We start from the raw sequence: 127839 nt of genomic DNA on the forward strand, positions 1-127839 counted from the left end.
AAGTCTACATAGGAATGTAGATATATTACTTCCCATGTCTGCAGACAGTATGTCATGAAAAGGACAGGAAGCAGATAAGTCTTTGTAGCTAAAGAATATACACATTTCAGTGTCAACAGCATTTTAAATTATGTACAGTAATAAAACAGATTTTTGCAACTGTTTTGCACTGAATTATTTTAAAATAATTAAGAAACAGAAACAACATTGAGAAGCAATTTTCACCTTTAAAATTTATTACAGAAGCTATACATATAAAATAAAGTCCTAGTTACAAAAAATGCATCTAGAATAAGTTACAATAAACCACTAAAAATGAGTATGTGTGTGTGTATGCAAATTCAGGAATATACAGGTACTTAAACGTTTTCAGTGACTCGCACTGCATCACATATTACATAAGATAGTATCTACTAATTAAGGTATCTGAGTTGAGTTTTAGAAGGCTTTAAATACAATATCCAGATAAAATGACAACAAAAGGCAGTTTAACTCAGAAACTGTATTAGAATCCAGAATCTCTCATATGAGATCATTATCCACTATTCCCCTCAAAAGAAGTTTCCAACAGAAGCTATTTCACAAACTAATAGTAGAATGTCTCCTAAAAAGAAAAAACATGGTGGGGGCAGGGAAGGGAGTGAATATGCATGGCAGTGAATGTTTTTATTGCTTTAAGAAAGAAATGTATTTTTGGTATCATTAATACAAAATTTATAATATTTACATAATTGTATATAAAAGGTATCTATAGAATACAACCTAAACACATTTAGAAGGATATAAATAGTTTTCAAATATAAAAATTTCGTGCTATTAAAAAGATGTTTAACAAAGTAGTCATTAATACATTTGTTGTATATATAATCATAAAAGTAAACCAAAAAATATTTAAAATTTTTATTAATCCAAATGAGAATTATAAAAAATGTTTATCTAAAAAGCATTAATTTTGACCTTCAAGTACAGAATTGTGGTGCAGCTAGAAGTTGTTCAAGGGCCCTCCTGCAAATCACTACTCGAACACTAGCTTTTAGGTGAACAGGTGGGGATGCTAAAGGCAGATGGGAGATAGGCATTGAAGAAAGCAAAGATGACAAAGGATGGCAAAGAGGCCGATGGTTAAGTAAGTTTCTAGTCTGACACAATAAACTATTTTTAGGAAGGATAAAATTAAAAGTGCTTAAAACAAAAGAATGTCAATGTCACTAATTACTCTTAAGTGCCATAAACATTAGTTATCAAAATAACTTTATTAAGAGTTGGCCACACTCTAACTACTGATAACCACAGGAATACTATACTACAGTGACTCAATGAAAATTCCAATATTTATCAGTTATCTCTGTAATTTATCTTACACATGTATATAAATATCGGAAAAGTTTAAATATTTTTATTTACTACTTTAATCTTTTCCTTAAAGATGCAGGATTTCATCTTGCATCAGTTATGTCAACATGACAAAGGTGAATTAAATAGGAACGTAATATAAAGAATATTTGGTACCATGACATCATGATCTGGAACAACTGAAGTTTTCTATCTCTTGCTCCATTTTCTAGATAAAGGATAGGAAGGAAAAATAGTAAGTTTCAATATGGAAAAAAATCAAAGAAACATGACTCCATTGCTGGGGGTTTTTTTTGCAGTAAACAACCTTAAGGATATTATTATCCATGTATATATCTGATAGTGAAACAGAAACTTTGTTCAGTGTTTATGACTATCACATAGACTGGTATCACTGATGGGACTTCATTATTTAAACTTCTTTGAAGTAAGTCTGAGATGCTTTCATCTTACATTAAATTCATACAGTTATTAATCAAGGCACTGATGTACATATAGATATTAATACTTCATATTTTGTAGGTACTACTGTTACATATGTATTATTCTGTGTAGGTACCATAGTATACTTTATTAGATATACTAAATACTATATATATTACATGCTAATAGGTATATAGTAGATAGCAGTTATATATATATATATATATATATATATATATATATATATATATAATACTATATAGGTATCAGCCAAACTCTATTTTTAAACATTAGTACTTGAATGCCCACTATAAAGCAAAGTTAAGTAAAGACAAATAGGTCTATGTTAAGTCTGTCTTAAAAAGGAACTATATATCTTCATCAATATACACACAAAATAGAATTTTCATAGTTTACAGATACTACAGTGTTCCACTGCTTATTAAAGAAACACAAACTAACTTAAGTGCTAGATTTAAAAAAGCACAGAACACAGTTATACCTAGAAATAATCCATAATCCACACATTAAAAAATTGTATTAAACAATTTTTATAATGTGTTAGCTTCTCATATATATTAGTTTACCTGAATAAGTGTTGTTTTGTCATAATCCCTGCGATGCTGATAAATACACTGGCTGATTACAGCATACAAATTTTCCAAGTGAAAAATATTGTATTCTTGACTTTTTCTAACAACAGTCTTCAAAAGATTCTAAAAGAAAATGTAAGTGTTACATATGTGAGAGAAGTTCCCTGAGATATTTTCATTTTGAAGATTTGGGGGCATTTTTAGCATATAAGCCAGAGAGAAGGCAGACCAAGTCATCTGATGAGACATTGCAGCTCTGATAGTGACGCCGACGTTCAGCTGTAAGTTAATGTTATCAACATTCTATGACTCCGGCCTCTCATCCTAAAAACTACAGCTGAGGAGGTTGCCAATCTCAATTCTAGCCATATATCACTAGAGACAAATTAAAAAATAATCTCAAATTAGACTAACAGGAAAAAAGGCAACATTTTTGCAGAATATTTTATGGCACTATGAGTACATTATAATCAATTCTGTTATGTGAAATAAAAAGAGACAGCATACAAATGATGAACTACCTCACCACATCAGGGTTCTTTTCTTACAAAAAGGAATTTCCATCCACTCGGTGTTTTTTTGGTCATGACTGAAATGGACTTACTATTGATAAGTTTCTGTGATTCTTCAAGTCTGGTCTTAATATTCCATTACCTCATAGTTAACCACGGTTGCATGTTTTTGTTAAGTAAAAACCAACTAAAATGGTCATATGTAATGGTCATAAAAACAATGTATGGGATCAGTGACATAGACAAGTATGTTAAAAACAATAATATCAACATACTAGCCATCTCCAACCACTGCCTTTATGAAAGTTATTCTATACCAAGTTTATCCTTTCATAAAAGATCATTATTTATTACATGCCAAATTTACACAATGTACTATTACAATCCCTCTTTTGGTGGGTTATGCTTCTAATCTGCACAATGAAAACATTATGATTTCAATTTACATACTTTTAATCGCTCATGGTCCACAACAAGTGAGGGTGTAGGCTGAGAAAGAATTGCCAAAGCCTTTTCAACACTGATGAGCTGCTGTTGCTCTACTTGGGAACGTCTAGCTCGAGTCATTCGCAGAACACACATTTCTAGAATGAAAAAATAAATAACTATTATTTGTTTCATAGACATTTTATAATACCTCAAATAAATATTAGGCAGACTAAATAGTAGGACATATTTACTTAGACACAAACCCCTGTTCTGGTTTATTGACTCTGCTGTAAGATTAAGATGTTGCCATTTACACACTCAAAAATTAAGGACAGGGAGTTTCCTGGGGGTCCAAGTGGTTAGGAGTCTGAGCTTCCACTGCAGCGGGCACAGGTTCAATCCCTGGTCGGGGAACTAAGAACCTGCATGCCGCACGGCACGGCCAAAAAAAAAAAAAAAAATTAAGGACATTTCAGAAATATTTTCTCAAATAGAGTATTTCAAGGGATCCTCAACAGATTGGACTGTCTCCTATTTAGGCGTAAAACTCAGAATTTAAGAGCTGGAAGGGGCTTCAGTAATCTCGAATAGGAGTTGCAAACTACTATGCATAGGCTAAATCTGGATTTAATTAATCCATAATTAAAGTTTTCTTAGAACACAACCATGCCCGTTTTACATATGTGTGTCAATGTGGCTTTTCCAGCAGGGTTGAATAGCTGTGACTATCTGGTCCTTTACAGATAAAGTTTGCCTATCCCTGATCTAGAACAATCTATTCACTGAGAGATGAGAAAAATGAGGCCAAAGAAAGGTGAAGACATTTCTATGGTCAACATACCTAACTGTTCTAAGAGCCAGGACAAGAACCCAAATCTCCTGACATGTAAACAGGTACCTGTCTCACTAAATAGTGTCCTTTTAAAAAAGATAATGATAAAAGAAAAAATAAACTTTGAACCTAAACAAAACATACTGAATTATACAGCCAGAGGATTAACATTTAAAATATCCACATCGCAAAGGCTATATCCTAGACCATTCTAAGATTACTCAAACACACGAGAACTCATTTTAAGGAAGTTCTTGGAAAAGATTTATCTACAGCATATAAGCCACTGAAGAAAACCAGTCTCATTCACTTAGTCAATACTTGTTTTTGACCAAAATAAATTTTTGACCCTGTTACCTTTTTTTTGCTTTGTAAGACTAAATAACGTTTGGCTTTTCCAAAAACAAATCTAATGCCAAAGGTCCAAAAAGGTGCAGACAGGAAACAATTCTGCATGAAAGACTTTGGGAGCAGGATCATTAGAATAAATATAAATAAACTTGGGCTAAACCTACAGTAGGGATAGAGGAATGATGGGGGTGAGTAACAGTTGTTCTACATCACTCAGCAAGAAATCACAAGATAAGAAACTGCTTATCTTGCTTAAAAATGAGAGGGTATCCTGCCAGCTTTTAAAAATTGTATAGCCAAGCACTTTGCTAAATGCTTTAGATGAATTACTTTATTCAATCCTCAGAATATCTTATTTCCCAGCAACTATCTACCCCAATTTTGCAAATGAGAAAACTGAGGCTGATGCGTCAAGAATCTCGACCGAGGTCACAAGCTACTAAGCAGTAAACTAGAGGCTCAAATCCAGGTCTGTATGATGCTATAGTGTGCTTTTAACAACAGTGATTTACCAGCTCAACAGTTATTAAAGATAATGCTATTCTCCCTAATTAACTCCTGTACTCTGAAAGACAAGGAAAAAGGAGTAAACTGAGATGGTAATTAACTATTTAAGAACTCTGAATGAAACATTGTTTAAAATTAGTAAGTTGCTTGACTGAGACTTACCTTTTGCTTCATTTTCATCAGAAATATCTGTTATCTGAGAGCCAGAAGCATCTCCATTGCAAATGATTTTATCTTTCCTCAATTCTGTACATGCTATAGTCTTTCCAGATTCTTCAAGTTGATTTTCAAAACAAGTACTTGAATTATTATTTCCCAATTCTATTTTGCTTTCAGAGGCATTTTGCTGCTTTTCATTTTCCTCCATTGAAGACTCCCCTGTGTTTCCAGCCTCATTGTGGTCTACACTTGTGTCTTGATTTTCCTCTGTATCACTCTCAATTTTGTCATCTACGACATTTTGGCCATCATCTTTTGCCTGTGAAATCCTCCTTCGTTTTGTTATGGTGCCTAAGTACCACTTCGACTTTTTGCGGATTTTTCTCTTCAACTGAGCTTCAAATAATTTAAAGAAAAATGATAAGAGAACATTCAACACTTTTTTAAAGTCTAAGTGAGTGGGAAAAAATACCTCCTGCGATATTAAGAGGACAATCTGAGATATCACCATAGTATTGTATGGTTGGAATATACAAACAAAAGTAGAGAATTCTGTGAGAAGGTAGAAAGTGGTCAATGACCTGTCATTCTAAGGAATTTGGATTTTATCTTGAATAATTTTTTTAAAAATCGAATAATTTTAAGGAGGGCAATGACATGAATTGTCTGATGCATATACTACAAAGGTCACTTTGGCAGTAGTATAAGGAATGAACTGAAGTAAGGGCAAGACTAAAAATAGCTTACACTTACTGAGTGCTTAGCGTATAGTAGGAACTCTTCTAAGGCCTTTATATGTACTAACTCACTGAAATTCCACTTTAACCTGATCAGGTTTGCTACCATTATCGACATCATTTTACAGATGAAGAAACTACAGTATACAGAGATTCAACATTCTGCCTAGACTAGACGCAGTATAACCACACTGCAACCTTATGTTTGGGAGACTCATCCATACTGTTGTATGTACTTGAAGTTTAATAATTTTCACTTTTGTATAATAATCCGTATTTTTCCATTCTAATAATCCGTATTTTTCCATTCCTGTTCCTCTAAAGAGGAACAGGAAACAGACTAGGATTCATAGGAAATAAAAGTCAGTTTCAAATCAAGTCACACCACAATTAGATTGTGAACTGAGAGGTGAAAAGTAAACTGGGATTGCAAGTGGTACTGTATTGCAAGCCTGGATTTATTTCAAGAATGCAAAGTTGCCTTACTGTTAATGAAATCAACATAATTCGCTGCATCAATATAGACAAAGGAAACTGATGGAAAAAGTAAACTGCATTAGAGGAGAATAAAGGCTATAGTTTCATAAGTAAAAATTACGCAAGTGCACTTACCAGGAGTGCTGCAAGCCATAGGAGTACTGGGGGTCTTCAGCTTTTCATTTTTCTCTGGATCTGGTCTTCTATCACCAGCAGGAGTGGAATTTTGCTTTGGCATTACATGGTAGTAAGATGGGGCATATTTGGAAGAGCTACAACCTTATAAACAGACATGTGGAATATCAAATCAAATTTCCAGATTTGCAAATTACATGAACAATTAATTAAAAGGACTCAATACATCTAAAGCATCTTTTTCTGATATCAAATCATTTTCCTACCTCTCTTCTTCCTAGATTCCTGAATTTCTTCACAAAGCTGCTCAAAGTCTTCATCAAGTTCTTCTTTAATTATTGCATAGGCAGTATCTCTTAAAGCACAGGCTCTATGTCTAATAAGACGATCTATGGAATGAATAAAGAATTTTAAGATGTTTTCCTTTTGCTAATGTAACAAAAATTAACACCATATGTTGGGCTAAGATTATAGCCGTTACAATTCCTTTTTTACTTCCACCATGAATAGTAAAAGTTACTGGAATTGTGTTATTTCTGTTTTTGATGTTAATCTAATGTTCTGGACATCTGATTCAACACAGCAGACTAAACCTAATTTCATTGCCCTGTCCTATCCAGATTCCTTTGAAATACCAGAGAAAATATAAGAATCAATCAGTAGCAAAACTAAACAACATAATGACACAAAAACAGCAAGGAAGGCTATCAGTGTCATGAGTGAACCAGGGATGTAAAACAATTTTGGAAGAGATATAGAGGATGTTATTACATTGACAGAGAAACTAAACAAAGACAATGAAACAGCAACCCTACATAGGAAACACTAGAAAAAAATCCAAAACTGAGCCTAAGCACTGTAAACCGGGAAATGCCTTGAGGCAACAGGCAGATAATAAGTGAATGTAAATTTGCCTGAACAGCTGGATCAGTCCCCCTCACAGGGCAGTAGGCTGCAAACTTCACACAATATTCAGTTTACAGTTGACAGGAACAGCTATAATAACAGAAGGGATGTTGCTGGGGGCTTCTAACATGGTCTGAAGAAAGGCCGGGCAAAGTTCATTGGTTCCTGGAGTGTGGCAGCAACGGCAAAACCTTGGAATGTGTCAGAATGCACATCATTCTCAGGCCCTGCATCTACAGAATCAGAAATTGTGGAGGTGAGGCCCAGCAAGCTGCATCTTAACGTGTCCTGTAGGAGATGCTGATGGTAGCTAAAGAGTGAACACCACTGCTCTAAAGTAATTTTAGACTGTCACAGTGGACGAAAAGGGAAGCAGTGGCAGTAGGACTGCAATGAAACAGAAAAAGCCCTCTTTCTCCAGGATAAATGCTTCCTTCTTTCTACAGTTAAGGGGTATTCCCAACTTGGTAGCCTGTTTCCCACTGCTTACCTCCAGAACTCTGAACTACAGGATAAAGTCTAGGGAAGGCGTGGGCAGAAGACTGGCAAGGGAAGAACAGTGAGTTTTTAATTGTTGAGGAAACTCTTAGTGGTGGAAATCAATCTAATTTATAAGCGCTACAAATTTAAAAACAGAATGCCAATGTACTGGAGGAGAGAGCCAACGCAGGAAATAGAACTATTAAAAAAAATTATCCACTAAGACAGTTAAGGACACAGCATCCATAAAGCAAGAATAGGAAGCTAGGAAAAAGCACCTGAGAGAATATTTTTTGGAAATGAACAAGTTTATAACAAACATATAGATATTTGAATATATCATTATAAATATGAACAAATATATAACTTAAAAATCCCTTACTTCATACATTTTATTTAACAGACTGGGTATGTGAGGTAGAACGTGAATGCATTCTACGCATAGAAAAGGTCTGGAAAGATATACCCAAACTCAACAGTGTCTACCCTCAGAGAAAGGAAATGGGTGACTTAGTTTTTTAAGTATTACTGTTAGCAAGTTTTATGCTATATTACGTGCGTAATAAAATTTATAATGGTCTTAACTAAGAAAATCCTTTCAAACTTATTTTATTACAGAGAGCTTTAATTTTTCTACTTTGAGAAAGAACATTGATAAACAAAGGAAACAAGCTAAGTTGTTATGCAATTTTGTGTTTCATTAGAGGCTATATCATGTAACTGTTTTGGAGTGAAAGAAACCTGCATTTGAATTCTGCCTCTGCCACTTCCTGATAGTATGACCTTGAGTAAGTTTTTTAACCTCTCTAAACTTCCATTTTTCTCAACTGTAAAATAAGGATATCGTTGTTGAGGACTGAATGGCACTGTGAATATAAAATGTTTATAATATAGCACCTAGTATGAAATCACCCACCACTAAGCGTTAGCAGCCCCCATTCCACCCTCTGAGGAAGAAAAACAAAACCAGTAACGCTCACCTCCAGGATCTCTATCTGGATTGTATTCTAAAGCATTACTACAGATTAGATCGATATCACTCAAATAGTCTTTCACAGTCAGATACTTGTGGAGATCAATTTTACTGATTACAGATGAAAGGTCCATTGGTTGCTTTATTACAGTGACATAATCAGGAACCTAAAATTCAAGCAAATGACCAAATCACTAAATTTACTCTGAACAGTAAAAAATTTGAGTCAAGTTTTTCTACCAGGCAAAATAAAGGAGAGAGAATAAATACATAAGATATAATGAAAATATATTAATACAAAACTGTGACTCTATTTAAGGCGAGTTTTGTTTTGTAATCATTCTTATTCTTGGGCACCTATATCTCCAGTAGCATCCTAAACCTCTTTCCTCATCCAAATGCCACCCACCCTTCAATGTCAACTTAGGACCTCATTCTTAACTGTGTAGGTCATAGTAATATCATGTAGCATTAAGACATTCTCAAATTACTTCCACAACATTTGAGTTGGGCAAAGTTAATTGTCTGTCTATGTTCTGCAGGAAAGGAAAATGCTTTACATAGCTCTTGAACCCTCTATGTGCTTAGGACACTACTTGGTCTGTTTCCAAATACAGAAAACAAGATCACAGTACACAGAGGGAACCACATAAACTAGTCAAATAGTCTCTAATTCTGAAGCATTTTGATCCAAAGATTAAATTAATACCTCATCAGGGTCAACAGGTTTAGTAAATATTCTGAATCGCTTGTCAATAGCAAGCCTATGTGTAACATTTCTTAAAAAAATCCTTAGTTCTCTAAATGTATCTTCTTCTTGTTCTTCTAGTCGTTTCACTTCTTCTGCTGTCAATGGTCTTGGTTCAGGTGGTGGTGCTACAGGGAGTACCTCCAAGGCCTGCAAAACTTTACATGAATGGAAGATTTTAGTTACCACTCTCCCACTGTATCAAGGGTGACAAATGATTCAGTACACAAAGTAGATAAGCTCTCAGGGATTATCCTCCTTTTTTTTTTTTTTTTCCGGTATACGGGCCTCTCACTGTTGTGGCCTCTGGACGTGCAGGCTCAGTGGCCATGGCTCACGGGCCCAGCCGCTCCGCGGCATGTGGGATCTTCCCGAACCGGGGCATGAACCCGTGTCCCCTGCATCGGCAGGCGGATTCTCAACCACTGCGCCACCAGGGAAGCCCAGGGATTATCCTCCTTGTATTTGCCAGGAATCAGAGGATTTGGAATACTAAACAGCTACCATAATCTCGACCTCTACACCCGCCCCCAGCAATAATCACTAACTTGTAATTTGGAGTGCTAATTCCTAAATCATTACCATTTTAAGATCATTTAAGAGACGATTAAAATTTTGAAAATGCATATTTCCAAGACAAGAATATTCTAATTTTTAAAAAAGTCATTTTTACTAGTTAATTTTTAAACTAACGAAAAATTGTGGTATGTTTCAAATATAACAAAAATTTAATTTTGTTTAAACAGATATGCACTAATAAGTAATAAGGATAAAAAAGGGAATATGAGAGTGCTACCCCAATAAGGTGGCAATCAATTAAGGGAGTAAGAGACATAATTATAACATCACTGTAATATCATATTAGTAGTATGAAAAAAGTACAGTGCATCATAAAGGTAATAAATTAATTTTGTCTAGATGTTAGGGAAGAAAGAATAAGTTATACTAGAAGGAAGCATGATTATGAAAAGACACAATATGCTGTGTATGGTTTAAAGATAGCGTGCTTTTGAAGGAAAAAAGTGGGGGAGAGAAAAGTGCCAAACGTACTCTTGGAAAGACAGATTGGGGCTATGCTATGAATTCTAGCCCTAATTCCACATAGATTAGGGCTATACTATGAAAGGCCTTGTATGCTTTAAGAACTTTAGTGTAGGGACTTCCCTGGTGGTCCAGTGGGTAAGACTCTGAGCTCCCAATGCAGGGGACCGGGGTTCAATCTCTGGGAACTAGATTCCGCATGCATATGGCAACTAAGAGTCTGCATGCTGCAACTAAGACCCGACGTAGCCTAAATAAACAAATAAATAAATAAGAACTTTAGTCTATTTTAATGGGAAACATAGGGGTTTTAAGAGGTAAGAGGTATCAACCTCAACTGAGGTTTTGAGCTTCTGATATTAGAAGATGGCAATGCCATTAACTGGTATTTTATTTCCACTTTCTCAAAATTATTATATATTAACTTTGATACAGGAACTAACCTGCTTTCTTTTTTGATATAGGAGGCTTAGCAGCTTGCTTTAGAATTAAATCTTCAAAAAATTGTGTCCGTTCTTCTTTACTGGGCAACTGGACATTAAAAATTTCTCCATAATCATGGATAAATAATTCTTGCACCTTAAAAAAGAAAACAGATGCATTTTATATACATATGTATGTATACACACACATTACTATATATCAATCATTCAATGCCACAGTAGGTTACTGTACACATTTTTAATGACAATCTAAATTGTGTAATAAAGAAATAATTTCTTAAATCTTTTACTTATATTGAATTTATGTATTATATAAACCATGTATGCAATAGATAAGGAACTAAAAATAAAAACATGGGATCTTCTTTAGAACTCAAGGCTCCAAACTATAATTCATACAATAACTGATATGGTGATATTTTAAAGGGTTTTGTTGAGATCAAGTAATTCACCTTCACAGCCCAAAGTGAGATATGAGAATGAGTGGTTCTTCAGTAAGAATAAAGGCTGGAAAATAGTAAGTATTGGTAAGGATGTGGAGAAGTTAGACCCCTTGTGCTGGTAGGAATGTAAAAGGGTGCAGCCACTGTAGAAAACAGTATGATGGTTCCTTAAAAAGTTAAACACAAATTATCATGTAACCCAGTATATTCAAAAAAGCTTCAAGAAAAAAAATAAAAGACTCAACAGATACTTGTATACCAATAATCATAGCAGAATTATTTACAGTAGGCAGGAGGTAGAGACAATCCAAATGTTCATCACCAGATGAAGAGATAAACAAAATGTGGTATGTACCTACAATGGAATATTATTCAGCCTAAAAAGGAATGAAATTCGAACACATGCTACAACATGGATGAACAATGAAAACATTATGCTAAGTGAAATAAGCCAGTCACAAAAGGACAGATACTTTATGTTCCACTTATATGGGGATACCTAGAATAGGTAAATTCAAAGAGACAGAAAGTTACTAGAGGTGTCCAAGGGCTGGGAGAGGAAGGAATGGGGAATAATTGTTTAATGGATACAGAGTTTCTGTTTGAGATGATGAAAAAGTTCTGGAAATGGATAGTGGTGATGGCTGCACAATATCATGAAAGAACTTAAAGCAATGTACTTGATGTCACTGAACTGTACATTTAAAAATGGTTAAAATGGTAAATTTTGTATATTTTACTACCAAAAAAAGAATAAAGGCTAAACAGGTCTCAAAAGGATGTTTCTAAACAAACCTCTAGATCTTTCCAAGAATTATTAGAGGATAATAATGTTTATTCCTTGTATGTTTGTGTACTTTGTTCAGCCTACCTCTGACACAGAGAAATTTACATTCACAGCTTTTGCATTTTCTGCTTTGTAGGTTCTTCCCTGCTCCAAACTTATGAAAACTACATACACAACATCATTTATGAAATAAGTCTCTCCTTTTGCTAATCCATTTACTAAACTACTATGTATACAAGAGTCTACTAATGAACTGTATTACATTAATTTGTCATTTCTGGCCCAAGTTCAGTTTTAATCACTAATGTTGTGGCATGCTTTACTATATTTGGTGGGCTTTTTAAAAATTTTCTTGGAAATTCGAGAACTTTTTTTTAGCCATGCCACGTGGCATGCAGGATCTTAGTTCTCCAACCAAGGATTGAACCTGTGCCCTCTGCAGCAGAAGCATGGAGTCTTAACCATTGGACCAGCAGGGAAGTCTCTCAAGTAGTTTTTTCTTCTACATTAAATTTTAGAATCTATTTTGTTGATATTTCTATTGCAATTTGTACCTTTTCCCCCTTTCTGGTGGCCTGGAAGTTGTATGCTGTATTTCTATTCTTTTATTGTTACAAGTTTTAACAGACATATCTCTAAGCTTCTTTTTTTTCATTCCTTTATTTGAGTATAACTGTTTTACAATAGTGTGTTAGTTTCTCCTTTACAACAAAGTGAATCAGTTATACATATACATATGCTTCCATATCTCTTCCCTCTTGCATCTCCCTCCCTCCCACCCTCCTTATCCCACCCCTCTAGGTGGTCACAAAGCACAGAGGTGATCTCCCTGTGCTATGCGGCAGCTTCCCACTAGCTATCTAATTTACATTTGGTAGTGTGTATATGTCCATGACACTCTCTCACTTTGTCACAGTTTACCCTTCCCCCTCCCCATATCCTCAAGTCCATGCTCTAGTAGGTCTGTGTTTTATTCCCATCCTACCACTAATCTCTTCATGACATTTTTTTTCTTAGATTCCATATATATGTGTTAGCATACGGTATTTGTTTTTCTCCTTCTGACTTACTTCACTCTGTATGACAGACTCCCACTACTGGGCATGTACCCTGAGAAAACCATAATTCAAAAAGAGTCATGTACCAAAATGTTTATTGCAGCTCTATTTACGATAGCCAGGACATGGAAGCAACCTAAGTGTCCATCAACAGATGAATGGATAAAGAAGATGTGGCACATATATACAATGGAATATTACTCAGCCATAAAAAGAAATGAAACTGAGTTTTTTGTAATGAGGTGGATAGACCTGGAGTCTGTCATCTAAGCTTCTTTTCCTAACAAACTGTGAAGTTAACCAATATCTACATAACAGATACAAATCTAAATGTGCTTTTACTTCCTCATTCTCCTTCACTATGTCCTTCCTGCTGTTTTGAGTTCAGAAGATCAACTAAGATCTAAGATCTAAGTTCAACTTAGATTGAATCTAAGATTAACTTAGATTTACAGTCCTTAAAAAAATGTTACTAGCACAGTTTTGTGACGAGTTTTACTGTTTTCTTTGCTCACTGCTTCTTATATGCAACTTCTGCAAAATAAAAAAAATCCAAGAGGAGAAATAATCCCTTAATAATTATTTCAGTCAGGGGTTTATGGGTAGTAGTTTCTTAGGCACTGAATGTTCAAAAATATCTTTATTTTGCTCTTTCACTCAAATGCTAACTTTGCTGGGAAGAAAATTACAGGTTCAAAATTATTTTCCTTCTAACTTTGAAAATATTGCTCAGTTGCCTCTTTAGTAGCTGGTATTATACCAGTGAGAATGTAGAAGCAATTTGATTTTCAGTCCTTTCTAGTAATGTTTTATTCTCTTGGAAGATTTTTAGATTTTTCTCTATACTTTTGGTGTTCTGAAATTTTATCTAGATGTGGGCCTTTTTATACCCATCAGTTAGAACAGGGGACCTTCTAAATCTGAAGATTATGGTATTCTTTAATTCTATGAAATGTTCTATTATGTGACTATTTTTCTCTTGTACATTTTTCTCCTCCCATAAATCCCATTAAACAGACGTTAGACCTGAATCTATGTCCTCTGTTTCCTTTAACTTCTTCCTCACTTTTCAAATCTTTGTCTTGTTTTTATTATTTACTATAAGAATTTCTGATTTCATGATCTTCCATCTTGCTAATTCACTCTTATCTGTGTCTGCTTCTTTTTAGCCCTGTGGGGTTTTTTATTTGGGGAGAGTTTTTTCATTTATAATGTCTTTAGTTGGTTCTTTTCCACAACAATCTGTTGCTGATGCATGGATATGATTTTCCATGGAGCTGTCCTTCCTCAAAAGCTTACTTATAAATTTATCTTCGCCTTTGAAATCTTCAATTGTCCACAGATGCCTTTTCTGTTTATTCTAGCTTCTACTTCCAGTGACTATGAAAGAAGCTTGCCTATATTAGACACAGAATGTGCCTGTAATTTGCCTTCTGGGCACAGGGTCTCCCTACTACTCCCATTCAGTACCTACACAGAAGTCACTGCTCTGCCACACTAGTCCTTGGGCCCACCTTCACTGCTCTAGCTGAGGACAAACAACTCAGCTGACTGCTGTCTGGCATGGCCAGAAGTGAAGAAAGCCAAAAAATCCAAAGTTGTCCAAAGACTCTTTCAATTCCCTCCTACCACTGAAACAGAGCTAGAAACCACTCCCATCTTTCAAAGCAGTCCGTTTATGCACATGCTTTAAAATGCGGTTACCTGTATCAATCTAATCCCCACTGCTTGTCTTTCATGATTCATCAAAGTTTCTAATCCACTGATGACTTTCTTTCTCATTTTTCCATACTGCTGTGTTGTTAGGGTCCACTAGTACTCATGCATATTCTGACTCCAGTTTTGAGATGGACAAACTTCAATGTAGCTAATAATGGTATACACAGTACTTCTCACATATTATAGTCCAATGCTATATAGACAATATCACTGGATCACTAAGGACTACATAGACTATATAAGGCTCAAAGTGGACTTGCTTATTTGTATCCACATAGACTACTCATTTTATAAAATGAGCAATTTCTGGTCCACTGCCCATTCCACCCTACAGTACAGTGTGATACTGGGATACTTTACTCAGTTTACAGTGATATGCTTAGGAAATATTACCATAAGAAAACAAAGAAGCTATCTTTAAAAACATTTTTTTTTTGAGTACAAAATTCCCACACTCTTGATGAAGTTATCCAAGATTAAACTGATGACAGCTTTTCAACCTCCCTACGACTTTATAAAGTTCAGCTAGTTTGCCTTACTTATTACCAAGAGTATAAACTTATCTTTGTTAAACTTTGAAATAATTAACAAAGTTTTAATTGGCAGTGAGTACAATAAATCAATGGTTAATGTGGCTACTAAATAGCAATTCTTCTTTACTCTGTTATCAGAACATTGCTAGAGTACTTAATTCATTCTGAGTACAGCCTTTCAAAAGGAATATAAAGAGAAAGACATTTAAGAGAGTAACTAGAATTTTGAAGAAACTAAAGATATGTGTGATGTGTAGCAGAGCTTGCTATTATCACACTCCATGTTCTCTTCCTTTTGGGCACTCTGCCATATCATATTTCCTAGTCTCCCTTGCAGTCAGGTACGGCTATGTGAGTTTTAGCCAATGGAATGTGAAAGGAAATGATATGTATCCCTTTCAGACCAGGCACAAGAAGGCCAATCCGTTCAGCCGGGTGGAATGAAAGTAACCTGGAAAGCCACATGATGAAAATGAGAGGGCTTCCCTGGTGGCGCAGTGGTTGAGAGTCCGCCTGCCGATGCAGGGGACACGGGTTCGTGCCCCGGTCCGGGAGGATCCCACGTGCCGCGGAGCGGCTGGGCCCGTGAGCCATGGCCGCTGAGCCTGCGCGTCCGGAGCCTGTGCTCCGCAGCGGGAGAGGCCACAGAGGTGAGAAGCCCGCGTACCGCAAAAAAAAAAAAAAAAAAAAGAGAGAAAGCTCTCTCAGCCTGAGTGTCTGGTATGACTACGTGGTGGAGGGTGGACCTGCCGATCTAGTCATCTGCCTGGTATTGTTAAGTGAGCAAGAAATAAACTTTTATTGTATTTAATAATCCTAGGGAATATACCTTGCCATAGAAGAAGAAATTTTTAGTGTGAAGAAGCCTGGGTCAGAGTGAGGAGATAGAAATGAACACAAAACCATATTCAAACATACAAAGAGCTTGTCATGATGAAGACAGAATAGATGGGCTCTCTATTTTATGTGGGAAACAAATGGAGATTAAGAAATGGAAGCCTCTCAAAATAAGTTGATTTTTCTTAGGAGTCAGAACTAACAAAATGAATTGTGAAGGTGTTCTACACAAAAGAAAGACTTAGAGTCCAGAAATAGATGACTAAAGTAGAAAACTTTAAGGACTCTTCCCACCCTAAGAATCTGTAATTAATATATACTTAATGTTCATTTCCCAGTTTATTTAATTTTTAGTTGAAGAATTCACAACTACAAAACTGCCATCAGGGACACAATCTGGTCCTTTGATAACTCTCTGACATCATTTCCTTCTACTTGTCCTTTACTCACGCTGTTCTAGCCACTCTAGACTTTCTGCGATTTTTCCAACACACCACACTTTTCCTTCAGGGCTTTTGCACTTGCTTTTCCTCTGCCAGGAACCTCTGTCCCTCAGATACTCAAATGGGTCACTACCTTACCTTTTCCAGGTATTTGCTCAAATGTCATCTTCTTGGTGAGGCTAACCTAGTGGATTTAACACTGTGACCCTACCACACTCTTTTGGCATTGCTTAGCTAAGTTTTTCTCCATACTGGTAGGTTGGTATTATATTCTATTTTGGTTTGTCTCTCCCTCAACTAAAATGTAAGCCTAGGAGGATACAGATTTTTGTCTATATTGTTCAATGCTATATTCCCAATGCCCATAACCAAGTCTATCACAGAATAAGTGCTCAGTAAATATATTTAAAATAAAATATTTGAATTATCTTCCTACTAATGTTCTAAAAACACACACACAAGACTACAACATGCTTATTATGTACTCTGGGGACAGAGAGGTGGAAAAATGTCCCTGATTTCACGTATTTTACATTCTGCTAGTAGAGATAGAGTCAAACAAATTAATATTTAATGTCAAGTAGTGATAAAAACAAAGCAGAGTAAGGGAGAAGAGAATGATAGGCAGAGGTGTTACTGCTGTAATTGAGAAACTGATCAGGAAGACCTCTGAGGTGATATCCAGGCAGAAATCTGAGAAAAATAAAGGATCACGCCTTTATTTTCTATGTATGTAGGAGAAGAATATTACAGGCAGAAGCAGAATGAACTTTGTCACTGGTAGTTGTCTACATTGGCACAATTTTTTTTTTTGTGGTACGTGGGCCTCTCACTGTTGTGGCCTCTCCTGTTGCAGAGCACAGGCTCCGGATGTGCAGGCTCAGAGGCCATGGCTCACGGGCCCAGCTGCTCCGCTGCATGTGGGATCTTCCCAGACCGGGGCACGAACCCGTGTCCCCTGCATCGGCAGGCGGATTCTCAAACACTGTGCCACCAGGGAAGCCCGTGGCACAAATCTGAAGGACAGTAATTTGGTACTATCAAAAATGTCAAATGTGCATACTCTTTGGTGGCTAAGCTATAGTTACTCCACTTTTAGGGATGCATGTTAAAAAATCCACATAGTAATGCTCATATAATTTAAAAGCCAAGAATGCTCACTGTAGCAGTTTAACAGGAAAAAAACTGGAAAATAACTAAAATCGTATTAATAAGGATTTGGATAAATAAATTATGGTATATCAAGAAAACAGAAAAGGCTATGCTGCTCTTAAAAGAAATAAGACTTATGTATTAAAAAATACATAAGATATATAAAGTAAGTTACAGAATAGTATGCATCATATTCCATTTAGAGAAAAAAAATTTACAATATGGTCTTACTATATACATACACATATACATATACCATCCTGCCCAACAAGCACATGTATCAAATAGCTAACAATGGTATCTTTAATAGGAAAACTTTTCCTTATAATTTTATTCACCTCTGTAGCACTTGGAATTTTTTCCATAAATTTTTATTACTTAAGTATATCTCTTTTTAAAATATAATGATTTCTCCCAAATTACCTCTTCTGGTAGAGTAGAATGGGGTTTGTCAGAAGTTGCAAGTAGTAAAACTGGAGCAAAAGAAGGAATATTCTGTAATAATGTGGTAAATGTGGCTTTAAGTGTTGGTCCAACTATTTCCCACCACAAGTGAATATGAGGAACATACACTATACTTGGTGCTGTTTTCTTAGCTTCACGAATCATCTAGTAGAGAGAGAAAAAAATTACATTCAATTAGAGAGTCAGCACATTAGTTATATGCTTTATTAATCTGGAACAATGTTCAACTTCCCAGAATTGTCATATAAAACCCTCAAGTTTTAAAAATGCTTCCTAAATCCCACAATCTTGTTTTTAAATGTTTTATAAAAGTCTCATTTTTAGAAAAACATAATTGCTTCAGGCAATTAGAAAACAGCTCAAGAAATCTAGAAGACTTTTCTGTTATGGCAACCAAGGTTAAATATAAAAATACAAATATAAAACACTTTTACTTTAAAAAAAATTTAATATAGCAAAAACAGAAGCAGCAAGGTTCATTTAGTTTTTGGAAACAATCAACCCCTACAGATTTTTAGGAATACTTTATACAGTGTAGTTTCTACCATCATGACAACAGTAACAACAAAACATTTTCTAATATTTTAACTTTAAAAAAAAAATCAATTAGCTGACATCTTTTATCTTTTCAAACATCATTTCATTTAGTTTTAGGGAATTTACACACAAAATATATATATATACTAATTTTCAAGGGAAATGTACCTATTCAAATGAAGAAAATTAAAATTTTATTTTGCATAGCCGTCACTGTTTTAAGTATTTTACTCATTTCTCACAACAGCCATATAAGGTAAGGACTATTATTATGTCCATTTTGCAAATGGGGAAAATGGGGCAGAGAGGTCCAATAACTTTCCTAAGTCACATAGCAAGTAAGTGGTGGGAAAGGGATTTAAACTCATATTCTTCAATAACTAAGCACTTATGCATAGTTCTATTTTGAAAACCTGAAGTTAGAAATCAGAAAGACAAAAGACCCAGTACAAAAAAGAACGAGGCAATTCTAGATTTTGTCTTTGGAAGACTACTTTGACTTACACCTCACTTGTCTGGGCAACAGTGAATTACCTGGGCACATGTTTCTTCAGGAGATGTAGCACTGACTCCAAAAAGAACGGGAATGTCTAATGTGTATACTGTAAATTTTTCCAAAGCATGGATGACAGCTGGTGCTAAATGAGAACCTTGCCCAAATCCTGGTTCTCCTACTATCAATATTCTTGGTCGAAAAGACATAGGTTGATAACAAGCGTTTCTGAAAGAAATGAGTAATAACCTATGATTTAGGAAAAAAAGTTTAATTTCCCTCCCAATTACCAACGATGAACTTTAGAAGTCAAAAGTTTTAACAGGGCTTCCCTGGTGGCACACTGGTTGAGGCTGCATCATTGTGCCCCGGTCCGGGAGGATCCCACATGCCACGGAGCGGATAAGCCCGTGAGCCATGGCCTCTGGGCCTGTGCGTCCGGAGCCTGTGCCCCGCAACGGGAGAGGCCACAATGGTGAGAGGCCCACGTATCACACACACACACACAAAAAAAAACAAACCAGTTTTAACAATATGGCTAATCATAACATCATGGTTCATATGGTTTTTGGAAACAATCAACCTCTACAGATTTTTAGGAAAACTTCATAAAGTATAGTTTCTACTATCATGACAACTGTAACAACAAAAAATTTTCTAATATTTTAACTTTAAAAAAATCAATTAGCTGGCATCTTTTATCTTTTCAAACATCATTCCATTTAGGGAATGGAATTTTAGGGAATTTACACAAGAAAAAAAAATATTAGTTTTCAAGGGAAGTGTACCTATTCAAATGAAGAAAATTAAAATTTTCTTTTGCCTTATTAAAGGATTTTTGAGAAAGTCCATTTTCATATACTGATGGAACATCATCATCACTGTATGCCAAGTCACTTTCTAAAAGAGGACAAGAAATATCTGTAAAGTAAACAAAAAAAGTGTGCATTAGTAACTTTTCTGAATTACAAAGCAAATCTTCATGTAATGCCTTAGTTAGCAAACCAAGGAACTTCAATGACATTTTTTTAAGAATCAAAAATGTTTGTGTAGATATAAATAACAAGTAAATTTAAAAAATGCATTCCAAACTTAGACTAAGTCTAGGGCAATCTGTGAAGTAAATTTCTTTCAAATACCTAGGCAAAGCATGACCAAATTCCTTTCAAGAGGCTCTTTTATAAAGAAACATTACTGTACAGGGATGTACAAACATTTACTTTTACTAATTATGAAAACTAAATGGTCAATCAAGTTTCATACCTGAGTCTAATGCCTTTTTAGTTCTGATTTCTGCATGTGGAAAGACTCTCTGCAGAGCTTCTAAGATCTTGTGAACAGTGTTTTGCAGGAGTGGTTTCACAATGGTGGACAGTGCCTGCCCAGGTGATGTCACAGCTCTTTGGGAGGCTGGTATCATCTTTTGCATAGCTACCTCAAAGTCCTTAGCTGAGATATTAATTGAAGAGAGATCCAACTGTAGTTTCTCACTGGTGGTATAGATCTGTGGGTAGCGTCGACGCAGAGCACACAAAGCAGCCTCAGAACATATTGACTTAATATCTGCACCACAGTATCCTATCCAAGGCAACCAAAAAAATTTTAAGTAAACTACCACCCTATTAGCTTGACCATGGTTAAAAGAAAATTAAAAATCAGCCTAGCAATATAGTAGCAAAATACTTAAGAGTAATAAGGCTAAAATGTCTCTCATTTCTCCAGTGAACTTACATGGTTGACAATAACCCTTAACAAATCAATCAACTTTTGAGAGTGAAATATGCAGGCATGAAGTAAGCACAGGGGTCAAGAGCACGACTTTTGAAATCAATCAGGTTCAAATTCCAGTTTGTCATTTACTAGATGTGTGATCTTTAGAGATTTATGCTCTCTTTATTCATTTATGCTCTCTCAGCCATTTCTACATCTCTAAAATGGGGATAAAGCTACCTACTTTGCAGGACTGATGTAAGAATTACCTGAAATAATACATGTAGAATGCTTACTAGGATAATTAGAAAAATGTGAACAGTTAGTAAAAGATCTAACTTCATTCTGAAATTCCCTGACAGCCAAAATATCAATTGCCTCTATATAATATCTAGGACTTTATACGAAGAAAACAGGACTTACCTGGTGGCGCAGTGGTTAAGAATACGCCTGCCAATGCAGGGGACACGGGTTCGAGCCCCAGTCCAGGAAGATCCCACATGCCACGGAGCAACTACGCCTGTGCATCACAACTACTGAGCCTGCGCTCTAGAGCCTGTGAGCCACAACTACTGAGCCCGCGCACCACAACTACTGAAAACCTGCGCACTCGCATGCTGTAACTATTGAGCCCGCACGTCTACAGCCCATGCTCCACAACAAGAGAAGCCACTGCAATGAGAAGTCCGTGCACCGCAACAAAGAGTAGCCCCAGCTCACTGCAACTAGAGAAAGCTCGTGCACAGCAACGAAGACCCAATGTAGCCCCCCACCAAAAAAAGAAAAAGAAAACATGCCAGAAACTATAAATAAGAAACAAATATAATTTGCATTTCTTTAAACATAACCTTGGCAAAACTACAACTTATTCCATCTTTGAAATGCATGTAATATTTCTTTTAATGCTTAAAGCAATGTTTACCAACACAGTTTTCCGCTAGTTCTTCTAGAAATATGTCCAGTGGTTTAGGATTCCAATCCCTCGTGTGAATCTTTAGAATTTCTTTTCGAGCCTACAAATAAATACAGTTAAATTTTTCTATAATAATAAAGTGCTATTCAGATTAATTTCAATTTAAAATAATTTACCTAAAATTTTAAAGATTTTAATACCTAATATAAACAGAAATATGAAACAGTAAAAATGAAAAAAAAGATGTATTTGTAAGAGCTTGAGGATTTTATGTTAAACAGATATACATTTATAGCTCAAGTTCTAGTCATCATAAATGTGAATGAGAGAAATTAAGTAAATACTGGACTATTGTTTATTCTGGTACATATTAAGAACTGTTTTTAAGAGTACTGACAGCTCTACCCATATTTTCTTACTTGGTTCTCAAAATATTAGGCAGCTTTAAAATAACTGCATAGGATTATATGGTTGTATGCGTGAAAAAAGCCAAGGCTAATGAATTGGCTAAGGATTGACTGTTAGGACACGTGTTCTGAATCAAAATAAAGCTGTATAATTAACATGCAAATGTTGTGCTCAAATTGAAAGAACTTTAAGAGTATTTCTAGGGAGGTACTATTTTATTAAAAAAAAAAAGAGGAGGGTAGGGTGGGGAGTTCCCTAGTGGTCCAGTGGTTAGGACTCGGCACTCTTACTGCTGTGGCCTGGGTTCACCCCTGGTCGGGGAGCTAGGATCCCACAAGCCGCGGGAAACAAACAAACAAAAAAAGAATAAAAAATTATCCAAGTTTCTCTCCCGTTGCGGAGCACAGGCTCCGGACGCGCAGGCTCAGTGACCATGGCTAACGGGCCCAGCCGCTCCGCGGCATGTGGAATCTTCCCGGACTGGGACACAAACTCGTATCCCCTGCATCGGCAGGTAGATTCTCAACCACTGCGCCACCAGGGAAGCCCCCAAGTTATTTTCTTTAAATAAAATAATGCCTCCCTAAAAATACATACATACATATTTGAATGTTAATCATACAACTTTGCTTCAGAACATACAAAACTCAATCTTCAATTTTTCGCTATACCAAGACTTGTTCATGATAAAGGCAATCAATTTTGTCAAAATTTGAGTGATGTTAAATTCTTACATCTTTATCAGGTAGGCTAAAAAGGAATTCTCTGTCAAAACGACCAGGCCTTCGTAAAGCAGGATCAATAGAATCCAGTCTGTTGGTAGCGCCAATGATGACAATTTCTCCTCTGCTGTCCAATCCATCCATAAGAGCTAGCAGGGTGGAAACAATTGAACTAAATGTAAAAATAAGAGAGAAGAGATTAATTGTATGGAAGCTGAACACATCATTTCTTTTTTTTGCTGAGATTTAATACATTAAATGTGACTGAATTTTCTCAGAGCATTCCACTGCTTTCAATAAGCTTTTTAAAAAGAAAATCTGGGGCTTCCCTGGTGGCGCAGTGGTTGAGAGTCCGCCTGCTGATGCAGGGGACATGGGTTTGTGCCCCAGTCCAGGAAGATCCCACATGCCGCGGAGCAGCTGGGCCCGTGAGCCATGGCCACTGAGCCTGCGCGTCTGGAGCCTGTGCTCTGCAGCGGGAGAGGCCACAACAGTGAGAGGCCCGCATACCGCAAAAAACAAACAAACAAACAAACAAAAAAAGAAAATCTGTAAAATAACATACTACATGGCACAAAGACATTTAAAATCAATGGAAAACACAGTTTTTAGAATGCTACAAATGGATCCTGGAAGCCATTTCATAAAGCATAGTTTCACAAAGGAACTTTAGAGTTCTCAAACAGGGATACAACATCAAAAAAATACAAGTACTAGGCAGACAAACAGAAAGTAAAAATCATAAAATGGTTCATTGTGTACACATTATCAAAGGACCCCAAAATAAAACAGAATATACATAAAGCATAAAAACATAGGATTTGGACTTCCCTGCTGGTACAGTGGTTAAGAACTACCCCCCCCCCCGCCGCCAATGCAGGGGACACAGGTTCAGTCCCTGGTCCGGGAAGATCCCACATGTGGAGCAACTAAGCTTGTGCGCCACAGCTACTGAGCCTGTGCTCTAGAGCCCGTGAGCCACAACTACTGAGCCCATGTGCCACAACTACTGAAGCCTGCGTGCCTAGAGCCCATGCTCCACAAAAGAAGCCACTGCAATGAGAAGTCCATACACCGCAACAAAGAGTAGTCCCTGCTCGCTGCAACTAGAGAAAGGCCGTGCGCAGCAATGAAGACCCAAAACAGCCAAAAATAAATAAATAAATTTATTTTTTTTAAAAAAGGGTTTTAATTACATTTTAAACTTTTCATTATGGAGAGAGAATAGTAAAACAGTCTCCACATCTTTATCACTCAGTTTCAACAATTATCAGTATTCCTTTTTTGTCTTCACCCAATAGCTTTTAAAAAAACCAACCAAACAAAAAACTCTCAGATCATTTAACCCATAAATATTTCATGTTAAGTACTTCACATATGTATTTCTGAGGATAAGGACTTTTAAAAACTCCTACAATACTATGACACCAACGTAAACGACACTAATTCCAATTTCCCCGATCGTCTCAAAATATCAAAATTTGATTTGTTCAAGCCAAGATCTACACACATTGCACTTGGTCAAACATCCCTCGAATCCATAACAGTTCCCCATCACCCTTCCCTCACTATTTTTTTCTTCCTCCATGCCATTTATTTTTTGAAGAAACCGGTTCATTTGTTTTGTAGAATTTCCTTCCCACATCTGGATTGAGCTGAGTGCTTCCTGATAGGCTCATTTAACTTGTCCTCTGGCTTTCATATTTCCTGTAAACTGGTAGTTACATCTACAAGCTTAATAAATATAGATTAAACTATTTGGGATAGCATATTTCACAGGAAGATACCATGTATTTCCTACTGTATACCTCAGGAGGCAAGTGATACCATATTTTCATTTTTAAGATCAGTAGGTTGGGTTTAGTTGAGGTGTTATCAGCTTACTCCACTGATCATAAACTTTACTATTAACCTTTTCACCTTATCTGCTTTCATAGCAGCCACTGATAATTATTGCTTAGATCAAGGTTTCTCAATCTTGGCACCATTGACATTTGGGGCCAGATAATTCTTTGTCGTGGAGACCTGTCCTGTCCACTGTAGGATATTTAACAGCATCCATGGTCTTCACCCACTTGAAGCCAGTAGAGCACACCCCCTCCCAGTTGTGACAATCAAAAATATATCCAGACGTGTCCCCTGGGGGGCAAAATCACTCCCAGTTGAAAACCATAGGTCTTGATCCACTACTTCATAAGGGGTTGAAAAATGGTTATTTTTCTAATTCAATGATTTCCTTTGTGTTTATTAACTGTGATTTTTCTATAGAGAACAAAGTTCTCTTTATCATTTTTATTAAGTTACTCTGAATCATGGTTATAGGACAGGAAAAATAAATGCTTGATTCATTCTCTTCATCAATTTTCAGAGTAATGAGTCACTGTCTTAGCAACCTTTGGAGTGACCAGTTAAGTTCTTCTTTTAAAGAGATCTTTAAAAACTGATGATTTCTATGTACTTGATACACTTCAATATATTGAGTCTCTTAAATATGTGTATACATATTTAAGAGACTCAGTATACTGAGTCTCGAATCGTCCCGTCTTTGGCCAATGGAAACCCCTTCAAACTGGCTATGTCATTCTGATATGACCCCAGTAGTCTTTGATTGCTTCTTCACTTCCAGGAATTACAATATGTTCCAGGCTTGTCTTGCTATTTCCCATCTCAGTTCTGCCTAACACCTCCTCTCCTAAAGAATCCTAGTATTTAGAGATCACACTCTGAGTGCTAGGGGTATGAATTGCCACTGCATTGTGATTGTTTCTAGGCCTTTTTAGTGCCCAGAGATAGGAATCATTTTTTTCTTTAAAAATAAAATTCATCATAAGTTCATACTGGTATTTCTAATTCAAGTAAAGATTTGAGGGTTTTAATTTAACTTACTTTATATTTGTATCCTCTTTTCTTAGGCTAAAAATCTTATTTTCTGATGCATTCACATAAATACTTATTTGCATTATCCTACAATTATTACCAATAAGATAAAGAGTATAGTTTAATCATGTTCAATGTGCTAACTTCTAAAAAAGCTGAACTTGGACTTCCCTGGTGGCGCAGCGGTCCACCTGCCAGTGCAGGGGACATAGGTTCGAGCCCTGGTCCAGGAAGATCCCACATGCCACGGAGCAACTAAGCCTGTGAGCCACAACTACTGAAGCCCGCGCACCTAGACCCCGTGCTCCTCAACAAGAGAAGCCACCGCAATGAGAAGCCCATGCACCACAATGAAGAGCAGCCCCTGCTCGCCGCAACTAGAGGAAGCCCGTGTGCAGCAACGAATACCCAATGCAGCCAAAAATTAAAAATATAAATAAATAAGTTTAAAAAAAGATTTACTCTCTTAAAATAAATAAGCTTAATTTAACTAAATGTTTTTCTCTCAGATTTTTTAAGTATTTGGAAAAAGCAAAAAACTCAATTTCTCTTAAACATATATATTTGAAATGATAAGTGCTTGCTAAAATTATTCTATATTTCTTGTTAAAATTTCTCCAATCCCTTTTAGAACTGTTCCAAAATACAGTAAGTACTCAATAACTTGATTGTAAAGTGATGGTCGTATTGTTAAATATATTTTTCCCTATCAACACAATGAATACAGTATGGCTGATAATGAAATGTGTCATATATAAAAAGTGTGTATGATTATTGGTAGGGTATGTGCACACACAACTATTTTTACCATATAGGAGTAAACATTTTAATTTACTCAGAGCAACAAATAAAATTTTATAGTCTCAAGTCAAAGAAGGGGACCAGAATATAGTAAATGTTGTTAGGTGTTAGAAAGCCAAAACCTACCTATCACTCATAATTTTATGTCTCATTTCTCTTTTATATTATGTACAATAAAAAACAATATTGGCATAATGAAAGCATGCAAACATTTGCTTTTGGGGATCCCAAATTAATTAAATAATTACATTTAAAAAGAAGCTGTGAAAAACTGAAGATGCACTAGTACTAAAATGAATTTAGATTCAAGTTGAGTCAGTGGTACTAGTGAAAACTGCTCCCTTGGGTAAGCAATTATCACAGGGGAGATGCAACTTTCCCATTCTGAAAATCAGGAAGTTGGGCTAGTACTAGGGGGAAAAAAAAAAAGCATCTGAATTAGTTGGCAACATCTAAAAGATATTTAACACAAAAATTTGAATATAAAATTTAAGAAAGAAAATTTATTTTTCAAGTCTGAGTCAGCTTTTGCACTTCAGTAATAGGCTGGAGCTAAAAACAATTGGCTATGCTCTTCATGATTGGACACTCAGCCACATTTCCCAGACCCACCCTTATCACTGGCCTGCCTCACTCATTTTATTTGCCTTACCTCACTGGCCAATGGGCATTTAAGTCTGTATCACAAGTTAAGTCTATAACCAATACTGTGCTTGAGTACACCCTATCCTTTAGAACAGGTTCACTTTTTCTTTTTCTTCTGTACTATACATTGGTTTCTACTACCAAACAACACTGGTTTATAAACTTTCTTTCACCATCTAACATTCTATCCCTCATGCAACATCAATACTGCTCAGGATATAGGAAGAAAGGCAGAAGTACCATCAAGCAAGTTTTACCTGTGAATTTGATCTTGCCTGCTTGATCGAACTGGAGCCAGACCATCGATTTCATCAAAGAAAATAATTGATGGGCGCATCTGATAGGCCTAGGAAGCAAGTCCAGTGATTGCATGTTATCATGAAAAACTTCAAATACATAGACTTAATATAAACCATTTTAATCCATTTTCATTCCTACTTGCTTATAAGAAGTTTTTAAAAATATAAACTCAAAAACTATGTTTTAAGGATTCAGACATAATAAATTATAACAGCATACAATTTAAATTTATTTGCATTTTCAGCTGGAAACATTCAATATACTCCACTGGTTATATCCCTCAGATTTCATATAGCTACAATTATTGGGACACAAAAAATATCTACTGAAGACCAACTGTCAAAACAAGACAAAGAATAGAAGACAGTGACATAGCTTTCCTCCATGTCAGGATGAAAAAAACATTTAATAAGATGCCATAGTTTAAAATCTATTTCAGTAAAGTTAAAATAAAAAAACCTCAGTGAATTCTACAGAGATATAAAAGCATTTGCAACAATATGCCTCAGTAGCTAAGAATGTTATTATCTCACAACTTACTGTCAATACAATTGGGATATGAAACTGAAAGTCACTCTAGGGCAGAGCTAATCTTCAGCTGGTATACTGAAACATAACTCACTACTGTCGTCTCTTTTAAGTGTGAGACTATCACTCTGTCTCTAGTCTTCAGATATGAGACCTAAGACTCCAAAGAACTTAGACCCAATTATTCCTTCCCCTTTTTACTATAAAACTGTTCATCATACGTCGGTGTAATCATGACATGACAGAGGAAAATAATCTAGGAAGAGTATATATTTGGTATAATTATTATGAGTTTATTTCTATGAAAAGTGATTAAATGCAAGGTTTATCCAATCCTTATACTTAATCTACGCTGATTACAGATCTATACAGGTAAATTTTAACATCATACCTGATCAAATAGCAATCGCAGCTGTCTTTCAGATTCTCCTACCCACTTGCTCAGACAATCAGCACCTTTCCTCATGAAAAATGCTACTCTTTTATCCCCTTGACTGCATTCATTGGCAAGTGCTCTAGCAACCAAAGTTTTTCCAGTTCCAGGTGGACCATAAAACAAACAACCTCTGTAAAAGAATAAGTATTATTTTAGTACTATACTGAAAAATAGACCAAACAAAAAATTAGAAACCAATTTCATGAATACATTTAATGACTAAGAATGTAATTAAGACAAGTGAAATATCATTTCAATCCACAAAGCACAACTTAAAACCTAGGAATTAATATTCATACTATAAAATTAATATTGAAACTAAATAAAACGCTTTATGTGAAACATATTTTCTTTCATTCATTCATCATGCTCAGCATATTATCTTATCTTGCATAAAAGTTATGATTGAAAAGACCTGACTGTTTAATTTTATAACATATCAGGGGAAAGAATAGCAGATTTCATGTATAATCTTTGGTCTGAGCACCAGTAACATAACAGCAAAAGTTGTGCAAGAAAACAGTTGGAATGAACATGAGAGAAAATAAGATAAAAGAAGAGAGAACTTGAAGTAGTGGCTGGGTGACAGGGACTAGGACAACACAAAAAATTCAAGATAATTTTTGGTGACATCACTGCACTGTCATAGGGTAATGCACAGCTTTTTCACATATTTCCAAAGTTATTCATTGTTCTCAGGACAGAATTCTGAGAAAATGGGTTATATTCATAATCTTAGTAGAAATGATCATCAAATAACTGCTCTTGAAAAGAAGAGTTAAGGAAGATCCCAGAAAAACAGAAATGACAAAATAAGAATGGCAAAAAAAAGAAAAAATCACAAGTGATGGATAAAATCTATTCAAAGTCAAGAAAAAAATGAAAGAAAAATAAGGGAATTCCCTGGCAGTCCAGTGGTTAGGACTTGGTGCTTGCACTGCCAGGGTGCGGGTTCAATCCCTGGTTGGGGAACTAGTATCCTGCAAGCTGTGCATCACAGCCAAAAGAAAAAGAAAAATAATAAGAAATGAACATAATCAAATGCAGATGGTAAAAAAACAAAGCAATTATTAAGAAAACAATCAGACAAGTAAGTGAAATAAACCAGTGATTTCAATGTACAAAAGTCAAGACAGAAACAGATTTTTAAAAATATATCTATTTTTAAAAATATGTCACAGTAATCTTGTTTGCGAGATGGTATCTTAAAGAAAAAACTTAATAATTCCCATAAAGAGGAGGCAATGAGATGTTTATGATATTGACATCTGTGATAACGAAAACAGTAGAAAACAAAATAGCCAGAAATAGCAGAATCAATTAAATAAAATGTGATACAGGCACAAAATGGAATATTATTCAGCCATTAAAATAGAAAGAGAACATACCATATGAAAATAGTTTAACATAGTCATATATTGATTTTTTATGAGCAGAAATGTAAGAAAGGGGAAATGTAAGGAAGGGGAAATGAAGAGAAAAAATTGAAGGAATCTGTTGTTTAATTTTTTACTTTAATTTTAAAAATTCAAGTATAGTAGATATAAAATATTAACTAAGTTACGGGCATACAATATAGTAATTCACAATTTTTAAAGGTTATATTCCATTTATAGTAATTATAAAATATGTGCTCTATTCCCTATGTTGTACAATATATCCTTGTAGCTTATTTTATACCTAATAGTTTGTACCTCTTAATCCCCTACCCTATATTGCCTCTCCCCAGTTCCCTCTCCCCACTGGTAAGCATTAGTTTGTCCTCCATATCTGTGAGTCTGCTTCTTTTTTCTTATATTCACTAGTTTATTGTATTTTTGTATTCCACATATAAGTGATATGATACAGTATCTGCCTTCCTCTGTCTGACTTATTTCACTCAGCATAATGCCCTCCAAGTCCATCAGTGTTGCTGCAAATGGCAAAATTTCATTCTTTCTCTATGGCTGAGTAGTATTCCATTGCGTATATACATACCACATTTTCTTTATCCATTCAGCTGCTGATGGACACTTCCGTTGCTTCCATAACTTGGCAACTGTAAATAATCCTGCTATGAACATTGGATTGCATGTGTCTTTTTGAGTTAGTGTTTTTGTTTTTTTTCAGATATATACCCAGGAGTGGAATTACGGGGGCATATGGTGGTAGTTCTATCTTTAGTTTTTTGAGAAACCTCCATACTGTTTTCCACAGTAGTGCACCAATTTACACTCCCACCAACAATGCATGAGGGTTCCCTTTTTTACACATTTTCCGCACATTTGTTATTTGTGTTCTTCTTTTTTAAATAAATTTATTTATTTATTTTTGGCTGTGTTGGGTCTTTGTTGCTGCGTGCAGGCTTTCTCTAGTTGCGGTGAGCAGGGGCTACTCTTTGTTGCGCTGTGTGGGCTTCTCACTACGGTGGCTTCTCTTGTTGCGGAGTACAGGCTCTAGGTGCATGGGCTTCAGTAGTTGTGGCTTGTGGGCTCTATAGCGCAGGGTCAGTAGTTGTGGTGCACGGGCTTAGTTGCTCCATGGCACGTGGAATCTTCCGGAACCAGGGCTCGAACCCATGTCCCCTGCATTGGCAGGTGGATTATTAACCACTGTGCCACCAGGGGAGCCGTATTTGTGTTCTTTTTGATAACAGCCATTCTGACAGGTGTGAGGTGATCTCTCATTGTGGTTTTGATTTGCATTTCCCTGATGATTAATGATGCTGAGCATCTTTTCAACTGCCTGTTGACCAACTGCATGTCCCCTTTGGAAAAACATCTATTCAGTTCTTTTGCCCATTTTTTAATCAGGTTGTTTGTTTTTTAATGTTGAGCTGTATGAGCTGTTTATATAAGTTGGACATTTACCCCTTATCAGTCAGTCATATCATTTGCAAATATTTTCACCCATATGTTGTCTTTTTGTTTTGTCAATGGTTTCCTTTGCTGTGCAAAAGCTTTTAATATAACTAGGTCCCATTTGTTTATTTTGCTTTTGTTTCCTTTGTTTTAGGAAACAGATCCAAAAAAAATATTGCTATGATTTATGTTAAAGAGTGTTCTGCCTATGTTTTCCTCTAGGAGTTTTATGGCTTTTGGTCTCACATTTAGGTTTTTAGTCTATTTTGAGTTTATTTTTGTATATGATTTTAGAGAATGCTCTAATTTGTTGTTTCTTTTAAAATTCACTAAATCAGTTTTTTTTTTGGCCACAACCACAGCTTGTGGGATCTTAGCTCTCTGACCAAGGATTAAACCCGGGCCCCCAGCAGTGAGAGCTCAGACTGCCAGGGAATTCTCTAAAATTCACTAAATCACTTTAACTAGGTACTTTCAACATTTCCTGTAAGCAGTAGATTCTATCATTTAATCTTCGTATCTTTTAGATTTAAAAAATTTTTTTGGAATTCACTCAATGTTTAACTGTAATTGATTTATGGTACATAACTTTTACAATGGAAAAGGGGAAAAGCCTACTAATTTAAAAAGTTTACTTAGGGACTTCCTTGGTGGTGCAGTGGTGAAGAATCCGCCTGCCAATGCAGGGGACACGGGTTCGAACCCTGGTCTGTGAAGATCCCACATGCCATGGAGCAACTAAGCCCAGGCACCACAACTACTGACCCTGCGCTCTAGAGCCCCCATGCCTAGAGCCCGTGCTCCTTCACAAGAGAAGCCACCACAGTGAGAAGACCACGCACTGCAACGAAGAGTAGCCCCTGGTTGCTGCAACTAGAGAAAGCCCACGCACAGCGCGTAGCAATGAAGACCCAATGCAGCCAAAAATAAATAAATTAATTAAAGATAAAAGTTTACTTAAATCAGTGTTTCCATAGAGGCTGATTCAGGGAGAAAAATTGTATAAGGAAAAGGAAATCAGGGACATCCCTGGTGGCACAGTGGTCAAGAATCCACCTGCCAATGCTGGGGACACGGGTTCGAGCCCTGGTCTGGGAAGATCCTACATGCCACAGAGCAACTAAGCCCATGTGCCACAACTAAAAAAAAAAAAATTCCACACACAAGAAAAGAAAAGGAAACCAGGAGCTAGGATTTAAAAACTGGCTGATTAGTAAGGTATAAAAACTAAAAGAAAAAGGAAGGGGATAAAAAAGTATGGTGATATAAAAAGTTCACGAGTGGACTTCCAGTTAAACATGACAGACTGACTACATGGTTTTATCTGTGCTCTCTCCATTAATTCTGCTAAAGCACATAAAACAAACTGAACAACAAAAAGAGATGATAGTACTTGAGACACCCCAACAAAATTTTGCAAGTTAGAATGCAGATGACATTAGAGACCTGATAAAGCTAAAAATCTGAAGAAGCACCGAAAAAGAAAGCTAATTTGCAAAACCCCTTTCACAATTTAGAGGCAGTCTATCTCAAGGTAGGAGTGAAGGGTGGGGGTGAAAACAGGATGAAATAAAACATTATTAAAGAACAGTGAGACCACCCTGATCTCCCTTTCCCTACCCTGTGCAGGCAACTTGCTTGGATGGTTTACTTTCTAGTAGAGGACAAGATGAGCTGCTGCAGGAATTGAGTGTAAAACGTCATACTTAATGGTGGAGACTCCTAACCTGTGCTCAGGTCTACTGCTAAAATAGTGGCAGCCAGGCGTCAGACAGAAAGCTGGAAGATTCATCTCTTGGTGGGCGGATGGAGGGAACCCTCCTAGATATAGACTTTGAGAACTTCTGGTAGAAGAAACATCCCCACCAGTCACCCTAAGGAGAGGTCTACAAGTTAAGCCCAACTGGGAAGCTTTTAAAAATATGCTTCCCTCTTAAACATCAACAGAGAGCTAAGGGTTACTAGAGATTTAAGGAGAGCCCCTAACGTCAAGACAAACCAAAATCAGAGAAAAAGGGTAAGAAAAGCAGATTAATCTAGAAGGTCTAACGCTAAACTGATATGAAAGGGAAGAGGAAAAACTGGAGTGAAAAAATTACAAAAGAAGTAAAAAAAAAAAAAAAATTTCCCAGAAATCAAAGCCATGTTTTCAGGTCACAAAGGTACAGCACAACAAAGGGGTGTGTGGGGGGGAGGAACATCAACAGAGTGTTGGTTACATGACCATTCTCAAAAATAAAATAAATAAAAATAATCTCCCATGCACTCTTTTCCTCAGGCTATTCCTAGAATGTGCTCTACCAAAACACAGCTATAAACCAAGAAGGTCTTAGTTGAATCCAGGAAGCTAGGAAGCTAGGAACCCAGCACTGCGAGAAACACAAAGGAAATCCCATGAAGATGGTAATGGGAAATCCCAAGACTTAGTTGTGCTACAAGACTAACAGCAACCAGTCCAGACGGAAGCAGAAGAACAAAGGCTCCAGGAAGATGTTTCTAGAAAAGTAAGGAGGAGCCGATAATTACCTGATATCTTTAACTATACTGAGAAGAGCTTTACAGCTCTAGCAATAACTCTGTGGATGAAAGGATAAGTATATACAAAACTAAGTACCAAGCCCCTACCTCCCCCACCGGCAAAACAGCAAATATTAAAGTTGGTGGGGAGAGGAGAGATATAAAAGAGGAAACGCAGTTATATAATACATGGCTCAACTGCAAGAAATATTTACATAGTCATAAAGCAAACAGTGAAAATCAAGTTTATCTATATATAAATAAACTACTGGAAATATTGAAGGGGGAAAAATGTGTATGTGTGGAGGGTGGGGAAAGTAAGAGTCAAATAGTCATTGTTCACAGAAGTCTATATATTATGTCTAAAATAGAAAAAACAGAGAAGGGACTACTACCATTTTTTCTTTGTAAAACTTATAGTACTATTTAACTTTTAAAATTACATACATATAATCAACTATACTTCATTATAAAATAAAATCAGTAATATATTAAAAATTATATACATCTATTACTTTGACATAAATTTAAAACTAAATTACAAAACTGAAAGAAAAAAAGTAAAGAGTATGTATGAGAGGAATTCTACTAAACGTATGAAAAGCCATGGAAAATGATTTTTTTTAAATGGAGAATCAATTTTGAAACCATTTTTCATGTTAAACATTAAGAAAGTAAAAATATTCGAAACACCCAGGATGTTGCAGGGCAAGTATATAACAAATTACTGTAGACCTGAAAATTTTCAACAGAGAAGCATTATCTTTCTGGACATAGCATAGCTCAGATTTTGGCTAAAATAAAATGTATAATTAAATTACCTTGGAGGTTGAATTTTGAATTTTTCAAAGACTTCTGGATAAAGTAATGGAAACACCACCATCTCTTTTAGAGCTGCAATATGATTAGACAAGCCACCAACACTATCAAATCGCACCTGGTAATGTAAGGGAAACATTGACGTTCTTAAATTTGGAATCAAAATTAAAATCTTATTCCATTCCCAAACTACCCAAGCCACACACAGTCAACTAACAGTATCTTAGTTGTGGCCTAAAGATAAAAAAAAGAAAGAAAAGAATCTATAAAGATTAAAATTTCTGATAAAACAATTGATTTCTTTTTTATTAAACTGAAACAAAAAATAATACATTTCAGACTGTACTCACAGAAGAATCTAGTTGCATTGGATCAACATCAGCAAGGCTTCCTCCAATTTTCATTCGATCTTTATAAATTCCTTTTAATTCATCTTTCCGAAAATTTAGTGGGAGGCACCTATTTTAAAAAGATTTTTTAAAAAACCCATTCATCAACCTACTTTCCTTCCCCAAATTCCATGTTAGAATATAGACATTTAATTATATAGACATTAAATTCTTAAGAATTTAAAAAATTTCAAATGGGGAAATCATGAGATTATGTGTTTCAAGCTCCTCATTTTCTTTAGAGGTTGAGAACTTAAGTGTTAGAAATATTTATATCTGAACCTTTATTATTAAAGATATACAATCAAATGAAAATACCAGTTTTCAAGATACCACAGCAACATAAAGTAATTCATGGTTGAGAATTCAGAAAGTATCAATATACATTATAATAATCTTGTCTGACCTACAGAGAGTTTACCATTTGCCAAACACTGTTTTAGTTTAGGTGCTTTACATGTATAAATTCATTAAATCCTCACAATATTCTTATGAAGTAGGTTTGTTTTTTTTTTGTGGTACGTGGGCCTCTCACTGTTGTGGCCTCTCCCGTTGCGGAGCACAGGATTCGGACGCGCAGGCTCAGCAGCCATGGCTTATGAGCCTAGCTGTTCCGCAGCATGTGGGATCCTCCCGGACCCGGGCACGAACCTGTGTCCCCTGCATTGGCAGGCGGACTCTCAAACACTGCGCCACCAGGGAAGCCCAGAAGTAGGTATCATCATTTCGCCAATTTTAAAAGAAAACCGAGGCACAGAAAGGTTAACTGTAATGCCCAAGATCATGCAACTAGTAAGTGGCAAATCTAGGAATCACATACAAGCAGCACGTCTCCAGATCTGCAACAACTGTTACTGTACCTCTCAGCAAAATACTCATAGTCCACTAGCACCTGGATCCATATCAATCCTTTCAAGAAAGAATGAATCACTACTTTCCTAATTACTTTCAAAAACAGTTATGGTAGGTTACAAAAAATATACCTAGAAAAACCTGCTTGTTTTATAGCTGGAAGAATGAAAACACTTATGTTAAAAGTTAAGATACTTGTAGCAGAATGCCTAAGCAAAAAAATGCCTGCTGCAACTGAGCACAAGTAAAAGCACAACATGCTCACCCCAAGTGACAATTCTTGCTAGTCTCAAACTCCACGAGGAATTTATACTGCAAAGTCTAAGACAGAAAAGTTTTCAGCTGTGGCTTTTAAAAAGATATTTCTTAAACAATTCTTAATAGAACTGCATAATAATAAAAACCATTGGAATGGGACTTCCCTGGTGGCACAGTGGATGGGACTCTGTGCTCCCAATGCAGGGGGCCTGGGTTCGATCCCTGGTCAGGGAACTAGATCCCACATGCATGCCTCAACTAAGAGTTCGCATGTCACAACTAAAGAGCCCTGGAGCCACAACTAAGGAGCCCTGGAGCCACAACTGTGGAGCCAACGTACTGCAACTAAGGAGCCGGTGAGAGCCACAACTAAGGAGCCCGCCTGCCACAGCTAAGACCCAGGGCAACCAAATAAGTAAATTAATTTTTTTAAAAAGCCATAAGGTTAGATGCACATTTTTATGAAATGAAGGCAAAGTACATAGCTTTTGAATGATCTTATTGCTGTCCAATAGATATGAAATGCAAGCCAAAAATGTTATTTAAAACTTTCTATTAACCACACTAAACAGAGTAAAATTAATTTTAATAATGTATTTTATATATCCCAATATATCCAAAATATTATCATTTCATCATGCAAAATCAATATTTAAAAAATTAAGGTATTGGACTTTCCTGGTGGTGCAGTGGTTAACAATCCGCCTGCCAATGCAGAGGACATGGGTTCGAGCCCTGGTCTGGGAAGATGCCACATGCCGCAGAGCAACTAAGCCTGTGCGCCACAACTACTGAGCCTGCGAGCCACAACTACTGAGCCCGTGTGCCACAACTACTGAAGCCCACGGGCCTAGAGCCCATGCTCCACAACGAGAAGTCACCGCAATGAGAAGCTCACGGACCACAACAAAGAGTAGCCCCCACTCACCGCAACTAGAGAAAGCCCACGCGCAGCAACGAAGATCCAAGGCAGCCAAAAATAAAAAAAAATTTTTAAAAAAGTTATTTTACATTCTTTTTTTTGTACTCTTTGAAATCCAAGAGTGCATTTTTTACAAAAACTGATAGTATATGTCAATTCAGATGAGCTACATTTGAAGTGCTCAATAGCCACATGTGGCTAGCAGCCACCATATTGAATGGGGCAGAGCTAACATGATAAAAAAAAAAAAACATAGGGCTTCCCTGGTGGCGCAGTGGTTGGGAGTCCGCCTGCAGATGCAGGAGACGCGGGTTCGTGCCCTGGTCCGGGAGGATCCCACGTGCCGTGGAGCGGCTGGGCCCGTGAGCCGTGGCCGCTGGGCCTGTGCGTCCGGAGCCTGTGCTCCGCAATGGGAGAGGCCACAACAGTGAGAGGCCCGCATACCGCAAAAAAAAAAAAAAAAAAAACCATAGAACTTAGGATACAAAGAATGACTGGTTTGCATGCCCCTTCAATTATTGTCTCAATTGCTTTAACAAGCATTGTCTTCTACCCTAAGAATATTATATTAGCATCCAGGCACTGCATTTTTCATTTACCCACCCATGTTCATAAAATGGGAAAAATCCTTGCCGTTTCTATCATTGTGAAAATCAAATCAGTTGATTTATTACATGTGAACTTACACTACGAGGAGTTGTGAAATGAGTTAACCTTTCAATTTTCCTTAAGAGTTCTACAATAAGAATTTATTATCATTATACATGGAAAAAATATATTTTCTTTTTCTTTTTCGGTACGCGGGCCTCTCACTGTTATGGCGTCTCTCGTTGCGCAGCACAGGCTCCGGACGCGCAGGCTTAGCGGCCATGGCTCACGGGCCCAGCCGCTTCATGGGATCTTCCCGGACTGGGGCAAAAACCCGTGTCCCCTGCATCGGCAGGTGGACTGCCACCAGGGAAGCCCGAAAAAAATATATTTTCAATGGAAAACAAATAGTTATTTCCTCAAGTCAGTGCTTACCAAGCACCATTTTGGTTTTACAAGAAAACATATGTTCTAACCTGTTACTAGTTTCAACGGCAGACATTTTAAACAAGATGGCATTCTGGTTTATATTTTAACCTGGCATATAATTTTTTTTGGCGGTACGCGGGCCTCTCACTGTTCTGGCTTCTCCCGTTGCGCAGCACAGGCTCCGGACGCACAGGCTCAGCGGCCATGGCTCACGGGCCCAGCCGCTCCGCAGCATGTGGGATCTTCCCGGACCGGGGCACGAACCTGTGTCCCCTGCAATGGCAGGCGGACTCTCAACCACAGCGCCACCAGGGAAGCCTTTTTTTTTAAAAAAAAAAATGAGTAGTGTTTTAGAAATGCCTTTTATTTATTTATGGCTGTTGTGTTGGGTCTTCATTTCTGTGCGAGGGCTTTCTTTAGTTGTGGCGAGCGGGGGCCACTCTTCATCGCGGTGCGTGGGCCTCTCACTATCGCGGCCTCTCTTGTTGCGAAGCACAGGCTCCCGACACACAGGCTCAGTAGTTGTGGCTCACGGGCCCAGTTGCTCTGCGGCATGTGTGATCTTCCCAGGCCAGGGCTCAAACCCGTGTCCCCTACATTGGCAAGCACATTCTCAACCACTGCGCCACCAGGGAAGCCCATAGTTTTTTAATTCAGCCAAGCTGCACCTATCCTCAAATTATTCATCTTTCTTTCCACTTAAAAAAAAGCTGGTAGCTTTAAAGGAATCAACATGCACTAACCTGTTGATAGCTCTATTGCGGCTCCTTTTTCTTCGTCTCTCAAATTGTTGTTCATCTTCAGAAGAGGAAGATGAAGTAGAGTCACTACTGTGGATTGCATGCCTTCGCCTAAAGTAAAGAGGAAAACTGAAATCATGATGAAGGCAGGAGAAAACGGGCATCTTACGGGATGCAAACATTAGAAATACCTAATAATACAAAAATGTTTATCATAAAATTAATCCATTTGCTGAATCAATGAAGTAAGCTTTGTTGGTTGAATCTTTTGAAGGGAATAAAAGACTTAGACAACTGAAGAGGGAAAAAAAGATAGGAGGCTGTGGTACAGATGACAATCAAATGTTCATTAAGACGAAACATGGTCCAGGCAGGGTGACTTCTTATTCTTAGTCTTAATATAAATCAGTTACCCTCAAAGAGAAAGGCGGGATAAAGAGGGTTTTAGAATCTTTGTGACTGTAATTTTAGAAAGTATTTTCAACATTATATTACATATAATTTACACTTGGAAGGGAATCACCTATTTTGAAATGTCAAACAACCTTAAAAGGAGAACAAGAGAATTTTTATGTAAACCAAAGGGGATCAAGAAGGGTTAAAAAATGCTAAGAAACTGTGAGAAATGAGATGGGTCTTTTATCTATAGTATATCCTCAACTCTAAATTCACAACTGCCATTTAACTGTTGTGTAAATGTGGATGAGTTAACTCAACCCATATAAGCCTCAATTTTCTCACGTAAACAAAAAAAGACTTCCCTGGTGGCGCAGTGGTTGAGAATCTGCCTGCTAATGCAGGGGACACGGGTTCGAGCCCTGGTCTTGGAAGATCCCACATGCCGCAGAGCAACTGGGCCTGTGAGCCACAACTACTGAGCCTGCGCATCTGGAGCCTGTGCTCTGCAACGAGAGGCCGCGATAGTGAGAGGCCCCCGCTTGCCACAACTAGAGAAAGCCCTTGCACAGAAACGAAGATCCAACACAGCCAAAAATGGAAGGAAGGGAGGGAGGGAGGGAGGAAGGAAGGAAGGAAGGAAGGGAGGGAGAAAGAATCCACCTGCCAATGCAGGGGACACGGGTTCGAGCCCTGGTCTGGGAAGATCCCACAGGACGCGGAGCAACTAAGCCCGTGCGCCACAACTACTGAGCCTGTGCTCTAGAGGCCACGAGCCACGACCACTGAAGCCCACGTGCCTAGAGCCTCTGATCCGCAACAAGAGAAGCCACCGCAATGAGAAGCCTGCACACCGCAACGAAGAGTAGCCCCCACTCGCCACAACTAGAGAAAGACCGTGCGCAGCAACGAAGACCCACACAGACAAAAATAAATAACTTATTTTTTTAAAAAGATAAAAATAATCAAAATCTTAGGCTGGGTGGTAGTATTGAATACGATGCTGATATATGTGGAATCTAGAAAAATGGTACAGATGAACCTATTTGCAAGTCAGAAATAGAGACACAGGTGTAGAGAACAAACTTATGGACACCAAGGGGGGAAAATGGCGGGTGGGGTGGTGGTGGTGGGATGAATTGGGAGTTTGGGATTGCCATGTATACACTAATATGTATAAAATAGAAACTAATAAGAACCTGATGTATAAAAAATAAAATTCAAAAATTCAAAAAAAAATACAATGCTGAGTGCTGCAAATACTCAAAAAGTTTTAAAATCACTTCTGCCTTTGGACAGTTGCAAAGACCCACAGAATAAAAACAGAATCTGGCTGGGAAAACCTTTAATCATTCTATTGGCTCAGGGTCTAGAGCATTTCCTGAGGCAGAGTACAATCATGGTTAAGTAGGTATGTCCAAAAATATAAAAGGATCACAATCTATTATCTGCAAAATTGAGCTCCAGAATCTTATACCTAAAAAAAAAAACCTCTGAAAACTTTTTCCATTATTCACTTAGCAGCAAAACATGACCTGAAATGTCATAAAAGCAATTCAAAATCTCTATTTGTCCTGCTTACTGTGATTATTCATATATTTTGCTATAAAATTAATATATGTGACTATACAGTGCTGGCCCAGACACACCTACAAATGTTAATATTGCACATTATATATGTTGTATGTTTTCCTTGTAAATCCCCCCCATATCTGAATTCTGAAATATAAAGCAGCCCCAGGATTTTGATAAGGGGTTGGGGAAACAGATATAAGTGAGAAAATAATCCTTCACCATCTACCCACTCAAACACATCCAAAGACCATATTTGTGATCTGCCTGTAAAACCACCGAGTACAAGTCTGCAGTTTTATATGAAAGACTAACTTATTTCATACTACCATTAATATTATAAATAGAATCTTACTTATAATTATGTAATATACATAATTGTGTGTGAATTCAGTAGGTATTCACATAATTAAGACTAACAATTAATAAAAAGGACTAATTTACTAAGTGTTTCTTGTACCAGGCGGTTGACATATTATCAAACTTAATTAAAACTGGACAAGTACATATTAGTAGGCTCATTATACAGTCGGGGCCAACGTGGCTCATAGTTTAAAGAACTTGCTTAAAATATCAGAATTAGTCAATGATGGTATAATTCAAAATCTTTGCCTATTTAAAAAAAATCCACATTCTGTACACTACCACACTGATGATCTCCAGTTTATTTCATAAACCAATAAAGTTATAAGCAAACAAAACCTTGTGGACTGACAAAGTTTCCAACATCTGATGTGCAAAGTAGGGATTATTTTTGAACATTATACTTACAAATGCATATAGAACTTAACATGTGCCAGATACTATTTTAAACATTTTATAGGTATTAACTCACCTAATTTGCACAATACTATGAGATAGGTGCTACTGTCTCCATTCTACAGATCAAAAAACTAAAGCATGGAGAGGTTAAATAACTGGAAAAGGTCACTAATAAGTAAGTGGTAGAGCTGAACTCACAACCTAGGCAGTCCTAGTTCTTCAAAAATTACACTACACTGTAGAAAGGCCATTATTTCAGTTAAAAAAAACTCTAAATACATATACCCACATTCATTTTCTTTTTTCCATTTTACTAATAACTTTTGAAAAATTTGGCACAGACAGCACTGGACCAGCACTTTGAACCTAACTGGAGTGTCTAGAGTTGCCAGTTATAGTTCCTTGACAACCAGTAACATGTACTTTGTAATACCAGTGAAGCAATTGTGCTATTTATGTTACCTTCTTGTTTAAAGGGGCTAGGCTTGTTCCAGAAACTCCAAACTGAAGCTAAAGAGTAAACCTTGGATGACTAGAGGTTAGCAATCACAAGGAAGAAAGAAAATTCTACTTAAAGGCAGCATTTCTGAAGTTCTGCTATGTAAGTATGCCAAAGACCCTTCAAAAATCCTACATTGTGGCTGCAAGTTTCATTAAGAGCAATGTTCAAACAACTCTTTGGATGTGTGCTTTGTTTCCCTGCCTAAGTAGGATATAAATGATAAACAGAAGCTGGTCTCTTCAAGAAAAAGTAAAAAGACTAATAAGCCAAATGACTACCATTAAAGTTGTTAGAAGGAATGAGATGTTAACTCCACCATGGTGAAGAAATTGAAAAAAAAAGGGTTTAAAGGGCTACATTCGAAAGATCAGGTAATAACAAGTGTTAGTAAAGGTGTAGAGAAATTGGAACTCTAGTACATTGCTTGTGGAAATGTAAAGGGCAGCAGCCATTTTGGAAAAACAATCTGGCAATTCCTCAAAACATTAAATATAGTTAGCATTTGATCTAGCAATTCCACTTTTAGGTATATACCCAAGAGAAATGAAAACATTTGTTCACACAAAAAGTTGTACATGAATGTTCATAATAGCATTACTCATAATAGCCAAAAAGTAGAATCAACCCAAATGTCCATCAAATTAATAAAGGGATAAACAAAGTATAGTATATTTATACAATGGAATCTTATTTGGCAATAAAAAGGAATGAAGTACTAATACATCCTACAATGAGGATGAACCTTGAAAATATTATACCAAGCAAAAGAAGCCAGTCACAAAGAATTCCACTTATATGAAATACCCAGAATCTATACAAACAGAAAGTAGAACAGTGGTAGGTTAGGGCTGAAAGGATTGGCGAGTGATAACTAGAGTACAGGGTTACATTTTTTTTTTTTTTTTTTTTGGTCATGCCATGCACGTACGGGATCTCAGTTCCCTGGTCAGGGATGGAACCTGTGCCCCCTACATTGGGAGAGCAGAGTCTTAACCACTGGACCACCAGGGAAGTCCCCAGGGTTACTCTTTGAGGCAAGAAAAATGTTCTAAAATTGTGGTGGTTGGGATTTCCCTGGTGGTCCAGTGGGTAAGATTCCACTCTCCCAATGCAAGGGGCCCGGGTTTGATCCCTGGTAGGGGAACTAGATCCCGCATGCATGCCGCAGCTAAGAGTTCGCATGCCACAACTAAGAAGTCCACATGCTGCAACTAAAAGATTCCACATGCTGCAACAGAGATCCCATGTGCCACAACTAAGACCTGGTGCAGCCAAAATAAATAAATAAATAAAATAAATATTAAAAAAATAAAACAAAATTGTGGTGATAGTTGCACAACTCAGTGAATAAAAAACATTGAATTGTATACTTTAAATGGGCGAACTATATGGTATGTGAATTATATCACAATAAAGTTGTTATCAAAAAGTTTAAAGGGAGTTATCAAAACCAACACCAAGGTAATTAAGTCAAATAATGTGACTCAGGGTACAGATTAAATCTCTTGGTTCATAGTTTAAATGAGTCAGAATCCTCCACTAGTCCGAGATCCAAGGTCAGGAATTCTGACTTAAGTCATTTTTATATCCATAGTGCTTAGCACATAGTAGTACTCAAACATTTGTTAAATAATAGGAGGGGGAAAAAAATCCCGTATCCAAGGAGCTATGCAATAACATGAGACACTCTCCATAGAGAAAGAGTATACCCTGTGAACCAAATATGGGAACTCAAGCACCAAAGTGGCAAAAAAAATTCCTACCTACTGCAAGATATATCACAGGTGGTGATTACAGAGGTAAGTCAATCAACAAGCATGTTAATTCCAAAATATAAACCCATTAAATATGGGAAAAGAAATTAAACTTCAAAGTAACTGCCAGCCTCTCACTTCTGTGGGATCAAACATAGCCTGTTTTGTGAGTCAGTCAACCAAGACAGCTGCCCTAGGCCCTGTGCTTGATGGGGACTCCAGGGAGCACTACACCTTACTCTCCTTTTCTGAGGATCATTAAATTACACTATCAAAATATTGGTCTTTAACAATATCCTATGGGGCCTATAAAAAGTACCGACAGCGTGGCCTCCTTTTTTTTTTTATCTATATTTATTTATTTGGGCTGCACCGGGTCTTAGTTGTGGCACGCAGGATCTTTGTTGTGGCATGTGGACTTCTTAGTTGCAGCATGCAGACTCTTAGTTGCGGCATGCATGTGGGATCTAGTTCCCTGACCGGCTATCGAACCCAGGCCCCCGGAACTGGGAGCGCTGAGTCTTACCCACTGGACCATCACAAAAGTCCCTGGCCTCTTTTCTTTTTTGTGTGTGTGTGTTTAACTTTTTTTTTTATTGAAGTATAGTTGATTTACAATGTTGTGTTAGTTTCAGGTGTACAGCACAGTGATTCAGTTATACATACATATATATTTAAGAATATGTATATATTTTTTCAGATTCTTTTCCCTTATAGGTTATTACAAGATATTGAGTATATAGTTCCCTGTGCTATACAGGTCCTTGTTGGTTACCTATTTTATTTTATTTATTTATTTATTTTTAAAAATTTTATTTATTTATTATTTTTGGCTGCGTTGGGTCTTCGTTGCTGTGCGCAGGCTTTCTCTAGTTGCAGCGAGCGGGGGCTACTCTTCATTGCAGTGCGCAGGCTTCTCACTGAGGTGGCTTCTCCTGTTGTGGAGCACGGGCTCTAGGCACATGGGCTTCAGTAGTTTTGACTGGCCTCTTTTCAAGTGCAGTTTATCTTGGGCAGCCCTGACAGGTTGTCTTTCTGATTCTCTATGCTTCTGGGCTCTGGTTGTGTGAAAAGGGATGATGAAACAAGAAATCTAGACTGTACACTTGTGATTTTGAGACTCTGAACATCAAATTAAAAGACCCCGGGACGCAAGCAGTAGTTCATATTTTTCCTAGAAGAGAGAAATTTGTCAGTACCTATAGAGGTGTTGCCTTCCATGGCCAAAACATGATCAGATATAGTCTGCTTCTATGAGGAGGCTTCTAAAAACTGTTCGAATAGTTGAAGTCTCACAAGACTTCAGTCTTACTTCTGAGCACATTAATAATATTAGGAAAAAAGCACCATTCCCCACATGAGTGTTATTTTTTTCTGCCTCTTTAGGCTTCACCCTATAAGCTTTCTCATTCATGAACTACTATAATGCTACTATTACCCAGAAAATTCTAATGCATCAGAAAATCTTTTATTACTCAGGAGAATGAAGAAATAACAAGAATTACCTCTTTAGACTTAAGTATGACAGACAGGCAACAAGTCTCAGGATGTAGAGGAAAAGAAATCCACAAATAATTTGAATAGTCATAGAAAATTAATGTTTCCCAGTATGTAAGAAGAGCAAATTTGAAAAATATATCCAAAAGTGGATGGTTACAGTTGTAAGTCTAGAAGCTATGTAACTTAGAATTTGTCATGGTAAGAAAATATATCTAGGACAGTATGTGAAGATAAGACTAAACCTATACTCTAACTAAATGTGAAAATTAAATGAAACAATCTATGTAAAATGCTTAACACCAAGCCAGGAATACAGTAAACACTGAAGCAAAGGTAGCTCTCTATTATTAGTGTGGAACAATGGAATAAACTACCTTACCATAGTAGTTGTTAACAATTCCTATCGGTGGAAGCAAAACCAAAAACTAGTCAGTGGTAGGGGGGATTAGAACACTAAAGACATAGAGCTAACTCTCCCAAATATACAATTCTAGAATTCTATCCTGATAGCCTAATACTAAGACTCTAGAATCCTACCTTAACATAGAGACAATTATGTTGCCATAAGTCAGTCACTATTTCAGAACCAAACCTGTTCATTCGTTTACAATAAGGACTTCTTGGTCCCGCAGAAGATAATCGATATCTTGGTCTTGTGGGAGAAGCTGGGCCACTATAAAATATGTTGGGCTTTCTCTGATGACGAGGTTCTAAGAAAAAAAATTATATGTATGTGACATATAAATACGTTTAAAGACAATTTTGCTCTTCACCTAAATACTTACAATGATGCTACCTTCCATGAAAATACTAGTACATATCTACTGTAGAATATTTTACTGTTCATGTTTTAAATCGTTTACGCCTGCAACGTTGCTGTTTAATATATATGTGTAGCACAGACAACAACCAACCAAAACACACACTGGCCATAAACAACCATTATGATTATACTTGATGCATAATAGCTGATTATCAGCTTTGCATATATACACTCAAGAAGTATTGAGGTACAACTTAAACATAAATCAAAAGCGGTCCTATTTATACTAATTTATAAAATAAAGCACAAAGCTGTGAAAACTAAAATAATTAAAGACAGACATGAAATTTCAAAATAACCCAATTATTTACTTTTATCAAGGCTAACATTTAACTTTCTCTAGAAGAAATAACTTCTTGCACATCTTGGGTAAGTTATGAAAGACAACAGCCATGAGTATTCTGCAAAATGAAAACATGAAAAATAAGAATAACAGAAGAAAGGCAGTGAAGATAAAGGAAACCTGATTATATCTTCTCCTGGAAAAAAAAAAAAAAAGATAGCACTTACTTTCCAGTGGAGCCTGATAGTAAACGGTAGCTTTTCTCTGTCTAAGATAATATCGTTTCTGATTGTCTTCTTCTCCATCCTCTTCATCTTCATCATCATCATCTTCATCATCGTCATCTTCATCATCAACATCTTCTTCATCATCATCTTCTTCATCATCATCTTCTTCATCATCATCTTCTACAACATCGTCTTCTTCATCATCATCTTCATCTTCACCATCATCTTCATCTTCTTGGTCTTCACCCTCTTCAGATGACTCTACAATTAAGAATCATTTACTTTCAGGCTTCTCACCCAAATGCTAACAATTTTTAAAATAGGGGAATAGAAAAAGACTTTCCTTTTAAAATTTATTTACTTCTAGATTGTTCATAGAAAGAATCTGTAATTCTGCAACATCAAATGAAGATTTTTAAAAAACGAAGTAAAAAACTATAGAATTAAAAACAACTAGGGGAAGGAAAAAAGTAGTTTAAAGGCTACTATCAGTACATGCCAAACTAAAGTTTATAGCGTTACTGCTAATTTCATTGATATAGTGGACTTCTGGCTGCCACTGAGTGACATGCAGTGTAACTCAAATAATCTGCTTAAGATAATGTAAAACACCCTCACCAAACATTTAAAACGCATTTCGGAAAACTGATTTTCATTCAATAAAAGTTCTAAGAAATTGCAGCGATAAGTCCTAAACAGAACAGTAAAACTCAACTTTAATTCACTTTTAACTCAAACAGGTAGAGAGATATGTTGTCTGTAGATGTATTATACAAACAAACCAGTTTCATTTGTTTTAGCATGTTTAAGTACTTTCCTAACATAACATATTACCCTTTTATCTCCCCTGCCTTCACTTTTTTCTTTGAAACCATGACAACCCTCTTAATTTATCATAAACTACCATAAATGTCACAGCTTCTGAATAAAAAGGCTATATTCTGCTAAATAAAACCCAGAAGATAGAACAAGAGAAAAGACTAACCCACACTGCCTTCTTGATTGTCAGTTGTTTCTTCATCAGTTCTTTGAATACGTTTTCGTTTTCCTCTTGTGTACATATTAAGATTCCCCTACAAATGTTTAAATGAAATCCATTAATATTTAGTACGTTTATTTAAAAAAATCCAGTAGGGCCTTCCAATCCTACTGAAAATGAAGATATTTCCAGCTATAAACTCTTAAAACTCCAGCAATAACTAGTGACTGATCAAACAAATGCTGAACAAAATGATGAATAATTTAACCAAAAAATGGATAGGTTCTAGAGAAAAAAGGTTAAACTGGAGATTATTAAATCATCCCCTTAATGGAAGAATATATTTACTTCTTCTGTTTCATTAAACGCTCTCAAGTCTTCAAGTTCTCTCATTCGCTGTCTACGCATCTTCTTCATATCATCCATTTTTTGAAGTACAGCTTCAGCAGTGCTTTAAAATAAATGATATAAAAATAAGCTAAAACTGTAAAAGAGTAGTATATTTTAGGACTTCCCTGGTGGCGCAGTGGTTAAGAATCCGCCTGCCAATGCAGGGGACACGGGTTCGAGCGCTGGTCCCGGAAGATCCCACATGCCGCGGAGCAACTAAGCCCGTGCGCCACAGCTACTGAGCCTACACTCTATAGAGCCCGCGCTCCGCAACAAGAGAAGCCACCACAATGAGAAGCCTGTGCACCGCAATGAAGAGTAGTCCCCGCTCACCACAACTAGAGAAAGCTCGCATGCAGCAACGAAGACCCAACACAGCCAGAAATAAAGAAATTTATTTAAAAAATAAAAGAGTAGTATATTTTTTAAAACTTAATTTTTCTTCCATTGTATTCTGAGTGCTGGGATTTTAAATACCCTTATAAGAAGCACTGATTTACTAATGTAAAAATATTTCATATTCTTTGTAAGAATTTAAATACACATACAGAATTATTACAAAGTCCTCTAATAATCACTCTCCTTTATACTTTACATAAACTGAATGCATTAAGTACTCCTGCTAGTCAAAACTTAGTCCCCAACAAAAAGTTTTTGCCAGCTAAATAATCTTGATCTAAATTATTACTTACTTTGTTATAAGTTTGTCAAATAGTACAGACTGGTTCATGCTACCATAACGACTTCTAATCCTGCAACTTCGGCGAACTTCAACATCACCATTCTCTTCATGCAAGCATTCTGTCTTTTGAACTATGTTTCTAGTCCTCAATGACCGAGTAACTGTAATTACTTTGTCTTCATAGATGTGTACATAAAAGCAAACAGAAAGATTTGAAATAACAGCATTTAGAAAACAATTCTAAAATGAACAACTGAATAGCTACACTTTCATATAATGAAATTTTAGTTTCTTGAACTTACCCTTCTCAAAAATACTAGAAAACAAAAATAAAGTTACAACATACACCTACCATAGGTCCAGCCACACTACTCTCAAGAGAAAATGAAAGTTATATATATAATACAAAGACTTGTACACAATGTTCAAAGCAGTTTTGTGACAGTCCCCAAATGGAAACAACCCAAATGTCCATCAAAAGATGAAATTGTGGGAAACAACCTAAGTGTCCATCAACAGGTGAATGGATAAAGAAGATGTGGAATATACACACAATAGAATATTATTCAGCCATGAGAAAGGATATCCTGCTATTTGCAGTAATATGGATGGACCTTGAGGGCATTATACTAAGTGAAATAAGTCAGAGAAAGACAAATACTGAATGGTATCACTTACATGTTCAATCTAGAAAAACCAAACTCATAGAAACAGAGACTAGAATGATGGTTACAAAGGACTGGGAAGTGAGAGAAAAAGGGGAGATTGTTAATCAAAGAGTACAAATTTTCAGCCATAAAATGAGTGAGTTCTGGGGCTCTAATGTACAGCAGAGTGGCTATAGTTAGTAATACTGTATTGCAGGGGTCCCCAACCCACGAGCCTGTTAGGAACCATGCCGCACAGCAGGAGGTGAGCAGCAGGTGATCAAGCGAAGCTTCAACTGTATTTACAGTCGCTCCCCATCACTCGCATTACCGCCTGAGCTCTGCCTCCTGTCAGATCAGTGGCAGCATTAGATTCTCATAGGAGCTCAAACCCTACTGTGAACTGCACATGCAAAGGATCTAGGTTGCACACTCCTTATGAGAACCTAATGCCCGATGATCTGAGGTGGAGCTGAGGCAGTAATGCTAGCGCTGGAGAGCAGCTGCAAATACAGATTATCATTAGCAGAGAGATTTGACTGCACAGAGACCATAATAAATCAATTGCTTGCAGATTCATACCAAAACCCTATCAGTGAGTGGCAAGTGAAAACAAGCTCAGGGCTCCCACTGATTCTGCCTTATGGTGAGTTGTATAATTATTTCATTACATATTACAATGTAATAATAACAGAAATAAGGTGCACAATAAATGTAATGCTCTTGAATCATCCCCAAACCATCCCCCCAACACCTCCGCCCCCCAGTCCGTGGAAAAATTGTCTTCAATGAAATTGGTCCCTGGTGCCAAACAGGATGGAGACTGCTACCATATTGTATACTTGAAAGTTGCTGGGAGAGTGGATCTTGAATGTTCTCAGCACAAAAAAGAAATGGTAATTATGTGACATGATGCACGTGTTACATAAAGCCATGGTAATAATCATTTTGCAATATGTAAGTATCAAATCAACAATGCAATGTACTCCTTAAGTTAAGGCAATGTTAAATGCTAATTATATTAAAATAAAGCTAAGGAAAAAAAATTGTGGTATATCCACATAATGGAATACTACTCAGCAATAAAAAGCAACAATATGGATGATACTCAAAGTAATTATGCTGAGTCAAAGAAGCCAAAGAAGAATGCATGCCGTGTAATTCCATTAATGTAAAACTCTAGACAATACACACTCACCATACTCTACAGGACTCTGTTGAGTGCTGTCACACTCTACAGTGACAGCAAGCAGACTGGTGGCTGCTCAGGAATCTTGGGTCATGGAGAGGAGCTAGAGGAGCCAGGAGCAATTACAAAGGGGCCTGAGGAAATCCTGGAGGGTGATGGTTATCTTTACTACCTTATCGTGGTGATGGTTTGACGGCATGCACTTGTATCAAAACCAAACAAACTGTACACTTCAAATATGGACAGTGTATTGCATGTACCACAATACGCCTGTAAACAAAATACTAAATACTTGCTTTAAAAAATTTAAATGCCTTTAACTTCACTTACCTTCTTTGCACTCTTCTTTTTTTTTATCAGCCTGCTGTCTGGCCAACTGCCTATATGAAAAAAATATAGCAAATAATTCAAAATAATTGACATAATTTTCAATCCTATATTTTATACTACAAACTAGGACCAAAAATTAAATCAGCTTGGAGGGTAAATACTTATAGCTACCTAAAAACCAGTGAAAAAATAGCACGAGGATACCTATGCTTGTATATTGCTATGGCTAAACAAAGGCTGAGAACCCTGTTGTGAAATTCAATGATACACAGCTGTGTCTCAGTAACAGCAGGGGATTGGTTCCAGGACCCCACATGGATACCAAAATCCGAGGATGCTCAAGTCTCCTATATAAAATGGCATAGTATTTGCATATAACCTCTGCCCATCCTTTTGTATACTTTATTTTTAAAATAAATTTATTTATTTATTTTTGGCTGCACTGGGTCTTCGTTGCTGTGTGCGGGCTTTCTCTAGTTGCCGCAAGTGGGGGCTACTCTTCATTGAGGTGCACAGGCTTCTTTTGTTGTGGAACAAGGCTCTAGGCACGCGGGCTTCACTGGTTGTGGCACGTGGGCTCTAGAGCGCAGGCTCAGTAGTTATGGCACATGGGCTTAGGTGTTCCACCGCATGTGGGACCTTCCTGGACCAGGGCTCAAACCCGTGTCACCTGCGTTGGCAGGCAGATTCTTAACCACTGTGCCACCAGGGAAGCCTGTCCTCTTGTATACTTTATTTTTTATTTTTTTTCAAGTACTAACCAGGCCCGACCCTGCTTAGCTTCCGAGATCAGATGAGATCGGGCGCGTTCAGGGTGGTATGGCCGTAGACCTCTTGTATACTTTAAATCACCTCTAGTTTACTTATAATACCTAATACAATGTAAATGCTACGTAAACAGTTGTTGGTGAGTGGTAAATTCAAGTTTTGCTTTTCGGAGCTTTCTGGAATTTGGGGGGAGGGGATATTTTCAATCCACTGTTGGTTGAATCTGCACATGTATAACCAGTGGATACAGAGGGCCAACTGTACGCATTTAACTCTTAGCTAAACAGAATTAATCAGAACAAAGTATCTTACTTAAAACAAGAAATGAAATCCTTAGCCTAAGTATTTAGGTATAACTGAACTAATAAGCACTGAGTAAAAACAAGACAACATGTTTTACACCACAGGGATATAGTGGTCCCACATCCTTGAGGACCTATAAACATGTTACAGAACTTAGTGACATGTTCATTTCCTTCTAAGAACATTTGCTGGCTACAATCTTTACATGACATGCATTATCATTCACATGTAGAAAGAGTCACATTTGTGAATCAGATATCCCACCTACAAACTGGTATACAGAATCTGTTGAATTGCAAAGAACACCTTCCAAAGCTTAAAGAAAGTATCCTTCTCTCTTTCCCCAAATCCACTGAGCAACGAAGCAGTATGTCTCATTAACCTATTTTTAGGGACTCAATTTTCCATACTTGGATAGGCTATATCTATTAATCAACCTATGAATCAAGCAATATTTGCAAGTGTGCTGGTTATACCCATGGAGTTTCAAATGGGACACTTTAAAATAAAACAAACCCATCTTATCCAGAAGAGCTAACTCATGTGTCCTCCTAACAATGTAAGTCATCATTAATTCCTTATCTCTTTTGGAACACAGGTAAGAACCAAGAACAAAATAAAAAACCTTACAGCAATCCATCTACAGATCAAGGTCTAGTTTGTTCACAGACTTTTCTCATAGAGGAGATCCTCCCTCCATACCATGTAGGTCTACACTTTTATAAACCAGACCCTGTATTAGATGCTAGGGATACAAAGACTAAAGCAGTGGGTTTTTTGGGGTTTTTTTTTTTTTGCCTGTAGGGGAAGGGAAGCATTTTTTACCCTTGCAGGGGTTGCTATACTTGTTCTTAAACAGCTAGATAATAAATATTTTTGGCTTGTCAGTTTCTGTCATAACTACTCGTACAACTCTAACAGTGAAGCAGGAATGCAGTCATAAACAGAAGTAATGGGCATGGCTGTGTTCCAATGAAACTATTTACCAAAACAGGTGTTTGGACTCTGTGAATCTGATGAAAGCTATGGATCTTTTCTCCCTAGAAAACTGCATATACACCTACAAGTTTAAACATTACTTCAGAGGTTTCATATGCCCCCTGAAACCATGATTACTGGACCTAGTTAAGAACTCCAGGACCAGACAAATATATATCCTGCTCTCAAGGCACAGTTATTCAAATCTTTATTATTCTAACAGTCTTGGTCCCCTGGTCTTTGAGCCCCAAACAGATTGAAAATAAAGGGTTGAGGGGTAAAAAAACACAGAAAGAAAGTAAGTAAAGAGATTACTATAGTCAAACTGGCAACAGCAAAAAGGGTCACCATGATAGGAAATAAGAAAACTACATAAGGCAGAATTCAAAAATACTATAGACCACTTTATATGTCTTAAACAAACAGATCCTGGTGTTACCACTACATAAAATTATAGTCTTTGTAACAATGATGTGAATACAGGGAGTTTTTTTAAAGATAGGAATTCTTCTTTTAAAGATTGGAAGAAATATAAATGGCCAGCCAATAAGCACATGAAAAATATTCAACATCATTAACCACCAAGGAAATGCAAATGAGAACCACAATGAGATACTTCATACTCACATGTCCAAAACCAGAAAGACAGACTATGGCAAGTGTTAGTGAGGATGCAGACAAATTGGAATCCTCATGCATTGCTGGTGGGAATGTAAAATGGTACGGCTGCTTTGGACAATGTTAAAACAGAGTTACCATTTAGCCCAGCAATTCACTCCTAGGTATATACCCAAAAGAACCAAAACCCTATGTTCACACAAAAATTTGTACACTAATGTTCAACTACTAATGAGTGGATAAACAAAATGTAACATATTCATATAATGGAATCTTACTTGGCAATAAAAATAATGAAGTGATGATAGATACTACGATATAGATGAACCTTCAAAACATACCAAGTAAAAGAAGTCTAACACGAAAGAATATATGTCGTATGATTCCACTTGTATAAAATATTCAGAATAGGCAAATCCACAGAGATAGAAAGTAGATTTGTGGTTCCCAAGGGGCTGGGGATGGAGGGATAATGGGTATGGTGTTTCTTTTTGGGGTGATGAAAATATACTGAAATTAGATAGCAGCAGTACTTGTATAATACTGCAAATATTCTAAAACCACTGAATTATACACTTTAAAATCATGAATATTAATGGTACATGAATTATATTTCAATAAGTTATTTTAAAATAATTAATAAAGATAGGAATTCAATAAATTTTAGAAGCAACCTCATTTAAAAACACCAAGTCACTCATTTCTTAAAATAATATTATCTTTTAAAAAATATTTATTTATTTATATTTTTGGCTGCGTTGGTCTTAGTTGCAGCATGCAGGACCTTCATTGCGGCATGCAGGATCTTTGTCGCAGCACGCGGGCTTCTCTCTAGCTGTGGCATGCAGGTTTTCTCTCTCTCTAGTTGTGGCGCATGGGCTCCAGAACACGTGGGCTTTGTAGTTTGCAGCAAGCGGGCTCTAGTTGCGGTGTGCAGGCTCAGTAGTTGCGGCGTGCGGGCTTAGCTGCCCCACGCCATGTGGGATCTTAGTTCCCCGACCAGGGATTGAACCCAAGTCCCCTGCATTGGAAGGCTGATTCTTTACCACTGGGCCACCAGGGAAGTCCTACCAAGTCACTCATCTTTAAATCAGGATTAAAAAAACCACTTATTTTAATACATTCCTTTAATACCTAGCACAATGTTTCACAGACCTGAGTACCATACAGAGCCTTTCAAAGATAAAGACTTTTGAGGATTTCCAATATTATGTTTTTTATGATTATGTACAAGCCAAACTAGATATAAATAAATTCATTTAGGTTTTATACAAATGAAACTACAAAAACTACCAACAAAAATATTAACGGAATACATTGGAGGTTTTGCTGAAACAAATTAGCCATTTGCTGTGTGAATGTGGTTCAGACTGCTATGGGTTTCTCTTGAGTTTGGAATGTTATGTATCATGTTTATTGTATAACATGATGACTCAATTCATCCATTTCTCTTTAACTGAACTGCTCCAAATCTTCATTTGAACAGCATGTCATTACATCACGTGGCTTTCTCTTGGAAGCAGGTGCATCCTTTATGTATTAAGGTCGGACTCAGTTCTTTTTTTAAATATTTATTTATTCATTTTGGTTGTGCCGGGTCTTAGTTGTGGCACGTGGGACCTTCGCTGTGGCATGTGGACTTCTTGGTTGCAGCATGAGAACTTCTTGGTTGCGGTATGCGGTCTTCTTAGTTGTGGCATGCATGCAGGATCTCGTTCCCTGACCAGGGATCGAACCTGGGCCCCCTGCATTGGGAGTGCAGAGTCTTACCCACTGGACCACCACGGAAGTCCCCAGACTCAGTTCTTATCTCTGAACCCGAGATGACTAAAGCAGTAGTATTTGGTGCCAAATATAAACATAAACGCAGGGCCTGAAATTTTATGGCTATTCTCTGTAAGGTAGCAATTTAGATGATTCAGAATATTTTTTCTTCAGATCATGAAATAATCTTTAAATTCTCATAGAGAATTCACGGAACCCACCAACTCAACCCCACCCCCAAAAGACTTCAAGTTTCAGAAATACTGGGGTAGCTTAAATTGTATTTCATTGTACTAAAAATTGTACATTTCCCCCCCATTTTAACATCTCTGAAATTGGGATATATCTTATTACTGATGGTATGTCATAGTTTAACTTTCAGTGCTTCTTTCTTACTTACTGTCTCATAAAATAATGCTGTGTGTTTTAATTGTTGCTAACTTGGATTCCATGAAATACAGTAGGTATTCCACGAATAGTGGATGAAACAAGACGCAGATTTAAATATATACAATAAAAGACCAAGTAAATAACTGAAAAAAATAACAGTACCAAAAAGAAACTTAAAAGGGCACAGCCTCACTTATCTGGAAAATCTGCTACACAAAATAAGAATCAAGCCAAAGCAATCTTGTGGGGGGAAAAAAAACGGAGCTGGAGGAATCAGGCTCCCTAGAGCCCGCATTCCGCAACAAGAGAAGCCACCACAATGAGAAGCCTGCACACCGCAACGAAGAGTAGTGTCCACTCGCTGCAACTAGAGAAAGCCCCTGTGCAGCAACGAAGATCCAACGCAGCCAAAAATAAATATTTAAAAAAAAATTCTATTTGAGAGTAAGATGGTTCTAGTTTTCTATGTCATTATGAGTAAATTCTTTGTGAGAAGAATTAATGTAAAAACAATTATTTCATCAAACAAATTTTATTATAATTGGCACCTCTCTCCCAATTCCTGTTAAGCCCACCAAAATGGGGACAAAAGTGAAGGTTTTGAGCTAATTAAAGTTAGATTTAAATTTGCCCTGGACCAAATAAACCCAAATTCCATGAAGTACATACTTCCTAATTCACTGAAATTAATTCTTTGAGTATTAAAATGTAATTCATGCCATCTACCTCAGGGTTCTTGAGAAACAAAATTTAAATATGTATAAAGCATCTAGTCAAAAAACCACTGAACAAGTCAAAAAACAATCAAAGCCATGTTCTGCCTCCTATGTGAAGAAAGCCTTAGAAGCATACCAACAGAGATATTCATAAATGACTTAGAATTGATGAAAAACTTGATAGTAGGCAATCAGAAATATAACTATTTTGAATAAAGGCTTTTTACAGACTATGAAGCAGAACCACATATCATAAGCAAGTTATAGTCATAAAGTCTCTTTAGATTACTCAAGTACCCAGAACTGACCCTGTATCAACCAACCTCGTCAGTTGCACTCACACATATCACAGATACCATCTTTGAACAAGAAAATAAAAACAAACCTGACCTGAGTACATATTAAATTTTTAATTCAATAACATTCATTTAGTGCAATTTCATCTCAAATAAATTACATTTTACAATCTGGACTCTTGATGACCAGTCAAGAACACACTTAATAATTAAATGCAAATCCTAAATTATTACTTTAAAACTATTTTGAATTAGCATTTAAGCATCTTGTATTACCTTGTAAAATGCCTGCCATTAGGATGTTCCTCCGTTATTTCCACATTCTTATCAAAACTAGAATCTGAAGAATTCTGTGCATTTTTTCTCAAGGACCTTAAAGCATGTGTCTGGTGGTAGGTTTCAACTTCCTTAACTGAAGACCGATCCTTTAAAAAAAAAATTAAGAAAGCCATCTAAGTTTTTCTTCAGTCAAATACCCAAGTTAAACTCCTAAGATTTGTCTCTGATTAAAAGTTTTAACAACTGCTTTTGGTGTACAGTATCATTTTTGCATCTCCCCGAGAAACTAAAATAGTTAATATCTAGAATAATCATTTTACAATAAACAAATATGAGCAATGTCTATGAGGTGCATAGTATAAGATTCATTAATGTTTTATGGTTCTATTTCATAACAAGTAGTCTCGAGTGAAATTTTCTACCACTGATAAAAAGTTGTAATAGTTCATAATGGTAAGTACTCCTTTATTTTAAGGCTATGGAAATTAAAAAGATACACATACACCATGAAACCACTGGAAACAATCTTAAAATAACTGGACTATCAGAAGTGTAATTTTGGCTTGGATGACAAAAAGGAGTTATTACCATCTCACACAATTTCACCCACATAATGTAAAAAATGAATTTAGAGGCTGTTTAGGTATGCTAATTTCTTATAAAAACCATAGAGCTCTATTTGACTTTATTTTTGCTCAACAGACTACAGGCTCTCTAAGTTAGTGGGTTGCTTTATGAGCTACAGAGGTTCTGTCATAAAGTATTCAAAATTTCATACATGCCTCTCTTAGAAATCATACAGAGGATACTTTTACGTTAGAAGAGAAGGCAAATGTACCTAACAACTCTATAATCCTATGTCTTACTACTCCAAAAATTTATAATTTTAGAAAAACAGGCAGTGTTTTTTTAAAAAACAATAAAACATCAGTGCCCCCCAACCCTATGTGCCTCAGGCTGGCTTTACCTGGTCATTTCCTTATGTTTTATTAGGATATTTTGTCATTTAATTTTGTTTCAGGAAGAATATTTGATTGGTTCAAAGGTAGAGTAAGGATATTTACACCACAAGGATCTGTAGAAGAATTAGGTTCTTAAAGGCATGAGAGGACAATTTTAAAAATTAGACAGGTTCTTCATAAGGTATTAAGTGATACATATGATTTGTTACTTTTATCAGTGTTCCTATATTTCAGGATGTTTCAAAAAAGAATACCTATACATTTAGGTAGGTGTATTATTTTTTAAATGAATACCTACATCCTAGATGGGTGTAGTGTAACATAAGACTTTCCAAGGAAAACTGTAAGGGTAACTATTTCCACTCTCTCAACTTCCATGTGTACTTTCTCTTAAAACGGATCTAAGAAGGCATCTTAACACAAGGCATCCTCTTTCATTTAACTTTCTCCCATTTTACAAAAGAAAGTCATAACTCTCACTCATTCTGAATCTTACTATTATGGGCTGCTTCAAGGCATTAAAAACCTTCCTAAAGCCAAAGAAAAACACTAATGTAGGTGTTAAGAGAATGAATGGTTAAGAGAATAAATGACTAAGCTAGGCAACAAATCCTTTCGTTAGGTGGTTTCCAATTCTTCCGCTTTTAACAAAATTGAAAGGAGACCTAATCAAGCTAAGAGACCATTACAAATGTTCGGCAAGTGATTTTCTGCTTATAAGCCAGAAAAACTGAGTGGCACTGCAAATAAAATTCCCTTCATTACTATCTACTTATTTATATGAACAATGTTTCTCAGTGCTTACTTTTATAAAAACAATGAAACTGATGACAAAACACTCTTCAGCAATAAATAAGATTCATCCACAGATACTTAAACTAACTGGGTGGGTAGGGAGACTTAAACCACATGAAATCCTAATAAAATATTACTTCCTATGTTTAATCATTTTTAATCAAAATAGATAGTTTTTTGTTGTTCTGATCAATTGAATGTTAATAATGATAATTCAATACACAAAATTTTTATTTCTTGGAGCTCTATCATCCCGGAAAAGTGGAAAAAATCCAACTTTTGTTTTATAAGTATGAAAGGATAATTAATAACCGACTTTCAAGCATGAAAATATATCAAGATAAAATGCTGTGGGTTAAGTGGATTGGAAATACAAATTAAAAGAGGAATAAAAAAGAAGGTAAAATTTCTGACTACTGAAAGAACTTGCTCATGTATTAATTTTTAATGTTTCAAGACAGGTATCAAATAACTATAATTTTTACATTCCAGTGGATACTTATAAAAATGTGATGTAATAGTTTTATTTTTTAATGTCAACCTTAAAAAATGAAAGAAATGATCCCTTTGTAACTACTTAAACCTATGCGGGGGGCGGGGGAGACCTTACAACTAAGGTCAGCTTAAAAATGTAAAAGCAGGGACTTCCCTGGCGGTCCAGTGGTTAAGATTTCACCTTCCAATACAGGGGGTGTGGGTTTGATTCCTGGTCAGGGAGCTAAGATCCTACATGCCTCAAGTCCAAAAACCAAAACATAAAACAAGCAATATTGTAGCAAATTCAATAAAGACTTAAAAAACTGTGAAAGAGCTAAAAAAATTTAGAAACGCAGGGGAAAACTTTCATAACATTGGATTTGGCAATGATTTCTTAGGACACCAAAAGCACAGATAACAAAAGAAAAAACAGATAAGTTGAACTTCATCAAAATTAAAGAACTTTTGTACAAAGGACATTATCAGTAGAGTGAAATGGAAACTCATGGAACAGAACATATTTGCAAATCATGTATCTGACAATGACAAAGGACTGATATCCACAATATATAAAGAACTCCTATACTTTTAACACCACCAACAAAAAAAGTTAAAAATGGGCAAAGTATTTAAATAGACATTCCTCTGAAGAATATACACAAATGGTCAATACACATGAAAAGATGCTCAACATAACTAGTCATAAGGAAATGCAAATCAAACCCAATGAGATACCACTTCACACTCATTAGGATGGCTATTATCAAAAACAAAAAAAGAAAAAAGAGAATAAGTATTGGCAAGGATGTGAAGAAACTGGAACCCTTGTGTACACTGTGGAAAATGATATGGCAATTCCTCAAAAAATTCAACATAGAATTACCATATGATTCAGCAATGCTGCTTCTGGGTATATACTCAAAAGAAGTGAAAGCAGGGACCTGAAGAGAGATCTGAACACTCATGTTCATAGCAGCATATTCACGATAGCCAAAAGGTAGAAGCAATCCCAGTGTTCATCAACAAATGAACGGATTAAAAAATATATATATATATAGTACAAACAATGGAATATTATTTAGTCTTAAAAATAAAGGAAATTTTAAACACACTGAAATAACATGAATGAACCTTGAATATATTATGCTAAGTGAAATAAGTCAGTCACAAAAGAAGTAGGTTTCCTTTTATGAGGCTCCTTGCCAGGGGCTAGGAAGAAGGAAAATGGGGGAGTGTGGTGTGGGGGAGTGTGGTGTGTGTGTGTGTGTGTGTGTGTGTGTGTGTTGCGGTTTTTTTGCAGGATTTCTGTTCCTCGACTAGGGATTGAACCTGGGCCACGGCAGTGAAAAGGCTGAGTCGTAACCACTGGACTGCCAGGGAATTCCCAGGGGAGTTAGTGTTTGACTAGGTACAGAGCTTCAGTTTTGCAAGATGAAAAATTCTGCACAGAGGGTGGTGACGGTTGCAGAACAATGAATGTACTTAATATTACAAAACTATACACTTAAAAATGGTTAAAATGACAATTTTATGTTATCTATATGTTATTACAATAAAAAAAGTAAATGTCACTATATTCCTGGGGATTAAAAAAAAAAAAGGTTTGCTTCCATAGGAAAAAAGAAAGAAGGGAGTTGCTAAATACTGGGGAAAAGATTCCCTGAGAAACTTAGAAGATTTAATCTTATAAGTGAATCTTTGATTTGCATAGTGAGTGGCTTAGTTCATCGTCCCTAAATAAGCACTAAGCATCAAGAAAGGCTCTCCTTAACAGCATGGAGAAAAAAACAAAATAGGTTTCTTGGGAGTCACCTATATAAAGGCGCATACTGAGGAATTTAAAAATATAACTTTCAAAAGTGGTTTTTATAAAAGCAACACGTGCCCATTATAATCAGAAAAACAAAGAAATGTACAAAGATGAAACTGTCACCCTTAATTCCAAGCTACCCACAGATAACCACAGTTAACCTTTTGGTGCATAAACCATTCTTTTCCTTTGCTAACACATTCACACAGTTTTAAAATTGCGATAATATTATTTATTCTTTGTTACTCTTTTCTAGTAATACAAGCATTTTCCCATGTCAAAATCTATTCTAAAAATCTTTTTACATGAATGAATAGTATTTCAGCCATTACATGAATTTAACAAGCTGCTTAATGTATCACGTATAGGTAATCTGCAATTTTTTTGTTATAAATACCTCTAGATGAATTATCTTTTGAGCATCTGATTTCCTAAGGAAACTAGCACAGTTGTTAAATCAAAGTAACATTTTAATACAGCTAATCAAAATAATTCTCAAGAGGTAAGTTAAACACCAACTAGTAGCAGTAATTAACACTGGATGATAGAAATGGGGACTTTCACTATCTATTTTTCACATTTTTGCAACATGTAGTACCAGAAAAAATTTTCCTAAGAAGTGAAAAACAAAGAAAACATACTTAGTCTGAAAACTAAACCTAGGGATGTAGTGTCCTCATTTATTCTTTCGCTAAAATCTACTTTAATATTGAGAGCACTGATAGTTCTTAAAAGTGAAGTTTAAAAGGAGAAAAAATATAGTTCATTAGATTTTAAGTCTGTTATAATCTTGCAGAATCAGTAAGTTAGAACAGGGAGCGTGCAACAATAAGAAAAGTTTTTCCCTAAAGTGGACACAATTGAGAAACAGAAATATTCTGATGTTATTTTTCCAAAAAAGATCAAGCTTAGTAAAGCTTTAAATTAATAAAAAATATGTATGGGAGTCATATTTGTTGAGTTAATTCAAGTTATCAATTCAACAAATGAAATTTAAACAGGATTTTTAAGATCACAGTTATATTACTGACATGAAACATATTCATCCAGACTTGGGGCTTCCTGAAAGCCTAAAAAGCAGTGTATTCTAATGTACAATGGTATACACATTATACCCACATTACATAGTTGTGACAGCCCTCCTTAGCTTCATCTTTAAACACGAGTGTGGTCAATTACTCATCATGGATCTATTCCACAAGTTCCAGCAATTTGCTTTCTAACCATACAGCTCTTCCAGTAGATCTAAAACTATCTCCAAATAGCTAAATCCAACTGCCTTCTCTACCTCATTCACTTCTATGATCACTCTGTTGTTTGCTTTGATCCTTTGTTTACATGATATTTTTTTAAAAACCTAATTCATCCTCTTCCCACCTTTAAAATAAAGCCATTGCTCCAGATCTTAAATATTCTTGTGTTTTGCTAGGCACCTTCAAGGATTCAACTCTCAACTCTACATAGGTGACTCACAAAGAATAGTCCTTACCTCTAACCGAACTCTGGCGTCGTATTCCCAAAGATGTACAGATTACCTCTTCAGCTGGAAACAACACTGTCTTTCCTCCCTCTATCTGAACAACTCTCAGACCCCTTGCAGTACTTTTGGACTTTTTCTCTCTGTGCCTCCTAATACTACCTTAATTTAGGCTCTGGTTTTCTCTCCTTTGCTCTGTTGTGATAATAATGTACTAAGTAAGAGCCCAACCTTTTAAAGATAGACTGCCTATGATTGATTCTCCGCACGTCACTTAGAACTGTATAATCTTCTCCAAGTTACATAGAGACCTTAGTTTCCCTACCTGTAATGAGGATAATAATACTTTATTTGTATACTTTTAAATTACTATACTTCAATTTTTTTTTTTTTTTTGCAGTACGCGGGCCTCTCAGTGTTGTGGCCTCTCCCGTTGCGGAGCACAGGCTCCGGAAGCTCAGGTTCAGCGACCATGGCTCACGGGCCCAGCCACTCCGCGGCACGTGGCATCTTCCCGGACCGGGGCAAAAACCCATGTCCCCTGCATCGGCAGGATTCTCAACCACTGCGCCACCAGGGAAGCCCTATACTTCAATTTAAAAATAGGGACTTTCCTGGTGGCGCAGTGGTTAAGAATCTGCCTGCCGATGCAGGGGACACGGATTCGAGCCCTGGTCCAGGAAGATCCCACATGCCACGGAGCAACTAAGCCCGTGCGCCACAACTACTGAAGCCCGCGCGCCTACAGCCCGTGCTCTGTAACAAGAGAAGCCACCGTAATGAGAAGCCCGTGCACAGCAATGAAGACCCAATGCAGCCAAAATTAAAAATATAAATAAATGAATTTATAAAAAATTAAAAATAATTTCGGGCAAACAAACAAAATAATAGTTACTTTACAGGGGAAATATGTGTGTGCATATTAGGTAACTTGCCTGGAACACAGCAAGTGCTATGTAAATGGTAGCTATCAGTATTATAATCTTTTAACTGGTCATCCAAACTCCATACTTGCTGACTATAATCCATCCTAAACACTATCTCATCAGATCTGTTCTAAAAGTTGCAACTTCTAAGCCTAAAATCAAGAGCCAGCCCAACACAAACTAACAAAAATGGACAATAATGGACTATTATTATTGTCACAAAACAAGTACACTCTCTCAAATGCAGAGCAGCCAACTCCAGGGAGCAACATTCATTGCCACTTGTCAAAATCTCCCTATCCATGCTTTGAGATACTTCACTGAGCTGTACACTTTTCATTTTTGTGTTGTGATATGCTTCAAGTTTTAAAATATCTCCCATAGGCTGTACATATCAGTGTCGAGTTTGGGATATTTTTCCAGGCTAAATAAACACACGATTTAGAAAAAAACCAACCGAAAACAGTACCTTCTACATACTGCAGTGTTTTATTTTACCTAAAAACATACCGAAGAATAAAAATGTACATAAACACAACCCCAAAGTAACGTACAATCATCACCAAGAAAACCCCTACTACCCATCCTTAAGTGTCTCTTCAGCATGAGAAACAACCCTAAATTTAATGAATCAAAGAGCCTCAGACCTGTGAAAACACAGAAATAGGCAATGGCTAGCCTGACTCTGGAGGAAAGGGGCATCCAAACTTATAAATAGGAAGAAAATAAAAGCTTAAAAACCAAAGAAACAGATTTAAAACAACAATAAAATATTTTCAGGGAACCCATACAAGTCAGGGGAAAAAAAAACCCTAACGCGCAGTTGAGTGAGATCATATGCAAAATGTAAAAGGAAAATGTGGTTGAGATTTCCCCAGCTGTCCAGCAGTTAAGACTCTGCACTTCCACTGCAGGGGGCGAGGGTTCGATTCCTGGTCAGGGAACTAAGATCCCACATGCCATGCAGTGCATCCAAAAAATTTAAAAAAAAAAAAGTAAAATGTGAAAATGTGGTTAATAAATAGGTAACTGTAGGTATCTTCAGAACTTGAAGGTCAGCCTCCAAGATTAGACGAAGAAAAATGCAAGTTAATGAATTAATATGAATAAATCCAACCATCTTTAAAAGGAGCCTACCCTAAGAAATGCTGTTAATAAACGTGTGAATGAGACAAGGAAATACCCAAATACAAGGAGGGTGGATCAAGGAGTTAAGTTTCTGAAATGCATGATTGATGTTCAAAAAGCAAGCTATAATCAAATCAAATGTATTGAATGTAAAGAACCCTAATTAGAAAATATTCCAATCACAAAGGTATGTTTCATTTTTGGTACTGGTGGACTTTGTCAGCATGAATACATTACCCCTGAAGACCCAATCCCATGCTCACTAAATAACACTCTGATTACAATTTGTTCTACGGAGGATTTGAGAGGGGAGTACTTTGTCTCAAAAAGATATAATCCCTACTGGAAATCCTAGTCTGGAAAAGAATCTTTTCTACCCTACAACAACCAGGTGAGTGCTAATTGCTCAACTACCACATACCACTGATATAGCAAGACAATCAACAACAAAATATTTATTATGCAACTACTATGCTCTAGGTGCTAGGAATACACAGCTGAACAAAAGGTTAAAATCCAAACCCCTATGGAGTTCCAATTCTGATTTGGGGAGAGATAAAAATATTTTAGAAGTAGGAAATTATAGAATATTTAGAAGGTGGTAAGTGTTGGGGACCATAAAACAGAGCAAAGGGGCCTGTCAATTAGTGGTTTGCAATGTTAAATAGGGTGGTTAGGATAAGCATCATTGAAAAGGTGAAATTTTAGCAAACACTTGAAAGAGACTGTTTCATAGGTTCTCCTAGGTAGGACTCACAGCTCTATTGCTTACTATAATGGTGAATTGAGCAACTTATTTAAGTCTCTGTGCCTCAGTCCTCTTACCTGCACAACAAAGATAATCGCACCTACCTTATAAGGTTATGAGTATCAAGTTAATGTTTGTAAAATTCCTGGAACACATTAAGCACTATGAGTTCCGAGTTTTTGTTTTTTATTTTTTAATTTAAAAAATGTAAAAGGTAAAGGAATAGCTCATGCAGATATCCAGGGAAAAGGTATTCCCAACAGAAAGGAGAGCAACTGCAAAGGCCCTGGGATTCAAGGAGCAGCTAGGTCAGAGAGGCTAGAACAGACTGGGTTTTGCAAAAGGGAGAATGGAAGAGGATGTCATCATAAAGGGAAGGGAGCAAGGAGGTATAGGGCTGCTTCTCAACTTTTAAACTTTTACTCTTAGATGGGGATTTTTAAGCAGAGGAGTGATCAACTGTTTTGACTTTTTGCAAGATCACTCTGTAAGCTATACTGCGAACTGACTTTCAAGGGAGGAGGATATTACATATAAGGGTGGCAAACAGGGAAGCTACTCAAGAATCTATTTTAATAATCCATGGGAATTCCCTGGTGGTCCAGTGGTTAGGACTCGAAGCTTTCACTGTCAGGGCCCGGGTTCAATCCCTGGTCAGGGAACTAAAATCCCACAAGCCACAGTGCTAGATCAAAACAAACAAACAAAACCAAAACAAACCAAAACACACACAAAAAAACCAAAACACTATTTTAATAATCCAGGCAAAAGATGATGGCTTGAACCAGCATGGCAACAACGGAGCAGCTGAGACATGGTCGGATTCTGAAAAAATTCTGAAAATAAAGCCAACAGAATTTGCTAATATGAACGGAGAGAAGAGTTAAGGGTGATTTTAAGGTTTTTAGCCTGAGGAACTTAAAAGATGGAGTGGCCATTAAAATTGACTGTGGTCTTAACAGCTGACAATGACTGAGTCCTAACTATCAGCCAAGTGTTCAGGTAATCTCCTTACATGCCTGATCACATTTAATTCTCACTACCCTTGTGGTGGGTATCACCCCCTTTTAAGTATAGAAACCTGCTGATATTGGTAAACTGATATTCATAACTAACAGTTATTTTTTAAATTAATTTTTTATTGTAGTATAGTTGATTTGCAATGTTGTGTTAATTACTGCTGTACAGCAAAGTGACTCAGTTATACATACACACATATATATATGTGTACACACACACATTCTTTTTCATATTCTTTTCCATTATGGCTTATCACAGGAAGAACTAACAGTTGTTTTAAGCACCTATGTTTCTTAACCAGTATTCAATACATCATTACAGTCCCAGGAACAAGCTAATAAACACTCAAATATTTACTGAAATAATTAGCTGTTTCTGAACATAGGTTAATGAGTCGAGTGACTGAGTTCATTGAAGAAGTGTCCAGCCTCCCCAGATCTCTTAACAACTTCTGCCTGTGATTGAGAAACAGATCCTAAAAGCCAGGAAATTGTTTTTCAATTCAGAATCACAATTTCAGAGACTGACTGGACCATTTCATTCCCCTCAGTAGAGGAACAACTCGTACAGGGCCTCTACAAAAGATACCACTAATTTCCTATCGGGATCTCTCTCTTACCTATGGTTTGTCCCTCTCTCCCACCTCAGGTACCTCCCCTTGGCCTCTCATTCTGACTTCCCAGTTCTAACCCTCTCTCTGGTCCTATTTTTCCCACCCCCATGACTACCCTCCCTTCAACAGAACTAGACTACTTCCTGCTGCCTTAACTTTACTAGCGTTGCTTTCTCAATTTCTCGAACCCTTTGTTAACGCTGTCTCCTCCACCTGTGTCTCTTTCAGCAGCTGGGGTGGGGAGGTGGAGGGAGGAGAAGCACTTTTTTCAGGAAGACCTTAGTATACTGCCCCACCGCCTTGGAAACCTGTAGACCTTGCTTAGAACCATAGCATGAAATAACAGAAAGGGAAAGGTGGTGGCGGCAGAGAATCCAAGTTCCAATTTTCGATCTACCACTTACTGGTTAGCTTCTTGAGTCTGTTTTTTCATCTGTAAGAGACATATCGTAACTATCCATTCTCATGGAGCTGTTATGAGGCTTAAGCGAAGAACACGTACATGAAACGGTGCTCTCCATCTCTCTACATTATGCAACCTGGTATTATTCACTGCGTTCTGGTTACTGAACCCCTCTGGATCGTAAATGAAGGTCAGGGAATCTGAGTTACAATCTTTCTGTCCCCCGCGGCCCCTAAAACACTTGTTATGCATACAGGAAGAGCTCAGTAAATGCGTATGGCTCGCGATCGCTGCAAACCTAGGGTGGGAGCCCGGGCGACCGGACAGGGAGGTGTGTGAGGTGGGGGGCGGGGCAGCCCCAAACCGAGATTCGGCCTCCAGCTGCACCTCGGCTGCGGAGGGCTCCGGTTTCCTCTCGAGTAAAAGTGGGTGGTAAAACACCGCTCACCCTCCCGCAGTCAGTCCATCTCTCCACCCGACCCACACCCCTCCGGGGCTCGGATCTTGAGAAGCCTTCCATTTTACTTGTCCTCGACAATACTCCTCCCAACCTACCTCCCTCTCCTTCCTCCACCCCCAGCCAACTGTCACCCGGACCGCCCGCCCACCCACCCCACCATCCTGGGCCCCACCGGGCAACGGGCCGCCGGCAGTCCCCCAGGCCCGGCCCGAGGGGCCCGCTCCAGGCCGGTACTCACGCCCGCGGCGGCCACGGTGACGGCGGACTGCTCAGCGGCGCCGGCCGAGCGGAGCCGCCTCCGGCCGATCTGCTTCAAGCTGAGAAACTCGCTGGACAGGTCCAGAGAGTCCGTGGCCGAGGCGGCGGGGTGGCTGTGCAGCTCTAGGCTGCTGCGGAGGACCACCATCTTCTCTCCTTCCTCGTCCGGGACTCCGCGGCGGGAGACGCACCCGAAACCAGGCAACAGCCGTTCAGGCTCTTCCGCGCTCCGAATTCTGGCGCCACAAGCTCCGCGCCGACCGCCGTAGCGCGCGCACCCGGAATCCCTCCGCCGCCTGTCCCTCCCACGCTGCCACCCTATCACGGCGGGCTCGAAACTTTCCTCCCATCTGTAGAGCGAAGGACTTTGGGCCGAACTTGAGGACAAACTACACCGACAGTGTTGAGGACTCGAGCGGACAGTGATGTGAGACCACTCTCTCCCTTTTCTTAGATAGTGCCGGCTCGCAGAGCTCGGCGGAGGGAGACGGCCGGTAGTGGCGCGCGGTCCCGTTTGGAATTTTGGCGCGTGGACGCCGTAGGGGGAAGGGAGGCTCCCGGCCGCTGTGATTGGGTGGCGGGGCCTGGAGGCTCCTCCCCGCCCCTCCCGACACCTGCCCTCGGCTTCCCGCCACGCGGGATTCAAATGCGAATTGCAGAGTCTTTGACTGGAGGGGAAGAAAGCACTTGGCTTTTGACAGGTTTTGACTTTGATTCTTAAGAGCTTAACCCAAACAAGTTAAGAGAAAGAGAGGTAAGAGAGAGCGGGCAGAGTATTATAGTTAAAGACGCAGGTTCTGTACCCAACGCCAACAGATCCCGCGATCTTGAGGAAATGATTCACCTCGCCGGTCTTAATTTCCTAATCTGTGTATTAACCCTGATTACAATACCTGAGGTTCTAAGATTTTATTATACCTTAGAACCGTGTCTGCACATAAATGTTTGCCAATATTACAGAATTACAGAAGATGGCTTCTCTAAAAAATTAAAACAGTTAACGTGACTACTTTGAAATAGATAGCAACATGCTGAATGATCAGAATGTGAGAGGAGCCCTAGTGAAACAAACAAAAGCTATTTATTGATTTGGATAACTACATTTCCTTAATTCGACATGTATTAAATATTGATCGAGCATCTGTTATGTGCCAGGCAGTATTCTAAGCACTGGGGATGCAGCTGTGAACAAAGAGAGCAAAAATGCCCTCATGGAACTTAAATTCTGGTGAAAGGAGAAAGACAACAAACTAAATAAATGATACGTTTGTTAAAACGTAGTAAGTGTTAACAGAGAAATATAGAGTAGGGAAGGTGAAGGGAAGCGTGCAGTTTTAAACGGCGGTTAGAAGGTCTCACGAAATGTAAGCAAAGACCTAAAGGAGGTTAGGTATATCTGGGAGAAGAGAGATGCAAGCAGAGGGAAGGAGAGGACAGTGGGCCGACGAGATCAAAGAGGAAAAAGCTGCTAGGAGCCGATCCTGCCAGGCCTCAGCTTTCAGGCTTTTGCTTTTTATTATGAGATGAAAAGACATCATAGGGTTTTGAACAGAGGAGTGACTTATTCTGACTTTTTGAAAGAATCCATCTGGCTGCTGCATGGAGAATGTAATCTTGGGGACAAACTTATGCTTAAAAAAATTGTTAATCTGAAATTCAGCTTTAACTGGTTGTCCTGTATTTTTATTTGCTAAATCTGGCAACTCTAGTTAGGAGGGCACTACAATTATCCAGGCAAGAGATGACGTGACACAGACCAGTATGAGAGCTGTGGAGATAATGAGAAATGGTCAAATATTAGGTATTTTTGGAAGAAAGAGCACATAAATTTGCTAATTAATTGGATTTAGGCATGAGGGAAAGAGGAGAGTCAAAGATGACTCCAATATTTGGTTGCTTGTTTGTTTGCCTGAGCTAATGGAAAGTTGGAGCTGTATCTAACTTAGAGAAGGCTCTGGCTAAAGCAAGTTTGGAGGGAGTATCAGGAATTCCTTTCCTTGCACGTTTAAGATACAGAAGTTACTATATATTCAACACTTAAAATATGGCCTTTTAAGAGTTTAAAAAATTATATTTACCACAGCATTATTTATAATGTCAAAAAGCTGAAAACAACTTGAATGTCCCTCAGTGGGACCTTAAGAAGAATAGTCATTAAAAATTATGATGCAACTCTGTGTTAATTTAATTATATGGAAAGTTGTGCACAGTGCATTGTAACTTGTTAAGAATGTACAAAGAAATAGATACCATACAGTTACATCTTTGTTTTAAAAAAAGTATATGTGTATACTTGCATTGGAAAAACCCCCAAAGAAGCTACGACAAAATGTTAATGGTTAATTTCTGGATGGTAATAGTATGGTTGTTGTGTAGTTTCTCTGTACTTTTCTCAGTTTTTCTCATTTTTTTGCATTAAATATGTATTACTTTTACAATAGGGAAAAGAAAGCTTTAAGATGATTGTTTAGGGGGGTGGTGGTGGTGGGAGGAATTGGGAGATTGGGACTGACATATGCACCAATATGTATAAAATTGATAACTAATAACCTGTTGTATAAAAAAATAAAACTCAAATATATATATATATATATATATATATATATATATATATATATAAGAAGATTGTTTACCCAATATAAATGAAAGCAGAAAGAACAATATTTAAAGTAGCATAGTCTACCATTATGGTATGTCCACTTTTCTTTATGCATGTTATACATCGATAAACATTTATGGAAAGAACTTCCACCCAAAAGGCATATACATTGTGATTTTGTTATATATTACCATATTGACCTCCACAGAAGTTATAGCTGTCATTTTAGTTTTTAGTTTTTTTTAAATAAGCAAAGAAATAGAAATTTCAGAACACCAAGAGATGGAGCCAGCCAAACGGTTTTCTTTGTTCCTTTACTCTCTCTCCAACAACATTAAGAATTACCATACTTGCTTCAGCCTTTAGTTGATGTAGTGGGTTGATCTGTGTATCCCAACAGGATACGTCTAAGTCCTAAACTCTGGCATCTGTAAACATGACCTAATTTGAAATAGGGCCTTTGCAGATGTAATTAGGATCTTGAAATGAGATCATCCTGGATATACGGTGGACACTAAATCCAAATCTGGTGTCATAAGAGAAAGGAGAGGAAGTTCTGACACACAGACTCACAGAGAAGAAGGTCATGAGAAGATGGAGGCAGAAATTGGAGTGATGCATCTGTAAGCCAGGGACCACCAAGGATTGCCAGCAACCACCAGAAGCTCGGAGAGAAGCATGGAACATTCTCCCTCAGAACCTCCAGAAGGAACCAGCCCTGCTGACACCTTGATTTCAGGCTTCTGGCCTCCTGAACTGTGAGACAATAAATTTGTGTGGGGGGACGGTGGGGGGGGGGGTTAAGCCACCCAATTTTTGGTAATTTGTTACAGCAGCCTTAGGAACTTATAGAATTGGTCTGGAATTGGTCTTTGGCAGGTCATTTCTTTCTTTTGCTGAAGCCTTAGCTATTGTCAACAGGAATGTCTTGACGTAGGAAAAGAAGGGCAGTAGAAACTGAAGTTCTTTCCCATACTCCCTGACTTCCTAAAGAGGGTCAAGTGTTCTTACCTCACATGTGACAGAAAAGAGGTCTGAAGTAAGAGCTAATCATAATTCATTACCTCATTTGAGATGAGGTTATAGGTGGGTTCCTTTCTGTTTAGTAACAAAAACAGAAAGTAAACATCGGTTTGAACAGGGATTTCTTTCAAGGATGTGGTATATCTGACCTTACTTAAATTTGATAGCTAATCTCATTGATTTCACATGAAAGAGGAGAAAATCATTAATCCCATACAGGTGGGGGTCATAGTTGACATTTTCCATTTTTTAGTTACTCCAAATTTAAACAGACCCCTCTCCTACCTGAGAGATTTTCTCTTTGAGTGGGTTTGGGTTAGGCAGGGCCCACCTCCTTCAGTGGAAATCCTACAGGGACTGACACTTCGTTTCCCTGTTAATCTGGCAACTAGGGCTCAGGCATGTTGCCTCATCTCAATCAGTAGGTTGCTCCCACCTGGGACGTGCATTACGTCTTGAAGAAGTGACCCAAAGATGCAGGGGCAGAGATTATTCTTGGTGGCAGCAGCAGAGGGTACAGAGGCAGGGGCATTTAATGGTGGCATTCTCACCAGCTGATTTTTGGATTGTTGGAGCATTTTATCAGTATGACCTGGCTGTGCTTCCTCCTCTCCAAGTCCTACCCAACCTCCCTCCTCCCCATTCTTCTAGTAAATTTGACTTCCTGTTTAAGTTAGCCAGAGATGGTTTCTGTTGTTTACAGTCAAGAACTCTATCTGGTATAGAGGCTTCAGGTCGGAAAAGGGAATTGTACCAGTGGTTTCTTTTTGTTTTTTTGTTTTGTTTTGGTGGCGTGTGGGATCTTAGTTCCCTGACAAGGGATCAAACATGTGCCCCTGGCAATTGAGGTGTGGAATCTTAACCACTGGACCACAGGTCCCTTACCAGTGGTTTCCTATAATGGACACTGCCATGTCAGACAGATACCCCTATCAGATCTGGAGGATGGAGGACCAGGAGAGGGGGTATGTTGGCATAGGAAGTGAGCCAGGAAGACACATCACAATTTTATGATGTCGTTTTCAGACTTTCCCTCTTTATCAGCCTCCCCTGAATATACTTCAATTTCTCAATTTTCCCATGTAAGGTGTGGTACCACAGGCATGGGCCCTGGGACTATTGCCTCCCTCCCACTGCATTCTAAGTAAGATTAGTAATAATAGTATTGCGTTCCAACACAGCCCAACTCCCCACCCTTAATGATGAGGTGCTTCCCCCTCTGCCCCAGAACTCACATAGCACATTGCTGCCTTAGCATGTACTGCTTTATGTTGAAGTTATCCCTTTAACACGGGAAAGTAGTAATCAGATAAATGCAAAATAAAACAACAATGGGAATGCCAGGTGTTTTGCCTATATTTTTGTTTTTTAATAACAATGTGATATTGAGGTATAGGCTTATTTCTTAAAAGCAGTATAGCAACATGTATCAAGAGACCTGGAAAATATTTAAAACCTTTGGCCCAGGAATTCCACTTCTAGGACTCCCTCCAAACATAAATAATTAGAGGCATGGACCAAGATTTATGTACAAAGATGTTGACTGCAGCTTTATTTATAATAGTAGGATCGGAAAACAAACTAAATGTACAACAGTAAGGGAAAAGTTAAGTGAGCAATATAGTCTGTCCATGTAGCTTTTTATACTGTTGATAAACTTGATTTTTTAGAAATGTTTTAGTAAAAAATTTGTTATTAGAAAGTAACCCATGTGAAAAATGCAAGCAGTACAGAAATGTAAAAAATAAAGATACAAGTCACTCTTTGCGATTGCCATGAGGAAAAAGAAGTTTTCTCTTTCCGCTAGGGTTGTCAAGCCTGGAAAGTACGAAATGGGGCTGCCGGCAGCCATCCTCCCACGGCGAGAAGTGAAGTGACCTCAGAATGAAGCCAAGCACTGAGGAGCAGACAGAGGGGGAGCAAGAAGGCCTGGGGAAGTGAGTTCTGCTTGTGGTCCCTTGAGACCCTGGTTTCCGCAGCTCATCCTTTAACTGTGAGAGCCACTTCAGTGTCCTTCCTGTTCAACGGGCTAATAAACGGCCTCTCTTCCCTTGACTTTTAACTGATTGAGTCATGACTAGTATAACTGGGACAGATGCTTTGTGGGAATCAAATGATACTGTTTGTGCTATAATCCTAGTCTAATGATCAAATAATTCCTCCAGCAACATGAAATGAGGTCCATTTGGCATGAAGTGGGCTTGGCAAACCAGTAGAGGCCTCTAAATAATCACTTTTTTTTCATGGTCACAAATCGTCCTGGGACTAGACATCAAGTTCATCAGGGTATACTGTCTGGAATATATGTATTTTTCCTTTTATGAAACTGAAGACAGCAACTATTCATATTTAGTCTTACGTTATCTCTTCCAACATATTTTCTCAAAGATCCTTAAGAAAGGCTTTGGGGTCCTAATCCAAAGCACTATCAGTATGCTAGAATGTAACTCATTTGAGTCTAAAGATTTTTAACCCATTTAAGGCAACTTGGTGATTTCTACCACTGCACCTACCTTGGCTTTTAATTTCTTCTTACTGCTATTTTCTTTGTTCTTTACAGCTTGAGGATCATTTTCTTTGATAGAAAATGCAAGCAAAATAGACAGACATTGGGTATTTCTGTTTTTTTTCAGTTGTCTCATCATTATTGTATCATGTGGTCTCAAGCAGTGGGATTATCTTTCTTTTTCTTCTAGCTCTTAATATTGAGCATAAAATACCCCCTCCCCCAATAAAAAACAAAAGCCCTTTTTGCTATTAAACCTGACTGTATTGTGTGCTTATAGACTTCCTGAAGCTCCCCTTTCACATCCATGGCCCTTTTTAATATTTTCCTTTGTTATGTGTTCCTCCTCCAAACCCCTGCCCTTTAACATCCTGGTTTCACTGGGTATTGGCTTGTGTGAGTGCATCTCTTATTTCTTCCACATCCAGATCACTGGGATTTGTAGGTCAGAACTGGGTCTATGCACCTCCTACTCCTCTGAAACCATATCCTTTTTTTTTTTTTTTTTTTCCGGTACGCGGGCCTCTCACCCTTGTGGCCTTTCCTGTTGTGGAGCACAGGCTCCGGACGGGCAGGCTCAGCGGCCATGGCTCACGGGCCCAGCTGCCCCGCAGCATGTGGGATCTTCCCGGACCGGGGCATGAACCCTTGTCCCCTGCATCGGCAGGCAGACTCTCAACCACTGTGCCACCAGGGAAGCCCCATTAATTTCATTTTAGATGAAGAAATTGAGGCATAGAGAGGTGAAGTAACTTTGCCCAAGGTCACATAAATAGTAAGTAGTAGAACCTACCTAGTTTGGCTTCAAAGTCCTGCAGTAGTCTGGGTCCAATAAGAAACCACATGGTAGGTTAAACAAGGGAATTTGAATGTCAAAAATTAACTATGATAAAAGTGAACTGTAAGATAAAAGGAAACTATATGGTAACTAGGGCTGAGGGAGAGTATGCAAGGACAAATTTGAGAGGGCTCTGGATCTCGTTGGAGAAAGCACAGGTTGGCTACCAGACAGCAGAGAAGTTTGCTGGTTTAGCCAGGCTGCAGGCAGTCTGGAGTTGCTAGGAAAACGGCAGAGAAGCAGGAGGAGGCCAGCAATCACCACTGGCCCTGTGGGGAGCCACAGGAAATCTGGGAACCAGCAGGGACAGAAGGTCTTCAAGAGGCCTGGGGGCAATACTGGGGTGGGGGGCGGAAGGACTGCTCAGCGTGTGACCCTGCCCCCCAAAAGTCTTGCTGAAGGACAACGGGCAGGTGGTTGCCTGCAGGCCTCACGGGGCTCTGGTTTCTGTGTCAAGAGGGCTGCATATGGGGCTTCCCTGGTGGCGCAGTGGTTGAGAATCCGCCTGCCGATGCAGGGGACACGGGTTCGTGCCCCGGTCCGGGAAGATCCCACATGCCGCTGAGCGGCTGGGCCCGTGAGCCATGGCCGCTGAGCCTGCGCGTCCGGAGCCTGTGCTCCGCAATGGGAGAGGCCACAACAGTGAGAGGCCCGCAAAAAAAAAAAAAAAAAAGAGGGCTGCATACAGGTTATTGCCAGGCTGAAGGTGCAAGGTCGCAGAAGGACAGAGTTTGGGCCTGTGGCTGGAGCAGACCCTACTGGATGTTTTCATGACCACACTCCTAACTCTGGTCAGGTCCCAGAAACTGCAGGAAGCTTCCTCCTAGAGCGAACTTAACTGAGCATGTTTAACATCGTGCTCACTTTAAAGAAGAAATGTTCAAAGGAATTCCGTATTTTATCACAGAGCCTATGTTGAAGTATGTATTTGGACCTGAGAGGCAATACACTGATAACTGACGCAATGCCTTATGTTCAAAGTCTTTAGGACTTTTGGGCTTTACAATTCATGAGACTGGGAGAATCTAAAATCCAATAAAATAAACTAACAATTTGTTTTTATAATGGGAAATACCCTGATCAGCTATATATGTCACTTGCAAATTTAAACATTCATAAGGATATAAGTCTAAAGTAAAAGTCGTCCATACCACTCATTAACCAGAGATAAACACTTTTTTAAAAAAAGTTTTTTCTTTTTGGCTGGGTTGGGTCTTCATCGCAGCACACGGGTTTTCTCTAGTTGTGGTGCGCGGGCTTCTCATTGCAATGGCTTCTCTTGCTGCAAAGCGCGGGAGCTAGGCGCGCTCGTGGGCTCTAGAGCGCAGGCTCAGGAACTGTGGCGCACGCAGCGATAAACACTTTCAACAATCTGCTGTCTTTCCTTCCAAACTGCCCGCAAATAAATATATGATTGACACAAAAAGGATATCATGAGGACCTTCTCAAAACTGTTCTTACTATGTGAAAAAAATCAACATACCTTTCTGAGCCAATATATTTGGAATTAACCCCCGCCCCCGTCATCCTCTCCGCTCCCCCCCGCCCCAACTCCAGACTCAAACTAAACCTTTGTTTTTCACACAGAGGTCCTCTTATTTCACTTGCACACGTGGAGTCTTCCGAGTCTCATCTGCCACAGCCTGCAACAGGTTACAGGGTCTCGGACTCCTCGGTGACTCATGAAGCACCATTTACCAACGCCAAGCCCTCCCCTGACTCGTGTCTCAAGCGCCCAGCCGGTGACCCGCTTTCCCCCCACGCTGATTACAACCCCTCTGTTCCCAAAACCTCCAGCAAACCTGGCGCCGCAGCCGCTCTAGGAGCACGTGCCGCCCCGCCCCTGGCCCCACCCAACTGGCGGGGCTTCGCCCACCAAATACCACGCAGTCCTCTTCGCCCTGGGCTCCGCCCACTGTGAACCCACGCAGCTCACCCAACACCGGATCCGCTTACGTCGCCCGGTCTCCACCCTCACGGGACCAGCACTGCCTCGAGCTCCGCCCACCTCGTCCCAAGCTTAGCACGCCGGGACTTTGCGCCGCTCGCCCCGCCCAGGCTCCGCCCAACAGGACGTGCCCCACCAACCCAGGGCAGCTCGCGTCCGCCCACTGACCACACCCCCTCCAGCCCCCCGCCCCGGCTCTGCCCTTCCGGAATCCGCAACGCGCGTCTCAAACCCCTTGCGCTGGGATCCTGCGCGCCGGCTCGCCCAGGCTCCGCCTACCCTGCCCCAGGCCCCACCTCCCGGGGACGCCAGAAGCGGCCTCGAGCTCCGCCCGCTCCGCCCACTCCGCCCCGCGAACCCGCGTTGCGCGTAGTGCGCCAACGCCTTCGGCGAAGTCGGCCCGCGGGGCTCGTCCAGTCGGTTCGCCTCAGGCCTGAACCGAGGCCCGCCATGGAAGGGGACGTCTCCGCCGCCGCAGCCGCCCGCTACCAGCCGGCCAGCCCCCCGCGGGACGCCTGTGTCTACAACAGCTGCTACTGGTGAGGGGGAGCGGGGGCGGCTCCCGGCAGCTCCCTGGCCCGCTCGGCCGCGGCGTCTCAGCCGAGCCCCGCCTCTTCCCGGCCCCTCCTCGGGGGCGCTCTGGGCCTTGGCTGGCGAGTTTTCCGGTTTGAAGGGAGGGGGTTGCGAGAGTGACAGCCCTTGTTCCTTGAGTCGAGCTTGGGCGTTTGGGTGGGTGGGGTATTCGCCAGGAGTGGTAGGGTCGGTGGTGCGTTACTTCTGCCCGGCTCCTTTGGCTTGGGCGGCCAGGAAGGGGAGTTGGAGGCGGAGGGTGGACCGCAGAGAGCCTTTGGAAATCATTCCGCTGAAGCGTGCGTGGTTTCTCACTGATGTGAGGGTTATCTTAATTTTGGAAGAGAATGAAAGCGCAGAGGTCTTACAGTAACATTCCCAAGATCACCCAGCTAATAGCAGCCCGGAATCCAACTCAGGCCCTTTTGTACCAGAAACCAGGATCTGAACCGCCGTGGCGTCATTATAATAGTGGTTACATATACACGTAGCAGTTGATATATGCCAAGAATTGTTCTGAGACGTCTATGTAAACGAAGTCATGTGAGCCCCACAGTTACACGAGGAGATCGGTACTGTTGTCCCCATTTTAAAGGTGAGCACGTTGGAGCACAGAGGGATGCAAGTAATTTGCCTAAGGCCACATAGCTTGTGAGTGAAGGAATAGGGATTTACACGCAGAGTTTGGCTGTGGAGTCCACGCACTGTACCCCTGTCCTAGGCCACCTCTGTGGCTGAATCACCACTCTTATCTTGGTCCTTTTCACTCCCACACCTACCTTTCTGTTGCTTGAATAATGGCTTCTAACCCCACTTTCCAGTCCCTGCACGAAAAACCTTAGGGCCCTCTAAAACTGCCTTTCCCAGATGGTCACCAAACCGATGCTGTGAAGAGCTCACCACTTGTTCCGCTCTGACTGCATGCATGTCAGGCCTAGTGCGAAGTACTTCCATCTATGCTTAGGAGATAGGTCTTTTGTTATCATTCTCCTCATGAAAAGACTGAGCCACAGAGGGGCCTGTTGTTTGCACAGGGGCACACGTCTAGCCAGTGGTGGTGCTGAACCTGGGGCCTCTGTAATGGTGGAACCATGCTTCTTCTGCACTTTGCTTCTGCCCGGTCTCTCACCTCAGTGCTGTTAGTTGTTGTCCCTAACATCCATTCATTGTTTTATTCATTCATTCAGTAAATGTTTATTGGAGTGTGTGATGCATGATTCTAGGCACTAGAGTTACAGCAGTGAAGAAAATAGACATATTCCCTGGTAAGATCTCATACTTCTTACATTTTTGTTGGGGGAAAAGCAGACAAAACCAAGTTTAACCATATTTGGGAGTGTTAAGTGCTATGAGAAACATAGAACAAGGTAAGGGATGATGACTCACTATATTATTAGGATATTTAAAGATATTATTTATTTATTACTCCAATCAAGATGTTAATTTAAAAAATCCCTAAGAAATTCTTTTGTATCCCAGAAACCACAAAAGGTATTATTTATAAAATGACGTTTGAACAGAGAGCTGAAGAAAAAGAGGGCGGGAGTTTTGTGGATATTGGCAGGAGATCATGCCAGGCAGGGGGAACAGCAGGTGCGGAGGCTCTCAGAAGGAAGCGTGCGAGAGTATTCTAGGAATGACAAGGAGGCCTCCGCGATTGGAGTGGAGCAGTCCGGTGGAAGAATAAGGAGGTGGATGTCTGTCTCTTTAATAGAGCGTCTCCTTTTAGTTCCTTCAGCCATGGGCCAGACCCTCCTCAGCTGGCCGTAGGGGCCTGTTTCACTCCTTCCTAACAGGCATCTCTGCCCAGCTCTTCACTAGCCCATTAGGTCTTTAACTTCAGCTGGCTTCATACTGCTCAAAGCCATTCTAAATTTGAACGTGCCAGAGAATCACCTGGAGCTTGTAAAACATGCAGATTTAGGGTCCTACCCCAGAGAGTCTGAATATGTGAGCAGCACGGTAGAGGAGTCTGAGTTTGGTCCATCAATCACATTTCAAGGAACTCAGGCCTAGACAATAAAGTCTGTCTCCTGAGTGTAGCAAGCCATCTGAAGATCTGGTCACCATCTGTTCCTTCAACCTCATTGTGAACCTGCCATCTCTGCTCTATCCGAGGATTTCTCAGCCTTGCCTCTGTTGACATTTTGAGCATGGAAATTCTTTGTTTGGGGGCCTATCCTGTGTATGGCAGGCTCTACCCACTAGATGCCCATACCACCCTTGCCCAATCTATCACAACCCAAAATGTCACCAGACATTGCCAGATGTCCCCTGGGGGGCAGGATCGCCTCTCATGGAGAACCAGTGCTCTATCCTGTCTGAACACATCAGGTAGGTGCACCTTTCTACATTTGCTCCTGCGGATGCTTCTAACTTGAAATAAATGCCTCCCCTCTACTGCTGTTAGCTTCTGCCAGATGTTACTTATCTTTTAAGACCCAGCTTAATGATAATAGTGGAAGCCAATGTTTGTGTGGCTCTGTGCAGTTTGCAAAGCATTTTTGATTCTGTTGTAATTGTTTTGGATTTTTTCAAACGTTTGTTGAGCACTTGCTGTGTGCTAGGGATTCTCCCCTTCTGCATGCTTCTCTGACCTCAGCCCATCACCGTTAACCCTTGCAGAATCCCAGCCCTAATACTGCTTTGTCAGCATTTCTGCTACCCAAATAGTGCCTAGGGCATTACTATTATCACCCACTTTTTTTTTTTTTTTTAACCAGTTAAATGAGTTCCAGGACTCACACCCGATCCAGGGCACTTTCTATTCCAACAGTGACTCCCAGCATTTCCAAGGATAAGGCCCTCTTATTTTTATTAGCATCAAAAGTCTCACGAGATCCTCCTCCATAGTACTGTACTCTTGAAAAAAAAAATCGATAAAAAGGGACTACAAATTCAGCAACTCTTATGTTTAATTTTGCTTTTTCTCTGTGTAACATTCACACATACTTGAAAAGTGATAGGCAAAGTATGTCCAAGCTACATGTGTATTCAGCCTACCAATAGTGCTTGTGGTACATATGGATTCAAGAACTTTTGGGATTAACTCTGTGCCCATTCTTGGGAGGGGGAAGGGGAACATCAGGGAGCACCCTCTGACCTATACCTCCTCCATCTTCCTGTTTCCCTCAAAATTAATGACTCCCTCCTCTCTGTTTGCTCTGTGTATCTTTTATGGCCTTTATGGTGCTTACTTATTTATGGATCTGTATGGCTCCTCTCAACATCTGTGAGCTCTAATTTATCATTACATCCTCCAGGCACTTAGCACAGTGCTTTGTACATCACAGGCTCTTTGTGGTCAACTCTCCAAAATGTCTATAGGATGGGCAGACAAATGTTTTCTCAAAACTTGGTCTGAGAACATCCAGATTTAAACAATTTTAGCTACTACATGTTACATGTCATATTGAAACAGTAAAATTTTGTTACTTTGTTCTACACATCCTGTAGAATTAGTAGCAATCTCCTGTTGGTAACTCTACCACCATTTTTTTTCTGTTAAGGCTTCTTAGGTGTTTTAGGGAAAAACAAAATCATAGAAAAATACAAATGCTCAACTTTGGTACTTTAAGCCTAGTTGTATGGAGTGTTGAGACAGGTGGACAAGAGCAAGACTGAATGGAAAGTGTGTCTTTCCACAGAAAGGTGCCAGTCCTCAGTGCCGTTTGTGTCTTGCCTCATTTTCAGGTAGCATGGTGTAAGGGGCTGGAAATTATGTTTTGACAAACTGAGTCAGTTGTGTGAGCAGGGTGTTGGTGTAGCTCATTTTGAGCAGAGGTGCTGTGTGACTCATTAGAAAAAGGCAGGACCCCAAAGCCGGGTCTGTGAATACTGCCAGGAGTGACTGGGCATGGCCGTGCTGGAGTGTGGCTACCAGTGTGGCTTGGTTTGATGCACTGGACATTGCTTTACTTGGAGGGTTCTACTACTGCTTCAAATAGCTGAAGGCCTCTCATATGGAAGAGATTAATCTGGGGCAGAAGTATAAGGAAGGTGGATTTCAGTTCAGTATGAGGAAGAACTTTCTAAAAGTCAGGACCTCTTCCATACCGAAGAGGCTCGGGGAATACCACTCACAAGGGGCTCCCTCCAAAAGAATTCCTGGACACACCACATTGCTGTCCCGAGGCTTTCCAGTCAGGAGTCCTCCTGCAAAATACCCATCCTGCCCTATTCCAAAGGGGAGCAGGAAACCAGTGTTAACTAAGATTTCTTGAGTGTTTATGTTGTGATTATGCCCATTTTACAGAGGAGAAAAGCAGACACTCAGGGAGGTCAAGATGTCCAAAACTTCTTACCTGTCAGTGGCTGAGTTGGAGTTCCAGCTGCATCTCAAGTCCCTGGACTCAAAGCTTACAGAATATTGCCATAGCATTTGAGTAGTTTATTAAATACCTCCATACCCTAGTACTGCCGACAGAGGTAACGAGCTCTGCGTCTGCAGAGGGGTCCACGCACAGTTTAGGTTGGTAACAGGTTGATGGGGATTTATTTATTTTTTTTAAAGCTTTTTATTTTTAATTTATTTTTGGCTGTGTTGGGTCTTCATTGCTGCATGTGGGCTTTCTGTAGTTGCGGTGAGCAGAGGCTACTCTTCGTGGTGGTGCGGGGGCTCCTCGTTGCTGTGGCTTCTCTTGTTGTGGACCATGGGCTGCAGGCGTGTGGGCTCAGGAGTTGTGGCTTGCAGACTCTAGAGCGCAGGCTCAGTAGTTGTGGCACACAGGCTTTGCTGCTCCATAGCATGTGGGAATCTTCCCGGACCAGGGATCAAACCCGTGCCCCCCTGCATTGGCGGGTGGATTCTTTTTTTTTTTTTTTTGCGGTATGCGGGCCTCTCAGCGGCCATGGCTCACGGGCCTAGCCACTCTGCGGCATGTGGGGGCACCAGGGCACAAACCCGTGTCCCCTGCATCGGCAGGCGGATTCTCAACTACTGCACCACCAGGGAAGCCCGGAAGGTGGATTCTTAACCACTGCGCCACCAGCAAAGTCCCTTGCTGGAGACGTTTTTGAGAAGGTTCAACTGTTAGCCAGTTGTTGGATGAGACGGTGTTTCAGGTCTCTACCAATTTTTTAAAATGTCATTATCAGTCTTTTGTTCAAATTTGAAAGACATAGAGCGTTCTTGCTTAACTATATTGATTAAACAATTACTTTATTTCAGTGAAGAAAATATTTGGAAGCTCTGTGAATACATCAAAAACCACGACCAGTATCCTTTAGAAGAATGTTATGCTGTCTTCATATCTAATGAGAGGAAGATGGTAAGTTGGGGAGTGATTGTGGAAATTTAGGATTACATTAGAAGCTAAATAGACCATGGGTTTAGCACTGTTCTAAAATTTGCTTTATAAAATACAGCAACATTTTAAAGTTTGTTTTTGAATGAGATTTTTTTCCTACCAGGACATGGCTGAGTTAGTAGAGCTTAGTCCCTTACTTGCAGGTAAGGAAATATGTGATGGTATGTTTATGCAAATAAAATCCCCTTTCTTTAGGTATTAAGTTAGAGCTTTTTAAATTAAACTTGATTTTTAAATTAAGTTAGAGGCACATATTCTCAGGTTTGAAGTAAAGGTTTCTTTGTTTCTGGAGTTTTAATGGAACTGTAGTAAACTTCTATGAAGTATTAAGAAAAGTAAGCTCTTAATATTTTGTAAAGCACTTTTGCCAGCATCATCTTGTTTGATCCCAGTGGAAACTCTGTGAAGTAGACAAGGTCCAGACAGCTGTCTCCGTTTTATAGATGAGGAAATAGAGACTCAGGGAGGTCCCATGAATAATTAAGTGGGAAAGCAAGATTTGAACTTGCCAGGAATTCCAATTCCTAGTTTAGGTCTCTTTCTACTCTCCAGAAAACATCTTGTAATTAATTATTGCTTCTTCATTGTTAAGGACACTTGGAAGGATTTGGATTTCTTCTTAGCCATTCATTCTTTCACCTTGATTGTTGGTTGCCTAGAAATATTTTATTTTTCATGTATGTATTGCCTTAAAGAATTTAGTAGTGGTTTAACTGAAGTTGTGGCTTAGGAGAGTTATTGTATTTTGTAGATACCTATCTGGAAACAACAGGCAAGACCTGGAGATGGACCTGTGATCTGGGTAAGATGGTCAACACAGACAGCTTCTGATGCAATAGTACTTGTAATCCATGAGTGGTCTTTATGTTTTGGTAGAGCAGAAATGATGGGGCAGTAGAGAAAGACTATGATAATTATTAATAATTTGACTTCTTGACGATAGATGTTATTTGGTCTAAGGTAGAAGCACTCATGGGCATGTTTTCTTTTCATTTTGAAATTATAGGAATGATTTTAAGTGGCTGATGTAGCAGATATATTTGTTATCTAGACTCTTGTCTATTTAGCACTGGAAGGAACTTGAGCATTATCTAGTCCAGCTGCACAGTAGAATTGTCCAGAGATTGTTAAAAATACAGGTTTCTGGGAATTCCCTGGCAGTCCAGTGGTTAGGACTCAGGGCTTTCACTGGCAGGGGCCTGGGTTCAATCCGTGGTCGGGGAGCTAAGATCCTGCTAGATGTGCGACATGGCAGAAAAAAAAAGAAAAAAAAATACAGGTTTTTGATCTAGTCAATCTAGAGGTTCAGGAATTAGTGTTCTTAGTAAACTTCTGAGTGAACATGACTGGCATTTGGAAAACATGGATCTGCTCCAACCCCTTCATTTTTTAGGTGAAGAAACAAGCCAAGAAAGGCAAAGTGAATAGCTCAGGGTCATTTAGCTGATCATTGGCAGGGCTGGATCCTTTCCAGTACACATCCATATGTCACCTTAAACTGGTCCCCCGAAGAATGGAATTGTTTATGCTAAGAAACATGAAGATAAAGTAAAACTCCATACATGATAATGCAACAAACATCAGGTTTCTGATGCTTATTTAGAATAAGATATCATTTGCATTGGCTTCATTCATTTACTTAACATATATTTATTGAGTGCCTCTTATATGCCAGGCACAAAAGAGAGTGAAATCCTTGGCCTCGTGCTCTTGCTTCCTTCTCCAGCAGGGGATCCACTGCTCTGACATTGAAGCCCAAATCCAGCAGTGTTGGGTTAGGAGTGTAGGCTGAGTCGGACACAACCCAGTCCTCCCATTGGTGGGCTGTGTGAGCTGGACAGGTTATTTATGCTCTTTCTTCGGTGTTTTCCTCTGGTCACTGGAGGCTTTGGTGAGATAATGCATTTGAAGCATTGTCTGGTGTCTGGTGCCAGTGCTCTAGAAGAGTCAGCTGTTATTGTTAGCAGAGCTACAGTAACCCCCGTTGCGGACTGTCCATCTGCCCTAGCAGTCATGCCCGTTGCTGAAGTGCTCAGCTGATTTTGAGTCACGGTCTTGCTTCCTGTCTTCAGGAAACTCACAGGGAAAGGACCTGTCCCCCTTTACACAGCAGCTCATGGTGGCTCAGGGTGGGGAACCTTGTTTCAGGAAGTCTCCCCACAGATTTTCTATGTGGAGTAAGTCTCTGGCAGATTGATCTGGGCTTCACTGCTGTTCAGTTGCAGGGAATGGGTAGGCTTCCCTAAGTGGGTAGAGGCACGATCCCCAAAGGAACAGATCACTTCCTAAGTGGACGTCCCTTCCTCTAGCCCCGCTGGGTCTTTTCCAGGCATTTGGACAATCTCTGTACCCAACTCAGAGAGTGAGGCTATTGCTGGAACCTGCAGTCCTTGGTTCCCCATCTCTGCTGTGAAGGTGACTCCTAATTGAGGCCTGCTTTCCCTCTCAAGTTCACCAACCATCTGTTATGTAGGAATATGGACCCGAGCTAACCAGAAGGATATTCCTTGTTTATGCCTTTTCCTCTCTTTTTTTTTTTTTTTGGGCTGCGCCTCGTTGCCTGGTCTTAGTTCCCCGACCAGGGGACGAACACACGCTCCCTGCAGTGGAAGTGTGGGGTCTTAAACACTGGACCGCCAGGGAAGTCCCTGTTTGTGCCTTTCCACAAGTTGTGTCCTCCTTCTGGGAAGCTCTCCCCTTCAGGCAAGAGGCAGTGATGGCAGCCTTTCCTCAGTGAAACGCTCCGTAGCAGTTGCCTGCCTTCTCCTCCCTGCCCACACTGCCCCTCTCCCCCCTTGGTTGGCTTTTTATAAGGCTGATTATTTACATAGTAGTCTCATTCTCTCAGTAATACTGTGAGTAATACTGCGAGGTAGACACCACAGTTATCTCCGTCCTATAGAGGAGGAAGCTGGCTAGCGGTGGGGCTGAGGCTGAGCCAGGTGACCCCGCTTCAGGCGCCTGTGCCTGCACGCTCTCCCACCTCCGCTGAATTACCTCAAAATCTCACCGTTCTGCAGCAGTTGACTTGTGTTTCCCACTTGCTTCTCTAGGAACTCCTTGAGGGTAAGGACCTATCTTTCTCATCTTCGTATCTGTATTTTAATAGCATGGTTTCCCACAAAAAAAATAGGGAGTACATATTTTTTTAAAAACTGTAATATAGGGTAGAAGATGTCAAGAGAGAAACAGATTTTGGATACGGCGGAGACTACTTTTGGCAGGGGTGGGAGAAGATCAAAGATGGGCTCATGGGGAAGAAAGCATTTGAGCTGGAGCTTGAGTGGTAGATGTGGGGAGAGCAGAGGAGAAGGTGGTACAGATGGAGCCGAGTAACGTGAGCAGGCCTGGGGGAGGGGAGTTGTGGACTGTTACCCGGGGAGCAGCGCTTAGTTCATGTATCTGGAGGGTAGGATGCATTAAGGGGAGGACAGGGAATAAGCTTTCATTTCTGATGCTATTCTGCTTTCTAAGATAGAACGGGAGCCAAAGGAAGCACTTTCGGCTCTGATGGTACAACATCTCCAGTCTCAATTATGTTCCCCACCTCACAGGGTCAAATAAATGAAACATCGTTTGAGAAAGTGCTTTGTAAGCTCTGAAGTAGTAGAAATGTAAGATGGTATTTCTAACATTGTATTGATGTGATTGAACTTTTTATCTCGCAGCCCTGTTCTCTGTGAGAGCGTTTTTCTTCTGAGGAGCTCTAAGCATCACACTGCCCTCATGTCCATTGATAAACCTCCCTGACGTCCCTTCCAGCCCTTAGCTGGTTTGGGCAGTGCCCCGTGTCCGGGAGTGAGAGTGAGAATTCACATGAGCGCTGGGACCCAGCTGTGCAGGAGAAGCTCTCTGTATTCTTCTTCTTTAATGGCTACAGATTAGGGCTTGGCTGACGTAATAACAACCACATTTTAAAGTCCTTCCCCTCTCCAGGCTCACCTCAAGCTGTCCCCTTTGTTAATGGTTTGGAGGATATCCTTGTAGACTTTTTTCTCTCTACTCATATGCATGCATGTGTACTTCTGAATGCACATGTCTATCTTTATATACACACAGATTTAAAAAATAATATACTATATATATAATACTATTTTAAAAATAAAATAATATTAATATATAATATATAATAATAAAAATAATAAATAATCTGCAGTTTGCTTTTTCCATCCAACTGTGTAACATGGACTTAGTTCAATTTCCACAAAAATTTACCTACTTCTCTTCAGTAGCTGCGTAGGACTCCATTTTATGGCTGCATCGTGGTTTGTTAACCATTCCTCTCTTGGTGAACTTCTGGTTGTTTCTGAATTTTCAGTGTTATAAACAGTGCTGCAGAGATTTGCTTTGTTTATATACCTTTACGTGCATGTGGCCATTTTTCTATAGGCTGGATCCCTAATGGTAAAATTGCTGGATCGAAAGGTGAACATTTAATGTACATGAACATTTCCACTGTTTGACTGTTCCCTGTCGCTGGACATTTGCTCTGTTTTCAGGGTTTTGTGTTTGCTTTATTTTTTTATTTTTTTGAGGTTCACGGGCCTCTCACTGTTGTGGCCTCTCGTTGCGGAGCACAGGCTCCGGATGCGCAGGCTCAGCAGCCATGGTTCACGGGCCCAGCCGCTTCGTGGCATGTGGGATCTTCCCGGACCGGGGCACGAACCCGCGTCCCCTGCATCGGCAGGTGGACTCTCAACCACTGCGCCACCAGGGAAGCCCTGTGTTTGCTTTATTTTGCTAGTATAAGGAGGACTGTCTTAGTCTTGTATGTGTTTTTTTTGTTTGTTTTTAAGCCTTCAATCTTATTTTTTTTTAAGATTTATTATTTATTTTATTTATTTTTGGCTGTGTCGGGTCTTAGTTGTGGCACGTAGTATCTTCGTTGAGGTATGTGGGATCTTTTGCTGGGGCACGCGGGCTTCTCTCTAGTTGTGGTGTGCGGGTTTTCTCTCTCTAGCTGTGGCGCACGGGTTCCAGAGCTCATGGGCTCTGTAGTTTGCGGCACGCCAGCTCTCTAGTTGAGGCGCGCGAGCTCAGTAGTTGTGGCGTGCGGGCTCAGTTGCCCTGCAGCATGTGGGATCTTAGTTCCTTGACCAGGGATTGAACCCGCATCCCCTGCATTGTAAGGTGGATTCTTTACCACTGGACCACCAGGGAAGTCCCTTGTATCTGTTTTTGATGATATATATGCATTATTACTATAATCTTGGAATACACCATCATAAGGTAATGTGGTTAACTTCAGCAAATTTTACTTCTAGGATTACCACGTTGTCTTGCTTCATGTTTCAAGTGGAGGACAGAGCTTCATTTATGATCTTGACACTGTCCTGCCATTTCCCTGCCCCTTTGATACTTATGTGGAAGATGCCTTTAAGTCTGATGAGGACATCCATCCACAGTTCAGAAGGTGAGGAAATTTAGGGTGGATTTACCTATTTTCTGAAGTTGGACCCTGACAGTTAGACAGAGTTACTTTGTGTGTTTGTTTTTGCATTGGTTTTGTAAAGATCACTTGTGTTGTCTTCACCATTGAGTTGATGTTTGAGAATCATGTGCTCTACAGAAGATTCAAAATGTTTTAAAGTTTTAAAGGTTGTCCATTGTATAAAGGTTGGCAGTCTTTAAAAATTTGTGTGATGAGATCCAGAATATTTTCCAACAGTCATTTTGGGCATTTCTCTCATACTCTTCGTTTTGGGTGGGTGGTTGGTTGGTGGCAGAGCTGGATGCCTGGAGATGACAGAAGTCAGAGGGCTGTGACGGCAGCACCTGGACATTATGCCCTCTGCCCCTCGTACATACACTGAGCAAGTAAAGGCAACCGGCTAAACTTCCGTGCCTTTGTAGTTTGGGATTTCAGCTGATCATTTCTCATGGCTACTTTAACAGGTATTAAAGCTACATATATATTTGTGTGTCACTAATAGCATAAAAATGCCTGTCTAGTTTTGTGCATGTCATAGAAAATGAGTCTATTTGAGAATTGAGTTAGAATTTCAACTGTGATATAAACGAATGTTGGTTTATGTACAGGAAATTTAGAGTGATCCGCGCAGATTCATATTTGAAGAACTTTGCTTCTGACCGATCTCACATGAAAGACTCCAGTGGGAACTGGAGAGAACCTCCTCCGTCATATCCCTGCATTGAGACTGGAGGTGAGCCAAGGATGCTCTCTCAGAGGGGCTTTCCATCGCTGTGCAGATGAGCGTGTTCCCTTAACCAAGGACAAGAAGTGCATTGTTCTTTGGGTAAGACTCCCTGAGTGGTAAGAGGTAACAGGGAGTATAGTTCTTATATTTATCAGAGTCAGAAATTAAGGCACAGAGAGCAGGACCGGAAGGCACCGGAACTCATGGGAGAGGAGAGGCGTGAGGGAGATGGAACCCCGTTGGGTGTACCTGCTGCTCGTGCCCTGGACTTGGGGGGATCTGCGTGTTTGTGCCGCTTAACAGTGGGACTAATAGCGCCTTGCCGTGGTGGGTGTCATGTGATAGTGAAGGAAATTCCCATTGCCTCTTTGGGATACGTGAAATGTCGTTTCACTGGCTCTGTGACAAAGTCTGCATTAGAAGGAGGTGAGAGCTAGCAGGTTTTATTGCCCCACTCATTTCATTTATGTGCTTTCAGGCATCAGTCCAATTACGAATTTATCGAGCCTTAAGTAGGTAAAGGATTCTTCACCGTGTTACTATTGTTTGGCATTCATCTGAGTTGGAAACATTATTTATGGTGGGAATTAATTCGCAATGTTGCCATTTATTGGTGAAACATCCCCTCACAAGGATGATACCATCTGAGTCAAAATGCTCTGTAAGCCATGAAGGATGCCAGGAAAATAGGACATTAGTGTTCAGAGTTCAGCAGGGGAGAAAGTAAAAAATATATTTGGTGTATTTGAAATGAGTGAACACTGAAAGAGGATTCCAGCTCTGATTTTTGGGGCTCTCTGAGAAGCTCTCATGATTTTTAAAGTTTATATTGGAGTTTCTTTGGGTTCACCAACCTGGTTCCCAGCCTCAGCATTAGAATTGGGATAGCTCAGGTCAGAAAAGGGCATCATGGGTCTTGCTTTCAGTCTCACACACCCTGCTGCATGGACGGCGTGGTCTGGACAATGCTTGCACGGCTCCCCGTTTCTCTTTTACACGTGAGCACTAACGCAGAGCCTGACGCGTCGTGGACCTTCAGTAAACACCACCTTGTCAGCCCCGGTCGTTCCTTTGGGTTTTAATGACTACTTCCCAGGAGGTGCCTGGCAAAGGTGCCAGGCTTTGTGCCAAGCCCTTCACGTCTTATTTACGCTTACTCTTCACTTGGTAGACGCACTGGAGAGCGTGAAGGTTCAGCCCTCTGCCTGCCCCCGGTGCCCAGCTGGAAGGAGGTAGGCTCCATTAGTACCCTGTGCTCAGGAGCGGGGAGTGCGGTATCTTTTTTTGCCTTCTATGTAACTAGCTCATCAGGGGCCTCCTGAGGTTGACATTGGAACTCAAAGGAATCTGCTCTGAATGTGGGGTAAACATACTGGTTTCTCGTGTAGTAATTTAACCACATGTTCATGTTCTCTCGTGTGGTAAATCCATTACTTCAAGCCCTGTATTTATCAAAGGAATGTATTTGAAGTTAGGAGACAGGGGAATTACCTTTAGCTGATTAGTATTGCTTTATTTAAAAAAAAGGTTAAAAAAGAAAAAAAATGGTTCAAGAAGACATCAGACTTTAAACTGATGCAGCTTTGTTTTTTTCATAGCAGCTTTCCTTGGTCCCCTGCTTTTAGTTATGGAATTGGCCTTGAGGGCTTAAAATTTAGTACATTTGATGTGTTTCACATTACAATTAAGCCTATACATTTAATAATTTTGGTGGTCATGTGTCTGCAGGCCCACTATTTTCAATACAGCATTTAGTGTATTTTAAATAAAGGAACTCTTTTTTTTTTTTTTCCTCCCCTCCCTGAAAAAAGAAGGAAATGGAGATTCACAGTCTTGCAGCCTTGTTCTGAAGGCTCAGTTCCAGTACCAGCCACAGATGGTTCAGTTCTTAAGGACATTTCCCAAGCCTTGGGCTGAGTCATAGGGTCTACCATATTTGTCCCCTTCTCTTTCTGAGCCCTTTGCTGCCTTTTGTCTGCATTTACCTCTCATCTCCTTGTCTCAGATGACGTGTTACAGTAACACTGGCTAATTTGAGCCCAGCTGGAGGACCAGTGTTATGTAAACAGAAATGTTGTAATGCCTCTTGGGGAGATTATAGGCAAGTGCTGATTTGTTATACATTGATCTTTAAAAATTAAAAAAATTCTTATTTTATTTTTATATGTTATTAGGTAATGAATGCCTGCAGATCGTAATCATCTTTTATTTACTTACATTAAAAAGCCCTAGAAGATGAATACAGTTGTATTTCAGAAGTTGAAGTTTTCTTTAGCCATTTGTTAAAGATTTTAGCTGACTTACATGGAGTCTGGCATCTACCCCATTAAAGCAAGAACTTTTGCCCTATCTCTCCTGGGAGGCACCTGTTTTTGCTTTATTTTGGATTCCTTGGTCATCGTGCATCCCTGGCTCTCTGATGACTTCAGCAGAAGTCCTGCTTTTGCTGATTATCTAGCTTTTCTTGTTGTAAGGGTGGGAGTGACTGTTTCTAGATTTCTGTATCCTAAGTGCTTACCTTCACTTTTGAAAGATATATTTGTTGGGTAATGTATGCTAGTTTTACATGTTTTTTCTTTCAGTTTTTTTTTTTTTTTTTTTTTTTTTTCTGTACGCGGGCCTTTCACTGCCGTGGCCCCTTCCGTTGCGGAGCACAGGCTCCGGACGCGCAGGCCCAGCGGCCACGGCTCACGGGCCCAGCCGCTCCGCGGCACGTGGGATCCTCCCGGACCGGGGCACGAACCCGCGTCCCCTGCATCAGCAGGCGGACTCCCAACCACTGCGCCACCAGGGAAGCCTCTTTCAGTTTTTTAAAGGTGTCTCTCTCTTGTTTTCTGCTTGCTTAGTTTCTGATCAAGGAGCATGCCATTGTTCTTGTGTTTGTTTCTCTAAATGTAGTGTGTGTTTTTTCCCTGCTCTGGATGCTTTTTAAGGTTTTTTCTCTTTGTCTCTCGATTTCAGCAATTTGGTTATGATGGACTGTAGCATCGTTTTCTTTAGGTGTATTCAACTTGAGGTTTGTTAAGATTCTTAGATTGGTGGATTTATGGTTTTCATCGAATTTGGAAACATTTGGCCATTATCTCTTCAAATATTTTTTCTGACCTCTCCCCCTTTTTAAAAAAAAATTCTTGTCCTTCCTCTACACGTATGATAGATGGCTTATTACTTCTCTTAGGTCAATGATGTTCATTTTTTTTCACACTTTTTCTGTATGTGCTTCATTTTGAATAATTATTTTGCCTGTAAATTTATTGATCTTTTCTTCTTCATTAACTAATTTGCTGTTAATCCCATCCAGTGCTTTTTTTTTTCATTGTACATATTTTATTTTTTCATCTCTAGACATTCCATTTGGGGCTGATTTAATATCTTCCATTTCCCTCTTTGTCATGCTCATGTTTTACTCTACCCTTTTGAGTATATGGAGCATGTTTATAATAGCTGGTCCTTGTCTGCTGATTCTGTTATCTCTGTCGTTTCTGTCTGTGAATGTTGATTGATTTTTCTCCTGGTGTTGAGTCATATTTTCCTGTTTCTTTGTGTGATTCATAATACTTGGTTGGGTGCCGAGCTTTGTGAATTTGACATACTTTTAAAAACAGTGTTGGATTTGGTTCTGTCATGCACTTAAATTCCTGGGGGTCAGCTGGATCCTTTCAGGGCTGGGTTTCAGGCTTTTTTAGTGCAGGTTCAAAGCAGCCTTTCACCCAGGGCTAATTTAGCCCCACTGTTCTGGTGTGACCCTTCTGAGGATTCTATCAAATGCCCATGTGTTATGAGTTCTCTCTACCCTGGCTGGTGGGGACCATGGAAGTTCTGGGAGTTATTAGACTGACTGCTTTACAGTGCTTCTTTCCTGGCCTCATGAGATTAGGAGTAGAGGAGTGAGTTCCCTCTGCAGAAATCCGGGACACTCTGTGTGTAGTTCTCTCCTCTCCCACACTGTGTCCCTCACATGTAGCTGCCAGGCCCTCCTGAACTTAGATCTCTCTCTTCCCATCAGCGGGAAGCTCTCATGCTGTTTGTGTCCCTGCCTCGGTGCTGTGGTCTGGAAACAGCCCACCGGGCAGTGAGCTGAAGGGATCCTACAGCTCCCGCCCTTGTTCCTCTTTTCTTAGCAGTCAGTCGTGTGTTGCCCATTGTCTGGTGCCTGGAAACAGTTGCTAAATATATTTTGTCCACTTTTCTGACAGTTTATGGTGGAAGTGTAGTTCCCATAACGGTTCTTTGATGAGTAGAAGCATCTCTGTATACACTTAAAAATTTGTAGTGTGGAAAATTTAAATCTTATACAAAACTAGGCAGAACAGTATATTAGACTTTCAACAGTTATCAGCTCACGGCTGATATCCCATCCACTTATATCCCATCCACTTTCCCCCTTCTTGTATTATGTTGAAGCAAATTCCAGATATTATATCCTTTCAACTCTAAATATTTCAGTATGAATCTCGAAAATATAAGGATTAGTTAAAAAAGTATATGACCACAATGCCATTATTACATCTAAAAAAATTAACAGTAATTCTTTAAAATCAACATATATCTCTGTAGTCAGTGTTGAGATTATCGCAGTTATCTCATGAAGTCATAATCTTTTTTCATGTAGTTTGTTCATGTGAATCAAGGTCCAGATAATCACGGTCCAGATAAAACCCCCCCATCGTGCTTGGTTGGTATGTCTCTTTAGAGTCTTTTTTTTTTTAATATGTAGAGATTCTGAGTGCCACTCTCTCTTTTTTTTTTCTTGTAATTTATTTGTTGAAGAAATGAATCTGGGAGAAATGGTCTGGATTTTGCTGATTGTATCTCTTTTGTATCCTCTGTATTTCCTATAACTTGGCAGCTGTATCCAGTAAACTGGCAGTTTGCTTATTTATGCATTTTTTTCATTTAACTTTTCATTTTGAAATAACTTCAGACTGCTAGGGAATTGGTTAAAACAGTACAGAGAGCTCCTATATACCTCTTACTCAGATTCCCGGGGGATCTGAGAAAACCATAGTGTAATTATCTAAATCAAGAAAATAATAAATCAGTATGAAAATATTGACACAGTACTGTTAACTTGTAGACCTTACTTAAATTTTGTAACTTTTCCCCCTATTTCTGTTTTCTGGTCCAGAATCTAACTTAGGATATTACATGTAGTTGTCATGTCTCCTCATCTCATTCTCCTTCAATCTGTGACAATTTTTTTTTTCTTCCTTACAACTTTTACCCTTTTGAAGGGTACTGGTCATTGACTATGTATAGTGTCCCTCAGTTTGGGTTTGTGTGATGTTTTGTCATGATTAGATTAATATTATACATTTGAGACAAGAATACCAGAGAAGTGATATTGACCCCTTATGAAACATTTGAATAATTTTCCCTACTTTTGATCTTCTGGGTTGTTTTATTGCTGTTAAGCCAGAATTGTGATTTCAGTGGACATTTATTTCATTTATTTTTGTAGATTCCAAAATGAACCTGAATGATTTTATCAGTATGGATCCTGAGGTAGGATGGGGAGCCGTCTACTCACTGTCTGAATTTGTACATCGGTTTGGCAGTCAGAACTACTGAACTTGACCTCTGGATGTAGTGCCATGGAGAAATTCTAGGACGTGAACAATCCACCCCTTCATCTGAGACAGCAAACATTATGATGGTACATTTGGCTTGGAATTATGCTTTCCTCTTTTAAGTCAATTGAGTTGAAGCATAAGTGAACAAAAGAATAGATAGAAACAATTTTTTTTTTGGTATGTCAGGTTGAAACTTGATGTAGTTGCTCAGATATTCCTACTCCTCATTTGTTAAAAATTGTGAAGACTTATGCCAGTAATTGCTTTTGTTATGATAAATGTGTGGACTTTGTGTCTGTTTTGGGTGGTTCATGTCTCTCCAGCTATACTGTAAGCTCCTTGAGGGCAGGGCTGTGGCCCGTTGCTCTGTGAATCTCTAATGCCCATAAAAGGTGCCCGTAAAATGTTTGCTGGTGACTGTGCTGCTGCCTGAAGAAGGCTGACGTTGTGAGCTCAATCAGCAATAAGTATTAGTCTTTCTGGACCATTCATTCTGTTCTGAGCAAAGATTGCAGCCCTCTCAGGCTTAAGTGTTGTTTGGCCTATTTATATATGTTTTTAAATAAAATTGACCTAAATTAATTTTGTTTTGAAGATTTTGTGTCCCTCTTTGATAATCTGGGATACCCAAGAATGTCTCAATTATAGATGGGAACCATTGCTTTAAAATACATTGATCAGTCTTCCTTCCTAAAGATGTTTTGGAAATTTGGCTTTCATCATATAATTCCAGATAAAAGATGTTTGGCATTAAACCAGCATATAGCACTAGCTCTCATTCACGTCCTCCATGGTTCTGTTGTAAAAATGAGCAAATTTCTTATAACAGGGCTGTGCAACCTTTTGCTCTTAGATGAGTCTTCTGCTTACTCAGAAACTTCCACTCAAATCCTCTGCCTTGTGCTCTGGAGGGACACCTGCAGTCATTTCCTCAGGAGTCAGTCAGTCAGTCAGTCTAAGGAAAGACCATATATCCATTTGGCTCGGCTGACCTGGAAGATGCTGGGAGAAAGTGAATCAACTTTGGTAAGAGGAATACAAATACAACCTAAATTATTTTTATAATTTAGAGTAAAATATAGACCCTAAACTTAGATAACTTTGTTGAGTTTCAGATGGTCATTTTAAAAATATGTGACTACAATAAAGAAGATAGATTTTGGCAGGTTGTACCACAGAAGTACTTTGCCCTGAGCAAAAAGAATTCAGAGACCCCAAAGGATTGTGATCTGATTTATAAATTGCATTTTTTGGAACTTTGGTTTGGTTTTTTTTTTCCCCCTACCAATTTATGAGCAGGTTTCCAACCTGGTATTCAAAATTATGTCTAGTACAGACTAGTCAGACAATCTTGTGTGTGTAAGTTTGAACTTTGCAGCCACCTTGCCTTGAAATTGAAAACCCCCTACTTCTAACCAGTGTGATGAGCAAGGTTTATAGTTATGTTAACATATCCAGTGGCTGTTGTCATGACTTGTTAGAAGCAATCGAGGACATCTGTTATTTCTACCTACCAATCCTACAGTGCCCTTTGGGGAACTCTTCTTTGCATATATCATATATCGTATATAGTCTTAGTGGCCCATAAATAGAGGCATGTAGCCTAAACTGGGCCAGGCTTGGACCCCACCCCTGGACAAGTGTAGGAATAGCCTGTCACAGTGTTCTCTGGAATTGCTGTATTGACATTAAGAGAGGTTAATTCTCTGTCCATCAGGACTGCTGGGCTAGGGCCCCTGGGAGTTTGGGGCTGCTGGTGGGTATCTTGACTGCCACAGAAGAAAGGCCTGCCTGCATAATGAACCCGAGCAGAGCGGGAGCCCCAAGGACATTTCTGAGTGCCTGGATCTTTCTTTGCTTCAAACCAACCCCAATTTTCGAACTTGCCAGTTATACAAACCAGTGGGTTCCTTTTTCTCTTCAGTTTGTGTGAGTTGGATCGCTGTCATTTATAACTGAAAGGTAAGCTCCCTTGCAAGATTTTTCTTCAGAATTGTTGATTTTATCAGGAACTGTTTCTTTTGTCTCTTTGTGCTTAGTTTTTCTCTGAGGTCAGATTTGCTTCTCTTTATACTCAGTATGTGTGAGAGAACTGAATAAATACTGATAAATACTGTTTGGAAAGAGGAACTTTCAAGAAAAGCAGGGAACTAAAATAGAATTTGTAGTTGACTATGAAAACAAGAGAAATAAGGTATCTCTGAGAATCTGACGGGAAAGCAAATACACAATATAAAATGGCTTCCAGGTCAATAGAACTGACTATAGCTGATTGTGGGTATTACCGTGGCTTTTACAAGTGATTGTGTCTTTCAGAAGAAGGGTTTGTTAGCAGTGGAAGTAAAGGCAAACGCTTTTTTGTGTGTGGTTTTTCTCAGTTTAATTTTTAATTATTTAAAAATAGATGGCACATGCACATTGTACAAACGCAAAAGATATAACAAGGTATACAGTGAAAAGTACTCTTCGCTCCCATTCTTACCTTCAGTTTTCTGATTTCCCTACCCAGAAACAACCTGTTTTCAGTTTCTTTTCTATCCTTACAGGAATTTTTTTATGCCCATGGAAGCATATAGCATTAGGTAATAAATTATGGGTGTTTTTTCTTCCCACAAATGGTAACACTCTAAAAGTATTGTTCTGCATTTTACTTTGTAAAGTTAATATATTTGGATATTTTCCAATCAGTATATGTTGAATTTCCTCTTTTAAGGGATACATTGTATTCTGTGGTGTGCATGGTCCATAATTGAACAGTCCTGAAGTTGTTGTAGTCTTTTGGTATGACCCCCTCGCCCGCAAAAAAAAAAAGGTTCCAGGAGTATTTTTGGCCATGTGTCTTTATAGCAATTTCTGAGATAAATTTTGGAGGTGTAGACTGCTACTTGTCCCACCGAATCCATTCTTTTTTTCTAGAAAAAGGGATACAAATGTTTTCTATAAAGGGCCAAACAGTAAATATTTTAGGCTTTGCAGTCTATTAGGTCTCTGCTGTAGCTGCTCAACTCGGCCTTTGTAGCTGGTAAGCAGCCATAGACGATAAGTAAATGAATGGATGCGGCTGGGCTCCAGGAAAACTTTGTTTATAAAATGTGGGGGCTCGAGGATTTGACCTTTGGGCTACAGTTTGCTGTCCCTTGTTTCAGAGTCACAGAGGTGCAGCTGGCCTTGTGGCTGCTCTGCCAGGGACTACATTTCCCAGGTCCTTTGCAGCTGGGTACAGCCATGTGACCAGGTTCTCACCATAGGAGTGTAAGGGGAAGGGTGTGTGTCACTTACAGGGCTGACTTGTGGGACGTTGCCCACCCACTCCTTCACACCCCCTTTCCTTTGGATGATATGATGGTGACTAGAATGACCTTGGAAGCCACCCACTGAAGATGGCAGAGCCACCATCAACCTGGGTTCCTGAATGACCATATGGAGCCGAGCTGCAGGCCTGCCTGAAAAGTATATTGTAGAACTGTTCCATAAGATACACACTTGTGTATTTTTTTAAGTCACAGAGTCATTGGTGAGTCTTGATTCTGCAGTTTAGCCCTCCCTAGTTAATACAGTGCCCATTCAGGACTTGTCACAGGGTATTTCTACTGGGTTGGAAATGAGACTTTGTGATGTTCCATGTGGAATTAGATCCTCGGTGTTTTCGTGCAAGCTGCCCCTTAAGTGTCCTGGAGTGTTTGTGGGATTATTGCCCTTTGCAGAATGTTCAGGAACACTGAACGCAGATATCCATCCGTACCTCTTATTTTGCATGAGGTTCAAGAGCCTTGTGGGAAAGAAGCCAAATGAATCCTGTCCTCATTTACAGTTCAGACATGTGTGGGCCTCTCTGATGGACGAGGGGTCCTCAGAGCTATCCTAGCTAGAGGAGAGGAAAACAGATGCCTGAGGGAAAATCACTCTTGAGTGAGGAAGACACCTGGCTGAGTGGACCAGACCTGGCAACGAGGCCTGGTGGTTAGAGGGACCACCGGTGGCAGGTGCAGTGTGAGGTGTGCTTCCTCATTGCTCACCCTTCATGCGGTACACCCCTTTCCTTGCTCTCTCACCCTCTTGAAAGCCCTGTCCTCTGGGAATGAAGGGAAAGAACTGTGTCACTAGAGGCCCAACACGACTCTGTGGGAACCTTGCAAGTAGCTGGTCTTGGGCATCAAAGAACAGTGGAGGCCAGTGGCCTGAGAGGTTGGAATTCTGGTGGTTGAGTGGTTGGCACAGAGCAACGGAGCAGAAGCATTGATAAAGCCTGAAGGCTGTGGCTCTGATCTTCTGTGAAGCCCCATTTCATCAGGACTTTTTTTTGGTTGCTGTTCAATTCAAATAAACACTTACTGAGCCTATGTTAAATGGGGGCATGGTTAAGAGAGGCCCCTCTTCTGTCTGTGTACAATTCCTACCACTCTGTTTATCCTCATATGTCTCACTATTCTTTTACAGTTATTCAAACTCCTATAATGGAATGGTAACCTTGTTCAGAAGCTCAGAATCTTCTTAGAAAGTTGTTAGTAGAGTGATGGTCACAGCTAGTGGAGAAGCTGCTTCATTTTCTGAAAAAAAACAAAACACTGAGGTGGACTCGTTGCTTCCCATGAAGATGCTGGGCTCATCTGGGGCTTCAGTCATAGGCTCTTTAGAAAAACCAGCAATGATGTCTTCTTTACTCCAGTCTTTACTCCACAAGTTCTCTGTGGGAAGAGAATGATAATCAGCGGTGGCCTCAGTGACTTCTTCCTCAGAGCTCAGGGTGTTTAATTTCACCTTAGTAGATAAAACGAAAGTCTGCACGTTCTCCAAATACAAGTGGTATTTTCATTGGTAGTTTCTTCATCTTCAGTGAAGCCTGCCTTGATCAGTGGTCAAGGCTAGTTGGTCAGTGGTCGACTCTAGGTCTGTGATGAATTCCGGGAGTCGTGTGGGGTTGGGCACAGCCAGGGTGAACCAGGCAGAGGGGAGGAGGGCCTTCCTGAGCAGGATGCTGACGCCAGCGGGGAGCACGGGGGCTTGTGAAGGTGAGGAGGCCGAGCGTGTCTCCATCTCATCGGGACTTCGAAGTAGAAATGACCTTATATAGGATTCACAAACTAGTGGGGGGCTTGCGTACATTCATTTTATAATAGCAAGCACCCCTGACAATTCATAGAAGTTCTTGGTGAAGAATGCTTATTAAATTGCTGGGCTTAGTTTTGGTGAATATGTGCTTAAATCATGAAGAGCTGGGATTACTATAAAAGTGAAAAGTTTGTACTCACTGGTGGTTGGAAGCCTGGGACATACCAGGTACTTACTATTCGGGGAAGGGGAAGTCATAGTCATTTGCCTTGAATACATTTGGAGAGCAGAGTTAGAAGTTACAGGAAGGTTCCCTCCCTCCCTCCCTCTATCTACCCACCCAGCGTGTATTACATGCCTACTATTTGCAAAGTTAGGCCCTGATGAATAAGGTAGAACTGGCCTAAGAGAAGACATGCAGAGTGCTCAGGTTCAAGGGACAGAACCTTTGTCCTTTATTAGTATGTCTTTTATTACCTGACTTTCATTAGCATGTAAAGCAGAGGGACAGCCTTTGAGGAGCCTGTTGGTATAGAAATCTTTTGGTAAAGACTTGGCACTTAAAGATTGAGCTTTGAACAAATATATAAGCCAAAATGAAGGACTTTCCTGTAATTATTTAAAAGGATCTTGAAGGAAGAAGTGATTATTCCAGTACAGAACCAGAAAATTTGGAAACACATGAGCATCCCTAGGACCAGAAAGACAAATCCAGTCTGAACCAGAATTATTCACTTAGTTCCCCTAGTTAGGGGTTACCATCAGCTCTTCAGTGAGCAAGAGCTGAAGACTCACGTTGGCACCATTGCCTCTTCTGTGTAGTAGTTAGTTGTAGGTGTGTATCAGTAATATATAGTTGAGTCTATAGTACTCATTCCGGAGGCTAGTGACAGTTTCTCTGAGCAAGTCCTTTTGCCACCTTCATAGGACACTGAGTGAAAGAAGCTGTCTAGTTATAACTGCAGTGAGGTGTTCAGGCTGAGTGTTGTAAATATTATAGACCAGCTTTTGATATTCAGTATGGGCAAAAGGTGCTAAGTAGAACCCCGTACTGCATTATCTTTCAGCATGTGGCACACAGTAGATGCTCAATAAACATTTTTGCTACATGAATGAACATATTTATGAGGTTTTCTCAGTGTGTTTCCATTAGGGCTGCTAGTTATAAAATCGATGAAATGATGTGTAGTTGTGCACATAAAACAGCTACAGCCAGTCGATTAGGTTGAATTTGGTTGTGAGACAACTATTACCACCGTTTTTTCTCTTGGCAGAGAAAGGACAGAAATGCACTGTGGGAGGGCTTCTTTCTCAGCCTGTTCTTTTGCCCTTTGTCCCACTGTGCTCCCTCCCAGTCCTGTTTGGACATTATTTGTGCCGTTTCTGAGAAGAGGATTCAGAAGTGTCCCAACTAATGAGAACATTTTGTCAGGGTATCTACTTTCCTGTGTGCCATGACTGAAGAGACAGAGGGAAGGAACAATACACAATACCCCTGTATTTCACCATGGTGAACCGCAGAGTAAAGTTAGCCCCTTGTAATATAGCAAAGGTGCTATGGCTTGAATATTTGTATCCCCCCTACGCCACTCCCCAAATTCATATGGTGTAATCCTAACCCCCAAAGGTGGTGGTATTAGGAGGCTCTGTGTGTGTGTGTGTGTGTGTGTGTGTGTGTGTGTGTGTGTGTGTGAGTGATTAGATTAGATTACATTAGATTAGGAGGGTGGGGCCCTCATGAATGGGATTAGTGGTGCTAGAAAAGAGATCCCCCGAAGCTCCTTCTGCTCTTTGAGGACACAACAAGAAGTCTGCGACCTGTGATTTTACCCAACCGTGCTGGAACCCTGATTGGACTTGCAGTCTCCAGAACTGTGAGCAATAAATTTCTATTGCTTATAAGCTACCCAGTCTGTGGTATTTTGTTATAGCAGCCCAAGTGGACTAAGACAAAGGGTTCCTAACCTGGAGTCCTAACACACATTGAGTGTGTATATGAGTATATTTTCCTGGAGAGAGGACACATAGCTTGTATTACCTGTTTATTCATTTAACAATATTTATTATTATTTTTATCTATTGAGGGCCTACTCTATAACCTCAGACTCCAGGTTAGATGCTGGTAACTGAAACCAGAATAGCTTTTGCTCTCTTGTAGCTTATAGGCTGATGATGGAGACTGATGTCAATCAAAGAATCACACAGATGGCTGTGCAATTGCAATTGTGAAAGTGCTGTCAAGGAATGTTACCAGTTCTATGAGAACATGTAATGGGGGAAATTAGCTGGTTAAAGGGGGTTGGAGGCTTCTTGAGTAAGTGTTTCATCCTTTCAAACAAATAGCTCCTACTATGTGCCAACCACTGTTCCTGCCCTGGTGATTCAGCAGTGAAGAAAACAAGCCCCTGCACTCATAGAGCTTACATTCTGGTGGAGAAGACAGACAACGGACACATACTATGTGTGGAAGAATGAATTGGAGAAGATTGTGGGTGGAGCACTTCTGGCGAGGAAGATCAGGAGCTTTATTTTGGACATCTTAAATTTGAGATGCCAGTTCAGTGTCTAAGAGGAGATGTCAGATAGGAGTTGGATAAAGGAGACTGGGATTCAGGGGAGATGTTCAGGCTGGAAATATGAAATGGGGAAACCTCAGTTAATAGATGGTATTTAATGGCACAGGACTCAGAAGATCACTGAGAGAATAAGTATAGACAGAGAAGTAGTAGGGGGACATAGACCTGGGGGCTTTTACATTTAGAGGTCAGGAGCTGAAGAGACACCAAAAGGAGGACAGAGGGAGGGGTTGGTCAGGGAGGGAAGAGAAGACGAGGAAAGCTCAGAGAAGAAAGTGATTCAGCAGGGAGAGAGGGCTCTGACACATCAGATGTTGATGGTCAGTTGAGTAAGCTGAGGACTGAGATGACCGTTGGCTTTGGCAATGTCTTCAGAGCAACTTCAGAGGAGTGATGGGGATGAAAGCCTACTTGAAATGGTTCAGGAGGGAAAGGGAAGAAGGAGGCAGAGTGGTATGGTAAAAGGAACAGAGAAATGGGGCAGTACTGGAGGGGGACATGGGTTAAGAGGGACAGCTCTGAACCTGGCCGTCACCCTGCTCTGCCTTTATAATGAACAAATTTACCATTTCTAGCCCTCCAGAGAGACTTCTAGGGACATCAAAGACCTGTCCTCTAGGCCTGTTGTTCTCATGCAGGGCAAACACTGCTCCGTTCTTGACTAGATCCATCCCTTGGTTCATGCAGCCTTCCTCAGCATTGACATGGAGAAAAGAAAGCTGGATACCCCTAGAGGTAGAGTCATCTCTTGGTAACTGTGGGGGATTGGTTCCAGGATCTCCCACAGATACCACGCTCCATGGTTGCTCAAGTACCTTATGTAAAATGGCACAATACAGTCGGCCCTCAGTAGCCATGGGTTCCGTGTCAGTGGACTCAACCGACCATGGATGGAAAGCTGCAGATTGAAATCCACAGATGCGAAACCTGTGGATAGTGGGCTGGCTGTATTTCATCAATGCAATTCCTATCAAATTACCAATGGCATTCTTCACAGAACTAAAACCAAAAAAAATCTTAAAATTTGTATGGAGACATAAAAGACCCCGAGTAAGCCAGAGCAATCTTGAGAAAAAAGAATGGAGCTGGAGGGATCAGGGTCCATTACTTCAGACTGTACTACAGAGCTACAGTAATCAAGACAATATGGTACTGGCACAAAAACAGAAATATAGATCAATGGAACAGGATAGAAAGCCCAGGGATAAACCCACGCACCTGTGGTCAACTAATCTATGCCAAAGGAGGCAAGAATATACAATGGAGGAAAGACAGTCTCTTCAATAAGTGGTGCTGGGAAACTGGACAGCTACATGTAAAAGAATGAAATTAGAACACTCCCTAACACCATTTGTAAAAATAAACTCAAAATGGATTAAAGGCCTAAATGTAAGGCCAGACACTATAAAACTCTTAGAGGAAAACAGGAAGAACCCTCTCTGACATAAATTACAGCGAGATCTTTTTTGACCCATCTTCTAGAGTAATGGAAATAAAAATAAGCAAATGGGACCTAATGAAACTTAAAAGCTTTTGCACAGCAAAGGAAATCATAAGATGAAAAGACAACCCTCAGAATGGGAGAAAATATTTGCGAACGAATCAATGGACAAAGGATTAATCTCCAAAATTTACAAGCAGCTCATGCAGCTCAATATCAAAAAAAACAACCCAATCCAAAAATGGGCAGAAGACCTAAATAGACATTTCTCCAAAGATATACAGATGGCCAACAAATGCATGAAAGGATGCTCAACATCACTAATCATTAGAAAAATGCAAATCAAAACTACAATGAGGTATCATCACCTCACTCCGGTCAGAATGGCCATCATCAAAACATCTACAAACAGCAAATGCTGGAGAGGGTGTGGAGAAAAGGGAACCCTCTTGCACTGTTGGTGGGAATGTAAATTGATACAGCCACTATGGAGAACAGTATGGAGGTTCCTTAAAAAACTAAAAACAGAATTATCATATGACCCAGCAATCCCACTACTGGGCATATATCCAGAGAAAACCCTAACTTAAAAAGACACATGCACCCCAGTGTTCATTGTGGCACTATTTACAATAGCCAGGTCATGGAAGCAACCTAAATGCCCATTGACAGACGAATGGGTAAAGAAGATGTGGTACATATATACAATGGAATATTACTCAGCCATAAAAATGGGTCATTTGTAGAGACGCAGATGGACCTACAGGCTGTCATACAGAGTGAAGTAAGAGAAAAACATATCGTCTATTAACGCATATATGTGGAATTTAGAAAAATGGTACAGGTGAACCTGTTTGCAAGGCAGAAATAGAGACACAGACGTAGAGAACAAATGTATGGACACCAAGGGGGGAAAAGGGGGCGGGATGAATTGGGAGATTGGGATGGACATATATACACTAGTATGTATAAAATAGATGACTAATGAGAATCCGCTGTGTAGCACAAGGGAACTCCACTTCGCTGTACGGTGGAAACTAATACAACATTGTAAAACAGCTATACCCCAATTAAAAAATAAATAAATACAAATAACTTAAGGAAAAAAAAAAGTGCACAGATGTGGAACCGGTGGAGAGCGGGCCAGCTGTGTTTCATCTGGGTCGTGGAGAAGCCTTGCCACCACCACTCATAGGTTCCCTGCTTTTTTCCTTGTCCCCTTCCCACCTTTCAGTGTTTTCTGCACAAAGCAGCCAGAGTGATATTTTAAAAATATAAACCAGATCATCTCACTTCCCTTCTTTAAAACCACCAGCACCACCACTTCACACTGGCTTCAACATGTACCTAAGGTAAAATCCACTGTTCTTACTCTGGCCCACAAGGCCCTGCAGGGTCTGAATTGGCTGCCTCTGTGATTCCAGCTCCACCACTCCCAGCCATTCCCCGTCCTGCCTCCCCTGTGAGGTTTCTGTCTCTGAGCAGGAAGAACTCATTCCTTCTTTAGGGACCTCACATTCCATTTGCTCTGAGTTGACCCTTTACCCCCATATTTTCTCTTGGCTGTTAGCTCCCTGACAGGTCAACTAATCCTTCCCTGGTCATGTGTTGGAAGCTGCCTGCCCCAGTCAGCATCAGGCTACTTCACCACTTTTTTCCTTCATAGCAATTATCACCATCTGAAATGATTTTGTGTATTTATTTGTGTAAAGTCTGTTTTCTATTTCTTTTCATTAGCCTGTGAGCTCTCTCTGCCTTGCCTAGTACAGTGTCTGCCAGGGCGTAGGCACTCAACAAATGTGCCTCAAATATTTAATGAAGGAACAATTCCTGTTACTGCAGGGGTCTGGAAGGTCAGGTCTCCTCCAGTCCCCCACAGGATCTCTGGGTAGTGCTGGAAAAGTGCTGCTAAATCCTTGCTCTTTGCATTTTTCCCTTTGACTGGATTCTGTTCTTTTTTCAGATTATACTGTCCTTTTGCAAACAGTACTGTTTAGAAAAGGTATATAATTCTCATTTAGGTTGTACTGTCCTTTATCTTTAGCAGTCTCGCAAGCCTCCACTCCAAGCCCTGCTATTCTTTCACCTTTTGGTCTAGAAAGCACATTACAGATGACTTCCAGAGATACGAGTTGATTGAATCAGTGTCACTGTCACACTCTTGGTGGGTTCCTCACTCCAGTCACCTGTTGCAAACATATATTGAAAGCACCTTGTCCTGTGTGTCTGGTCGTGACAGTTGGGGATCATATTACTTTTTCCTTCCTTCTTCTAAGCTGACCACATAGCCTGGCATCAGAGAATTAACTCTTTCTTTCACCCTGTCGGTCCAAGGAGAACATGGCTCTCACCATGAGCTATGGCAGGCGTCTGTTAGAGCCAGGCTTTTAATAACATCCATTTGTTATCAAGGGAGCAGTCGTAGCAGAATTTCACTTAGAGTCAGTAGGCAGTCTTTCCTGTGGTTTCCATGGGGATCTGGTATTTTAGAGCAATTTCTGGGAAGAACATTGGAAAGAAATTGAGGGGCAAAATGTTAATGATGTCACTGTTCTGGCACACACCGTTTCTAGAACCACGGGCAATGGATGAGTCACTTCCCACCCAAGGCCCACAGGGTGCAGAGCTGTGTGTGACCTCCTCGGGGCCAGGTGTGGAGGAGACCTAGTGCCTGCACTCAGAATACAGGAAAAATCAGATTTGAGTCCTCAGTCCCCATTGTAGCTGTGCTTTTGTTAGTCACTTGCTGTGTGACCTTGAGGAAGTCACTTAACCTCTCTGGGCCTTCATTGCTTCACTTAAGAAAGAGTAATTTTGAGGCTCAGATGAGATTGTGTGTGTGTGTGTGTCTGAGAGAGGGAGAGGGAATTTTTCATAACTCTGAAAGGTAACGTGTTTGAATCGCTAACACTTACTGTGTGCCTAGTAGGTGCTAGATAGCCCTTATAAGTCCTGTATGTGTATTAACCCATTTAATCCTTAAAACAACAATGTAAGGTAGATAACTGTTACTCTCCCCATGTTGCAGATAGGGAAACCAAGCCACGGTGAGTTAAAGTAACTAACCCAAAGCCACCTAGCTAGTGAGTGTCAGAGGCAAGATTTGAATCCAGATAATCCCACGTTAGGACCAGGCTGCCATCATCTTTACCCAGTTCCCAATTCACCTCCACATTCTGTAAGCAAATTCCAGTCGCTAGAGAGGGGTTCTCTATCGTGGGGCAGGAATGGGGCATCCAGTTTCCCCAGGGCCTGGGCAAAGTGTCTTTCAAAGCTATCTCCCTGAATTAACCAACTTTGTAGTTACTGCAAACAATGTTTATCAATTAATTTCAAACTTTTTGAGCTTAAGATTTGTTGGAGAGTTTGTTAAAAAAAAAAAAAAGGGAGATGCTCAGAACCCTCCCTGAGGGATGCTGATTCAGTAAGCATACCAGCCAGGCTTCAGTTGCAGGTAACAGAAGTCACTCTTGCTGCTTGAAGCCGAAAAGGATTTGATTCAAAGTCACAGAGAAGGGAAGCAAACACTTGGAGAGCAGGGTCATTGGGTGCAGCAGTCAGAGATGCTTCACTGCTCTCCCTTGGTTCCTGGACCCATGAATTCTGGCAGCACCGTAATGGCTTGCTGCATTCTTTAGGACAGGACCTCAATATCACCAGGTGGTGTCTCCCAGCTGTTACTGTGCCTCAGCCTTCAATAGGTCATTTATTCTACCATCCAGAAGATCAGCTACTTCCGGGTTATGGGGAGCATTGTAAAACCAGAGAATCCTGGGGGCACCACTTCATTGACTTACTTTTGCTGTAAGTGGATTCGTGATTAGAAGTAATGTTGGCTTTGAGTAAGTCACTTTAACTCACTGTACTTATTTACATGAATCTCCAATGTCAAATTCCAGAGGCTGTGACATTCCATTTCATAGTTTCCTATAATCTGACAGTGGTTGTATTTCCAGATAAATACTTTAGTTAATAGTCATCCTGCTTGTTCCTGATGCTATTGAATGTCAAGAGAACTTATATATCACAGGGATTTTTATTTCAAAACTTGGAACCCAAGATGTACTTCTTAAATATCTAAGGCATTAGGCATTTTTTTTAATTAGTTTTTTTTTTTTTTTAAATTTTTGGCTGTGTTGGGTCTTCGTTGCTGTCCATGGGCTTTCTCTAGTTGCAGCGAGCGGGGGCTACTCTTCATTGAGGTGCGCAGGCTTCTCACTGCGATGGCTTCTCTTGTGAAGCACAGGCTCCAGGTGTGAGGGCTTCAGTAGTTGTGGCTTGCGGGCTCTAGAACGCAGGCTCAGTAGTTCTGGCGACCGGGCTGCAGCATGTGGGATCTTCCCAGACCAGGGCTTGAACCCCTGTCCCCTGCATTGGCAGGCGGATTCTCATCTACTGCGCCACCAGGGAAGCCCCGCATTAGGCATTTTTTTTTTTTTTTTTTTTTTTGCGGTACAAGGGCCTCTCACTGTTGTGGCCTCTCCCGTGGCGGAGCACAGGCTCCGGACGCGCAGGCTCAGCGGCCCAGCCGCTCCGCGGCATGTGGGATCTTCCCGGACCGGGGCACGAACCCGTGTCCCCTGCATCGGCAGGCAGTCTCTTAACCACTGCGCCACCAGGGAAGCCCCTAGGCATTTTTAAGTAAACAAAATTACAAAGAAGTGTTGCTGAACTTGATTACATAATTGCCTCATTACGGGAAATAATTATTTTGGTCAGTTCTGAACAATATCAATCATTACAGGAATTAAACCAGAAGAAAGTATATACTTGGACTCTTTACTCAGTATTGAAGGAGAGGCCAGGACTTGTTTTATACGATTACCTCAGGGTGAAACAAAAAAGATATTTAGTGCGTTCTTTAAAAAAAAATGTCACTTTAAAGCGACCCTTTCACCTTGCCATCCTCTTAGCTCTGTCACTTAAATGATGTTGCCACTTATTAAACCTCTAGGCATCTTGGAAATTTTCAAAAATAAAAAAGTCAATTTGTTTCACACTCTATGGAAGGCAATCCAGATAATTTATTTGTAAAAATGAGCGGTGTGCATACCTTTGGCTTAGTAATTGCCCTTCTAGGAATTTATCTTACAGATATACTGCATATATGTAAGCTGATGGGTAAACAAGGTTACTCAGTGTAACAACAAAACCTTGGAAACCACCTACCGGCTCACCCACTGGGGACTGAGGAAATGAATTATAATATAGCCATGAAAGAAAACATTATGAAGCTATGAAAACAAATGAGGAAGGTTACATTTCTTAAGCTGAGTAGTGGTGTTTTTATTCTTTATCTTAAGCTTATGTTATATTCTTTTGCATGTATTAGATATTTAGTAAAATTAAATTTGAAAAGCAAGTGAAAAAGTGTATTAAAAGAGAGAAAATACATATTTGTGCAGAATATCTGAAAGAATATCCAACATCCCAAACAAACTGGTAACGTTAGTGGCCTCTGGACAGGAGAACTGGGTGGCTGGTGTCAGAGGAGGGAGGGAAACGTCATCGTATATCCCTTTGTGTTTTTAAGAGTTGTGAGCCCCGTGAATATATTACTCATTAAAAATAAAAAATGCATAAACCACACCTTCCCTCACTCACACATTTACCCACATGACTTTTTAAAAAAATAAACACAGCTTTTAACAGGTGCAGCCTCAGATGCTTTCTGTAGCAAAGTGAAAGCTGCATTGACCAGCAGCACAAAAAGCCGGGATGTGTGACGCACACTTACAGAAATTGCCGGCAGTATTCCATGATGAGAGACTGAGGAACGAGGAAGAATTCCCCAAACTGTTTTTCTGTTATACTTGCTCTTAGCCTTTTGTCCAGCTGTTCTAACCTTTGATTTGACTGCTGTGAATAAAGGTGAGACCTTTCAATGACTGGCTGACGAGCTGTTTGTGCACTGGTGAGGCGTGTTTCGGTGCCTTATATGGCTTTGAGCTGCAGTTTGGGTGCAGGAAGGCTCAGGAAGCATGAGCTCATGCAGAGAGAAAACCTTCTAGGTAGATAAATGTCTCTTGATTTAAGAATCTTAAAATTACCCCTTGCGGGAACCCATAATGATAGCCAACATTTATTGGGCACTCATTTTGTAGCAGGCACTGGTCACAACTACTGATTGTGTATAAAATGATTAATCCTTGGACTTCTCTGGTGGCACAGAGGTTAAGAATCCGCCTGCCAACGCAGGGGACATGGGTTCGAGCCCTGGTTGGGGAAGATCCCACATGCCGCAGAGCAGCTAAGCCTGTGCTCCACAACTACTGAAGCCCACGTGCCTAGAGCCTGTGCTCCACAACAAGAGAAGCCACCACAATGAGAAGCCCACGCACCACAACAGTAGCCCCCGCTCCCCGCAACTAGAGAAAGCCTGCACGCAGCAACGAAGACCCAATGCAGCCAAAATTAAATAAATAAATAAATTTATATTAAAAAAGAGAAGATTAATCCTTACAACAGCCTTATGAAGTAGGGATTATTATTATCTCTGTTTCTCAGATGAGGAAACAGGTGTGGACAATGTTTCCGAAGGAGCACAGTAACTACTCAGACGAACGTGATCTGAACGTGGGTCTGACTCCAGAATTACTACCCCCCTAAGATGACAGTCCAGTCCCATTGGAATAAATCCAAAGGTGAAATTAGGGCATTGCTTCTCAAGCTGGTCTCAGGACTGAGATGCTGGGTGGATTATAGAAGTGAGAGCCTAGGGAAGTAATGGGGTGTGCTGTCTTTGGAATGTGGGGTGTCTTTACTGCATGAGAGCCTCGAACCTCAAGATGAGATTCAGGGCTTAATCTTGTAGGAAAAAAAGGGGCCACGGGGGCAAGCTCTTAAACAGGGGAGAGATGTAGGGAAACTAGCATTTTGTAGGGTGTCCTTGAACTGTGACTGTCAGGTGGGGGCTGGCAGAGGGGAGACCAGAGGGAAGAGGGCTCCGCATGCAAATAGATGGGGGTCGGGACTATGGAGACTGTCATGGAAATGGGAGGATGGGAGGAAGGATGGGTCCGGGAGATTTTGTTTGGAGGATTTGGTCGGGCTCATACCAGTTGAAGGTTGATGAGGAAGCAAGGAGATAAGAGCTTACGATGCTCTATCATGCAGGGGTGCGTAGAGGAGATGCTTCATCGTACTTTTACCTTCGGGTGCATTTAATGCATCCGCCACATACTCTGCTCAGGGCTTCCCGGGTCTCGCATTTGTCCGCCAAAACAGTTCTTCTAGAAGGTGTAGCAGATGCTGTCAATCCCTCCCTCCCCTGTAGTGCCCGTCTTCCCTTACTCTTCCTCACCTGAGTGAAGCCCTTGTGCGTCCATGAAGGGCTTTCCCGGGTCCTAATGCACTTGGCCCTGGCTCAGGCAGGCTGGAAGCAGGGAGGACTTCACATGCCCAGAGCAGCCTTCAGCTGCTGATGTGCTGGAGCTGGTGGATAAATGCTTCTGCTTTTTTTCTCCTCAAAGGGTAGAGCTCTGAGTGGGGTGCTGCACCCTCTCCCAGGGGTCCCCAGCAGGGTCGAGCCCCCACTAGCCACTCAACACCTGCTCAGCCACCTGCTTCCTTGACTCTCCTGACTGACTTCCCCACTCCTTGCTGGTGCTTTGTGGGATCCCCTGTCTCAAGGTCTGCTTTGGGGAACCCAGCCTAAGGCAGTTGACAGATGATACTAGCTAGGCCCAGAGAGGTTATTTCACTTCTTCAAGCTTACAAATCCAGTCTGTAGGAAATCTAGGATTTTAATTCAGCTCTCCTAAACCCAGTGGGCTCCTGGTGTTATTTTCTGCTAACCATGTTTTGTATCTGCTATAAAAACTCCCTGAGTTTTTACATGTCTGACTTTCCTACTAGAGTCTGACCAGTTAGACTCCGGTATAAACTAATAAAAGGCAGAAACTATGATCCCGATCACTTTGTAACCAAGATCAACAAGAACAGTGTCTTTCACAGATAGATGCTCAGTGAGGATTTGTTGAAAGGAAGAGATGGAACAAGAGGAAGGCGGAGGCAAAGGCAGTTGGGTGCATGACATTGGAGCGAGGATGAGAGTCTCCAGGCATCTAGGCCTGGGGCCTGAGGGTGACTTGCCTCGAAGGAGACCATGGTGAGAGGGTCAAAAGCAGAAGACCCAGAGGAGGCACAGAGGTGAGCAGAAGAGTTGGTGGAGAACTAAAAGAATACTTTTCTGGAAATCACTTATGAGGAAAGATAAACCTAATGAATTAGTCCTTTTCAGTGCATGTAAGGGGAGTTTTTTATTTTTATTTTTTTTGTGGTACACAGGCCTCTCACTGCTGCGGCCTCTCCCGTTGCGGAGCACAGGCTCCGGATGCGCAGGCTCAGCGGCCATGGCTCACGGGCCCAGCCGCTCCGCGGCATGTGGGATCCTCCCAGACCGGGTCACAAACCCGCGTCCCCTGCACCGGCAGGTGGACTCTCAACCACTGCGCCACCAGGGAAGCCCTATTTTTTGTTTTTAATATGAGATGAGTAATCTTAGCTTTGTAGGAAAAACATAAGATGGGTTCTCACCCAAGAGTAAGCTCTACAAATCAGATACTCCAGGGCAGTATTTTTCAAACTAGGACTTCTAAGGCTCTCTCAAGAAGAGGTTAGTAGATCATAAAAATTGATTAATACTTACTGAACTTGAATTAGACCATGGGCCAAGCCCTAGGCTACGTCTTGGGCTGCATTATGGCATTGAATCCTCCCAGTTAGCCTTTGGTAGGTACTGCTATCCTCCCTGCCTCACATCCCTGCCTTACTAGCGGTCACTCAGCTAGGAAGTGAACCAAGTGGGATTTAGCCCCCGGGTTATTTGACTCTGGAGCCCATGACCTTCACAGGCAAGGCTGTAGGTACCCTCCTCCCCACCCCTTGGCCAACCACACTCTCCCTCCACCAGAACCGAAGCTCAGATTTTGACACGTGGACAGCAAACGGGAATGGGAGCTACACTGTTGGTTAGGGGTTTGGAGAGGGTGCATTAAAATGTGCCACACTTCGATTGCCTTCTCTAGAAGTCTTGGAGTTTTGCTTTCCCACTGTGCAAGGGGGTTTTCACATGCATTTTGATGAATGCATTCTGCTCTCTTGGTACACAAGGGGGAGCATTGAGCACAGGAATGGGAATAACATTGCTGCAGGGAGTGAGTTCTTGCTCTTTACCGGAAGGAGTTTCTCTCTCTTTCTCTCTCAATAGGATTTCCTAAGAACAAAACCAGTTTTCTGCCTAATCACAGTGGTATTATTATCATGTCCAAGAAGTTAATATTGATGAAACCATATTATCTAATACATTGTCTATATTCAGATTTCCCTGAATGTCGCCAAGATGTCCTTTATTGCCTTTTCTTTTTCTTTTCTTTTGATCCAGAATCAATTTTGTCTTCTCTTAATATTAGATCATGGTCATTTTTCTGAAATATTTTGGTGCAAAATGTTCATAATTTTTACTGGCTATTTACTATCCCATGAAGCTGATTTTGTCATGATTTATTAATAAATTTCTCTTTGGTTATTCCTGTCATAAGCATAACATGGTGTTAAGAGGGGCTTCTCCTTTCCTCAATTTTGACTCAGACACCAATTCAATAGATATCGGATTGCAAAGTGAGAGTGAGACTGATAATCATATATGGCATTCACCAAGTGTCACAGGTCAGGTTCCTCGGAAAAGCCTCCTGATGGAGATTTTTGTACAGGAGGTTTATTGAAGAGTGTTTGGGGATCAGCACCTATGGAGGAGTAAAGGAGATAACGCTGGAAGAAGGAATGGTTGTGCTTTGATGCAGTCACTACATGGGCCTCAGCTGGCCCTCTGCTAGCCCTGGAGCTGAGATGGTCTTGCAGAATTGTTCCCTACTGGGGCAAGGAGATTAGGTCTTTGTACCTCTACACAGACCAGTCATTGCCCCTGGGAAGTGGTCATAACCTTGGGTGAGATAGCTAGCTTAGACCAGTTTTCAAAGAGACTCAGGGTGGCAGTGAGGGCCTCAGTCCTGTGGGGAGATCTGGGCAGAGACCACAGCATCCACTACACCAGGGGAATTCTCATGGACCTGTCGTCTAAGTCCTGGATCCCTGCAGCCAGGCTGAATACACAAGTGGGCGTGTGGGAATGGGCGGAGGGTGGAGAGATGCTATTGGAGAGAGCATTGCATGTTGGGACTCCTCCCTCTCTCCCCAGGGAAAAGACCAGGGCGCTACCTCCTTATCTGAAAGTGTATGATGGGGGCTTCCTCAGGACCACATATTGAGCTTGAGATTTTTTTTTTCTACTGTTGGGGGCAAAGAGAAGTGGCTAGACGGGCCTGTGGCAGCAGGACACAGAGGGTGGTGTTTGGTTCTGCCCTCCCAGGGTTTGTCGGGGCAAAGGACGAGAGAGTGTTTCCTAGGACTCAAATGTGAGTCACTTGGGAGAGAGAGTACTAGGCTAGAGCTATTTTAAAAAATATGTTAAAAAAATATCCTCCAAGACTCACAAGAAGTTGCAAAAATAAAACAGAGAGTTCCCGTGTGCCCTTCACCCAGCTTTCCCCAATGATAACATCTTATATAACCATAGTGCATTTTCAAAACTAGGGAATTGACATTGACATTGGTACAGTGTCTTGGCTTTTATCATTTTTTACATTCACGTGTGTATGTATTACTATGAAATTTTATCACATGTACAGATTTGTAGGTTTATGTAATTACCACCACAATCAGGACACATAGTTGCCCCATAACTAGGAAGAAACTCCCTCACACTCCATCTTTGCAGTCAGACCCTCCAGCGGACCCTATTCCCTGGCAATGACTAATCTCTTCTCCATCACTATAATTTTATCATTTCAAGAGTGTTACATAGTAGAACCATGCAGTGTGTAACCTTTCGAGATTGGCTTTTTTCACTCAGCAGAAATAACAGCCTTGGGTTCCAGCCATGTTGTTGCATGTATCAATAGTTCATTCTTTTTTACAGCTTAGTAGTATTTAATCGTATACCTGTATACAGTTTATCCAGTCCCAGTGGGAGTCATTTTAAGTCCTGCCCAGCAGACTTTCTGGGAGGGTGAGAGGAAATCAAATGATGAAGTCTGAGTGGAGAGGATTGCCAGGGAGCCCAGGGCAGAGGGGGTAGTGGCAGCTGGGAGGGAATGCTTCTCCTTTGTCCTGAGAATTAAAACTGGAGCGGTCCGCAGAGATGGGGATCTCCAAAGATCCCATGAAAAGTGCACAAGCAAGAGGCAGTTTTTTATAGCTTCGAAGCCCAGAGAACACCAAGTCGACTTACGACGGTGCCAGTCACAAGCCAATTAAAGCATTTCCAGACATAACCATTTACCTCTACACTGTTGGATCTTTGACATGGGATCCAAAACAGCAGCTAGTGAGTGGGGGAGGGAATGTGAAAGAGTAGTGGAAGAGAGAAGAAATTGCATATGAGACCCCCTTCCCCCCCGCCAACACCTCTCACTGAACTGCTGGCTCTACTGGGAAGGGGGAGGAAAGCGTTGGGATGAAACTGAATTGTTGATTAATATAATGACCTGACACATTGAATTACTCTATTAAGACCATGTTTGTGACTTGACGTGACATCAGACTGTCATTACTTGGAAGTGACCAGAGCAGGCAGGGTCCTGCAGTAGTTGTCGTCTGGAGTCAAGGACAAGCTCCTTTTTTCTTCCTACTGGCACTCCCCCTCAAATGAATACATTTTTGGAGGGATGGTGGGAGAAATGCAAAGTATGTTTTTATTATGTCCACCAGCAGTTACCTAAATAACTTGGAAATAAACATTTTTTATACATAAGCCTTTTTTTTCTTTTATAGTATACTTTCCTTTGAGCAAATTCCTGGAAATGGGGTTAATAGGTTAAAGGGCATGGATATTTTTATGATTCTCAAAACATATTGCCAAGTTACTTTTCTAAAGGTTTGTACCAATTTACATTCCCACCAGATAATGCGTGGAAGTTAATATCATAAGATTGTTGGTATAATGGGGTTTAAACGCTATTTCATGTTTGGAATAATTTTTAAAGTGCCTTTGTAATATGACACTTTTTGCATTAGGTGTTTTATCAATCTCTTTAAACTTGACATTAATATCTTGTATGCAGAATATTGTTAAGGGTCTGATTTAATAAGTTGATTACTGGCTATTCACATTCAGCTTCCAGGGGGTTCCCTGGCATACTTAGAAGAAGATCAAATCCTGTAGGATTTGTGGGCAAGAAAGAAAGGGAGAGGTGAAGGCCAGATGATCAGTGAATACAAGAGACAGGTTCAACGGCTATGAGTGAGAGGTAAACAAATGAAGCAAGGGACCAGGAGCAAGGAGACGGCCATGAGGTCCAGAGATGATGTGGAAATGGACCTTGGGGAGACAAAGATTCTAGCACAGACCCCAAACAAGGAAATATGCCTTCCCCCCAACCCCCAAATAACAATGAATTCAAAATTTATTTTTTAAAAAAACCATAGCGTTTACTATCTTAACCACTTTAAGTATACAGTTCAGTAGTGTTAAGTATATTCACACTGATGTGAAATAGATTTGTAGAACCTTTTCATCTTGCAAAATGGACGTTTTTACCCATTGAAGAACAACACCCTTTTCCTTTCTCTCCCCAGCCCCTGGTAGCCACCATTTATTTATTGTTTCTATGAATTTGACTACTTTAGATACCTGATATAAGTGGAATCATGCTGTATTTGTCTTCTTTTGTGACTGGCTTATTTCACTTAGCATAGTGCCCTTGAGGTTCATCCATGTTGTATAGCACTTGCAGGGTCTCCCTCCTTTTTTAAGGCTGAATAATATTCCATTGTATGTATATACCACATTTTGTTCATCCATTCATCTATCAATTGATATTTGGGTTGTTTCCATCTTTGGCTGTTGTGAATAGTGCTAAAGCATGGGTGTGCAAATACCTCTTCAAGAACCTGATTTCAATTCTTTTTTAAAATAATTTCAATTCTTTTGAATATATATCCAGATGTAGGTTGCTGGGTCACATGGTAGTTCTATTTTTAATTTTTTGAGGACCTGCCATAACTGGTTTTTATGGTGTTTTACATGTTTTTTACCGTTTACAATCCCACCAACAGTGCACAAGTGTTCCAATTTCTCCTTATTCTCACCAACACTTGTTATTTTCTGTTTTTTTTTTTTCTAATAGTAGCCATCCTAATGGGTGTGGGGTGGTATCTCTCTATGACTTTGACTTGCATTTCCCTTAAGATTAGTGATGTTAAGCATCTTTTCATATGCTTGTTGGCTGTTTGCATATCATCTTTGGAGAAATGTTTATTCAAGTCCTTTGCTCATTTTAAAATCAGGTTATTTGATTTTTTGTTGTTGAGTTGTAGGAGTTCTTTATATATTCTGGATATTAACTCCTTATCAGATTCATGATCTGCAAACATTTTCTCTCATTCCATATGTTGGCTTTTAACTCTGTTGATTGTGTCTTTTCATGCACAAAATTTTAAAGTTTGATGTAATCGCATTTGTCTACTTTTGCTTTTGTTGCCTGTGCTTTTGCTGTCATATCCAAGAAATCATTGCCAAGTCCAATCTCATAAAGCTTTTCCCCTGTGTTTTCTTCTAGGAGTTTTACAGTTTTAGATTTTTAAGTCTTTAATCTATTTTGAGTTAGTTTTTGTGTATGCTGTAAGATAAGGTTCTAACTTCATTCTTTTCCCTTTGGATATCTAGTTTTCCCAACACCATTTGTTGAAGAGACTGTTCTTTCCCCTTTGATATTAGCAACCTTGTCAAAAATCATCAATTGTTATTATTATTATTATTATTATTTTTATTTTTATTTTTATTTTTTTTGCGGTACGCGGGCCTCTCACTGTTGTGGCCTCTCCCGTCGCGGAGCACCAGCTCCGGACGCGCAGGCTCAGTGGCCACGGCTCACGGGCCCAGCCGCTCCGCGGCACGTGGGATCCTCCCAGACCAGGGCACGAACCCGTGTCCCCTGCATCGGCAGGCGGACTCTCAACCACTGCACCACCAGGGAAGCCCAGTGTTATTATTTTTTAATCAATGGAAAAATAATAACAAGATCACAGAATTCTTCTTTTGTGACATATATTTGGGACATATAGTGACTATTTGAATGAGGTGGAGAGGTCCAAATGAAAATCATAAAAATGTGAATAAAACTTTGAGACTGTTGGATGGGACCTTGTAACACCTTTTCTTAAGATGTCATCAGTGCCAATGGGCAGCAGTTGATTGATAAACTAATTAATTCACCAAATAAGTGATTATTGAGTGCCTACTATACAGACACTAACCAGGCCAAGGGAATACAGGTGTATATAGGAGACAGGTCCCTGCTATGTGTGTTTCTGTGTAGAATCTCATTTTCTGTTAGCAGCATCCACAAAAATGTGTGTGCTGGCCCTACCTCTGCAAGGAATTTGGAGAGGTGAAAGAGACTGTGAGATGCTGTCCATGCTCTGAAGGGCCCGTGTGAGCTTATTCTTACCATGGCCCCAGATACCCTTCATGCCCCCTACTGTTTGCTAAGGGTTAATACCTGATGAGATGGACCCATTTTCTAGCTTGGAGAATGAAGGGGATGAGGGCTTAAAGGCTGGGGCTTATGTCCAGATGTCTGAAGGAGTCTGTGTTCCATCTGAAGCTGCTCTCCGTAGGGCGATTTCTCAGGGTCTCCCCAGACGTATCCCACTCTGGTTGAAACCAAAGGTTCATTTCAATAACCTAAGTGCTCCGTTCAAGAAACACAGAAAATAGGGTAATGTCCCTTTTCTGTTCTACAGTTCAGTTTAGGATACCACCACATTGAATTAGTTGTTGTGTCTCTTTAGTCTCCTCTAGTCTGTGACAGTTTCTCAATCTTTCTTTGTTTTTCATGACCTTGACAGTTTTGAGGAGAATTGGGCATGTGTTTTGTAGAGTGTTGGACCCAGTTACTTTTTGTTTTGTTTTGTTTTGTTTTTTTGTGGTACGCGGGCCTCTCACCATTGTGGCCTCTCCCATTGCGGAGCACAGGCTCCGGACGCGTAGGCTCAGCGGCCATGGCTCATGGGCCCAGCTGCTCCTCAGCATGTGGGATCTTCCCGGACCGGGGCTCGAACCCGTGTCCCCTGCATCGGCAGGCGGACTCTCAACCACTGCGCCATGAGGGAAGCCCGGGCCCAGTCACTTAAAAAATTTTTTTTATTGGCGTATAGTTTATTTAAAATGTTATAATCATTTTTTTTTTTTTTTTTTTTTTTTTTGGTACGCGGGCCTCTCACTGTTGTGGCTTCTCCCGTCGCGGAGCACAGGCTCCGGATGCGCAGGCTCTGCGGCCATGGCTCACGGGCCCAGCCGCTCCGCGGCATGTGGGATCTTCCCGGACCGGGGCACGAACCCATGTCCCCTGCATTGGCAGGCGGATTCTCAACCACTGCGCCACCAGGGAAGCCCTATAATCATTTTTAATGCATTATTTTGTGGTCTTCCTAGAGCCCAGAGTTAAAGCACTTCTCGAGTTATTCATAAAGGTAGTTTTCTAGGTTGGATGGACCTGAATGGATCAGATCTTCAGCATTGCCTATAAGTTTAGGTTGCTATTTAGCCTCTTTCAAACAGTAAGTAACTTACTTTCATCCTCTCTGCTAGGTTATAGCAAAAGTCGATATCATATCTCTTGCTATTTACCAGCAAAATTACTTTGGTCATGTTGCTTAGCTTTATGACCTTACGTTGTAAAGGTTAAAAGAAAACACACACACACAGGAAGGAACACATACAAGCTCCTACTACAACTCCTGGTACATTAAAGGTGATCAGAAATTGAAAGTTAAAAAAAATTTTTTATCACATTATTATTACTATTAACGTTATTAATATCATTGATATGCACAGGAACCGAGTTATAAATACTTGGCTAATGAACTTTTTTTTAACTTTTAAAAATTTTGAACTGATTTTAGACTTAAAGAAAAGTTACAAAAATAGTATAGAAAATTCCTATATATGCTTCACTAGCTTTCCCTAATGTTAACATCTAAATTAACCACAGTATGATGATCAAAACCAGGAAATTAAGATTGATATAATACTATTAAGTAAATTACAGATCTTACTTGAAATTGCTTGTTTTCCTGTTTAACTTTCCAATTTCCTGTAGCGATCCAGTGAATTTATGAGACGAGACTAGCTTAGTCTTCTCTAATGTAGTTTTTTATTGTGTTTCATGATCTGCACACTTTTGAAAAGAACTCATCAGTTACTTTGTGGAGTGTCCTTCAGTTTGGGTTTGTCTGTGTTTTCTTTGATTATACTGAGGTAATGCTGTTTGGGCAAGGATACCTCAGAAGTAATATTACATCTTCCACCATGTACCATATCAGGAGGTACATGACGCCAATATATTTTATAACTGGTGTTGCTAACCTTGACCTCTTGGTTAAACTGGTACTTGTCAGGTTTCTCCATTTTAAGTTACTCTTTTACCTTTTGTAGCTAAGAAGTATCTTGGGGAGATACTTTGAGACTATGAATCCATCCTGTTTCTCGTACTTTTGCACACTCATTCTAGCATCTGTGGAGGATTCTTGCCAGCAACAGTTACTAATGTGGTATTTGCTTACTGGAGATTTTCTATTTCCTTCATGCCTATATTTATTAATTGGAATTCCTCTCTAGGGAAGAGTTGTTCCTTCTCCCCCAGTTATTTATATTAGACTGAGCTTATACACATTTTATTTTATGGGTTGTAATCTAATACTATCATTATTAATTTTGTTGCTCAAATTGTTCTAGCTTTGGCCACTAGGAGCATAATCAGGTTGGCTCCCGTATCCTTTCAACATGCTCTATCATTTGTTTGTACCTTCTTACGTTATGGCACTTCCTTCTTTTTCTAAGCTCATCTTGCATTTTCCTTGCCCCAACCCTGGAATCAGCCTTTTTTCCGAAAAGCACTAGTTCCTTCTATTGGAGAATGGATTTAGAAACCACGATCTTGGTGGTGGGTGTGCTCATCGCTACTGGGGTGTCATTGTTTCTAGGTCCTCTCAGTGGACAGAGCTAGGAAATATGTGTATGTATACTAAACACACACATCTATGTTTATTTCAGTATGAATCTGTATAAATATGAAAAGCCATAATAAATATTTTCATTCTAAAGTAAATGCATGAGTATGTGCAAGGTACGCTTCTATTCGTCTCCCCCCAATAAGGAGAACATTACAATATTGCTTGTTTACTTGAAATAAACAGTCAGTAGTACTTGTTTACTTTCAGTTTTATGTTATGATTCACATAGCTGAGGTTATTAGAGAAGAGACCTAACCTCATACAATTCTGAAAACAGAAAAAAAAAATCAGAGATATCCAATTCTTGTTTCCTAAACTGGTATTCCATGGGGTACTGTTTTGGGAGGTGTTAATAGGCTCATCAGGATAAGAGGGCTCTGTGGTCCGGTGAATTTGGGAAACTTGTCACGGTAGATCCCCCCCACACTTGTGTAACACTGCTCAGGGGTTATTAAAGGAGTTTTTAAAAAAAATATGTTTTCCAGAAAAATTATATTTTATAAACAAAGTATCAGACAAACTTATAGAAGCAGAAGATATAAAAGAAGAAGAAAATGTCAAATTTATATGCAATTTTTGTTGTATAAATTTATTTGGGACTAAATGTTGGTCTGCACAATAATGTGAAATTTTTAAAGTAAGTGTGACCACATTCCTTGTTAAGAGAAGCTGCTATAAGGTATGTCTTCAGATGGCTTTTAAAATCTATGGGGAAAATTACATTTGCTTCAACAGGGGCAGATATATTCTTTAGAAAAAAGGTGTTCTCCACTCCTGCATATCGAAATACAGCTCAACAGAACTTATGGAAAAACTAACAACAAAGACAAAATATCCTGTTTCAAAGTAGTCATTTTGCGTTGAAGGTAGAAACCTACAATCTTTCCCCCCAAGAGCATTTCATATTTAAACCTTCTATTTTTAACCTGATGGTGGGATTCATGGCTAATGCTTATGAGATCTGCGTCTAGACAGTTGAGAAAAACAGGAAATGAGTTACATTGTTGTAGCTTAAGATAATTTAACCTTTTGTCTTCTAGCTCCAAGCTGTGCCTGCTTTAAAAAAAAAAATAAAAGAACATTCCTTCTCTCCTGAGAATTTCAGGGCATTTAGGGAACTATAATAATCCAAGGCCTCTTCAGGGAGCAGAGATAGCTATTTTGGTGGAAAAGGAAATGAGAACATGGGTTTACTGGGCTTGGCCTATGAAGTGAACACAGCCATTTGGAGGAACTGTTGCTCTCTTCTGAATTCTGAGTGTGTGCTCACAGCTGTCTCGGATGGTGTGCTTCCAAAGGGCAGGAACTCAGCCTGGCTAACCCAGTCTCCCTGTGTGCTGGTCGCATCATGTGATGCTGTGGGACATACAGTGTCCCCCAGAAGAGAAAGTTAAGAAGAAGCAGCTGGCATCTATAGAATGCTTTCTATGTGCCAGGCACTGAACTAAGCACATTCACATACATGATCTCGTTTAATTCTCTCAACGACCTTAACAAGATGTGGCTATTACTATTACCCCCATTTTACCCATGAAGAAATGGAAGCACAGAGGAGTTAAGGAACTTTGCAAGAGTAGCAAACCTGGCATTTGAACCCAAATCAATATGATTCTAGAACCTATGTTCTTAGTTGGTATGCTATACTGCAGTAGGGCTGTTTTGAAGATTAAATGAGATGATGTATATAACAAATTTATCATGGTTTCTGGCCCATAATAGGCATCGTAACTAATTCCTGCTATTATTTACACGTATAAGTAAAATAATGCTATTCTTCATTACAAGTAGATGATGACAGGGGACTTCCCTGGTGGTCCAGTGGTTAAGACTCCATGCTTCCAATGCAGGGGGTGCGTGTTCGATCCGTGGTCGGGGAACTAAGATCATGCATGCCCCGTGGCGCGGCCAGAAAAACAACAGCAGCGGCAACAACAGAACAGGGTTCGCTGCACTGAGAGGCGGGAGCCAGAGCCTCGTGGCCACGAGCCCATCTGGCAGTTCAGAATTCTTTAATAGAAGAAATGTAAAATAACTCGATGTTGGAGAAGATGAGCACTCTGTTTTGTGGCCATTAAGTCTGCAGATGCACACTGGTTGGTAGCAGAGAGGCACCAAGTACACTCGACCTTAAAGCAGCAGGATGGTCGGCATTAAGTGAGAGAGATGCCTTCCACAAAGAGTTCTCTTTCAAAAATTTTAATCAGGGAACACAGCACGTATCTCCTTATGCTGGTCATCAAGCCACACAGCGGGTCACGCCCATCACTGGTCCACCCCCTTCCTCCCATGTGAGAAAGCCAAGTGTGAGAAGGAGGAGTAACTATCCAAGGCATTTGGCTTTATGTCCTGAGTTGCCCTACAAACAGAGAAGATGAATCATCACCTGGAGGGGTTCAATGTGTACAGCAAGGTCCAGATAACGCTCACGGCACGTGACTGTGGTGGACTGACCAAAGGAGATATGAAACTGGCCGAGTTTTTATTGAAAAAGGCAGCTGCTTCTGTGTGATTTCTTCCCAAACACATGTAAAATCTTATATACACATCTAGCTCCAATGTATTTTGAAGGCAATTTACATGAACAAATTAAGCTGTAAATTTAGTTCACCTTTTGAACTATCACATTTTGTAAAATCAGTGCTTAAGTAAAAATTATTTAAACTTGAAAAAAAAACCCAACAAAAAGCAAGTAGATGATGACACTCACCCTCACCCTCCTCCTTGTGAGATGCACAGTGCGTAGTGCTTCTAAGTAGCTGTTGAATCGAGTGAATTGAATAGTGATGGTAAGGATTTTAATTTAATTTATTTATTACCTGCAACATTCTAGTGGGGCTGGAGATACAACGATAGCATCAGCAGGTCAGGTTAGAGAGTTCATAAACAAGTAAAGGAAACTGGCTCACACAGCAATAAAGTCTACAGTTTTGGCTTTCTTAACCATTGCTTCTAGGAGTCTAAGAAATGGCCATATACCACACACAACAAATATTGCATTAAGGGTCTGCTTTGTCACACTCAGAGATGTTAGGGATACAGTATGAGGTAAGACATCATCCTTGTGCGCGTGGATTTACATTCTAGTAGAGAATACATAAAAAGATAAACAGGGACTTCCCCGGTGGTCCAGTGGTTAAGACTCTGCACTCTCAATGCAGGGGGCCCAGGTTCAATCTCTGGTCAGGGAACTAGATCCCGCATGCCACAAATAAAGAGGCTGCATGCCAGAACGAAGATCCCACACGTGGCAGTGGAGATCCTGCGTGCTGCAACTAAGACCCGGCCCAGCCAGATAAATAAATATTTTTAAAAAGACAAGCAAGTGAAATCATTACACATTGTAATAGGCACCACCAAGGAAATAATCGAAGGGTTGAAATAACAGAATAATGGAGTTGGGGTGGGGGAGCAAGGTCAGACCGTACTTTGCATGGGGAACTAAAGGAAGGCTTCCTTGAGTAGGTGACATTTAAGCCCTGATGATAAGAAAGAGCCTAGGAAGAAAAAACAATAGAAAGGCTTTGAGGTGGGGAAATAACTTGACAAGTTCAAGGGCTTGACAGAGAGTGAGTGTGGATGGAGAATAACAGGGAGAGTGGGATGAGATGAGGCTAGAAAGATAGGCGGGACAGATCATGGAGGGCCTTTACCAGCCTTTGGTAAGAAATTAGATTTTATTCTAAGTGTAACAGAAAGCCACCAAAGGGTGCTAAATAGACAAGTGACATGATCTGATTTGCTGCTGTGTGGAGAATGAGCTAGACAGGATGAGAGTGCCCTCGGGATCAAGCATCCCTTCTAGGGTGGAGGATGGACTCTCAGGGACAGAAAAGGAAGTGTGACGGTGGAAGCAGAGTTCAGAGAGATGTGAGGCTAAGAGCCTAGGAAAGCAGGCAGCCTCTGGAAACTGGAAAAGGCAAAGGAGTGGATTCTCCCTTAGAGCCTCCAGGAGGGACCAGTGCTGCCAACCCATTCTAGACTTGTGACCTACAGAACTGTAAAGTAATAAATTTGTGTTGCTTTACGCCTCTAGGGGTGTGGTAATTAGTTGCAACAGGGAGGTGTTGGCAGGAATAAATAATCTGCCTTCCACCCTACCTCCGCCTCCAGATCTCTGTCTTCCTTCCATTGGCCGGATCTAACTAGAAGCCACAGGCAAGGGATCCATAGATGCCATTCGCACGGGTCAGCCTTTCAGGTGACAAAGAGGATGGAGAGGAGTGGAGAGTGGATCTGGAGCAGCAAATGGAAAATATCCAGGCCAGTGCAGGTTGTCAGGCTGAGTGGTTTGCTCCTAATCTGGAGCTTATAATAAAGTAGGACGTTTGGCATGCTGCCCTCGCTTATCTCAGCCCTCTCTTGTGAGTTCTCTCTGGCGTAGCCTTCAAAAACTTCTTTGGTTTTGCCTCATATCTTTAGAGTGCAGATAAATGATGTCAATGCACCTGTTTCTAATATCTGATTCGCCCCTCAGTGGGATGCAGCAAGTGTCCAAAGCAAATGATGTGAATTTTAAAAGTTGGTCCAGGGCTTCCCTGGTGGCGCAGTGGTTAAGAATCCGCCTGCCAATGCAGGGGACACGGGTTGGAGCCCTGGTCCGGGAAGATCCCACATGCTGCAGAGCAACTAAGCCTGTGCGCCACAACTACTGAGCCTGTGCTCTAGAGCCCGCGAGCCACGACTACTGAGCCCACGTGCCACAACTACTGAAGCCTGCGCTCCTAGAGCCTGTGTTCCGCAACGAGAAGCCACCGCGGTGAGAAGCCCGTGCACCACAAGGAAGAGTAGTCCCCGCTCGCCACAGCTAGAGAAAGCCCACGCGCAGCAACGAAGACCCAACACAGCCAAAGATAAATAAATAAATGAATAATAAATAAATAATTTTTTTTTTTTGAAAAAGAATGAAAGTCCCCTTTCACTGCTCTCTTCTGGGTCCATCGAAATCACGCTCCCCCACCCCCGTTCTCCCCATCCCGAGGTAGCCATTGTTAATAGTCTGGGTGATGCATTACAAATTTTATTATGTATGTTTTCAAACCTACTGCTATGGGCTGAATTGTGTTCCCCCTCTGAAATTCACGTGTTGAAGCCCTAACCCCCAACGTGACTGTATTCAGAGATAGGGTCTTTAGGAGGAAACTAAGATTAAATGAGGTCAAGTGTCTGTCTTCCGAGGCCACAGTGAGAAGATGGGTGTCTGCAAGTCTGGAAGAGAGCACTCACCAGAAACTGGACCCTAGCAGACCTTCATCTCGGATCTTCCAGGCTCTGGAAATGTGAAAAAATTAATTTTTGTTGTTAAAGACCCCAGACTGTGTTATTTTGTTATGGCAGCCTGAGACTAAGACACCTACCTAAAATCAGAAGAAGTGGCAAAAAGAATCTTCATTTACCAGATTCAACAATTATCTATTGAATGATTATAAACAGGGAAGTGCTATGATTAGATAATGTGTTCTAGAAAGATCTCTTGGGCAGCAAAGTAGGTATGTTGGAGGGGTTCAGGCTGGAGATGGGGAGACAAGTTAAGCACCTCTTGTAAATTGCCAGGCAAGCGATGCTGAGGGCGCTAGTCAAGGGGGAAGGCAGTGGAGAAGGAGAGGAGGGGCTGACCAGGGAGAGATTTAAAAGTAGACTTGATGGGCTACATGTTTCAATCATGAGTCTGTGTTTCATTATATCTAAGATGCTGTGGATTGTAAGATGCAGCCTGAATTCAAAGATATGAAAAATGAAAAGAATGTTAATCTTAGGATTGATGAAATGCAGTAGAATTGAAAGCTGGGACCACCAACCCCCTATGGGAACAGTGAACATGAGCTCACAATTTAGTGCGTAAAAGAGAAACAAGATTTCGATATCTGGAATCCTGATGCACAGTGTGGATTAATGAACTTTTTTAAAAAAATATTTCTCAAGTTGAACTCTTTTCTTGCTGTTCTTGATTAAAGAACATGTTTGAGGGGTGGGTTTTGTGGCTAGGAACTTTATAGGAACCTCTCAATTTTAACAAAATGCTACCCAGATGAGATGATATCATTTACAATGCTACAGCCATGCTCAGTTTTGGGGCAGCCAAATTCTGTTTATTTAATAAAAAAGGATGTTTTGAATGGCGGTGCTGTTTCATGGAGCTTTTCATGGAGCTTTTCATGGAGCTTTCTTAGGCTTCCAGACAGAGTTTGGATTCCACAGGTAGATGGAGCTATAACCCATGTTTTCTGTCCCCAGTGACAGGCCTGCAAGCCTGTAAGTACAGAGTACCGGCATCTCTTGTTTTGGAGCTGCGATGGTTATATAAACATGGAGAGCAAGCCTAGCTTGTCCAGGCTGCATTTTGAGGACCTGAAATTCCCCTTTGGAGGGCTTGGCACCCAGTTCACAACAGGCACCTGGCCGAGGGGCAGCATGCAGCTTTCTGCAGCAGAGCCAGAGGCAGTGTTGACAGATCAGCATGCCAGGAGGGGCCCCAGCCATATCGACCAGCGAACTCATGTCTGCATGCACAGGACCCCATGATAATTTTTGCCTTTTCAAATTTAAAATTGGATTAAAAATTTGTGCGAATGTTTTTAAGAGTCCAGAGCCAGATTTTTTTCGTTGCAAGTTATTTTAGGACTACATTTTATCGGTTGCTGTTTTGGAAAAAGTACTTTCGTCTTTGCATTCTTGGAAGTGCCCAGCAAAA

General features: G+C 40.0%; 2 protein-coding genes across 9 annotated transcripts; one reads left to right on the plus strand and one right to left on the minus strand.

Moving 5' to 3' along the window:
* Window positions 1-223: 223 nt before the first annotated feature.
* On the minus strand, window positions 224-68717 carry ATAD2 (ATPase family AAA domain containing 2). Its single transcript, XM_059042781.2, has 28 exons — window positions 68466-68717; window positions 57406-57554; window positions 51297-51346; window positions 49141-49306; window positions 48407-48509; window positions 48065-48152; window positions 47080-47340; window positions 46339-46456; window positions 39264-39371; window positions 35433-35541; window positions 35085-35200; window positions 28862-29036; window positions 27900-27988; window positions 23332-23491; window positions 22199-22289; window positions 20830-21144; window positions 20355-20487; window positions 19608-19794; window positions 18495-18680; window positions 11100-11235; window positions 9577-9773; window positions 8875-9034; window positions 6775-6897; window positions 6509-6652; window positions 5163-5555; window positions 3332-3465; window positions 2364-2492; window positions 224-1561 (listed from the first exon to the last, which is right to left on the minus strand). Exons 1-28 carry the CDS (start codon window positions 68631-68633, stop codon window positions 1517-1519), a joined length of 4233 nt encoding a protein of 1410 aa, XP_058898764.1. The 5' UTR covers window positions 68634-68717; the 3' UTR covers window positions 224-1516.
* An 8896-nt stretch (window positions 68718-77613) lies between these two features.
* NTAQ1 (N-terminal glutamine amidase 1) lies at window positions 77614-95591 on the plus strand. Of its 8 annotated transcripts, XM_067017455.1 has the most exons (8): window positions 77852-77938; window positions 82225-82440; window positions 82894-83033; window positions 83140-83239; window positions 84030-84080; window positions 88543-88691; window positions 89318-89442; window positions 94898-95591. In XM_067017455.1, the coding sequence occupies exons 3-8, from the start codon at window positions 83017-83019 to the stop codon at window positions 95005-95007; spliced, it is 552 nt and encodes a 183-aa protein (XP_066873556.1). In that variant the 5' UTR covers window positions 77852-77938; window positions 82225-82440; window positions 82894-83016; the 3' UTR covers window positions 95008-95591. The 8 variants fall into 8 exon arrangements, with proteins under 8 accessions (XP_066873555.1, XP_058898787.1, XP_066873559.1 ...); XM_067017452.1 differs by lacking the exons at window positions 82225-82440; window positions 82894-83033 and adding an exon at window positions 90608-90668 and having other exon boundaries at window positions 77622-77938; XM_067017459.1 differs by lacking the exon at window positions 82894-83033 and having other exon boundaries at window positions 77624-77938.
* Window positions 95592-127839: the final 32248 nt, after the last annotated feature.

The sequence above is a fragment of the Kogia breviceps genome, chromosome 17, assembly GCF_026419965.1.
Source record: "Kogia breviceps isolate mKogBre1 chromosome 17, mKogBre1 haplotype 1, whole genome shotgun sequence".
In the NCBI taxonomy this organism is placed as follows: domain Eukaryota; kingdom Metazoa; phylum Chordata; class Mammalia; order Artiodactyla; family Physeteridae; genus Kogia; species Kogia breviceps.

Coding starts and splice junctions, on each gene's coding strand:
- ATAD2 (XM_059042781.2), bottom strand. CDS start 68,633: ATGGTGGTCCTCCGCAGCAGCCTAGAGCTGCACAGCCACCCCGCCGCC. Junction 9,035..9,576: donor AACCTGTTGACCCTGATGAG/GTATTAATTTAA, acceptor CTTGAATTTTAG/GTTCCTGATTATGTCACTGT. Junction 6,653..6,774: donor GGAATCTAGGAAGAAGAGAG/GTAGGAAAATGA, acceptor TCTGTTTATAAG/GTTGTAGCTCTTCCAAATAT.
- NTAQ1 (XM_059042804.2), top strand. CDS start 77,850: ATGGAAGGGGACGTCTCCGCCGCCGCAGCCGCCCGCTACCAGCCGGCC. Junction 83,240..84,029: donor TATCTAATGAGAGGAAGATG/GTAAGTTGGGGA, acceptor TGTATTTTGTAG/ATACCTATCTGGAAACAACA. Junction 84,081..88,542: donor GAGATGGACCTGTGATCTGG/GTAAGATGGTCA, acceptor TTTTACTTCTAG/GATTACCACGTTGTCTTGCT.